Source organism: Zootoca vivipara, chromosome 4, assembly GCF_963506605.1.
Source record: "Zootoca vivipara chromosome 4, rZooViv1.1, whole genome shotgun sequence".
Lineage (NCBI taxonomy): Eukaryota > Metazoa > Chordata > Lepidosauria > Squamata > Lacertidae > Zootoca > Zootoca vivipara.
In genome coordinates, this window is record NC_083279.1 from 38,332,987 (window position 1) to 38,449,669 (window position 116,683).

At 41.8% G+C, this 116,683-nt stretch overlaps 2 protein-coding genes across 4 annotated transcripts; one reads left to right on the top strand and one right to left on the bottom strand.

Moving 5' to 3' along the window:
* The first annotated feature begins 9,684 nt into the window (after positions 1-9,684).
* On the top strand, positions 9,685-46,253 carry RAI2 (retinoic acid induced 2). 2 transcript variants are annotated; one of them, XM_060273511.1, is made up of 2 exons: positions 9,685-9,980; positions 41,431-46,253. In XM_060273511.1, the coding sequence occupies exon 2, from the start codon at positions 44,466-44,468 to the stop codon at positions 46,131-46,133; it is 1,668 nt and encodes a 555-aa protein (XP_060129494.1). In that variant the 5' UTR covers positions 9,685-9,980; positions 41,431-44,465; the 3' UTR covers positions 46,134-46,253. The 2 variants fall into 2 exon arrangements, with proteins under 2 accessions (XP_060129494.1, XP_034971587.1); XM_035115696.2 differs by having other exon boundaries at positions 44,362-46,253.
* Positions 46,254-50,499: 4,246 nt separating this feature from the next.
* On the bottom strand, positions 50,500-96,714 carry SCML2 (Scm polycomb group protein like 2). Of its 2 annotated transcripts, XM_035115397.2 has the most exons (15): positions 96,457-96,714; positions 85,239-85,335; positions 82,008-82,076; positions 78,796-78,866; positions 76,878-77,112; positions 74,499-74,587; positions 71,740-71,983; positions 66,988-67,244; positions 64,774-64,906; positions 62,173-62,376; positions 61,061-61,243; positions 57,846-57,959; positions 56,479-56,760; positions 55,381-55,544; positions 50,500-53,626 (listed from the first exon to the last, which is right to left on the bottom strand). In XM_035115397.2, exons 2-15 carry the CDS (start codon positions 85,258-85,260, stop codon positions 53,501-53,503), a joined length of 2,193 nt encoding a protein of 730 aa, XP_034971288.2. In that variant the 5' UTR covers positions 85,261-85,335; positions 96,457-96,714; the 3' UTR covers positions 50,500-53,500. The 2 variants fall into 2 exon arrangements, with proteins under 2 accessions (XP_034971288.2, XP_060129493.1); XM_060273510.1 differs by lacking the exon at positions 96,457-96,714 and having other exon boundaries at positions 85,239-86,255.
* Positions 96,715-116,683: the final 19,969 nt, after the last annotated feature.

The window sequence follows — 116,683 nt, forward strand, 5'->3', positions numbered from 1 at the left end:
TCTTAACCCGAGGTACTATTTCTGGGTTAGCGGAGTCTGTAACATGAGGCGCCTGTAACCTGAAGCATCTGTAACCCGAGGTACCACTGTAAATGACATTTGTAATGATAAAGATTCCAAACTGATTTGCAAGAGGGACCCCATAGAGTTGAATGGGTTTTCAGAGTAAGTTGGATTTGGGTTGCCCTTGCAATAAAATATTGATAATGCCATATTTTTATACTGTTATTTTAAAAAAAAGAAACTTAGATCATGGGTCACTTGCTTCTTTTGCTTGGGCTATGTACTCTGATGAAATGTAGGAATAAATTCATAAAGATACAATGTGCCTAGGGATGATTAGGGCACCATGCGAAAGGTCGCCGTCTTCTAACCTCAATTTTTGAGGAATGGATGTGACATTTAAATTGTATATCATTTCAGTCATAACAAATTTATTTATATCATGTGTTACTGGGATCGTTTTTACATACATTATTTGTTTGATATATTACGAGCTATTTGGATCACTCTGTATTTGCATCATAATGTAATGTCATGTGCCATCACCATGACATTAGCTGCTAGGCGCAATGAATATTACTCATTTAGAGGCTATGCTGATTGTAAGAGCTGTCACATAACAGTTCACTAGTGCCAGCATTGCCTGAGATTTCATGCATTGGTTTTGAAGGGTTTTTATATACAGGGATGGGAAAATTATAAACTGATGGACTAATGCAAATCTAGACCATGAAATGGAACTCTCATTAATTTACATGTAAGATTTTTCCATTTATACATATCGGGTAAAGTACTGTGTATAATTATCACTTTAGAAAAATGATTGCCAATAAATAAGTGTCCTAAATATAAAATAGCAGAAGTTTAAAACTGGAGCTTCTCCTACGCATTGCAATGAGATTGGGGTTGGACTAAATGGGGTTTTTTTTAGTCTCCTCCTGCCTTTTGACTTTACAGCTGTAAATATGGGATTCTGCAGGAAAAGGGGGCTGTTTCTTTGTGACATAATATCCCTTGCTTGGTTAAAGTACCCACGTTGTATTATAAGCCAGGGCAATGGGTTCCTACAGAAACTAAATAGCTGGAGATCCTTCTGGTCAGTTAGCACAAAGGGGCATCTCTTTCTTGCCTTGCCCTCCCCTGTCTGGAGGTGACATCATCCAGGTGTCTGTGTGTATGAAAGTGAACAATAGCTAGGCAGTCTTGAAAGTGAGCCTGAAAAGAGAGAAGATGGCTGACTTCCTCTCTGTAATAATTGAATGCTATGCCATTGGAGGTTCCCCTAGAAAGCTTACTTTTTTATATATATTTAAAACATTTCCAGGTCACTTCTCATTCAGTTTGTAACACAGGGGCTAATTCTGTTATTAGTAAGCCAGCTAACCATTTTGATGTCACATTATTGCTGTCACGCTCTTCTTTTCAGAAAGTTGTGTGCTGACTGAGAAGGTATTTTTCACTTATTATACTTTCACACATCTCAAAATTCAGACTCTGATTAGCCCAACCCATTTTTTTCCAGCAGAGGCACAAGTAAGTGATTTAGATGTGTATAGAAGGCCAATGTCAACCTAGAAACCATCTGGGCATCATCTGCCCTTATTTCATCAATCAGAACATCATTGGGTTGGATTCTTTTTTGGAGGGCAATTTCAATATCAATGTCAAATTTAGCCTGGGGATTGCACACCCTTGCCCTATAGCCTGTTGTCGCTGGCTGACAAACCAATACAAAAGTCTTCCTCACTGCTTTGTGTGAGGTGATCCTTTGCTTGTAATACTTATGCCATTAGATAATGGCATTCATTTGGTGACAAATATTTCACAGGGCTTTGCTTGGTGGAAGCAACAGCTGTTATGACTGAGCACTTGCAAGATGACAAGCAACCATTCTCTTTGAAAAGTTATGGGAAATGATTTAATTTGAACACTCCAGCTTCACTACACTATTAAAAAATAATTGCTTCCTGATGCTGCATCAAAAATCCAGATGATACAGAAGAATATATATTCTAGTCTTCCAAGTAAATCTCTCCCAACAATTTGTAAAGAGGTTTTTTTAAAAAAACAAAAGCAGAAATAGTAAATGAGCAACCAAAACAATTACAATTGTTTCATTAGAATGGTGTTTCAAGGATGTTATGAAGATGGATGGGTGACTAAGAAAGAGCACCTTGAAACACCTCATTGGCACAAATAGTTCTCTCTCACACTCACACATACACCCTCACACACAGGCTGTGATTCTTGAGCTTCCCCCTCTAAATTTTTTGAAAACAGCAATTGCCAAGTGGCCTAGGTCCATGATTTCCTACACTGGCAGATGAAACTTCTTTCCCAGGGGACAATTGGATTGCCTTTGACTTCAGTAAAGAGTTTAAATACATACACAAATTCACTATAGCATCTCTCTTCAGAAAGAACATGTTTTTCCCCCCATGAAAGATTACAATTGATGCAGGAAGGCCAGTTGACTCGTAAATTGGAATCCATGTCCCAGTCATATTTCTGGCTGGCAAAGGAAGCCATTGTTGGCTCATGCAGTCTGCTGTTCAAGTGCTGCCCAGAACAGCTCCCAAAATATATGCATTATGCTATGAATATTAGATAAAGCTTCTGAGCTGATGAACATGCTACTTCTTTGCATGGCTACGACTTTGCTGCCAAGCTAGATTCAAGGTTCTCGTGTTAAATCACAAAACCTTAAAATAACTTGGCCCTAACGTGATGTAAGAACCACATGATTCCCTGTGCTCCACCTCAGCCAGTGAGACATTCTTCTGGTGGTCCCCCACCCACCTGAAGTTCAGTCTGCCTTAATTCAGATCGTGCCCTGTGGAACTCACTGCCACAAGAGGTATATATGTCCTTCCTGCTTTCCTTTAGATGTCTTTTTAAAACTATACTATTTTGGAATGTGTTTTTTATTTTTTTTAAAAAACCCAAACCAATTAGTTTTCAAAGTTGTTTTATTGATTCATTGTAGTGGTATGTCTTTTACATTGTACACCACATGTGCTTTTTATGAATGTATATAGATAAATAGATCCTCTTCTGGCTGTTTGATAGCTGTCAGCTGCTAGTATGTCTTAGGGATTACATATACAGGTGAAACTCGAAAAATTAGAATATCGTCGAAAAGTGCATTGATTTCAGGAACGCAACTTAAAAGGCAAAACCAATCTTTGAAATAGATGCATGACATGCAAAACAAGATATGTCAAGCCTTGATTTGTTATCATTAATTGTTGTTAGGCGGGTCAATTATAAATGGAATGGAATGAATGAAATCTAATACTGTAGCGATGTTTATTTTTGTTGATCTTTGTATGATCGTAACTATTTGTATGATTCCTGTGGAATTTCCAAAAGAAAGCATTTGTCAAAATTAAACGGAACGGAAAATAAAAAGTAATAAGTTGCATTACTGAAATAAAGGCACTTTTCGATGATATTCTAATTTTCCGAGTTTCACCTGTAAGTTTTTGAGTCCTGCTTTCTGATTTTCAGGCCTGCTTAGTTAGGCCTGCAATCTTTCCCCACCGTATTGTCTACTAGTAGTCTATTTTTATAACTTACAAGCTGGTCTGTCAACATGTAACAGAAGTGTTACATTATGTGTGAACAATTTATATAAGCTGCGGGTGCTCAACACTGAAGGTCACATAAGAGAATCATCAGTACCTGATGTGTTACTCTGATCATCTTCACATTTTATTAATGCATATTAATTGCTGCATGACCAAAACAGGTTTCAAAATACTTTTAATATATTTGAAAATTAATAACACGTGCAAGATATGTTGGACAAATTCCTGGACTCATCATTGCAAGTTATCACCAAATGTTTTTTCTTGCCAGAACCAAATAAAATCTTTACAAACTCCCATAGTTTCACTTATATGAAATGCTTGACAAAACGCACATATTGTACTTGATGGTCAGATACAGGGGAGCTGAGAAGATGTTTGTTTCTATGATTGGTCTCTCCCAAGTGATACAGCTCAACTCAGTGCAAGAGAGTGTCTGTTGGCCTGATGAGTGAAGGGAAAGGATGCAAGTTGTCATAACCTTAGTATGACCTGTCCTTTACTCTAGTTACAGGTAGGTAGCCGTGTTGGTCTGCCGTAGTCGAAACAAAATTTAAAAAAATCCTTCCAGTAGCACTTTAGAGACCAACTAAGTTTGTCATTGGTATGAGCTTTCATGTGCATGCACACTTCTTCAGATACACTGAAACAGAGGTCACCAGACTCTTATACAGTATATAGTGAGAGGGTGGGGAGGGGTATTTCTCAGAAGGTGGTGGGAATGGGTGATACCGTGGGTGTGGTAAACCTGTTGATGACTGTTAACGACTGCAATTGGTCTTACAGGAAAAAGCAAGGGGTGAGATGGCTAAAAATAGCTTTATCGTGCATAATGAGATAAGAATCCAATGTCTCTATTCAGACCAGGTCTCTCCATGGTTTTAAGTTTGGTAATAAGTTGCAATTCAGCAACTCCTCTTTCCAGTCGATTTCTGAAATTCTTTTGTAATAAGACAGCTACTTTGAGATCTTGTATAGAATGTCCTGGGAGATTGAAGTGTTCTCCTACTGGTTTCTCTGTCTTGTGATTCCTGATCTCAGATTTATGTCCATTTATCCTTTAGTGTAGGGTTTGGCCTTTACTCTACTTCCCTAATAAAAAGGAAGAAGGGGAAGAAACTCTCCTTGCCCTCTAATGGAAAATTATGAATGTGCTTTGAGTTAAATTACTACAGTATATAATTCATGGTTTACTGGAGTATATAAAAGCATTTGCTCCAGAGATGAAAAGCTTTGAGCAATGGTATATTTGCTGGGAAGACAGTTGTTTCTCATCATTTATGTTATTTTGTTACCATCCTTTTAAAGAAAAAGTTTCCTTTTTAAAAACGAACTCTTGTATTTGGCATCCTGTATACATTTACCTTTGTCATTTTATATTTTGCTGTTTCTGGCATAAGTCCCTTTCTTCCCTGGGATTTCCTTCTTTTCTACTTAAAAGAATCTGGCATACTGTGGGCTCCTATCAGCACTGAACCAGGAATGGTTAGCCTTCCAGAAATCAAGATTGCATGCAAGGCAGTTAAGTCAGAGTAGCTGTATTTGAAGCCACGGGGATTAAACAAACAAAAAAGAGAGCAACTTTTATTGGCTCAGATGAATTATGGAGCCTGAATTGGGCAATAAGAAACTGCTCCATACTTCTGAGCATTTGAGTACCGTATAGTTACAGATCCTGACAACTTCAGTAGATTTTGTGTTGAATCTAACACAGATATTTTTCCTGTGAATTTTGGAAAGTTGGATGTGGAACATGGCCCATAAGAATGCCGATTTCCCCAAGATTATCTAGCACATGGAAGCAGCATAGCCAGCCATATTGTAGCCTAGCCTTTGAATTTGTAATGTGTTTATTTTGAATGCACATTCTGTCCTTTGCTGCAGTTTGCATTTACAGTATGTTGTTGTTGTTTAGTTGTTTAGTCGTGTCTGACTCTTCGTGACCCCATGGACCATAGCACACCAGGCACTCCTATCTTGCACTGCCTCCCGCAGTTTGGTCAAACTCATGTTGGTAGCTTCGAGAACACTGTCCAACCATCTCGTCCTCTGTCGTCCCCTTCTCCTAGTGCCCTCAATCTTTCCCAACATCAGGGTCTTTTCCAGGGAGTCTTCTCTTCTCATGATGTGGTCAAAGTATTGGAGCCTCAGCTTCACAATCTGTCCTTCCAGTGAACACTCAGGGCTGATTTCCTGAAGAATGGATAGGTTTGATCTTCTTGCAGTCCATGGGACTCTCAAGAGTCTCCTCCAGTATAATCCCTACTAAATTGCCTCCTACTCAGGACATTATGCATTTAGAAACAGTGTACATACTTCTCCACCTAGATGTAGAGTGTGATTCTTCCCCTCTGTAACCCACCAGCTGAGCCTGCATTTAAAAAAGTTAATATTCAGTTGCTTGGGCTCCTAGAGTATCATGATATTTTGGATCAAAGTTGAATTTACAAACAAGTTTTAGATTATTCATTTAATTAGTAAAACCAGGAGAAGGGGAATCCCTTCCCATGGGAAACGCTTCCTCACCCACAACAATACTCAAATACAAAAAAGACACAGGCATGTGAAAGGCTTTTGCATGTGTAGAATCAGGCACATACAATCTTCATACAAAATAATACTTATAAAGGAAAACATGGAGCCTGAACTTGTGATGCATTTTGTTTTCAGAGGCATGTGGCTAAATCTACACATGTGCATTCTTCATACTTCATGGGAATTGCAAAATGGGTACTTTATTTTCCTTATTTATTTCAACCTCATAATTATAATTCAGGGCTCTATTGTGATTTCGCTCACTTTAGGAATGATTTTTTTTAAAAAATGTAGCATTTGAGGATTGTTGGACGATATAAAAAAATGCCCCAGATATTTCATGACATGAGATATATTTGCTGATGCAGACATAAGACACATTATTAGTAATGTATGTAATATAGTAACTTCATATAAAGAAATAATAACCTTTCCCTGCCATATGCTAAAGCTTGGGGATACGGTATGTCTTGCTTTCCCCAAGACATGTACAGTAAAGTGACGCACCTCAACTTTTCAATGAAATTGACCATGGCAGGCTTGTGAGAACATCAGCATTAGACATATGAACAGGGAAACCAGCCACCAACAACAGAAGGCTTTTTTGATTGATTTTAAATTAAGGTCATGGTCCCTCAGGCCACAGAAAGATTTGATTATTTCCGTCATATTTGAAGTGTGTGTTGGGTTTCTTTTTTTCGTTGCACTTGGCTATTCAATGGAGCAGTGACCCCCAAATTGATCAAATGTTCAGGAAACCTAGAACAGTCACAATCCTTGTGGCAATTATATACACCTTATTTAACAATTTGCTGTAACTTCATCTAATAACTGTATATATAGTTATTGTATTTGGAAGAGTATATGCTACTTCACTAGTCACTCCTTTGAAATTGCTTTGCTTTACAAACAGCATCAACACAAACGTACACATAGCAGAGGTGCTGGAAGATAAGGAACAGTGGACTTCTCATAGCCTTAAAAGAGTACAATCACATTTATTTAGTTCCTATGACCATGTGTATGTTCTTGCAACCCTGTTAGCCTGATGACCCGCCTAACCCTTTTCTATTTTGCTGGTTTATAAAAGAATATGATTATAGAAAGAGCTTTGGATGGAAATCTTGAAATGAATAAAGCAATCATATATGCAGTGGCACAATTCAGGCCTTATACCGTACACACTACAATAATCCTAACATAGAACTCGCTGTGGTTTGACCTCAAATCAGGCCCATGGCATGACTTCTGGTGGTTGAACAATGGTTGTAATCACACCAAACCATAGATTGCTGACTGATTGTGAACCATAGCCTGTCAATTCAGACATGTCACCAAGCCATACCTACCGGTAAGCTTCTTTAGTAATTTCTTCTTCTTCTGACAATGATTATTTCAAAATGTACTGTGTGAAGTTCATTCAAGTGCTTAAATGAAACAGCAAATTGGAAGAGCAATTGTTGCCTGCTTTTTATAGAATCAATGATGGAACTAAAAAAAAACCAATTATATGTAGTTGGCAAGCTTATGTAATATTAGTAAACAAAATCAAGATTAATTTACTGAACTTTCTAAGATGGACTTTACAAAAAATATGGCCATATTAAAATAAGTGTATATGCTAAATATATATGGTGCAAACTGACAGGCTAGGAAAGTCAGTAGTGTAGGGTTGCCATATTTCAAAAATAAAAAATCAGGACACCCCGAAAGTTGTTGAGCTGCAAGAATTTTTGAGTTTGGGAGCTATTTTAAGGCATTTTTGGCACAATTTAACCACCGTTGCTGGTTTTCCAGGACATTTGCCCGATTTCCAGAAAAAAATAGTCCAGGGCGCCATTTTCTAAGGCAAATTCCTGGACATGTTCTGGAGAATCAGGACCTATGGCAGCCCTACACTAGTGCTATAGTCCAAAAAAGCCAGAGCATTGGCAGAAACTATTATGGCAAAAACTAAAATTGTTTACAAACAAGTACAGTAATGTAAATCACAATTACGTGGTGCCAATAACTAACTCTGACGGGTAAAGAGGGGGAAAAATCAAACACTCTTCCCATACTGTAGCACCCTCTTCCATATTCACAAATGCTCATGACGGTCTATGTAAGAGATTTTAGTGTGTTACAAGAGGGCACAGAGACCATGAAGCAGAGTTTTAAAATATTTAATGAATGTCATATATAAAAATATTGTTATTTTTGATTCAGTATTGGCACCCAGAACCCAAACACTGACGAAGGCTGCTGCTCCCATCTTGGGAACGTTCACAGTGAGTTTGGCGATAACAAGAGGCAGCCAAAACTATGCCCAAAAACAGCACAGTGACGCCAAAGATACATTTCAGTCTGTCATCTTGATTGAAAATGGTGTCAAAATTAGGATGAAGAGCCCTGCCCCCACCTCGGGAACCCTTGTGCCAAGCTTGGGCATATCTCGAGAGGCATTCCGATCATAGACAACAAGCCACTTTCCAAAATAATAGCACTGCATGAAGGTATAAACTGCAAATACTGTACTAAATGTGTGCTATGTAATGGAATATAAAACCAGACATTATACCGGTACCTTTTCATATCTTTCCTTTTATCAGAATAGCACGGTCTGCCACAATCCCAAATTCTTTTTCTATAATGCAGAATATTAGAGATGTTGTCTTCAAATCCTTAACCTTTCAGTACTACCTATATATGCTGGTAAAAAACCTGCACCTTTCTGCGCCAGATCCCCCCCCCAGCTGTCTTAATGCAGAGCAAACTTCCCCTCTTTACTCCTCAACTATCCTCTCCTCTGCTATTCACATCCATCTGCAGTGCCACTACCCACCCTGCAGAGCAGGCCCAAATTTGCATTAACTTCTTTCCAAGACACCTCACTTCTCCCTGTACAACGTTGCCAAATGCATGCACAATACAGACCCTTTATGCCTCTAGCAAAACGGATTCATGCTTCCCCCCCCCCCACTTCACTAGATTTGCAACCGAGAGTCCGCATCCTCTCTCGCGGCCCTCCCTGGGCTTCGCCCCTCTTTGGCCATTTTCTCCCTACACCCTTCTCTCCCCCCACCCGCAATTCCCCCCGCACCTCATTCCGTCTCCCTTGGGGGCTCCGCGCCAGGAAAAGAAAAAAAAACCAAGGGAAGCCGCTCCACCTTCCCCGCACCCTCTTCCTCCTCCTCCTCCTCTGCCCTGAACGACCCCCGAGCCCTTCGCAGCCAAAATGCTCCTTGGGGGATCGGGAGTACGTTTCTGGACAGGGAGGGATGGAAAGTTAAGCAGCTGGCGCTTGCTTGCTTTCGCGCGGGGTGGGGGTGGGGGACCGGCGGCGACAGCGCGTGCCAGGCCCCGCCTCTCGAGCTTGGCGACCGCGGGCATGCGCCCTGGAACCATGGACCCGCACCAGTTTGGAGGCGGGCACTACTCGGCTTCCTACTGGCCCGCCCCCTCCCTCCCTCCCACCCCGTGTGTGTGTGTGTGTGTGTGTGTGCGCGCGCGCGCGCACGACGCGGAGAGATACCAGGGATACTCAGACACCAGACAGCAGCAGCAGCAGCAGCAGCAGCAGCAGCGACGACAGGGAGGGCAGGGCGCGCGTTGAAGCGGCACGTAGAGCGGCTCGCCCTCGTTGTCAGCCGGGCAGCGCCTGACAGTCTCGTTGCGAGGACGTTATTAAAAAGGGGGTGGGAGTGTGAGTTTGTAGGGGGTGGGAGAAAGAGAGAAGCCTTCGCCAGCTGCAGCTGAAACAGCGAACGGGGAGGCGAGGAGGCTGCCGCGCGTCTTCCCAGCCTCCCTCCCAGCCTGTCCGCCCGGTCCATGGAGCCCAGCTAAGGCAGCGCCGGCAGAGAGGACAGCGAGGTAACGGCAACGGGGTAAAAGCTCTCGGGTCGGCAGCAGAGGGGAGACTTCGGCAGCCGGAGGAACGGGCTGGGAGAGAAGCGGCGCGGGCGCCACCCAATGCGCTCCTGCCCCGCTCAGCCGCCCCGCGGACGCCCTGCTTGTGAAGGGAGGGGGGAGGCTCTGGAGCTGAAGGTTAAGGGAGGGAGGGGGGAGCGAGCGAGCGTAGGGGCTCCTGATGTCTTATCTGGGGTGGGGTGGGGGTGGATGCCTGTGAACCTGGCGAGCCCTCCAGGCGGCGGGGGCGAGGGCCGGGCTGCCGCCTCCGGCTGACAGGTTGCCGGAGTCCAGGGAGGATGGGGACGTAGGTGCTCAACATCGCCCCTCTTCAGAGGATGCTTTACGGGGAATTGTCTCTTTAATGTGGAGGGGGGAAAGGAAAGCTCCCTTTATGTGTGTGTGTGTGTGTGTGTGTGTGTGTGTGTGTGTGTGTGTGTGTGTGTGTGATATACGGTAATCATAAAGGTATAGTTTATATATGTGGCATAATCATAAAGGGTTGCCTGAAAAAGAAAAGGGGGGGTTGTTTTCTATGTACTCGGGACTGGTTTCCCATACAATTTGGGTCCATGAAAGGGGAGGCTGAGGTTGTTGTGAAGCATCCATTTTGCCATCTGATGGGTTTGGCTGCACAGGAAGGAATGGATCCTTTAGAAGGGGATGCTTTAGCAATGCCTCGAGTGCATGCTTTGCTGTGAAGTTGTATTTTGTGCTAAATCATTGAAGGGAGGCGGAGGAGGGAGTGATCCCAGCAGTGTCTTTTGACAGCATCCGCCTCATTTTGACTTTATGCAGCAGTCCCAAATTGGACCTGCAGTATTTATGTGTGCCGGGCCTTGCGAGAGTCTTTCTCCTATTCTGGGAAATGGTACAGCACAAGGGAAGATGAGAGAATCTTAAATGGTAGCACCAAATGTACCAGCAGCTATATGGCTTTTATTGGAACAGAGCTGTACAATAAAGATATTGTACCTATAGGCAATCTTCCCATTTATAGATGGCAGTACAATGCAAAATGAGCTTCCATTCCCTATTTCTGATCACTTTGCTCCAGTGGTATAGAAAAGTTGAGCAAATGCATTTGTGTTGGAGTATATTTGGTTCCCCCTCTCCTGCAGTGTATTTTACCCATAAATGAGTGGCTATTGTTTCGCTCGGCACTGAGTAAGGTCCGCATGTTTACTGAAATGAAATCTCATTGCATTTGCTGTGTAGGGTTAGAAATGTTGCCAAACAGCTGCTGCTTTGTGTTTCAATTGCCAAAGTCCCAGGAGTGGGTTTTGGACAGGGAGTGACATGGTGTGTAAACGATGAAGGAAGAGGAGGACAAGGGTCAAGTGCAGATTTATGGGTGCATAGATCTCCCTCTGCTAAACTTCCTAAAAAAATAATAATTTGGAGAGGTAGTGGTAGATCATGAGGCTGAGGATTAAAACCAAACCCACGCTGCAGACTTATTAGTCAGCGATATTTTTTTAAACCTTGGATTGATACACTCAAACCCAAAACAATGGATGATATGAAATTAAACACAGTTTTTTAGTTTTATATTTGTAACCATTGCAGAGCAGTTGCTTATGTATCACTCTTAAAAAATACACTGTCTGTAGTTAAAGTTATTCAGTAGGAAATAATCCCTTCGTTTTTCTTTCACTCTGGTGCATTTGTTTGTTCTGGACAAGGTGATAGTGGTTTTATTATTTTTCTGTCTGTGATTCTGGCTTGAAGTTGCATTATTTGGTTACTGGAGCATGTTTAAATATTTCAGTGAAGATTTTACATTGACCAAGTGCTACTTTGCACAGAATACATTGCGGATGGGAAATAAAACACACTTTTGCCTGAATTTTAAGTCATACCCTGCTCATTTGTTTGCTATTGGGTTTGCCAGATAAATGGTAGTTTACAAGCAAGAATATGTTGAGATTCTTCCAATAAACTAATTTATTGCATTTTCCTTTTTCCAGTATGTTCTCTCTCATGGAACCGCTTCAGATAAGGGTGTGCTGATTAATTGAAGTTTCTGATTTTCAGTGCATTGTTGGTTTCTTTTTAATTTCTTTCCAAAAAAATGTTTGCTTGGTCCTCCTACTCTATAGGGATATAAGCTCTTTCTCTTTCCGTGAGGCCAAGGATTAGTTGTTGTGACGAAATAGTGGGTCAAATGGGTATCCTGAACATATGATAGAAATTGTGTTTTACCGGATTGGCTGTGGAATCTTCTGGAGGAAAAGCCAATTTCTTAAGCTCCTCTTACTCCATTTAATAGCCTTACTTTGTTACTTTAATAGTGGCCTGTGATAAATGGAAATTGCCACTAGGGGCTTCACAGAGACAGCCAAACCTACACGTTAAGTTAAAAAATTTAATATTAGAGGGAATATTTGCCAAATAAAAAAAGATGAGGCTTTGGCCTTCTGTGTTTTTTCTAGGGTAGTAAAGCTCTAACTAAGAAATCTGAGCTGGCCCTATAACTAGAAAAACAGTTTATTGGTGGTTGTCAGTGGAGTGGGTTTGAATAGATACCCTTCTTGAATCAGATGAGGATTTTATATATGTTTTAAAGCATTCTGCTTTTTTCCTGAGCATATAAAATCATGCGGGTGAAATATGCATTTAATGTTAATTGAAATGTTGCCAATGTCCACACTTGCTAGATTTTCCTATTTATAGTCTATTGCAAAATTAATTAGATATAGTAAAATAGAAATTATTCTTTGCCTTCATTCAGAGGTAACACCATGATTTAGCTTTTCAATAACAGGCCTTGGTGAGCCTCTGCTCACAAGCTGTCCTCTCTGCTCCCCTTTGGTGTCAAGGAGAGGAGATTGAAGCATTCATTTTTGGTTTTGAATGCTAGGATAACATCTCAGGAATTTTTTTGGTAAAGTCAAAGAAATTAGGATTAAACCACAGTTCAAATAAACCACAGTTGCCTGAGTTGACATACAATGGAACACTATGGTTTGTTCATATTAACAGTAGGCTTGCATTACTGCTGCTACTGCTACTATTACTACTATTACTATTTGTATACTACCCTTCATCTGAAGACCCCAGGGTGGTTCACAACACAAGTATTCTTATAGTGCTAAACCATGATTACATCTGAACTGGGCAGTTAGTGTTCAAAGAAAAGTTCAAAGCTCCTCACAGCCTAGGTTGCCAGTGGCTAAACTATGGATGTCCTAGAGAATGGCAGGCATTTATCCTAGACGAAAGACCTCAGGATAGTGGGCTGCAATGTTCTTCAGTACAATAAAAATGGCCCTAATTAGGCCCAGCTGCCAGCCTCAGCTAAATGGCATATGGGTTTGTTTATTTCAGATCTTTCTAGGTTGCAAAGTTGAAATTAGATGTAGGGTGTTTTATGTGGCAAATAATTTAACCTCAATTACTTTTACATAAATCATATGAGTGGTTGTCAAGAATGGCTTAAACACACATGTTGTATTAAAAAGAGACTTGGGGGAGGGGTACAGCTGATTATTTCAAATCGATGTGAGCTTCAGATTGCCTTATTCTTGTAATTCCTGGCCTCTGCTACCCTACTGTCTCCCAGTTTGCCTTCCTTTCTCGGAGTACAGTCTGAAGCATGCTGGCTCAGGATTAAATTATTTCCTCAGAAGGTGCTTCTCCTAAGTAGATTTAGGACTGCAACCAGAAGCTCTTCTCTTGATGTCTAGGGTGGCTCTTGGGAAGTTGTTGAAATGCAGCTCCCATTTTCACCTGCCAACGTGGGCAATTGTTATTGTTGTTTAGTCGTTTAGTCATGTCCGACTCTTCGTGACCCCATGGGCCATAGCACGCCAGGCACTCCTGTCTTGCACTGCCTCCCGCAGTTTGGTCAAACTCATGTTCGTAGCTTCGAGAACGTGGGCAATAGCCAAGGTTAAAGGGAGCTGTAGTTCAGCAGCATCTGGAGGGAACCAGGTTGGGAAACTCTTCTCTAGAACACTTCTTTTTCCAGACTGCTGTCTTAAGGTACATACCTTCTTCTCCATTAAACACTTCTTCCTGTCCTGCCACGTATGAGCAGCTTGGCCACTGGAAGCCAGATATTTTCTGTCTGTCCAACCCTTCTCTGACACTAGAGAAGCTCATTCTGGCACTATCAGAGGCTTCCTTCCTTTGTTTGTTTGTTAAATTTATATTCTGCCTTTCCACCAAATGGTGCTTGAGACAGCTAGCCAATACCAATACAATAAAAGATGAAGTAAAACATTAAAAAGCAGGTAAATAATGAGTGAAACCAGTAAAAACCAATTACTGCATAGTTACAACACAGTTTATTTATATATTTATAAATTTCCCATCATTTGTAAATAATTGTGGAGGAGGCAGGGCTTGACAGGACTTCCTTGACATTACTACTATTGCAATCACAAATATCCATTTTACTACACTACAGCATATATATAAATAAATGGTTCTGTCTTTGTCACACAGAGGCAATCATAATAAAGATGACTCCAGAAAAAAGGTGAGGGAGGAGATATGGGGTATTCCTAAAGCCCAGTCCACTTCAGGAAAGCTTTGATTCTAATACTTCTCCATGCTAGCCTCATCCCCTCTCTCAGCTGCGGTAGACAGGGAAAAAGAAGGGTTTGCCTCTAGACATCTGTGTTAAAATCTGGTGGAGGAAGCATCTTTGAGGGATGGTTTATTTGAGTACAAATGGGATGAGCTGCTGTGTAGTTGGGGATCCATGTGTATTGCTTTCATCGAGGCCAAAAAAGCGGCATCAAATGGTTACTAAGGGTCTTCCAGTAGACATGGTTAGGAAGTGTATGTGTGTGTGACACCTATTACTCACCTGCTGGAATCTTCAAACAATTGAATATTTTAAACTTTTTTATTTGATTTCCGGTATTACGTTTTAATAATTGAATGACAGTATTAATTAACTTAATATAAATCAATTAATACAAATAAACTACCCATGCAACTTAGTAGGACTTCTTCTGACTAAACCAGAGGGTATTTGGGCATGGTGTATTTGCAAGTCTGTGTAGTTAAGAGCTGATATGGTTTTCTCAAATAGCAAAGTGAACAAGAAGCCGAGAAGCAAAAGGGGAGAATGTGCTTGTGATGTCACTAGAACTGACACGTGGTTTGTGTTTTTCACCATGTTGAGCAGAAGCGGGAAACAGGCTTGTTTTACTGTGAATGGTTTTGTCTCTGGACAAGACTTCATTGTGTCACACATTCAGAAACCATCTCTGTTGAATAATAGTGTGAGTATTTTCCTCAGCATTCCACAGAAAACTCTTCCTTGGGGTGGTAATGAAGCACTGTGAGGTCACAGAGGTGTGCCCCTAAGAGCCTTTGTGATGCTACAGGAGATCTGCTGGTGCTTTGTGTGGCTTCAGAGTTGAAGCAGTGCCCCACAAGGAAAGCAGTGTACTTACTGGATCATTATTTTGACAGGCTAAAGAATCTTAGAAAGCCAGAAATATTTACAAAAGGTACAGTTTTGCCATATGCAGTGGTTGAATAAATACAGCCTTGACCATATTGAAAAATTAAGAGTTTAGAAATCTAGTTCTAATGATCACATTTACTACTACTACTACTACCGGTACTACTACACTACTACTACTATTATTAGATTTTATTTTTTTATACCTTGCCCATCTGGCTGGGTTTCCCCAGCTACTCTGGGCAGCTCCCAAAAGAATTAAAAGCACAGTAAAACATCAAACATTAAAAATGTCCCTAAACAGGGCTGCCTTCAGATGTCTTCTAGAAGTCAGATTGTTGTTTATTTCCTTGACATCTGATGGGAGGGCGTTCCACAGGGTGGGCACCACTACCGAGAAGGACCTTTGCCTGGTTCCCTGCAACCTCGCTTCTCACAGGGAGGGAACTGCCATAAGGCCCTCGGAGCTGGACTTCAGTGTCCGGGCAGAACGATGGGGTTGGAGATGCTCTTCGGGTATAGTGGGCCAAGGCCGTTTAGGGCTTTAAAGGTCAGCACCAACATTTTGAATTGTGCTTGGAAACGTACTGGGAGCCAATGTATGGTAGGTCTTTCAGGACCAGTGTTATGTGGTCTCAGTGGCCACTCCCAGTCACCCACTAGCTGCCGCATTCGGTACAGTTTCCGGGTCACCTTCAAAGGCAGCCCCACGTAGAGCACATTGCAGTAGTCCAAGCAGTAGTCATTAAGCAGATACTTAGCTGCATATAGGTCACTCCCCCCTTTAAAAATGCACTTACTGTTTAGTTAAATTGCTGTGTTTGAATTTTTACTAATTGCTCTCCATTCTTTTCTATCAAATTCCTGTGTCTCCCCCCACCCCTGGAATTATGGCTTGGTGGTAACAGTTCAAAGTAGCATTAAGCTAGTGTTGATTTTATTCTTTCCCATGGATCTTGAAGAATTTGAAAACAAAGGGATGGCACCCTCTCATGGCAGTATGTCAGTGTGTACAGTAATGCTGTGATTCTGGCTTCATCAAACTTGGTGCCCCCCAGATATTGGACTACAGTTCCCACTAGCCTCACATGTACTGGTTGGGGCTGATAGGAGTTGTAATTCAAAACAACTGGAGGGCACTAGATTGGCATAGGCTGCCATGATGTGCTTTCAATGGCAAAGTTCCGCAGATGTCAATTGGAGAAGAATCATTCTGTTATCTGGAGGTCATGGCAAGGTCAACAGGCTAAATAGGAATATGGATTAAAAACTGGAATGGGTAAAAGCATATGGGACATATAGAAGCCCACCACTTTTAACCTAATGTTGAAAAGTAATACCTGTAGTTAGAAATATATCATAATTTAATATGCTTCATAAATCCTTGCTTCATAAATATGTTCCACCTCTTGGTTCCACTCTAATATCCTGGAATTCTCAACACTCCTACCCCGGTGGAGTATTATTTTATTTCATTTCATTTCATTTCAATGTTGCAACTGAAGATGGGGTATTTGGGGAAGGAAAGAGACCGGTCCTTGGAGAGCTTTTTAAAAAAATGGTGATCTAAGTTCAGATTAAGTGCATGGAGTCCCACTGCCATGCTCAAGGTTGGATCTGCCATATTGGTAAGTAATTTTCTCCCTGGGTACAATTTGGCATCTCTTGTGACATGTCTTATAAAATTAGCCACGTGGCTGAAACAAGTGAATCAGCCTCTGTGTTCAGGAGGGAGGGAAGGCAAGACCCTTGAATTATGCAGACACTGCTGCCATTCTGCATTTGGTTATATATTGCAATAGCAATCTTCAGCCCAGCATGTGGGTGATGCTTTGGGGCATTTTGGAATTAAGCATGAGGCATCAAATTAAAGCACAGAATTCGCAGATCTGCTAAAAAGAAGAGTAAGGTGCAAATTTAATGTTAAGAGATGAAATGTATTGTAAATGCAGGCTCTGATAGTAAAGGAATGTTCTGACAGTTTATTGCCTTAACAGTTAGTACTAAGGTCTTAAGGACAGAAGAGATTGGATGCTCTTGGTGGACAAGCAACATAGACTGAGATTATTATTCCTACAAGGGCAGCTTCTTCCTTCAGTCTGCTGTTTGTGATTTGAAAACACTTTTACTTTCTTTGTTTATCTCTGTCGTGGCATTTCACCTTATGGTATTTTACTTGCTTGGGTTTTATAAATGAGGAATAGGGTTAAAAATCCAAACTTAATTTGTTTGAGATGAGCCAAGTCGGAGAGGGAGGAAGGGGAACTCGTGCTTCTTGCTCCTGGAGCGCTGTACTTGTTCCAGTCATAATTGCTTTGACATTGCTGTACACTATTTCTTTTCTATGCCTTTTTTTTCCTATGGCTTTTTTTAACACGGTGGCTCTCTTGACAGCTGTTTCTTAATTAAATAGAGAGCTGGAGCACTGAGGGATGTTGCAGCACTAGACCTGGTAGAGAGGTGGCATGAGCTCTCTGCAAACCATACTTCTCCCTGCCATATATTCCCCACTCCCTTTCTTTTTTGGCTTTAACTGACGCTGTACACATGATACCAACTATCATTAATGCTAACTTGTTGTTGTTGTTTAGTCGTTTAGTCGTGTCCGACTCTTCGTGACCCCATGGACCATAGCACGCCAGGCACTCCTGTCTTCCACTGCCTCCCGCAGTTTGGTTAAACTCATGTTCGTAGCTTCGAGAACACTGTCCAATGCTAACTAGGTTCCACTTAACCAGGGTTTACAAACCCACTTCAGAAAATGGTTTGAAACTGTTTAGTATGTGTTGAAATATATACGGTAGCTGCTGGTCAGCTAACCTCTCCATCCTTCCCCATGTGTGCTTCTCTACACCCACAAGTTCTCTTCTCACTGCTTCCCACACTTCTCCTCTCAACTGTCCTCCTGAATCTGAGAGCTCTGTTAGTACCGTATGCATAAGGGATCAAGTAGACAGTCTCATAATACATTCTGATGTCTGGACCTTACAGTGCTGTTTGCCTTACATTACTGTTTCTCAGACCATACAGAAGGTCCCTAGATTCAGTCTCCAGCATCTTCAGGTGGAGCCAAAACCCTGGAGAGCAGCTCTCAGTCACTGCCAATGATAGTTAGCCAGATGGGCCAGAGGTCTGTCTCGGTACTAGGCAGATTCCGATGTTCCTGTTATTGGTCAATGTAGTCCAAGGCACTGAGACTGGCAGCTGCAGAGGCCTTGCTATTGGAGATCCTTCAACCTTGGATATCAGTGATTGGATTTGGGCCTCTAAATATGCAAAGCATGTGAACTAAACTGTGACCCCCATCATCTCATGTAATTCAGAGAGCTGCCGGCACAGGCAGTGCCCTGGTGCCAAAGAAGCTGGCACTTGAAGACCACTGGTACTTCACATATTTATGGGTCAGAAGAGAACACCTAAAGAGATTTGCATGCATTTGCACTCCTGCTCTGCCTTTCCTGGGACAAAGAAATGGTTAGTCTCTGGGTGGGAAATGTTAGCAGTAATATTGATGCAACTGCACAGCAGTTTAATATGACTTATTCAGTAGTGTGAACCTAGTAATTCAGTTGCTTGCATGTTTCTGTTCCTCCATCTCTTCAGAGCTCTTTTTTGTGTGAAGGGCTGTTCTTAATGCCAACAGAAACTGGCCATACAGTGGTACCTTGGTTTAAGTACACAGTTGGTTCCGGAAGTCTGTACTTAACCTGAAGCGTACTTTCCCATTGAAAGTAATGGAAAGTGGATTAATCCATTCCAGATGGTCCACGGAGTACTTAAACTAAAGCGTACTTAACCTGAAGTGAACTTTCCCATTGAAAGTAATGAAAAGTGGATTAATCCATTCCAGACGGGTCCGCGGAGTACTCAACCTGAAGCGTACTTAACCCGAAGTATGTGTGTAATTGGTTCTGGAAGTCCGTACTTAACCTGAAGCGAACTTTCCCATTGAAAGTAATGGAAAGTGGATTAATCCGTTCCAGATGGGTCCACGGAGTACTTAACCTGAAAGTACTCAAAGTGAAGCGTACTTAAACCGAGGTATGACTGTAAACAAGGGCAGATCTTTGGTCCATATCCAGGAATTTGATTTCATTGCATCCATGTAGAAATATAGCATGCCAGCAACAGAATGACCCTTGATGAACCTGATAATTTGTATTCACTGTTCCACCACACCTTGTGTTGGTGTTTGAAGGAAATAAAAAGTAGCAATCAGTTTATAAAACAATGTGGGTTTTTTGCCTTTTTAGATTCAAACATGCACTGCATGTTACTTGGCTGTTTCAGCACTAACATTTAAAAGGAGGTAAATGATGCAACTGTGTTAGAGGGAAATGAGATAACTTATGAGTGGTAGAAAGGTGCAAGGGGAAAAAGAGGCAGCTGGAAGAACTGATGTAGTTGCAGAAATATGCAGTGTAAGAACAGTACTGAAAAAGGACAGACAGCAACACAATAAAGCGACATGGACAATATATGTTTTGATGTGGGAATGCCATAAAGTTTTTATTGCTGCTTGATTGCTCCCTCATTAGTAAAGTCCTCCCACAGTGTAATGCTGTCCCACACTGGTGGCAATAAATATAATTTAGTACCTACAGTCATATAAAGCATTCATTCTGTTGCTCTAGAAAAAATACCTGTGTGATGTTGCTGTTTGAAACCTATTGTGATGTGTGTGTAGACGTTAGGAACAACATCACATGCTTTAATTTACAGATTTAAAATCTGTGCCTAATTGTTATCCTTCGGCAATGGCTTCCTTGCCCTTCTAGTTTCTTTACATATGTTAAAAACATTCTCTGTAGAATGTTTTTGTGTGCTATTTCAATAGTTTGCCAACAAGCCTTGCATTGTGCTTCTTTTTCAAATGATGTACAGGTACTGGAGATTTGTAAATCTGCTTTTAGTCTGTGTAGAATGCAAGCAGAATATACTATTAACTGCATGGCTGCAGAAAGCCCCTGCAGAACTGACCCCTGATCATTGAAAGCCTTGGCTCTAGTCTGCCTGTTCAAGGCCATTTCTCCTGAGTGTGTGTGCGATGCATGTTATTGAAGCCTTGGGCACTTCTAGACTGTCACTGTTTTCGGTTGGGATTCATGCCAGCACATTCAGGCTGTTCTTGAAGCTCTTGTGATACAACCCACTTTCCCCAAATATGTGACTTTTTGTGACAAAGGAAGTGACTGGAAAATGTTTGATGTAACTTCATTAAACATTTGTTTGATGCAACGTCATCTAATCTATCTAAAAACAAACCAGGATGAATGCTCAATAAACAAGTTATCTGTTTGTCAAGAAAGCATAAACACGGAAGGTAAAATTGCAGGGAATATTCTGTATGTTTAGGCCATCTTGAAAGGTCAAAGGTGTTTGTTTTTTTAAAGAATAGAACAGACAAAAGATCTATTTATTTAATAATTTTTTATTTTATTTTAAAAAAAACTGTTTTACTTGGCACTTTTACTCTGCAGAAACAATTACACAATATTCCTATCATGAGTGTTTTCAAATCTCTCAATTGGTTTTTCATATTAGACTTTTTGGTATGAAAGTCTTCAGCAAAAGCACACTTAAGCAGCTGAAGAAGGCTGTTGATTGCACCATAACAAAGTATACTAAGCAACACATTTCTCTTTAAAGCTGTTAATCCTTTTTCTTAGGTCCATTAACTTCAGTAGTCTACTCTGAGTAAAAACTGGCTGAATATAATACCGTAAGTTATTTGAACTGGTGGGCTATTCAGAGCCGTGCCTTTAGTGATGCTTCTCAGACCAAGAGAGTATGCAGAAAGATTCTCCCTGTGACTGATGTAGCAGTACAGAACACAATTGACCTGGATCAAGGCTTAAGCATATGTTATTTTGTTATGTTATTTACAGTAACTCTTGTAGTCTCAAAACATGGTGTGATTCCAGGCAAAAAGATTGCAAGCTATGCTATATTGCTCATGTCTGTTCTTTCATCTGTAGCTAAATCATAGAAAACAAATTCAACAGCAGATTCTGAGTTTTCAGGGTTTCAGGCAAGAGTCCTTTCCTCAGTTTATCTGGGAGTGAATATGGGTGCCTATGGATACATGCATGTACTCTGTCCCTGAGCTATAGCCTTGCAACAAGAAATCACCACCAGAATTTATGGCTGTTTGAGTGTGATAACTATCTAACCCAGAGATGGGGAACCTGTTGTCCTCTATGTGTAACTGGAATCTCAGTTCCCACCAGCCCCACCCAGTATGGCCAATGGGCAGGGATGATGGGAGTGGCAGTCTAGCAAAATCTGGAGGGCCATGGGTTACCCATCCCTGATCAAATCATTCATCTTTGTACAGGGCGAGTCTTTTAAAATAGGCCCCGTGGAACATGTGTACTCTGTGCGCTGCATATAATGCCTTAGGGATCAATTCTGATGCTTCCAACAGTGGAGGACCAATTGAAGAATATGGGCAAGAACAGACAAGAACAGATAATTCAGCTATCTAATGGGGCATCTCAATAATTGAAATGAATGCTCTTGTGGACATAAATTGCATCCTTACACCCCTCTTATCTATCTCTAATAGGCCTGTAGGTTAATACTCCATTGAAGAGAATGCACCTGTGCAATGAATGAGATTTAATTTATACAGGCATTATTACAGTATTCTCATAATGTATTATTTTGCATAACGAATATAGGGGAAGCGGGGTTTGAGATATACCTCAACTTAGTGTAGATCCAATATGGTACCAACCTAAAGGAGAGAAATGCTTACTATTGAATGATTTGTGAGCGAATTGCAGTAGAATCACTAGGGGAGATTTGAGAATGCTGCCTCAGAAACAAGGACTTGAGTGTAATTGATTGGTAAGGAAGAGTGCAGGGGACATTCAGAGGTTTGCCACATGGCAGGGACAATGAGGTGTTGGCAGTAGTATTTTATTGTGATTCTATCTGAAGCCAGTGAAGGTTTTGAGAAATTGTAGCTGAAGCCTTAACACTGTAATAAAGTTCTTAATGTGAAGAACTCTTGTCATTAAATGATTATCAATATATTTTAGAAAAGTTCCATAGATCAAGTCCCAATGAATTGCTAGGGCGTGATAGCATGTTCTCACGAACTATAAAACAAGTTGTGTATATAACAGCTGAATTACATATTCTGATCTATATACCCTCTATATAATAGTTTATATGCAAGAAAAATTTTTTGTGTAAGAAAGGTAACAAATGCACTGTCAATCTTTCAAAATGTTTTTTTGTGTGTGTGTGTGCATGTGAATATGTGCAAGACAAATAAGCAGCCTTTCTAAGTTATAGTCCCCATTCTTAGAAAAAATGGATAAAATATGACACATTTAATCAGTTTTCTAATTAAAACAGCGGGCCATATTTGTAAACAAAACTCTACAAGAAGCTTAATCTAAATGATGATGTCCTTGGATTTTAAAAACCTTTCTCACTGAGTGTTTCTTTGACTGAAGGTCCTTGAATAAAAGCTGGTGTCCTTTTCTGAAAGTCAACAATGGATTATAAGGCAGGAGTAACTCTCACTGTGAAGAGAGGCAAGAAGAAGGATGACCCAAGGATTTATACCAGGATGTGTTTTTTTATATATATAGCCATACAAAAAGACCTGGAACAAATAGTAACCAGTGATATCCAGTATATTCACAAAACACATTACAGTATTTAAGAGCTACAGAAGGTTCTTGTGATAATGTTAGGAGAATGCACTTTGGCAAGGGCAAAATGGCTTCAGTTTAATTGAAAATAGATGCTGGATTTACTGTTATTCAAGGAAGATCAAAATTTTGGTGCTGCTTCCACACACACACACACACACACACACACACACACACACACACAACTTCTTGAACTTAAAGGAACTTGCTAGGTGGATTATTGTTTGGCAAAATGCTTATAGAACCATAGTCCTCTTCCATAATAGTCTATATCAGAAAACCTCAAAATATGCCCTTAATCAGGGGTCAGCAACATTTTTCAGCCGTGGGCCGGTCCACCGTCCCTCAGACCATGTGGTGGGCTGGACTATATTTTGAAGGAAAAAAATGAACGTATTCCTATCCCCCACAAATAACCCAGAGATGCATTTTAAATAAAAGCACACATTCTACTCATGTAAAAACACCAGGCAGGCCCCACAAATAACCCAGAGATGCATTTTAAATAAAATCACACATTCTACTCATGTAAAAACACGCAGATTCCCAGACCATCCGTGGGCCAGATTGAGAAGGCGATTGGGCCGCATCTGGCCCACGGGCCTCAGGTTGCCTACCCTTGCCCTTAATGAAAAAGCATTACAGTATTGGTTGCTGTATGTATCATGGTGGTAGGGAACAAGAACTTCTTGTGGAGTGTATCATCTTGAATAATTCTTGGCTAATGGATAACTTCCAGTGGTATCTGAATGTATTCCATACCACCCCACAGCAAGCCAATCAGAATGTATAGCTGTATTTGGGTATATTTAGCATTTAAAGCAATAGTGTCTTGAACAAACTTGTCACTGAACAAACTGATGCATTGGGAGAGAATGAATTGTGCCTGGTTGGATTATTATGATGCAATTGTAATCAGAGCCCATACCTGCAAGGAACCCCAGATGTTGATCCCCCTCTCCATTTTTAAGTAAGTATCTAGTCCTCCATAAATGAAAGCTCTGAAACAAGAAGTATAGGCCACCTTCAGACCGATTGCTTTGAGATGAGCCAGCCTGGCTGCTCATGAATTTCAGTATTTTTAGCTAATGAGTAAAACCAGAGCTATGATTGATGAGTGAGTTGTTTGGAATTACTGGGGTGTTTCTCCCTCCCCTTTAGTGTACTTTCCTTTGGTGTATATATTTTAAAGTGGTATGCTGTCAAGCCTGTACTTCAAGTCAACAGGTCTAGGACAGGGATGTAACAGAGGAGTTTGGTACACAATGAGCACTGACAATCAAATCTTTGTTTGGTTCCTTATGAAATCACTTTAAGTAGCTTTGATTGAAACACATCTAAATAAGGACATAATCCTTAGAAGATTAGTTTCTCTCTTCGGCAAGCAGGTTAACAGCAGTCAAAATTTGTACTTCAAGTAGCCAGCTCTGCCACTTACATATATGGTTGTTTCATTGTTGTTGTTGCTGCTTTATGTCATCTGCCTTGAGATGTGAATCATGTAGTTTTGAGATTCCTATACAGTAGGGCAGGGGTGAGGAACCCTTGACTCTCAGAGGGTGCTGGACTGCAACAACTTGTATCATTCCTGACCAATGGCCATACTGAGTGGGGCTGTTGGAGTCCAGCAGCACCAAGAGGCATCCCATCTCTCTGGGTATAGGATGCAAAGTTCAAATGACTTTTTGCAAGCAATAGGATTGCAACTTACCCTGCCTTTGTTTTAATTGGCTGCCAACTGTGCAAAGAGTCTATAACCTGGTAAAGAGGCTCATTGGTACAGAAGACTGCAGCGAAACTGCCTAGAACAGAGCTTTCCAAACTGTGTGTCATGACACGTTAGTGTATCGGTTGCAGTGTGTAGGTGTGTCGCGTGAATTCTCCCTGCGCTCCTCCCGGGGCTGGAAAGGGGCTAGTTTAACCTTCAGTTTGCTAGTAAAACAGAATTACTGTGTCGCGAAATGATGCACGTCTAAAAAGAGTGCCACCAACATGAAGAGTTTGGAAAGCTCTGGCCTAGAATATGGAGGCTCTTTCAGCTTAGACTTACTGTGGTTCCAGTAATCAGTCTTTACGATTTTTTCCATTTTGTCAGCTCTCCAGTTAAAACCAGAAGTATGATTGCATACAATCCAATTTATTGTACTAAGCATTGACCATGACAAAACTGAATCGAAAATAAATACAAGCAAAAGGGGTGTCACGCCACAAATAATGGTCTCTATTTAGATCTCTGCATCTCCCTCACATTTCATGGCTATATTGTCCAGACTCTCCTTTCTGATCTTTTCGGCCGCCAAAGCAAAAAGGGTGACTTTATCAGTCACTGAATTGTTTAGGACCTTCTTTGCCAGGAAGAGATATTTTTTCCAGTACAGATGGTAAGGTGAGAAATCGCCTCCTGGGTCCTATGTATAGTGGGCAATATAGTAAATAGTGCAAGATGTCTTCCACCTGCGGTTGCCCACATATACAGAGTCTGTCTTTGTACTGTACCCTGTTATATCTTCCGTCTGGGATGGCAGGCATACCGGTAGCTTGAAAATGCAGCTCAGTAAAAGTGCATCTAAGTGAGGCTGGCTGGAGATTCAACAGGTAACTGGCTCAAAAATGGAGCATTTTTAGAAGGGAGAACCAAGGAGAGCATTTAGAGTATGATTACATAGAGTTAATGTTTAAAATCACATCACTTTTACATACTATTATAATCTTAAGCATCAGACAGTGCTAACTTCAACAAAATAAAGCTAAGCTTTATGACACTGCTAAGAAGGCACATATGTGATAATCTGTGGGAGACTGCCTAAAATTTGTCCAGAAGATTCAAGGGACTGAGGAAGCACACAGTTTATTAAAAGCATTTGTTGAAACAGGCACAAATCTGTCTTTGATAAGAACACTTAGTGCTCATGATGTGAATAATTACGTGGTACAAGGTAAAAGATCATCTGGTTAATGTTTTTCATATCTGATCTGTCCTTGTTTCTGTACGTAGGCAAGTTTGTGCTACAAGCAAAGGAAAATGAGTTAAAAGCTGAGCATTTTTATCAATGAGGGTCCTGCTTCTCTCTTTAATTTCTGAATTAAAGGATGGTGTTAAAATGCCATTGTATGTTGTGGTGTATGTGAAACAGGCTAGAATTTACTATTCAAAGCAATTTCAAAGAGGTATGTAACTGACAATGGATATAAGAGAGGGCAAAAATGCAGCAAAATGGATCATCCTTGCCCACGTAAAACAAACATAGGTCGTGGGGTTACACTCCACTTTGTGGAGTATTGTGCCATCAAAGTTTCAGGAGGCTTGACTGTTTGCTATGAAAATTGCCATTTCAGGGGGTGAGAAATGTCTCCCCCCCACCTCCCCCACCCCCCATGCACATTTTAGCTCCTTCAGGTGTGTTTTGTCTGTTTTGCAGCAGTCCTTGTTATCCAGTCTGCTACTTGTGGGAGGGTGCTTAATTCTTTTCATCACTAAATTTTCCCAATCTAAATAAATACCTCCATCTTCATGATGCTGCTATTTATTTTGTTGTGGGAAATGTGCAAGCAGCTATACGTTTTCCTCAGCAGAGCACATAGCGTCAGGGGCTTCATGGATTTTTTAAAAAATACAGATAAATGTGGAAATGGGACAGAGAGCTCTCTCTCTCTCTTTCTCTCTCTCTCTCTCTGTGTGTGTGTTCTTATTGATACTTTTACTGTACAGGTATTGTTAAATTGCTTCTGGATGCTTCATGAGAAATGCTTCATAAATAAAAATAAATTAAACAAATAATACATGTTCGAGGCAACAGTGTGCCTAGATTGCGAGTACCCATGCTTCTGGAATCAAGCCACAACATTTTTCAAGAGTCTGGCAAGTGGAGATTTCCTCTGGTCTCAGAGAATTCAGAAAGCTGTGCAGTCAATACTTGAGTTAATTCACCGCATAATAGCTGTGAGAATTAAGTACAAATGTTAACTCAGAATTCCTATTCCAAATGAATGACCTTACCTCAACTTAGAGATAGAAATACAGTGGTGCCTCGCTAGACGAAATCAATTCGTTCCACGGGTCTTTTCTTATAGCGAAAAATTTGTCTAGCGAATCAGATAGGAATGCACTGAATTTTTTTTGAATTTCTTTTGCCCATAGGAACGCATTAATTGAATTTCAATGCATTCCTATGGGAAACCGCGATTCGCTAGACGAATTTTTCGTAAAACGCATTCGTCTAGCGAGGCAACCTCCGCTAGAAAAATCCTTTCGTTAAGCGGAAATTTCGTTAAGCAGGGCATTCGTTAAGCGAGGCACCACTGTAACATCTCGGTTTTGCATTTGTGTACCCCCTCCCCTCCCTCCCTCCCTCTTTTTTTTTTGCCAATGCAGATACACACTGTGATAAAAATATCCATTTAAGAAGTTTGCTGGAAGAGAGGGGTCTTCATTGGGCACCAAAAAGAAAATATTGATGTTGCCTGCCTGATAATGTATATAATGGGAGTTCCAAAGGGTACATGCCACCATACAAGTTGTCTGATTCATATATTGTATGGAGAAGACTTCCTGATGATGATGCCCTTTCCTGCAGAGTCCAGTGATCAACTGGGTATATACAGTGTGGGTTGAGATGACCTTTAAGGTCATGCGAACAGTTGTTTTATATATATATATATATATATATATATATATATATATATATATATATATATATATATATATACCGTGTTTCCCCTATTTTTAGACGTAGTCATAATATAAGCCATAGCAGGATTTTAAGCGTTTAGGAAATATAAGCCATACCCCGAAAATAAGCCATACTCCGCGGAGCGAGACCGCTGAGTGCCCCAGCCAGCCAGTGGGACCCAGCACGCTGGCAAGAGGAGGAGAAGCAGAGAAAGAAGTCACAGCGAAGAGGGATGTCTGGCAAGCGGCGTGGGCTGCCGCCGAACAGGGCCACCGAGGGGGAGGCAAGGGTGTGCGCGGATCCTCCGGGGCCCCCGCAGGCAGAGCTCAGTGCCGGACCTTGCGCTGGACTCCTGAGGGGGGGAAGGAGAGGGGGCGCGAGAGTCACACTGCTTTTTGGCGGATGCCGCTGCGCGAAGCAGCTTTCCGCGTCTCGGGATGGAGTTGCGGGCGAAGAGGCGAACAATGTGAGGCTCGAGGTAGGCAAGACGGAGGGGTTAGGAGAACAAAAAGGCTGGGCAGCAGGCGGCTGCATGCACCGTGGCCTCGAGCGCAGGCTGGGGAAGAGGAGGCGAAGGAGGCGCGCTCAGTGGGGGTTGAGGCATGGTGGAGTGCCCCGAGCCTCTGGGAGCCGGCAGGAGGAGGAGGAGGCTTGCCGGGTCGTCACCCAGCAGCGTGCGTGGAGCGCCCCGAGCCTCTGGGATTGTTGTTGTTGCTGCTGGCTGCCGGAGGCTCGGGGTGCTCTGCGCGCGCTGCTGGGTGACGACCCGGCAAGCCTCCTCCTCCTCCTGCCGGCTCCCAGAGGCTCGGAGCACTCCACCATGCCTCAGCCCCCACCGCACTGAGCGCGCCTCCTTCGCCTCCTCTTCCCCAGCCTGCGCTTGAGGCTGTGACGCCAGGGACGAGCGTGCACTCCTCTCGCTGCTGCTGCTGTCCGGGAGAGTGACGAAGCTGAGCGAGATTCCCCCCCCCAGTCCCGTTCCCGGTCCCGGTCCCATGGGGAGGCCTGACATCACCGGGGCCGGAATATGCCCCCCGCTGCCTCTGGCTTCAGCCCCTGCACGCCTTCTCCCGGGGAGCCTCGGCGCGGCGCTTTGCAGGCGGCCCCGGCGGGAAGCCTGCAGCTACGGCGGCGAAGGCGCCTTGTGTGGAGACCCGACCTACCGGGCCATTTGCACGCGCCGCAGACGGGAGCGCATCAATTCCCGCAGGTTGCGTGTGCTCGCCCTGCCTGCTCTCTCCGCAGCCCAGAACCGGCGGCTGCTGCAGTGCAGAACGCTTCGAGAGCCCAGCAGCGCCGCGGAGCAGAGAGCCTGCGAGGAGGGAGAAGGAGCAGTAAGAGAAGGAGGAGGAGGACTCCTCTGTGCTGCTTGGCGGTGGCACATTAGCAGCACGGTCATGGACACCCCGGGATAGGGGCCCTTCCTGACAGGGTGGCTGCGGCCCCTCAGCGCAAGCTGAGACCCAGTGTCGACGGGGTGCCCCCTCCCCAGCCCAGCCTGCTCCATCTGAACGCGGGGAGGGAGGGAAGGCATGGGCGTATGTGTATGTGTGTGTGTGTGTGCGCACACACACGGTCCAGCCCGCCACAAGTTGTAATACTGTATTTTACAAGTACTGTAATAAAAACAGTAATAATTTTTTTTAAAAAAAAGACATCCCCTGAAAATAAGACACTGTGTGTTTTTTTGAGGAAAAAAAGTTATAAGACGGTGTCTTAAAAAGGGGGAAACACGGTATATATATATATATGGGGGGAATCAACTGATGGTGAGTTGAGGCCCACACAGTGCTGTGAAAATAGTAGATCACTTTGTTTCCCTGGTGGAGCACTTGATGGTAGTGACTGGGCAGGTGAGCAAGAAAAGAAGGGCAAGAATTGCATATCAATGTTGGATTTAATGCTACGCTAGAGACAAATATAAAAGCGGTGACAGCAGGTTCAATATTGTGATTTTCCTTTTTTATATTGAAGTGTGCATTAAATTGCCCATCAACTATATAATTGAAACAAGCTTATGGGTGGAATAAATGCTCTGTATTATATGTATTATGAAACAGACAGAATGGGAAGATGCTGAACATCGCTTAATGGCAAAGTGCTTTTATGGCTTTTCCAGCAGAGCTTGAACTCCAGATTTGCTGGTGATCTATATAGGAAACAAGAGCATTTCTGCATCCAGTGCCAGGATAAAATAAAAGTTTGGCATTTAGGCTTTTGGCACTGAAGAAAGAACTCTCTATTGCCTTAATTTCAGCTTATTGTGCATTTAAATAGCATTGCACTTCAATGTAGATCACTGTGATGTATGTGTGCTGATTGCACAGATGTGTTTGTCTTTATTTACATTTGCTAGGAAGCCCTGACTGGCAACAACATTAAAAATAAATATATATAAACTAACACATGGTGGCTGCCTCAATATGCAGTGTGCATGCTGTTTCCTGTGGAATATCTGTCGTGCCTTCCATGAGAATTGATCTGAAGAGTATTAGGTATTCATGGAGAAATGGGTGTTTGCTGCTACCTTTCCCCCCCAACATTTTTAAAAATAAACAGCTGTGTGGCAGAAATCCAACAGGTGCTTATTTTGCTAGCACTACATCTCTGTTATAGGAAAAAAAGATTCATGCTGAAGTTTTGTCTTGTCAGACAAGTGCTAAAGGCAATGAGGCCTTTCAGGAAAACAGCATAGCAACACTAAATCTGCCATATCAAAGGCTTTCAGTATATAGCCCTGACTTTGTTTTCACTGATATAAAATTTAATTTAATTTTTCAGCAAAAGAAACGTAAGGGGTGAAGAGGGCATGCATTATTCAGTTTATCAAGTGATTTAAAATAACCAAAGGCAATCTTTTTACCAAAAAGGAAGCACACACACACACACACAAACACACACACACATATGTGTGTGTGTGTGTGTGTGTTTGTTTCTTTGTACATTTGAGTTAACGTTTATCACAGTTGGTCTCTGTTCTGTGAACTTTGCTAAGTGGCATTTAAAAAAAAACAAAAAACCACAACCCTCTGTGCACACTTACTCCTTTCTGGTTTTTTCAGCTGGTACTTAAAGCCAGGAAGTAATTAACTCTAGATTACAGTAATATGACTTCTGTAAACTAGTGTTCTTGTGACAGGAACATCCTAGTAATTGTAGGGCAATTGTTAGTCTTCTCTTGCAGCAATGACAGGTCCAACCCTGTGAAATGCTCAGTACCTGTTCTTCCTACTGACGTTAATGAAGGCCGAGGGCTTCTAATGATTCACAGAATCAGGCTTCACGGTAATTGTAGAAAACCACTGCTATTCCATTACAGTACTTGCCTTTTGCTACAAAAAAGGGGCAAGAGAAGATGAGAGAAGGTACATCTTGCCAGAATTTGTGGCAGCGGGGATTTGCATTTTATTGGCAATAGGAAATCCTGACGTCATGCCATTGGAAGGGACACAGGAAACCCATTCACCATCCTCTTCATCACCCACCACCACTCTACTGTCGGGCATTTTGACTATAGAAAAGTGCTGCATTTTTATGGGCATATTGCCTTCAGTAGTATGTTATCTTTCTTTTGGTTACTCAGCACCCTTTCGAGGACCCTACTTATACTCATGCCACTGAACACCACAAAATATATTGGTATTACAGTACAACTAATCACCTACAGAGTTGAATGCTGGTAAGCTTTAAAAAAATGGAATTTACTACCAATATTGATTACAATGGCGTAATGAGAAAACAGCAGCACATGGTGTTACTGCAGCAGAAGTGGTCAAATCATGTAGCGTTTGGGTTTCATTTCATATGAAATGAGAATTATTCTGAATGCTGCAGTCTCTTCATCAGATAGTGCCCAAGACTTATTCAAGTTGTGGTGCAGTGGAAAGAATATAAACCTTGGACTGTGCCTTGAAGCTCACTGGGTGACCCTTAGCCATGACCAATACCCATTCTAGCCTACCTCAGGTTTTTATAATGATAAATGTGGGGAGAACCTTGCTATACAACCTTGAGTAGGGAATGGAAGGATCCGCCTGTTTCTGGTCTGTGTCAGTTTTGCATGTGCTCAATTGTTCAATCTCATTTCCATATCAATTTGTGGATAATTTTTAACTGCATGAAATATTCACATTGTTATCTCTGTTTTTCACAAAATGCACATTTTAATTGGGATTTAGGTACACTTCAGCAGAAAACTGTGTTGCAAAATTAAAAGAAGTCTTAAAAAACTGAAACATTACTGCGTTCTGATATATTAGCCTAGGAATTGCAAATCAGGTTCGTTTGCTCTAAAATGCAGACATGACAAAATCCTTGAGTAACCTTGATACCAAGCTCCTTGGAAGAATTGTGTGTCTGTGTGTGTATTTAATTTCCTTGTGTCAATAAGTTTCTTCAACATCCATATTTGCATATACAGTATGATCTCATCTTAGAATTCGATTCCAAGAGTTCCACATATGCACAAAAACATATATACCCAAACCCTTGGCATTGCCCCTGTGCAAACATCCTGGGCCTTCTGTGATCTCACAGGAACACCCCACAACTTGCTTTTCCCAGCTCAAAAAGAGCTTTTAAGCTCTCTACCGTGCTTGGGGACCAAGGCCCTCTCTGCACGCCAGCTTTGAAGTCCATGGGAGGATCTCACAGAGCTATTCCAGTTCCTACGAGATCTCATGGAAGCACCCCAGACCTGATACACTGAGAGAGCCTTGCTTCCCAAGGCAGAGAGTTTAAAAGCTCTTTTTTCACAAGAAAAATCCAGCACAAAATAGCTTTTAAGCCTTCTTGCATTTCGGGATTTCAACTAACGGCCTTTAGACGTCTATGATTGAAATTGCGCTAGTTAAATCGGTGTTGGATGTGATTGTACTGTAGCAGCAATAATTTGTGTACATGCCAGTATTGCACAGCATAGAAAGAAGATCTGATAAAAAAAGTAACCATCCCAGTACTACTCTGAGATAATGGGAGTTTGAAGACAGAAAAGTATTTAGTATGTATTGGAGTTTTACCAATCTGAATGGAGTGGGGGAATGCATGGCTGTATCTGAGGTATTTTTAGCATTGCGTTTGTTTCAGAACAGGATTCATGGATATTTATTCCTCAGAAAATTAGTAATCTCCTATGATGTGGGTTTAGCAGGAGGTGGAAATGATGCATTACTGTAATGCTAAGTGCAGAGGCACATTTTGGGGTAGACATTCAATTTGGCCTTCAGGCTTGCTCTGAACGGGAACATTAGTTATTTATTTTAAAAATAAAAACGTCTTTGGCTTTACAAAACCAGAGTAGGTTGGGTTTTTTCCCTTCATTCAAACAATTTTTTGGAAACACACTGAGAGCAGTTGAAAAGGGTATTTAATCTGCCCTACTTCTTCTTCTCAGCAGATCATAATTACTGACAGAGACATTTTGAAAGAGCTGTGTTTTTGAAATAAACTATCCCCCCAAGCGTCATAATGAGCATTATATAGAAATGACCTTTCCCTTGACAGTGTTCAGCGTACACATTTTTACACTCTGATAGTATCTCTCAACAAACTTTATTACAGTATCAGAATTGGGTGGGTCCATGAGTTGTTCTTGGTTTAAAACTACAGCACTTTGCTACTTTGCTTTTTAATTCATTTTCACTTATTCATTGCAGAAATTGAGATAAATAAATAATGTTCCCATTCAGAGCAAGCTTGAAGGCCAAATTGGATGTCTACCCCAAAATGTGCCTCTGTACTTGGCATTACAGTAATGCATCATTTCCACCTCTTTTTTTAAATATATTTTTTATTAATTTTTCCAATTAAAACCAATTATATCACATTCATTATTTCAAATTATACACATATATATCAATCAAACCGAATGTTATGCCAAATCATCTAGAAAAATTTTTTTGGGGTTCCCATGCTTCAAGAAATTGGGGATTCCTCGCAACCGTCCACTGCCGTCTTTTTTCTAAAGTTCAAATCGTCTCTCCGAGTTCATAATAATCCAGATCTTTCCCTTACAGTCACATAGATGTTTTCCTCTTTCAACCGATTATTTCCCAGCTGCTGAGATAAATGTCAAACAAAGTTTCACAAATGTTCTTTCTCCTGTGTGAGTTAATCAGTCCAGCCTCCCCATAAATCTTCTTGGTCTGGAGCGTCCCTATTGCGTCGACTCTCAACACGAAGCAGCGCCATCTTAAAAAAACTCAAATCACTTTCGTTTTCTCTCATAGATTAACGATCTTTATAAAATTCACAGCTTTTCCAGGCAGAAGAACCAGACCTCACACCATGCATAGACTCTTGGTAAATTAATGGATCTCCTTGCCCTATAGCTGAACTTAGCTTCAGGTCGCTGCTCCAATTCAAAGTGCGTCACAACTCCTAAATCCTCCGAACGCGTCCAGGCACTCCTCCCATCCAACTAGAGGGGGGCTTTTCTCGTCAACAACTCCTAATGCATCATTTCCACCTCCTGCTAAACCCACATCATAGGAGATTACTTATTTTCTGAGCAATAAATATCCATGAATCCTGTTCTCAAACAAATGCAATGTTAAAATACCTCAGATATAGCCATGCATTCCCCCACTCCATGAAATTGTTATGCACATACAATACTAAGTGATATTTTTCTTTTACTAATGCCAGATTCGTACAGAAGTTGCTTCCACACTGTGGAATAGCCACACTTTGATCACTCACTTTTTCGCATGGCATCTATGTAACCTCACCATCATGTTTTTCTCTTGGCATTTGGAACTTGCTGTTTTGAGAAAAGTAACTGTAAACTTCTCTCGGAGCTAACTCCACAATCTTTGTATCTTGGCTTTTGAACTGAAGTGTTTGATTAATAGTCAGCCACAGTGTGTTAAACGCACCTGAGCCAATGATGAAGCAGAATATAATTTTCTAAGGTAACAGGTGTGGGGAGCTCCCTACTTACCTCGTTGTTGGACTAGCCAGCCCCCCACCCTCAGTAAGGCTCGGTGCCACCTCCACCTCCTCCACCTCTCTCTGCAATCTTCACCCCACTGACTTGGGAGTAAGCACCATTGAATTCAGTAGATATGGTTCAGATTGTGTTGTGAGGCGTTATTAGCATTCTGTCATAATTTTAGAAACTAAACGTTGCTGCTGCAAACTACTAATGTCAGGACAAGGCTTAACATCTTTATAATGCTATTGGACTGTGTCCTTTAATTTCTAGGAGAGAGGTCAAACAGAAAATCATATTTTCAGGAAGAGTTGGTGATGTGGCCCAGAGGGCTTTGGTTCAATGATGATGAATTAGAACTGTCCGTTTAATGCAACAGCTTCATAGGGGGGAAATGAAATTGTGGTTTGAAGTTGTGCAGTTTTTGTATTATGTACAAACTAGTAGAAGTATAGTACCTTCAATATGCACCTTTAAGCGGTTGATTTGATTGACATCCTATGCCCTTTTAAAATGTGTGGTTTTTTGTGGGGGAGGGGTATTGGGTGATTGTTTTTATTTTGATTATATATTTTGTGGTTTTCTATTATGATTTTGTTTTGTGAACTGCCCTGAGACCTCCTGGTATAGGGCAGTATATAAATTCAAATAATAATAATAATGCATACTGCATTTTCATCAGGGAACACACATACACACATGTGGAGAAACAGTAGTGCTAAAATAGAAGATTTCAGAGATTTATAGAGCTGTTACTTTTCTCAAAGTATGGTAGTATGGTTCCATTTTCTCAGTTCTGAGGATAACATAGAAAGACCCAGAGAACCACATTTGATTCCTGCACTAAGTTTCCCACCCGTGAATTAGCTCCAGAGGTGTCAGTCCACTCATGGAAGAGTGAAAGATCATCTTTAAAGCAACCCTACAACTGGCCTGTATACAACTTGACACAGTTGTGTCTTTTTCATGCCACTACACTGTTGTTGATGTAGTTGTTGTGATACAGTGACTGCTAACTAAAGCGAAGGCATTTATGTAAAATGCCTGGCTTTTGTCTTCACCTGCTGTGATGTGGATCAAAGGGAGATGGGATGGCAGATTTATATGTGTGCGGGAGTGCGCACACACAAATAAGTGCTTATAAGCTTAACCACATACTGTAAGTACACATTTAGGTTTTTAAAAATAAAAGTAGTATTCAAGGCTGTTTGTATCCTCACAGAAGTCCTGTGACATTTCAAAAACATGTTATTTCTTTCTTATGCTGATGTCCAGTTCTGCTGTGAGTATCTCCTTGATTTCTTTTTAAAAGAACAAATATCCTTGCCTATTTAACAGCAACCCCCCAAATCTTCATTGCAAGGCTACCCTTCTTCTTCTTCATTATGTTTGTATACGATAATTATCAGCCAGTATCTCTACAGCATTAAGGAGACCTTCCTCCACCAAAATAATCTCTGCAGAAATGCCTGCCAGTTATGCACACTTGTTCTCCTGACCAGCTGGTGCTGACAACATGAACATTCCTTGGGACAAATCCAGTACTTGAAGAAGAGAAGCAAGAACAGCACCAGGCCAGGAACTTCGCTCTTGTGATTCACCCACAAGTCCCCCCTTAAGCCCAGCACAGCCACAGATCCACTTCTGCCTAAGCGTGGGAGCCACAACAAAGGGGAATTTCTGCCTGTCGGGAGTTTAGCATTCCAGTTCAGTCACCTGCATGCAACAGAACTGCAGCAGTTTGCCCCAAATGAGAAATTATATGTGCGGATATGTGTGGCTTTCATTTGTAGGACATGGGTGCTTTGTTGGCGAAACATTGGAGGGATTTCTAATGTCATTATATCAGCACTAGACTGCTGCAAATTACTGCACTACAGCCTTGAATTTAATACAGAATACTGGAATTTTGCACATGACAGCTTCAAGGAGAAAAGGTCGCTGACTCACTCTAGCGAATGAAATCATCTGCTTACAGTGCAACCGAAGGGGAGACTGTACTCAGTAGGTCACTACTTTCTTAAGGAGAGTTTCTCCTTCAGGTCCCCAAAATATCAGAAGCCTGGTCCACAGTAGAATCATAAAGTTGGGAGGGACCCCAAGGATCATCGTCCAACCCCCTGCAGTGCAGGAATATGCAGCTGCCCCATACGGGGATCAAACCTGCAACCTTGGCGTTATCAGCACCACACACTAACCAACTGAGCTATTCAAGTTAATGCTGTTAATGATAGGAATTTTGGTGTGACTGTCCCTGTTCTGTGGAACCACACTCCTGTTGAGATACAACAGCTACTTTCCAGAAACAAAAACATACTTGTTTCGATTAGCTTTTCCAGCTTTGGTGCTTGTCTTGTCTTGTTTTTAAATCCAGGTTATTTTTGTACAGTTCTAAAACTATTTTTAATTGTTCTATGATATTTTTATAAGTCACCACCTACATAACGTGATTCATAAATTTATTACTAATATTAATGATAAAAATGAAATGGAAAGTTAAATTGTTTTATTAGCAGCTCCAGCTATTGGATGGCTCAGAACTATGGGTCTTCACAACAGCTATTTTCTATTAATTACATTCACTACAGTTAGATTATACAGCCCTGCAGATGAAACTCCTTTCAGTCAAAGACATCTTATAAAAAAAATCCTTCCAGTAGCACCTTAGAGACCAACTAAGTTTGTCATAGGTATGAGCTTTCGTGTGCATGCACACTTCTTCTTACCTATGACAAACTTAGTTGGTCTCTAAGGTGCTACTGGAAGGATTTTTTATTTTGTTTTGACTGCGTCAGACCAACACGGCTACCTACCTGTAACTAAAGACATCTTATGTTTCCGAATCCTGCCACGCCTTGCAGGGACAGAAATGCACACAGTTAATTCTGTCACAATATTTTGATCTTTGGCTGATGTTTTCTTCTGGGACAGTGCTATGGATTTGACATTGCCCATCAGATGTGTGTGACCATGATGTAGCCATTAAGTTTTATATAAGCATCTACTAAAGTTCAATTTTAAAATCCCCTGGCTTTTGCCAATGGTGGTTCGTAGATTTGGACTGAAATAAAAAGAAATATTTAGCCGTCAGACTTTAGTGGAAAAATCTGTTTCCTTGTTGTTGTTGTTATCATCATGCATTTTAAATGGCTTCCTTTTATCTAAAATGTATCAGTTACTAGGGAAATAAAATTCAAGAGTTACTTGTAAAAAACAAAAACAACACCCCTCTTTATTTGTTTTTAGTGGCTGTGTTCTTAGAATAGCTCAATTTTCTTTGTTTTGTTGCTGACTATAAAGCACATGAAAAATGAAACTAAATCCATCAACAGAGGGGCTTTAATTGCAAGCAGTATAATTTGTTTAATACATTTTTCCCCAAAGGAGACTAAGACAACTTCCATTTTAAAAATACTTCTAATACTAGCATGCCCTGAGAGCTTATTCCCAAAGTAATAATCACAACAGGACTTTCACTGGGACATCTTTTCATGAAAGGCATTTACTATGGTGCCAGAAATGTGAGCTCTCTTGCACTGCAGGGGATGAGTTGGAAGATGTAGCCTTGTGGATTTTATGTCTTTACTGTGCCAGTAAATAGATGACATCTTGTTTTGCTTGCCGATGGATTTATGGCATTTTATTATACTTTATTGTCTATTTTCTAAATGACAGGTCCCAAGTCTCAAGTTATGCTTATGAATGTCTGATGTCATGTCATGTTCTCATATTCGCTAATGAGGGTTTGTCACTAGAGAATCATTTAGAAGCCTAACCCAATAGATAAGTAGCTGTGATTGCATCGGTGTCCATTTTTTGCAGAGGTTATGCAGCACTAGACTTCACAGCCCATATTTGTACCATAGCTGGTGTGTGTGTGTGTGGCGTAACCTGGGATGTGGTAGTTGACTGGCCACTTCAGTGCTTCTTGGTTGGCTTAAAAATTACTATGCCTTTTTTATATTACAGTGGTACCTCGGTTTATGAACACAATTGGTTCTGGAAGTCTGTTCATAAACTGAAGCGAACTTTCCCATTGAAAGTAATGGAAAGTGGATTAATCCGTTCCAGACGGGTCCGCAGAGTACTCAACCTGAAGCGTACTTAACCCAAAGCATGGGTGTAATTGGTTCCGCAAGTCTGTTCATAAACTGAAGCGTTCATAAACTGAAGCAAACTTTCCCATTGAAAGTAATGGAAAGTGAATTAATCCGTTCCAGATGGGTCCGCGGCGTTCGTAAACCGAAAATTCATAAACCGAGGTGTTCATAAACAGAGGTTCCACTGTAATTCCAGTTCATTGTATATCAGTCTGTGGGATACTGCACAACTATTCAAGACTAGTTTGCAGCCTTAGAAGGTTTTCCCATTTTCACTATAAAATATTACAGATTTTTTTTTTTAGTCTTTGAAAATCTGCATCATCTACCTGATTCAACCATTTTGAGAATATCATTTTGGAGCATTTACTAGTGTTTTGGATGCTCGACTGAGGGTCCAAACAAAACCCAGAATTACTGGATTTTGTTCTTCTTTCTCCCAGTGATCAAGGGGCAGCTGCATGATGGTCACTGGGTTACCTATAGCAGCTTTTTTCTCAACAGCTCCACTTTTTTCTTGCATGTCATGGTTAAATCTATCTATGCTGTAAGCGCAAATACTGGAAGCTGTAATCAAAGTCTTAACAACTGAAGTAGGAATCCAGCTCAGAAATGCCTGTCAGCGAGATGAGTGAAAAATGAATAGCAAAGAAGATTTAAGTAGGCATCTGAAATGTCTACAAGCATGTACAGTATTAAGGGCACAAACACTTGGCAATTTTCCTGATTCAAACACTCTGATTATGTCTTATGGCACATAACTGTGCTACATGATTCAGGTGCCCTGCTCTCAGCGGTGGCTAAACACAATGGAATTAATCACCACTTCCTTTAATAACATTTTGCACATTGCTCTCTATGACATAGCATTCATCACATGCACTTAAGCCTTATCTCTGCCAGTCTGGGATGCCTAGCAGCATTTACAGATCTATTTTCATTGCTGTAAAAAATTAAACAGTTTTGTAAGTAGGAATGAGAGTATGTGGGATATCTGGCATGACAGTGTGCTGAATGGTTAAGGAGGAATAGAGGGAGGTTATTTATCTATCTAATGGTACATGGCCAACCCTTAAGAACACTCAGTATCTTTTTTGTTTTTCACTTAACATAGGTGAACAGGGCTGCCAACATGGTGCCAACTTATGGATGTCCCTTGTGTGTGTTTGAGTGTGATACACACACACTTGTCATTTATCTACTAGCTTTAAAAAAGGATAGCTTCATTTTTCTGTTTCTATTTCTTAAGAAGCCTTCTCCTGCTGTTGGCAACAACAACAACGAAAAGCAGCGCCAAAAATAGGTTGTTTCTGACTAAGCCATAGTTAGAGCTGATTCATTGAAATCAATGGAATTTGTTAGCTTCGTTCATTTCAATGGAATTATTATGAGTAGGCTTTGGTTGGATAGAGCCCAATACTTATTCAGAGAGAGAGAGAGACTGCTCAACCTGGAAAGCAATATAGCTTGATTGTATTTCAAAGAGAAAAAAACCCATAGGTTTTTCTTCAAGATGCCTGCCTATGATAGAACATATTATCAGTCTGGTGTGGCTATTCTGTGTCTAGCCATAGCAAAACTGTACGGCTTAAATGTTGCAGTGCTTGGAGACGGAGGATAGTTAAGTTTAAGCAAACCAGTCTTTTATCTTGTCTCATACTTGATCCCACTCAGTTATCTGTTTTCTTTCCTGTGCTCTCTGTATATTAATCCCCTTAGCCTGCCTTGCAGGTCTCCTTTGTAGTATCATTTTCACTATAATTTCACTATTTTTCATAGTTAAATTGATTAGGCAGGGGAATGGGAGATCCCCTGTGTCCTGTGAGGTCATTAGTTTCTCATGAAAACAGAGATCACTATTAATTAAGCAGCAACAAATAAAACAATCCAAAGCACAGAAGAGGAAATAGTTTTTAAACTTTCACCATGTTTTGGACAAATATGTGCAATACCCTTGTATATTCTTGTATTATTCACTGCATATGTGTAGACATGTATTAGAAGAGTTTTAGCATAGCCAATGAAATAGTGCCCTTTCTTTAAATTGTTTAAGAATTTATCCGCTATACATCTGCATCTTCCTATCGCTAATGCAATGTCTCTTCGGTGTCTGTATAGCATCAAGCTTTGTAATGTGTGAACGATGAGTCAGTGTATCCCCACCCACTAGATCAGTAAGCCCTAGGCTCAGACTGCGTGATCAATATACTGTTTGCTTATACTGGAAGACCTGGGTAAATTATGTGCTATGATAACACTTCATCATCAAGTGGCAGCTGTTCAGACAATTTGTGTTTCGACTTCTTGTTTGGGTCTTATACCAACCAGCAGATATTGCTAACTTGCCTTTTCAGAAGAGTGTCTTAGTGCCATGCATTGCTACTGAAGGATATTTCTTTTGAGCATGAACAAAGCTTGCATTGTTAGCCAATAAGGTGTGTGTTGTGAATTTTAATCCTCAATAGTTGTTCATTCAGAGTGATAAATAGATTTTCCCCATAGCTACCACAATAGTCACTCCTCTCACCAACTCCTGATGTTTTATTGTTTGAATGCAAGTCTTTTAGTTATCCAGTGTGTGCATATATGGCGTGAAACCTTTCTGTATCAAAATACAGGACAGAGGAGCCATGGAGCCAGCTTTTGAGGATTGCTGTTAAAGAAAGAGAAACATTGGCAGGTGAGAAGATGGTATTGCTTGTAGTGGTCATGGTGTAAGTACCGTCCCCTTCATAACGCCACAATTTTAAAATACGAATTGAGAAATCTTTGGCCAAACATCGTATTAGATTATATTTGGTGCAACAAAGTGCATTGGGGACAAAGAAGCAACGGCTGCATTGTCAGGTTGGAATTGAATGCAACACTCTCAGGCTGCAGTCAGACAGAGGTTAGGGGTGCTTAAGCCCATTGACATCAATACCTGCCAATTGCGGCATTAGGTTTTCTGTCTGATTGAGAAGCTATTGCGGAGATTATAACTGGGGCTATTATTTTCTCATTGAACCGTTTCTAGTTCTCCAAAAAAACATGTTTCTCTTTGAAAATCCTCACTGATAAAGGTGCCTGGAATTCATTTTTAGTGTTCCGTTTCAGTTGAAACGTCCAAAGCCACTGCCACGTTGACAATACGGCATTAATGTTTTAATGCAGAGAGGTGAGGAGGGCAATTCATGCATTTAGCACCCCGTGTGGGGTCAGAGTTGGCAGCTATTGCTAAGGCACCACTGCTCAATAGCATGCATGTTAAGGGCTCATCTGCCTTTGTCAGAGTATATAGCCTTAAAATTTGTCAGTGTTTATAGGATTAGGTTTGGAACTGTTTGTCCTGGGTTTTCACAAATACGGGTTTGTTTTTGTTTGCCTCGCAGTTAGCCAGAGTAACCATTAACATGACTAAGCTGTGTTGCCAGTAAGAATATAAGAAAAAAAGAAAACGAACAGCCTGAAATTATCCAGTTACCTAGTTGTTGTTGTTTTTTAAAAAATAAAATGTTCTTTCCCATCATGAGAAGATAAGATACAGTTTTCCATGGAGCATTTTTTCTCATCAACATTTCATCATAGTGTTATTCTGTGGAGTACAGAAAATAAAATGAGTGGGTGGGAACAAAATAAAAGAGGGGAGAGAGAAAAGTCTATTAACAATGAAGCAGCTGGACTAGAACCTGGGAGGCCCAGGGTTCAAATCCACACTTAGTCGTGAAGCTCCCTGGGTGACCTTCAGCCAGTCACCTACTCTCAGCACAGGGGTTGTGAGGATAAAGTGGGGGGAGGGGGAGGACCCTGTACCCTACTTTGGAGAAAAGATGCAATATACAGTACATGTAATCATAAATAAAATGTAGAATAAATCACAAAAAGGGCACTAGGAGAAGGGGACGACAGAGGACAAGATGGTTGGACAGTGTTCTCGAAGCTACGAACATGAGTTTGACCAAACTGCGGGAGGCAGTGCAAGACAGGAGTGCCTGGCGTGCTATGGTCCATGGGGTCACGAAGAGTCGGACACGACTAAACGACTAAACAACAACAAATCACAAAAAAGAATAAAACGAATAACAGAGACCTACTTAATGCAGAATGGTGGCAAACGCCATAAGCAGTTCCTTAGTATTATAAGTAGAATACTTATACACAAAACCAAGATGGTTGTTTCATTGGTCAAAACAACAACACCACCACATTATAGTTGTTCAAAATAACTGTAGACAAGTGGTGGGCAGAAGTTGAATTGGGATCTACTTTAAATAGATCTATGCATTTTGTTGTTGCTTTTTATTATTATACATTGTTTTTTTCTTGCTATTGGCCTGATTTTTTTTTTCTGTTGCTACTTCTATAGAATAGCACTACAAATTTTTTTTGATTGATTAGGGTTGTAGCCTGCCACGCTTCAAGGATTTGGGAGCAGATTAAGAGTGTGTTGAGATAATGGTGGTAAGGAAGATTTCGTCCCAAATGGTATAAAATCTAAAGGGCAGATGGGAACAGAATATAAAGATGCAAGATTCTTAGGAAATAAGTGATACATTTATATGACTCCTTGGGCTCTAAAGTTCTGCATTAAGAAGCATCCTTTTAAGTTAAGAGACATCTGACAATACTAGTATCTGTGAGGGTGGAGAAGCTTTCGCAGCAAAAGTGATTTGTGCTTGGTGCCTTGAGGGTGGGCAGAATGTTCTCGACATTGTGCTAAACCACTCCTGGTTTACAAAGAGTGCTTCTCTATCCCCCCCTCTCCCCCCCCCCCCGACATCTGCGCAGTTAAGATTAGGCTGTCAGAGTACATCTAAATCAGCTTTGATTTTAATTCTGTGTGTCTTTCTTAATACAGATTTCTATTTCCGTCATTGTATAGTGCAGAAGAACTAGTTCCTTTTAAAATATGGCTCTGATTAAAAGCTCACAAAGTGGGGTGTGTGGTTGTGTGTGCATGTGCAGGGCTTTGTGGTACTGCTTCAATACAATCTATGGACCTATCACAAATGGTATGTTTGCATTGGCTGGCTTTAAGAGTTTGCAAGGCAGAAAGTATTTGATTCTTTCAGTTGCACTGAAGCTTTCCAAGTCCAAGCCAGCATCGTTTTTATCATGAGTTATTTTTAGGGCACCTCAATTTGGGGATCTTGTTGAGTGTAAACAGTGCAGCTGCTTCCCTGTGTCACATGACGCCACTGCATGAAGCTTTGTTTAAAAGTATGAAATGAACAGCCTGAATTCTTGCTCTGCTTCTAGCGGTTTTTTTTTTCCTGTAGTAGCTTCAGTCCTTAAATTATCTTTGTTTATGGCTATCTTTAAGCTCCCCAGGACTCTTCAAGTAACACTCAAGAGATGAACGTTCTGTATATGCATATATTCTATACACACATATGCCCAGGATACAGAACCATAGGGCTGCTTGTCCCCAAAGGGTGGAAGCACTTAATGTTCCATTTTTGTGACAGGTGGTCTTAGAAAGAGAGAAAGAAAGAAAGAAAGAGAAAGTTGCAGTTATTATTTTAAGCAAGCGATTTATACCGTGCTTAAAACATCTCTCTCTTTTGCAGGCTGGTAGTGTTCATGTGGATGTTTTGGGCTGCCCAGAGATTAATTGGATGCCCGTGACAGCTATGTAAACTACAGTTCTGCAAACCCTCGGAAATCCTGCAAGATGGAGGAACTATATAAGGACACGCAAAACCTGCCCATGGATGTTACCACCTCGCCCTCGGCTATGGCAAACAACAAGCTAGAGAATGGAGTTGCCCAGCTGATAACGGCAGAAGCCTGGAATATCAATTCAGCAGACTTGATGAAGAAAGCCCTTTCGCCGCTGGTAACTGTCCCCGCTCCGTCAATATTGACACCGCCGGCAGAATCCCAGAGCGGGGTCGCTCTCAAGGTAGCTGCCACGGTGCTTCAGCCCATTTGCTTAGGAGACAGCCCTGTGGTTCTCCCAATACACCTCCAAGTAGCAGGAAGCACAGCCCCTCAGATTGCTCCGAACGGCAACACTCCCTACGTCATGACCACTCAAGGCCCAGTGCCCCTGCCTGTCCTCTTAGAGCAACATGTGTTCCAACATTTAAACTCCCCACTGGTGTTACCGCAGAGTTCTCCCTGTGCAGCCAACTCCATTCACAGCAACCTCTTCCAGGGCTCTTCCGCTCCGCTGGGACAGCCGCAACTGTTGGATCAGAAACCATCAAATACAGCTCAGGAGTCTGTCTTACCTCCTGTGTTTCAGACCCCGGGATTTGCTGCCGTTTTGCAGGATCTCTTCCCCACACAAGGCGCCTTAGGTCCTTCGCCCTATCAGCCACCCCCAGACTGCTCTTCTGTCCCTCCGCCACAGCCCTTTGGCTCCCCGTTGTCTCCACTGGTTCCGCCAGCCACACTCTTGGTACCGTACCCCGTGATCGTTCCTCTGCCAGTCCCAGTTCCTATTCCTATCCCCATCCCCATCCCCGTGCCCCATAGTGCTGAGTCTAAGGCCAACATGGACTACCCGAAACCAGCTGCTTCGTTCGTCTTGCATTCCTGCAAAGGTACCCAAACTCCCTTGGAGAAAGAAGAAACCAAACCATTCGATTTCATCCACCACAGAGAGCTTTCCCAGCTGAACCGGCACACTGTCATCAAGATGAGTAATGAGAATGAGGTCCTCGATCTGTCCATGAAAACAGCCCCTTTGCTTAAGGAAGGCGAGGACAATTCCCAGCTCTCACTGGAGGGAGGCGCTTTGGACCTCTCAATTACTTCCTGTCGGAAGGCTAGCAACATCGAAGCAAGCAATAACGGCACCCGCTCTGGATCCGCGATGGATGGCGCTTCTCATTCTGCAGCGGATAAGCTTTCCGGCGCAGTTTTGCCCTTTGCTTCTTCCAAGCTGCAGGAAGCTCTAGCAAAGGTGGAAAGCAGAGTGATCAGTAGCGGCTCATCTGAACTCCTGAGACAGCAGCCCAAATGGCTGGTGGACCAGACCAGTATAGCACCCTGCGAGCCGCCCACTGGCAATAACATTGAGATTGTGAGCACATCGCAGACGGCCAAAGTGATCGTCTCTGTCAAAGATGCGGTGCCTACCATTTTCTGCGGCAAGATTAAGGGCCTCTCGGGGGTTTCGACAAAAAACTTTTCCTTCAAAAGGGACATGCCCCAGGACTCGGCGTTGCAGTGTTACGACGTGAAGAACCAGCCGGAAGCCCGGGATAATGCAGAGGCTCTTAGGAAACCTATAAAAAACAGGAGTGTCAAGTTAAAGAAAATGAGCTCACAGGAAATACACATTCTTCCAATCAAAAAGCAGCGGCTTGCAGCCTTTTTTCCAAGAAAGTAATTTATGAGGTTTTTAGAATGTTTTAAGGTATAATTATTATAAATAAAGAGATGCACTTCATTTTAAATTGCATTAAAATGTTAAGCTATCTTTTAAGTTATTTCGAGGCAGAGGACTGTGGAGTGGGGAGGGGAGGGGAAGGGGGTGGAGCAGCTTGGGTGGGGAGGAAGACAGCTGGAGATAACTGGCTATGTCTTCCCTGTTCAATGGGTCCCCCTCCCACCTTGTTGCGTTCTAAACTTTTCATGAAAACTAAATAAAAAGCAGCATATTTTTCAAGTGAATTGCACCTTTGCAGCTTTAATGGGATACAATGGGTGGACGAGCCAGAGGGGTAAGAGCTATTTTCACTGCCATGAAGTGCTTTGATGATGTAATTCTGAACAATGGTGGGTAGAATGGAACTTTCGGAATAAATATTTGTATGTGCTAGTTTGGTTGCGGTATTTTGTACTTTTTTATATATGATTTGCACTCTGGGTCCAAAAAGGTTTGGCACAAGCCTGGAAACTTGTATAGCTGTTAACTTGTCATGTTCTTGAGCTGTTGAAATAACCCAAGCTCATTACCCAGTTTTACCCTTGGCGCTCTTCATCACGTTTTTAGCAATGAAGCGTTTTGAACTATGCGGACTGAAACAAGTTGAATGTTGATATTATAGCAAAACTACATTTGCATAGTCTATCAAGTATATCCACCAGTTCTATAAAAAGAAAGCTAACTTCTGTTAAAAAGTGGGTGAGGACAAGTTGCATCTCTCACCCTCTGTGTAGTAATATAGACCAAGGTTGAATAGGCACCAGGTTGTTAGGTATACTTGGGGGTTTTTTCCTCCCTGGTCCCTGGAATCCACAGACTAGAATTAGATGCAAAATAATGGCCTTGGGGTGGGGGATCTTCTATACACTTAGAAGTACAGAAGCTAACAATTTCCACTTTTCTCTGTTTCTTACCTCTCCAAACTTTGAGTTGACTTTGCCGCATTTCTACATCCATTTGCTTTTGTTAAAAGTCCCCTTGAATTTTGCCATCGTTTTAGTGTGCATTTCTCCTAATGTACATGTTTATGTGCAAGTTTGCCCAATGACAGGCAATTTGTATTTCATTAACCGAATAAAAGCTAGCCATACAAATGTGGAAAAACATAAAATAAAAAGTCTCTATATGGGGAGTGCAACGACACTGGTTATACCAGACCCTCCAAGCAGCTTCAATGCCGTTATTCTTAAAGATTGTGTTGTCTCTGAATAGGGATTTCGGGGATTGTGGTGCCTTGTGGTTTTTTTTCCAGGACATGTTTCAGAAGGTGGTATTGGTGGGGGCTTGTGATCGATGACTTGGTCACTGACTTACGGTGTCTTGCAGGGTTCCATTTTACTGAGTAGAGGCGCCTGGTGTTATGGAGTTGGTGGCTGTCAGGATGTGGATGACGGCAGGCTCTGTCTTCTTTTGTTATCTCATTCTGTGGAGGTTGTGGAAGCTCTGAATCTGTTTGCAGTCAGTGATGGGCAGGACGACCACACCAGGGATAGAATTGTCAGCCTAATATCCAAATTAGGCTGCCCTTAAAATTTCACATTTGCAGGCTGTTAGAGCTCTTAGGTTTACTTCTAGATGCTCACATGGTGATCCTAGCTCAAGAGTGCTTTTGTTGTTTCAGCTGCTGTGTCCTTTTCTGGTGCAGTCAGAGCACAATCAGACATGTTATTAGTTAAATCTTGACTGGACTGCTGTAATGCACGCTTTGTGGGGCAGCTCTTGAAGGCCACTTGGGAACTTTGGTTAGTGCAGAATCCTGCAGCAAGAATCATGATTGGGGCCTAGTCTTGGAATCATGTTACCAGATGTATCGGTCATTTCACAATTTTTAGATGCAACTTGCAATGTTAGTTATTACTTCAAAAGCCCTAAAAAGCTTGGGAGGACTGCCCACCTCTGTGAATTTACTGTTTTTTAATAGAAGTATTGCTTGTGCCACTGCATCCTGAGCATAGCTGCCAAGTTTTCCCTTTTCTCGCGAGGAAGCCTATTCAGCATAAGGGAAAATCCCTTTTAAAAAGGGATAACTTGGCAGCTATGATCCTGAGGCAGTTGGTGGCAACACGGAAGAGGGCTTTCTGTGACAACACTGCTATGTGGAATTTACTGCACCGAAAGGTTGAACGAGGTAAAAAGGTCAGTGTTCTACTGCCATCTAAAGGTGTAACTGTTTCAGCAGAAACCAGGTCCTCTGCTGGTGAGTTTGGGATCATCATTTTGGCTCTTTGCTGTAGTGGCATTGTGTTGTTTTGCTATTATTTTACTTGACAATAGGATTGGTGTTGTTTTTGTCCATTTGATTTGCCTCATTACCACAGGTAACGCTGCTACCTTTGTTTTTTACTGTCATCTGTGGCACTGGGAAGGGATTCAGGGCCGCATCTCATGTGTTGTAACTGCTGGACTTGACTCTCATTTGCTTGGCTCCTATCCTTCTTTGGTGCACCTTCAATAATTTAAAGTTTTTTTCACTATTCTGCTTTCTTTCTGGGGAGAGTGAGAGAGGTGGGCATCAAGTGTGTCTCTTACAGGGATCCTGGAGAAAACGTCCATGGATCTCACGCAAGTGCTTCTGCAAGGTGTGCTGAAGGTGAGTCAAGCCCTGAAACCAGTTCTCCAGGAAAGCCCCAAAACATTTAAATGCTTGAGTATGGAAATCTGAGGGGACACGGGTGGCACTGTGGTCTAAACCAGTGCTCCCCAACCTTTTTATCACCGCGGACCAGTCAACGTTTGATAATTTTACTGTGGCCCACTGGGGGGGGGGCGTTTATTGTTTATATTTTATTTAGATTGTTTTGATTTAATAATTTTAATTTAATTGTATTTAATGATCCTTAGGCGGCCCGGTACCAATTGATCCACGGACCGCTACCGGTCCGTGGCCCGGGGGTTGAAGACCACTGGTCTAAACCACTGAGCCTTTGGGCTTGCCGATCAGAAGGTCGGCGGTTCGAATCCCCGCAACAGGGTGAGTTCCCGTTGCTCGGTCCCAGCTCCTGCCAACCTAGCAGTTTGAAAGCACACCAGTGCAAGTGGATTGATAAGTACTGCTCCGACGGGAAGGTAAATGGCATTTCCATGCGCTGCTCTGTTGGTGTCCTGTTGCGCCAGAAGCGCTTTAGTCATGCTGGCCACATGACCCGGAAAAATTGTCTGCGGACAAACGCCGGCTCCCTCAGCCTGTTAAACGAGATGAGCGCCGCAACCCTAAAGTCGTCTGTGACTGGACTTAACTTTCAGGGGTCCTTTACCTTTTTATGGAAATCTGAACTTGCCATCTCCTTCCCTCTCCCCAGCAGTAAAAACAAAGTGTAGGTGTGTGTGAATGGACTGTTTGAAATGCTAGATCAGAGGTCACCAACCATTTTGAACCCATGAGCAGTAGTTCCAAGTATGAAACTGGGCATGATGAACCTGAGAGGTTGTCCAATAAACATGTGACATTATAGTTGTGCATCACTTGCCTAGTGTTTTCAGGTGAGATTTTCTGAAAGGAGGAAACAGGCCTGTCACTGTGACATTTTAAAGAGGGACAGAATACTTAATGTTTAGATCTCACTACAAAGAACTATAACCAGCACAACCATCCCATGTCTGGGCAGAGGAATCAGTTTGTTGAGGCCTGTGTAAGAAAAACCTTGCTATATTTCTAAGGCTGGAGACGGGTAATTAAGCATTTTGAATACCAACCATGTTGCTAGATGTTGGCTGGAATGAACTTGAACATTATTTGTATGGTTCTACTTTTTATGGTGACAGATCACAGCAGATATTCCTTTAATTCAGTGGCTGACTGTCAAGAAGATTTTTACTGATATTTTTTTTTTAAGTGCCTTTTTTCTTGAAATAAGAGACTGGAACTCCCACCTTCCATTCAGTGTTTATAGCCACTCATCTTCTCTAGTGTTGAGTTCAAGTACTGGGACCAATGCTCCCTCGGTATTTCTTTGCTCAAGGTCTATTTGGTGTAAAGCATTGGGCAGCAGAATACCTTACCTCAGATTTTAGCTTGTTCTGATAAAAAAACTACACACACACAGGGTTATGCAAAAACGTATGTTTTTCTTGAAGCATGGTTTAAGGCAAGCCTTATATCATCTCAACAGCTTCTTGTTAAGACCATTAGCAACCCAGAAAGTATTCAACTCTGTGTATGTCACAAAGGATCTGTCTTTTACCGGTGGGATTTGGTGATAGAAGTCTGTATAATATCTTGACATCTAGTCCTGCCAAAGATATAGAATTGGAGAGAGAGAAAGTGTGTGTCTTGTTAAGTAGTTCAGGGCTCAATGCAAAGATGACATAGTCTGTTTGAAAGTCTCGCTCTAATTCAACTATTAGCTAATTGAAGCACTATTAGTAGTCTGGTACTGTGTGTAGAAGGACTTTGTACAATTACAGGTTGCATAAATCAGGGACAGCTGATATCATAAAAAACTAACATGTAAACAACACTGAACATGTTTTATTTTCTGCGTAGATGAAAACATCCAGTTGAAAATAATTAAAATATATATTCTGTTACAAACACTTGATAAGAGTTTGATATCATGCTATATATATAGTACAAGGTTAAATTTCAGTATGGCATTCTTGTTTCGTGTACACAATGCAATGCACACCCTTTCCCCTATTCAATGGCAAAAAACCACACTCCCAAAATGCATGAGGGAGGCTAAAATATTTGTATAAAACATTTTAAAACCAACTGTAGGTTACATAATATGAGCTGAACTATACGATACTAGTTCTTCCAGTTGACAGATAAAAATAACCACATGCATGCAAGACTGGGGTTTTCTCCATATTCAAATCTATTTTTTAATATTCTTTATGGAATAAGCCACACTTATTAGAATACACATTGTATTTTACTGTGTCTCTCTGCCACATGCTATATTGTATTAACAGCATTCAGAATTGCCGCATTAGAAGCAAAAGGTTTGTCCAAGTATCGCTGATTAAAAAGTGTGGATAAATTTGGTACTATTTTGAGTATGCGGAAATTTCACTTAGCCAAAAACTGCAAAAAAATATGTCTCACAGACTGCAGCCACCGACATAAATGCCAAGTATTTGCTATCACATTATCCATGTCGTGCATCAATTTTTCATTAAGATAAATTTGGTAAAATATATTGCAGCCCTTGCAGCTCGATTCCAAACATCTGCAAAAGCGGTGTGGCACAGTTCCGAAGTCATTCTGGGCTGGTGGTATGGTTTGTACACTTAATAGAGGGAACTATTTAGCAGACACAACAAATATTAACATCAGGCTGTTCATAAAATACAACACACCTTTGAAGTGAACTCATTTAAATCATATTGCAGTGATTTAAAGAAATACTTAAGCCTGGAAATTGTTTTGTGACTTTGCAGTACTTTTTGCTAAACCTGAGTAATACTAGTATACCAGCAAGCAAGGCATTTTCAAATGAGTAATGTGTAAAAATACTTTCTTTAACTAGACACATTTGATATAAAAAGGCAATAAGAAATATAAAATCTACCTTCCTTTTTGGACTACATCTTCTCTATCATCACTTGTACTATTACATACAGTACATTCCATTTCCTACACAGCAAATGTACACCATTGTCCCTGATATGATATTGGCAGTGACAGCAAAATGTTTTACTATCAGCACTTCTTGTAGCTTATAGAAACAGCACCAAAGTGTATAATACACACACACACACACAAAACCATCCATGTGCAGTTCAACTTCTTTGTTAAAATTGTCATTTTTTTCTACTTCAAAAGAAGCTGAGGGCAAGATAGAAAATCAGAACACAAAAAAGTCACCACACTTTTTTCCAGAAATCTTCCCAGAACAAAATGGCTCAGTACGACATGATGAAAATCCAAAATATTGCATAGTACAGGGACGTTCCCCTGTGTGAATCCACCCGTCCTTTGATTGTTTCTTATCCCTCCAGAAATGGAAAGCAAAGCAGACAGGTGTTAAGTCAATAACAGCAAGAAGACACATTCACTTTCATCCAGCAAAAGGTGCTTTGTGGAGTTCAGACCCGTGCATCTAGTACTAGAGCTGCATGCAGAAATACTTGCTGGGTTACACAGAACCTAACAGACTTGAGTGCAGTCAGGCCTGAAAGCATGAAATCATCTGTTTGGAGTGATAGAGGTATATAGGCCCTTTTCTTCCCCTCCCCACCCTGTCCTCCAGCAAGAAGCCTGTAGTTGTATGGGTGTCAGGAAATGATCATAGTGCTCAGCAGAGTGTTCACAAAGCCTCATACTGCACATAACAATCTGTAAACAGGGCCCAAAATGTATTGTGCATGGTTTCTTTTGTTTTGTTTTGTACTGGTAAAACTTTTATCTCTACAGTTTGTCATCTGTCACAGTGCAAAAGTACCTTTTAAAAGACTTTCCAAAAAAAATGAACACTATGTACAGAATAGACGCATGTATCGTACTCACACACAAATATACAAGCGCATGAACTTTTTATGTTCATGTTAAGCTCCACGGAGAAGGAATGATTCAAAATGATAGGTGGCACAGGTTCCAGTGAGCAAGGAGGAAATTGGTTCACTCACCTGGAAAAGTTGGCTGTTCAAATCAGCCACGAGAACTTCCTTCTCAAAAAGAAAAAGAAATACTGCCAGCTTAAATTGTCAACACTACAAAAAATTCCCCTCATAATTTAAAACTCTTTACAAAAGCTTTCTTTTGTTTTTAAACACACAGCACGCACACATACGGAACATTTCATATGGCTATTCCCTTTGTGGAAACCTATGTAGCATACATAATCTGAATATTGATCTCCTGGAGTATCAGGATGTTAACTGAGAAGTGAACTCATTGCAGACATTAATACCTTATCCCGTTTAGCATTATGAATTCAGTCACCTCTGCAAAACAAAGAATGCTCAGATCCTGATAGCCTATTTTAATTCCTTTGGAATTCAGCTGTTTTGGTTCTGAATGAAAATGCACCAGCTGAAGCCAAATGGTTGCGAATTATGTTTAGAACTTCCCATGTAAATACCCATGGCACTGCCTTTCCCTGCACCTTGAAAGTTTTGTAAATACAAAAATGTAACTACTTTCTCTTGACAACAAATTTCATATTGTGGGGAAGAAACTTCTGGAAACCAATGACTGTTTAGGACATGGAACATTGGGCATGATCTGCTGGCAACTTGTTCTGCTGAAGTGAATGGGCCATCTCCCATCTATTTCCAAGATGCTCAGTCAGGCAACGTCCCCGCTGTATTGTGCCTTCCCCCATCTTGATGAACCTGAGAGGTTGTCCAATAAGCATGTGACATTATAGTTGTGCATCACTTGCCTAGTATTTCCCTTGTTTAAGTCTCTCGATGTGGTAGCACAGCTTTAGTGCAGGCCCCAACTTCAGTCCCATGTATTTCATTATCATATCACTCCTCAGTAACAAGAGTGCCTTTCCATCAATTTCCTGTGGAAAAAGCACACAATAAGGATTAACCACCTGGTAATGTCTTGGTCTAGAATCCTTGAAAAAAGAACAGAAAAAATAGTACTAGGCTTGCATGAAACAATGTGCATCTGCGTGTGTAATAAGCTAAACGAGATACAGTAGGTTGTAGAGTACAGGCTTGGGGAAACATCATAAAGAGAATGATAAATTATGATCTGGGGCAGTCTTGCCAACCTTGCACCCCCCAGAACACCTGTGCTGGCAGGGACTGATGGGCGCAAGGTTGGTAAAGGCTGACCTAGGGTCTTTGTCACGTCTGTGAATGGAAGGAGCCCTTCTATTTGTGAAGCCTAATTAGGATACCAGCACTTTTCACAGCAAAGTATTTGTAGGCATAGCTTTTTGTTTTAAGCTATTCTCAAGGATATTGCCAAAATACTTCCTAATGTAAATGCACTATTTGTGTTAAATTATTTTATATAGCAGATACCCTGCCAAGCAAAGGAAATGGCTTTTCACTGAATTTTGGCCACAGAAAATTCTAGATTTTTGGAGCAGTTCTGCAGGGAAATAATTTATTTGTAGCCTGCCTTTCCAGAGTTCATGCTCAAGGCAGTTTACAACATTGGGGGGGGGGGGGGGAACCTCAACCACAACTTAACAAAAGTAGTCAAAAATAATAAATAAAACATTAAAATATACAAAACCAAACTGAACTATTTCCAAATAAATCACAACAAGATCTAAAATAAAGATACAAAAAACCAGCATCAACAACCCCAAGGCCCCAGAGTCTGTTCAGCAGGCTCATCTTTTCGTTGTGGGTCAGTCAGCTATAGCCTCAAACTGGGAACCAATTTCAATTTGAGCTGGGAATTGATTTGAGTCCTTTAAATGTGTCCTACCAAAAATGCCTGCTTGGATGGTGTATGTTTTTAACAATCAAGCAGTATATAAATGTTATGAAGTAAGTTTTGCTGGGATTTTTTTAAACCAAAGGATTGAAAAGTTGCCTGCCAAAATAAAATCAAAATGCAGAGATTATTTGGTCTCCAGAGAACAGCTATAAAATTACACAATAAAGGGTCGTGCTTCACAGCCTAATAGAGATGACTTCTACTTTGAGAAATAATGAGCATTTGTAGTAAAGAACCCAACAGATAATGTGATTCATCACAATGGATGGCTTCAAGTGAGCTTGCTATAACTTTTTTTTTTCAAAAAAACCGAAATGGTTTGTGTCCCTGGAAGAAAACCCACAATCTCTCAAAGATTGTGCCCAAGTTTTTTTACGCTCATGTAGTACAATAGAAGTGAGAGCTGGACCATAAAGAAGGCTGATCGCTGAAGAATTGATGCTTTTGAATTATAGTGCTGGAGGAGACTCTTGAGAGTCCCATGGACTGCAAGAAGATCAAACCTATCCATTCTGAAGGAAATCAGCCCTGAGTGTTCACTGGAAGGACAGATTCTGAAGTTGAGGCTCCAATACTTTGGGCACCTCATGAGAAGAGAAGACTCCCTGGAAAAGACCCTGATGTTGAGAAAGATGGAGGGCACAAGGAGAAGGGGATGACAGAGGACGAGATGGCTGGACAGTGTCCTCGAAGCGACTAACATGAGTTTGACCAAACTGCGGGAGGCAGGGGAAGACAGGAGTGCCTGGTGTGCTATGGTCCATGGGGTCACAAAGAGTCGGACACGACTAAACGACTAAACAACAAGAAGTACAATAGACTAAATGTTGTAATATAAGCAAACAGTCTCCTTACGTGTCTTCTGAAGAGTTCTGCGTGAGGTGCTAACGCCTGAGGATCAGCTTCTTTCACAAATCGCATGACTTCATCTATCGACCACATAGAAGGATCCTTACTGGGTACACGGGAGGGTTCTCGTTTTAGCGTGCTGAGGTCGGGTCCTGTTGTGGAGCTTGCAGCTTAAATATACAAAATCATGAAACTGAGGAAGGTGGAAATGCTGTTTGTAGAACCAGCTCATTTTGGACACACAACACCAAGTTCTTAGGCTTCCATTTATAAATAAGAAGGGGCAAATTACCACATGGTGATTCTTTCCTTGCCATTCCTCGTGAGTGCCTCTCCATCTAAGGAGGATTATATTTAATAATAATCTGTAAACACCTGGTGCTTTTTATTATTATTCATGCTGTGGTTAAATATACATCTGACTGCCATTGCTGGTTAATTAAGAAGGGCGGTAGGAGGGAAAATGCCATATGGTGACTTTTTATAGCTATAAAAGATCACGTATGTTTGCTCTTAAGGCTCCACTGCACTTGATGTTCTGCCTACACAAAAGAGAAGAGTGAACTCGTATTTGTGAAATGCAACAATTAGCTCATCTGACCAGACTTTCATAGGTTAGGAAGGCCTAAGTAATACAGATTACACCACGCTATATCTAAGGTACAGCAGGTTCAAGAACAGAAGTGACAACTGAGAATTAACTACCTACCAACTTCTGAGATATCAAGGAGAGTTGAGGAAATACCTAAAACACGGTTAAGGAAGACAGGAATCTTCAACCATGATTTTTTCCTACATTTCAGAAATGGCTCTTCAGTGACCTATAACCAGCCCAATCCCTTATAAACTCAGGAGGGAGGACATTATTACAACATGAGGAACCTCTACAGAGTAAGATTGGGTGGCTAACTTGTTTTCTGGCACATCTGATACTTTGCAAGTTTTGACTTTTTCAAATCCTTGCAATATCAAAGCATGTTCTTCAGAACCTGCTTTTAAAAACTGTAGTTTTTGTTCAACAAGACAAAAAAGCAATAATATATGAGTTTATATATTGTTAAGAAGACAGAACAGAGCACGGACTTTTAACTGGCTAGATTGTACCTTCAATCCTCCTCTGCAGCCTGTTCCTGTTGACTTCATAGTAACTGCTGTTCCCAGCAGAACTTGACGACAGTCTCCGTAGAATTGGTGCTGTGTTTGAGGTAGCAGTCACTGGCGGAAGAGAATTCCTGTAGTAGGCTGCACTCCCTGAGGTTCGATATTCAGTGGAATTCCGGCAGCTAGGGCTTGCGGGATTGACTAAATTAAGTGCAGAATCCATTGAGTCCTCTGAAAATCTGTGATCTTTGGAAGTGCCATTTTCTTCACTTGGCAAGGTTTCCGCTGTATAAAGTAATTTAACATAAATAATGCATTTACATTAGGAAGTATTATGGCAATACCCTTGAGAATAGGGGGTGGTTTTTTTTGAAGAAAAAAAAGAGCTATGTCTACAAATACTTTGCTGTAAAAAGGGCTGGTATTCAAATTAGGCTTCTATGAATGGAAGGGCTCCCTCCATTCAAAGACACGAACAAGACAGCATTTTCCCCATCTGCACTGGACAGCCTGATGCTGTTTATTGCCAGTGCACCATCTCTCCCCAACTTATAGTGGAAAAGACACAGAGGTAAGAACATTGTGCCTATATGGTAACTAGATCCTCATAAAAACACACAAACAAGGGTGATTTCAGAGAACAGGGCTCCTGTAGAAGTGGCAGTAATCCCAGATGTGTATGGATTTGGGGTGTTAATTTATTAATGGGTGAAGTAACGAAACTATGCTTAGACATATTCCCAGTTTTCATTAGATGAAATTTCATTTCATTAGAAAAATGCAGCTTGTTTTGCCTGTCCTAGTACTGAAAAATATATGTAGACGTAAACACACTGAAATCAGTGAGCTACACCGTATAGTGCAGTCCTAAGGAAGTAGCCTAGTGTGTTATTTGTCTATTGAATATTTTCCCCCATCTAAGCTGGGTGTGCCTGCCACAGAATCCAGTACACACCTGGACTGCATGAGAAAATAAGAAGAGTCCCAGATGCCTATGAGAAGCTTGCAAGGAGGACCCGAGCGCAACAGATCTGTTCCCACTTGATATTCTCAACAATTGGCACTGAAAGGCTTACAGCCTCTGACAATGCAGGTGAAACATAGCTGCCATGGCTAGTAGCTACTTATCCTCCTATTCATGTGGGTTTGGGGTTAATAATAATAATAATAATAATTTATTATTTATACCCCGCCCATCTGGCTGGGTTTCCCCAGCCACTCTGGGCGGCTTACAACAGAAACATTAAAATACACTAATTTCTTAAACATTAAAAGCCTCCCTAAACAGGGCTGTTGGGCTAGACTGCCTAGAAATGCAGTGCTGCTTTTTAAAAGAAATATAACAATTTATAACAACAACAAAATATAACCTTCTGAGGGATGAGCTTCAGTCCTTGGTAGTTTAGGAGACAGGGGGGCAGTATAGGATGGCAAATCCTGAGAATATCGCTTTGTACTTCTGTTGTCAGAGATTTCTTCTTTTGCTGGGAGAGGGAAAAAAGGATTCACTTTTAAAAACAACAACCCACTTCTCAGTGCCTTATGTAGTCCCCACATTTCCTTTGGGGAAATGCTTTGGGCTGGTTTCTGTAGGGGAAAAAAACACCTATGGGAACCCTTGCGGGTTTTTCTACATTGCATGGATCTGTGAATATCTTGCTCATAAAACTTTCTATGCAAAATGTATGTCAATCTTACATTCTGGTGTAATCACTTCCCCGTATGTGCTCCTCTGCAGAAATCGTTCCAAAGCACTGTCATTGGAGAAAGCAATTACAATGATACCATTTGGTATTCGAGAAGGGCTCTTTTCCCATGCATGTGCTGATAACATTAGGTGGAAAGTTTAGCTCCCCCCTAGTAGCTGAAGGCAGAAATCCCTGTTCAGCTTTGTAGAAGCTTTTGGTGTTCCCTTGTGTTCTCAGATCAGTTCTCTAACAGAAAGCCATTAGAAAGACGGGGTCTAGTAAGTTGATAGGGTGCTTCCAGAGCTGGCATCCAAGATGGTAACTGCCAAGAGGGGGATCATGAGAGGAGTTTCTTTCTGAAGATTTGACTCCTGAAGCTACCAGGGAAGAGGCAGATGAACCGGCCCGGGCAGATGCACCTCATCTCTAAAATGTAAGGAGGGTCCACTGAAGAGGTCAGGTGTGAGATGCCATGCCTAAGGGGTGACTTAGCTCATCAAGACCATAAGCCCCAAAATGTTTGTTAGGATTTTGGCGTAAGGAGGCAAAACCAAAACGGAGAACAACTTGACTATGACAGAGGGATGGCTGCAGACAGTGAAGGAAGGAAGGAAGGAAGGAAGGAAGGAAGGAAGGAAGGAAGGAAGGAAGGAAGGAAGGAAGGAAGGAAGGAAGGAAGGAGAAATATAGACTAGAAACCAAAGGGCCCTCTCTCTTTTTAAGTTCAGAGGTATAGGGGAAAGCTGAGGCAAATGGAGAGCAGAAAAAAAGTTAGCAATGAGCTGACCAAGGGGCAGGAAAAAGAGTGAAGGATAAGACACAACTGAAGTAAAAATAATTTTTTTAAAAAAAAAAACACTACAGGAGGAAAAGACTAGAGGTACTAAACAGACACACAAACCATAAAAAAGCAAAAAAATATAATACTATAATATGCCGGAAACAAAGAGCATGCATGCCATGAACACACTTGGTAAAGGCAGAATACGGCTGATCTGAGAACATCAGAAGCTTCTAAAAATATGAACAGTGATTTCTGCCTTCAGTCACTAGGGGGAGCTGAACTTCCCACCTGATGTCACCCGCAAGCAGGGGGAAAAGGTGTATTCTACACCGAAAACGGAAACACCATATAGCACAAACTAGAGGGGCTGTAGTCAATTTGCTCACTGCAGCATGCAGCAATTGACATAATAAGCAATGATTAAAATGTGCATACTTAACCATCTGTGCATCTTTTTTTTAATGGCCATGGCAGATGCCAATATTTCTCAAAAATATTGAAAGCACAGCCTTCGACTATTTCAGCTCCTGAAAATTGTGGGTACAGAAATAAGCTTGGAAGGGTATCATGTGACAAAGAGAGTGAGCCAGGAAATCTGGCCACTTCCCATCTCTCCTCAGTCATGCGCATCCTCAGTGGCCTTAGGCTTTCAGCCACATTTCTCTCTGCCCCTTGTTTCATATACATAATTCATACAGGGATAACGGAGCTTTCATAGGACAGTTGATGAGTTACTGCAATAACACACTTGGCATGCATGATGGAAATGCTGTTTGAGCATTTTTTTAGGAAGTAACTCTGCTTTTTAATCACTGTTGTCTAACAGAAAACCTTCTGAGAATACATTGTTTTATAAAATTAAGTAATAATGTAATGCCTAGACCACTGTAAAACTGGGTAGATTCAAACTTGCAATTAACATCTGAATGTGGCTATCTGAGGAAGCAATATATATAATCTCATGTTCACACAGCAATCCTATGTATGGCTACCCAAAAGTGAAGTTCTACTGAGTTCAATGGGACTTACTCCCAGGTAAGTATACAGTGGTACCTCGGTTTATGAACACAATTGGTTCCGGAAGTCTGTTCATAAACTGAAGCGTTCATAAACTGAAGCGAACTTTCCCATTGAAAGTAATGGAAAGTGGATTAATCCGTTCCAGACAGTCCGCGGAGTAACCGTTCATAAACTGAAGCGAACTTTTCCATTGAAAGTAATGCAAAGTGGATTAATCCGTTCCAGACGGGTCCGCGAAGTACTTAAACTGAAGCGTTCATAAACTGAAACATGGGTGTAATTGGTTCCGGAAGTCTGTTCATAAACTGAAGCGTTCATAAACTGAAGCGAACTTTCCCATTAAAAGTAATGGAAAGTGAATTAATCCGTTCCAGATGGGTCCACGGCGTTCATAAACCGAAAATTCATAAACCGAGGTGTTCATAAACCGAGGTTCCACTGTACAATATATATGGATTGCAAAAACAATCAATTTCTAATAAGTGCAATAAATAAATAATACTCCTTTACAAATCTGATGGGGGGGGGAGAGACAAAAACCAGAATTATTTAATCCACACCAAAAATCCAGCAGCATAAATATGAGGTTTGATGGCGAGGAGTATCAAATTTTCAAATTGGTTATCAAAATCAGTTTGCTTTCTTTCTGCAACAGCCAGTGACCAGGATAATGCCTGGGCAGCAACTGTGTGTGGAATTAGCCCTACGCAAGGCACAAGGGAATATTCTGCTTTTCTTTATACGTGTATATTGCTGTATATGTCAAAAATCTAGAAACAAGCTGACACTAAAACATATTTTTAAAATAAAAAATCATAAATTTCTATGCCACACCAGAGAGGTTTCCTTTAAAGACGTAAGGTTGCAAAATCCATTGAATTAATCAGTGCTTGCTTATGATTGTGTAAACATAGTATCAGGCAGCAAAGGAGAACAACAACACATCTTAAGCACAAGACTTAAAATGGCTCGCACTAGATTAGTTTACACTGATCTTCACAAATATAAATCCAACTGTGTTTTGTGTTTTTTTAAAAATACACACCATAACTTCTAAAAATGCAGGTTGGGCAAGGGTGGTGGAGGGCATTACCTGGTTTGTTTCTATCATATTCGGAGGGGCTGTATGCACTTCCCATGTAAGGGCTGAAGGGCTGGCTGCTGAAAAGGTTATCGCACTGCAGGCTGTGGCAGAGCTTCTCCAAGAAGCGCAGGACAAACGAGGCACTGTTTACAGAAGGAAGACTGATGGCGTGCTTCTCCCCATCAAAGGAAGCTATAGGGTAAAAAAAAGACCTCAAATTACGGCGGGATTGATTGAAAAACCAGTGCCTACAGCAGAAGACAACCCCCCCCCCCGGTTTGACTGAAACAAAGGGGGTAAAAGAAGGCAGAACATTTTGACGTGCTTCTTGTGTTGTCTTTGCCCATTTCAATACCAAAGCTTGAACGTTTTGTCCCTTGGCTAATCTGGAGTAACTGTGGCTAAGCTATCCTTTAAATAAAGGCAGCACCGTGGTCTGATACAAGTAATTTAACATAAAGTTATATGGCTGTAGGTTTATCATCAAAGGCCTAGCTCCCATATCACATTAAACCATAGTAAAACAAATCAAGGTTTTCATGTGAATGAAAGGTTGCTCAAAAGTTCCCAAAACAATTCTTCCCTGCTATGCCACCGATGGAAAAAAATTAATCTAGCTTGAGTCATGAGAACCTAGGCTTGTGGTTTGCTCTTGGCTTACTGCCTGTGGTTTGTTTGGAGGAAACAAACTGTGGGCCAGAGGGTGAAACATGACTAGCCAGACACCGGCTTGCTTAAGTCTGTGTCTCAGCAGCAGCAGCAGGGGAACTTTTGAGCAGCATGCACCATCACGCTGTACCTGCACATGGTTTAATATGACATGTGAATATGACACACTAATCTTTGGTCTTGATTTTGCACAAAAACTAAAACTGAATCACATTTTACTAATAAGAAAATCTGCTACTCATTCATCTACCAAAGTATGCTTTGCCATTATCAAACATGTTTCACAGCCTCCTGGTTTGTTTTATTAGTTCTGCTGCTGTTTTTATTATACTGTTTTATTACGCTTCGTTTTTATTGACATTTGATTCTATTTAACTGTTAGCTTCTTTGAGACTCTGCAAAAAGAAGGGATATAAATCCATTTATATATAAAAATAAAATCAATGAAGTACCAGTGATGATCTCTCCCGCATGGTGCCCCGACTTCAGGAATCCAAAGACTGTTTTTGATTGATAGGCACAGTCCACACAGGCTTGCACAGCCTGCTGAAGCACTACATTCACAGGACCCGGTCCAAAGTGATCAGGAAGCTGCTGAACCTTCTTTTTGTCCAGATGAGGCCCAGAGTTTCCGTGTTTGTTAACATAGACACAAACTAAGAGAAAAAAGGAGGAATGTAAAAAAAAACATTTTAAAAAAAGAATTTGCAAACAATGCATTCCAGACCAAATAGTATTTCATAAAGTTTTCATTGAGAATGAACTGGATGAACATGTTCTATACATTTTGATCTATTCCAAAAGCTTGCAAATAGCTAAACTTTTAGGCTGTAATTAGATCAGGCATCCCCAAACTGCGGCCCTCCAGATGTTTTGGCCTACAACTCCCATTATCCCTAGCTAAAAGGGCCAGTGGTTGGGAAAGATGGGAATTGTAGTCCAAAACATCTGGAGGGCTGAAGTTTGGGGATGCCTGAATTAGATGATGAACAGAGGAGCTGATGCTTCACATGTAAAATCTAGGTAAAAGTAAAGGATCCCTAGACGGTTTAGGTCCAGTCAAAGGCGACTATGGGGTTGCGGCGCTCATCTTGCTTTCAGGCCGAGGGAGCCAGCGTTTGTCCACAGACAGCTTTTGGGGTCATGTGACCAGCATGACTAAACTGCTTCTGGTGCAATGGGACACCGTGATGGAAACCAGAGCACACGGAAACACCGTTTACCTTCCCGCTGCAGCTGTACCTATTTATCTACTTGCACTTTGACGTGCTTTTGAACTGCTAGGTTGGCAGGAGCTGGGACTGAGCAACGGGAGCTCACCCCATCACAGGGATTCAAACCGCCAACCTTCTGATCGGCAAGCCCAAGAGGCTCAGTGGTTTAGACCACAGCGCCACCCATGTCCTTTATGTAAAATCTACCCACACTAAACAAACTACTTCCATATGCTTTATTTAACCTCCAACTCCAACAGGTGGTGGTGCACAAATGTCCACACACTTGCCACATCTAGACAAGCATAACTGACCTTGCCAAATTATATACCCACATTCCTTGCTTTTGCCTGTTATCCTCCAGAACTATAGAGCTAACAAATACGCCTTTAGGAGCAAATGCTGCTCCTTCCCTTCTATATTTTGTTTGCCCTTGTAATAACCCCTGATCAAGGTACTCTTCCCATATTTGGATAGGGAATGTTGGCTACAAGTGTCTTGGTAAAGTCTCACTGAATATGTGGCAGGAAATTAATGTGTTCATGGTGTGAAAATCTTCAACATAGGCATTTGAAAATACAGTCTGTTGATGTTGATGAGAGGTAACTGTGGTAGAGCTTCCGCGTGCCCATGTTACACGGAATGAGAGAAAAGCAGAAAGAGAAACAGAAGGTAAGAGGAACAGGAGGAAAACAGAAGGTCGGAATTAAGGCAAGAAAAAATAAGATCAGAAGGCAGGGGGGAGGGAAAAGATAAGATAACAGAACATGGTGAAAGAGAAATAAAAGAAGGAAAGAGGAATTTCAAAGCAAAACAAGAAAGGTGGAGAAGAAAGCAAGAGATCAAATAAACACACTTTCAGGGCTAGAGAATGTATCAGAAGGTGAAAGGGGGGGGGATTAGCCGCAACATGGAAATCTAGAAGGCAAAAGAAATGAGGTTGCAGAAAAGCTGAATGGTTGTTGGATGGGTAAACGGGCAAAAACGATAGAATAGGGAGAGAAAGAATAGGACCAAGCCACAGAGACATTCTGAATACTGCTTTGGGGAAATAATCTGCTCTTATATCTGACAGAGCCAGATAGTTCTTTAGCCTGTGCAGGGAAGTAACAAGCAAACTGTTCAGCCAAGCAAGAAGACACAAGAAGACACCTGAGACCAATGGAGGCCTATTTTGTGCAGGTAGAGCGCTGCTAACTCTGAAGGCAGTGAAAGAAATGTCTAGCAAGAAATGAGAGCCAAGTGAGAGATTTGGGAACAGGGTGCTAGCAGTAGCATGCACCATAGCTTCATTTTCCAATCACTACTACTACTACTTCCTCCTATTATTATTATTTTCTATTACTACTGTGGACTTTCATGCATCCATAAAAGATGCTACTTAAAAAAGTAAAGTTATTGGGCCCACAGTCTGCTTTCTTCTGAGTTTCAAACCTGTACACAAAATGAGGAGTCGGATCCAGTGTCAAAGACGCAAACAGAGGTAGCAGCCTTACACTGAGTCAGACATAGCCCTATCCAGCTCAGTAATGTCTACAACAGACAGTTGCTCTCCATGGTTTCAAACGGGACATTCCCTGCCCTACCTAGAGATGTTGACGACTGACCCAGGGACCACCTGCGTGCAAGCAGATGCTCTACCACTTAGCTGCAGACCAGTATCTGAATCCATTTACTTTTACCAGTGCTTTCATGACACTCTGGAACCAACCAGCAGTGCCCCCAGAAGATTTATATAGACAGACATGCAAGCTATAGATCATTTTGTTGTTGTTTAGTCATTTAGTCGTGTCCGACTCTTCATGACCCCATGGACCAGAGCATGCCAGATCATTTTACCTGTTGAAATGACAGCCGCTGTTACACCAGTGATACTAGGTCCATCTTTGTGTATCTGAGGTGCACTGTTGTCCACTTTTGCAGAGGTAAGGGGAGGAGGAAATGCTGGAGATTGCACTGGTAAGATTTTTTTCTGTTTTTTTTAAAAAAGAAGAAATATATATTTTAAAATTTACGATAAATATAACTATTTTCTATCAGAAGACAGACAGCCTTCAGATCATCATTTGCTGAAGCTATCTTATTTCTCTTAACTATAGAATGCTGCCAGAAGAGTATAAAGACTAGATCTTTGCAACTCCCAGTCCCAACCCATTTCTCAGGGGTTCTCCAGAAGGGTCAGCATCAGAATCTCATCACAGGCTAGGGAACCACATGAGATAATCTGTTAAAACTGGCCAGCACAGCTCAAGATTATTTCACACATCACTACCCTATTATGGTATGTACAGTGGTAGGTTCAGGTAGCTTCAGGCATTGTAAGCCACATCAGTTGTGTCCCACTTGCATGTCTAGTTCCCATGGATAATAAAGCGGCTGATACTTTAATTGATAATGATGCCAGATGCTGATATTCTTCTTTGCCACTGTCCTTGCAACCAATGGCAAAAATGCATGCTTTAATTAGCAATCTTTGTCCGTAAAGTTAGCCTGCACTGAAGCAGCTCTTGTTAAAGCAGAGTCAACAAGAAATCAAATAAAGGGATATTTCTTTTGGCAACCACATTTAGATTAACACTGAATGGGTAGCTGAGGACAAATACGTGGTTCATAAATTAATGAAATAATAATATCTCTTTCAAACCAGTATCAAGGTGATTTAATGTCAAACAATTTAAAAAGCAAAAATAGGTCAAAAACAACTAAGGATTGATTTTAAAACAATACCGGTACTTGAAGCTCCAAGGCCTAAAAGGTTCACCAATAACATGTACAAAAGGGCAGGCCCAGCTCAAAAGAGGCGGCCTACTGGGGAGGTAAGAGATAAAGGGGTCTCTCGAGTAATCTGGTCCCAAGTGCACTCTCCCAGTATCAGCAAATGTTAGAATGTAGCAATCTAAACAATATATTTATATTTGTCCCCAATACAGTGGAACCTCGACTTACAAACAACTCGACAACCGAATTTTTCGACTTACGAGTGGGGCAAATGGCTGCACGCTTACGAATTTCTCGACATCTGAACAGAAACCGCGGCAGTTTTAGATAGGGTTTTTTCGACTTACAAATTTTTCCATTCCCAATGCATTCCTATGGGAAAACGCGTTTCCAATGGCACTTTTCGACTTACAATTTTTTCGACCTACGAAGGTGCCTTCGGAACAGATTAAATTCGTAAGTCGAGGCACCACTGTACATTCAATAAAATATATTGTTTGCACCTTTTATTATTGTTATTTCTATACTTATCTTCATCTGAGGATCACAGGGTGGTTTACAATATAAATACATAACATAGTAACAAACAAAAACAATGTCCCACCCCTGTTTAAAAGGCCATAGGTTTTTTTTTAATTGGTCACAGGCCTAGAAGAAGGGGAATGTTTTTGCCTGTCGCCTATAGATACGCAACGAAGGTGCCAGGTGAGCTTCCCTGGAGAGAGCATTCCATAAGTGGGGAGCCACCGCAGAAAAAAGCTTGTTCTCATGTTCCCGCCCTTCAGACCTCTCATGAAGGGGTCACAAAAAGAAAGGCCTCAGATAATGATTACATGATATGGGGTGGTTTATACGGGAAGAAGTGGTCCTTGAGGTATTGTGGTCCTGAGCTGACTGGCATTGTATGCTCAAACCGTCTTGCCCTGGTGAGCACCAGCTGAAATTTCACTGCAGTAATCTTAGAGTTTACCAGAGCACAGATGACAGAAGTTAGGCTGTCCCTTGTCCAGATAAGGGTGCAACTGGGCCACTAGCTGAAGCTGACGGAAGGCACTCCGCGATACCAAGACCACCTGCACTTCAAGTATCAGCAATGGATCCAGAATTACCCCCAAGATGATTTACCTGCTGTAACCTGATCGGGGAACCTGTGCTCCTTCAAAGAGAGTGTCACCTTGAAAAGGATGCTGTGTTCAATATGGCACCTAGTAAACTGCTTGCGCAATTGCACATTTCAAAAAGAAACTCAGGTGGGGAAATCAGTACAAAAATAAGCCAGAGAAACATAAAAACATCGACTGCAATTGTGATGGTAAACAGATAATATGCTCTCACCTTCCTTCCTGGTTTCAAGCCTTTTTTCCTTTTTTTGAGATTCTCTTTTTGAGATGCGTTTTTCGCTACAGGGGTGTTTTTGGGAGACCTGCCTTTCCTAGGGACTGCAGGTGGAGCCGCTGGTTTCCCCCGGCTAGGCTTCCTTCCTCTTGATGTAGAAGGAGGAACAGGAGCAGATTTCTGAGGAGACTGCATTGAGCGCCGGGTCACTTTGGAAGGGGATGTTTGCAGTTTCGAATTATTCTTTGTACCCGAAACTGTGAAGGAAGTCAAATATACATTTATCAGAATGCATACACTTCAGGAAGCAGTATTCTTAAAAAAGTTCAATTACACTTCGAAGTATGTCCACAGTGAGATATTTTCAAGTGATTTTGAACTGAAACAAGGACTGCTAACTTTTTAACTAGATAGGGAAGTGGTGTCTCTGACAGCAAGCTTGAGGTGCACAAATATGCAAGTGGCTAATGTTAAACTTCATGCAAAGAAAAGCTGGTTTCTGCGCATCAAGCTGCTGCTAGAGGCACAAAATTGGGCCATGTGATTTCTTTTCTGGCAACACCAGTTAGAACATAATGAGATAACAGAAGAGCTCCACCCCCCCAAAAAAACCCTAAATGAAATTTAATGGAACTTCTTGGCAAAATGCTGGGAGTTTTGCTTTCACAGGCCCTACTGAAATGAATGGAATTTGTTCAAGAATATTTGTGGTAACTCTTTATGAACAGCAAGTCATATATATATCAATGCTTCTGATTAACTGAAAAGGTTTTGATCATTCTGCCTTCTACCCCTTGACTTTCCAGTCATTTGGATTTCTGTGATTGGTTTCATTTGGTCAAGGAAGTACGCTGTTCAATTCCTTCATGTGTCTTACAGAAGAAGATGGCTTTTCCCCTCCTTACTTCACATCAAAATAAATGTAGTTTTGATGTTTCTGTTGAGCTTGTTTTTCTACTATCCAAGAAGAACCCCAAAGTAATTTTAAAGTCCCACAGTTGGTAAAACAATGTCCTCCCATATCTAAATGCAGTTGCTTCAATGTGAAAGGGAAAACACTTCAGTTTTCAAAAATAAAATTGTGGCACCATTTTGGACCAATCAAACACTGAACACCAATTTTTGGAAGACATAACCAAGGTTGCATGGTCTGTTTTTGTGTAAAGCAGGAAAATTCTACAGAGAGAATACATTCATAGAGAATAAAAAAATATATTTTATTTATGTGACACAAAATTTTAACACGTGAAATCTGGCCCAGTTCCTATGTATATTGTTGTTTGACTAGATCACACCCTACAGATTATACATTTCTTTTTCATATAGCTTTATACAATTCTGGAGACGTTTTTAGCTAACTAAACAATGTTGCTTATCTTCTTCATCACATTCAAAAGTTATCAACCACTTGTATTATACTACTGTTGAAGAATGAAACATTATTAAAAAGGTACATTTGTGTGAAGTTAAATTCCATATATTCCGATGTTCAGAAAATCATCAGTGGTGTAAAAATTGAAAAATAAAGTTTTATTAGAAAATGTAATTTCACTGCACACAAACACAAATTTCATAGCACACTCTCACACACACTTGCCACACTCACACATTGCAAAACCACATTTATCTGGAATAAACATGTTTGTGCTACAGTCTATGGCTGCCTCCACTGAAATGTCAATGGATTAACGTGCAGCAAAAATCTGAGAGGACAGCAGAGTTCACAAATACAAAGAAAACACCCTTCAATGCCACAGGTTGTAAAATAGCAGGTACACGCTTTTACACACAGTAACTTTCTGCTCTTTGGAATAAATGATGGATAGTGCTTGCTGAACAAAGGCTGCAAATGGAGTAATAATGAGCCCCTGCTGGAACGCTATATAAAAACAATTTCCTTTTAAACAGGTCTCCTACCTTTATATTCCAGAGATGCAGATGTCATTTACATTAGCCACTTGTAAGGTTCAAGACCCAATCTCATAGGACTGCTTTTTTAGACTGAAAAAGGAGATCTGCAACAAAGCCCACATTGCCTTGGACAGCGGGCACTGAAATTTTGCACGAGCAAATCAGGGTGCAGCAATTTGCATTTGTTGGTTTAAGAGGAAGAGAAAGGGGGAGGGCAACAGTGTGGAGGGGAGGCTGCTAAAGCAATTCACATATTGTCTGTGGGCTCTATTGACAGTGACCATCAGTCACCTGCTCATACTTCCTTAACCACCCCCTCTTGAGGAGGGGATCAAAGGTTACATGGGGTCAGAGAATCTGGAAAGAGTGAAAGGACAAGCAAAGAAATCTAGCTGCCAACACACTGCATCATGTACAAAGGTATATCAGCTGAGCTACAGGAGCCAAAACTTTAAAACCATTTTGTAATCTCAACAGGATTTGTATTAAAATATTAGTGCATTAAAATATTAGTTTATTAAAATGGGGCGGGGGGGTTTATCGGCAGTGTCTCTTTGTAATTAATATATAATGTGTAGTTGGATGGGGGTGGGCAGCTCTTTTGCTCTTTTCAGGCCATTGCTTTGCATTACAATGGCCCTCTCAATTCCACAAACAAAACAAAGCATTTTGTTTCTTGCTGAGCTGGCAAAACAATTGAGACATCAAGCATTCAGGTCTCTTGTGGGTACTCTAGCTAAGCAGCAGCCCCTGCTTAAAACTCTGATCCTAAACAACAACTTTATTAAAGTCTTTTCAAACCAAATAGTCTTATACTAACTGGAGCAACAATGCATATTGAAAGGATGGAACAAGAAGCAAAGGATGTTAACACGGCTTTCTGTATTGAGAGTACTGATTGCTTATACAGCTTTCAGTAGCACAGACAGTTCTTTACTACGAACATATAACAGCAACTAGGATGCTTCAATTGCTTCTACAATTGCTTATCCTTGTTTTGATAAAGTGTGAGCATTAAACATTATGTGTAGAACTATTATTGTATCATCATTTTGGAGTCATGTTCAAGAGCTTACAACTTTTCCACATCTGTTCATTTATTTTAGGATCCATAAGCAGACCCAGCATAGCCAAACTCTACTATTACCAAATAGTCAGATGTTGCAGCTCCATATAAGACAAATTATGGTCTTCTGAAACAGGAAGGAGATAGTTGCTCAGCTTTTCCAGGGAACCTGCTTTTTAATGCATCTAGAAAAAGTACTGTATTTTTCGCTCCATAAGACGCACCTGACCAAAAGACGCACCTAATTTTTAGAGGAGGAAAGGGGGAAAGCCTTGTTTTTGGGGGATCAGCTCAAAGTTGTTGAGCTTCTTTTGCAAATGGGAAAAGTCCCTTTTTTTGAGCATCGGCTCACAGTTGTGCAGGTTTTTTTGCAAAGGGGGAAAGCTCCATTTTTGAGGATCAGCTCAAAGTTGTTGAGCTTACCTTGCAAAGGGGGGGGGAATCCTGTTTTTATGGGGTTCAACTCACTCACAGTTCTGCAACTTCTTTAGGAAAGGAAAGGGAGCCATTTCTACAGTTTCCAGACAGATAATCTAATCAGCCAGTCACATGTCAGCTGGGGAAACACAACAATGGAGGCCTGGGCAAGGGGGCAGGCCGGGAAGGGAGCTAGCGTCTCTTATCTCCCTCCCCGATTTCTTGCAATCAGCTGCTGAGCGAGTTCCTTTAAACACCCTCCTTCCCTCTTGTTAGCCTTTAGCTCTTTCTAAAAAAAACAACCACAAGCATGATCTGCTTTTCGCCCCTGGGCAATTCGGCTCCAGGGACCATGCATTTGCTCCATAAGACACACAGACATTTCTTCTTACTTTTTAGGAGGAAAAAAGTGTGTCTTATGGAGCAAAAAATACAGTAGTTGCTAGAGAAACTATATGGACAATAGCTATGCTAGTGCCATAAGCAACTCAACAGCTGAGCAGCATCTCTTGGCATAACTGTAATGAGAACAAAATATAGTACACCAATGTAAGAGAGGGAGAGAGGGAAAGAGAGAGACACACATGCACAAGAGAAACAATGCAATAGTAACTGTGGAAAAGTTCATTAAGGAGTTGTAATATGCCACTACTTCTGACAATGATAACACAGGCTAAGTTGAGACGTAACGAAAAACCATGGGATCAGTCTGTTTAAGTGATGACTTGTGAGAAGAAGCCATGTTTTGAAACAACTTTTCCCTGATCACAGGGAAACCATGGTTTACATATTATCCAAAGAAGCTTCCAACCACCTTCCTTAGCACAACAGTGGGGGAGAGGGAAGCATGCAGCTCCCAAGGGTTGCTACACCTTGTTCAGGTAACGTGACCCTACGGTTTCTCATTACATCTGAACTGGTGGCAAGCGTAAAGGTATCAAGGTTTGTCTCTCTTTGGCTCCAATCCATGAACATGAGGGGAAGCTACATTGCAAGGATAGTAAATGATAGAGCAGAGTTCACCAAGGTCACCAATATTTCTGGACTAGTGGGCAAATTCTGTAGTGTGACAGTCACAAAACCTTCGTAGCCACCATGGCACCTGCAGACATTGGGATGGTGATCTCTGGTGCCAGTGAATACATTTAATTAAAGCTAGTAGGATGCCTTAGGCTTTATTTCACCCTACTTAGATTTTGCTATAGCATTAAATGATGATGGGAAACACACAAAAGCCAACACATTTTTCCTTATAGCTTCTCTGTCAGCTGTATCAAAGCCTTAAAGACACAGGCTTAAAAGCAAAGATGGACCAGATGAGCCTGATGTGTGGAATTTAACAAATAAAAAATTCTTACCACTATTCCCTGGTGGCTGTAGAGCATCTCCTGTTAAATCGCACCATCCAACTGGAAAGATATCCCGAGAATCATATTTACACCAATAGTCAAATGCCCCTCGCCAGCCATCAAAGGTAATAAAAACTTCATCTCCTTTAACATTCCCAATGGTTGCGGGACATATCAAATAAGGATTTTTTCTGTCTATTGCTTCTAGCTTCATTCCGACTTTGAAACCGTTTGGAGAAGGCTTTGTAGGTTCCTACCAAGACAAAAAGAGCCGAACAGGTATGCACACATGAGATCTTGAAGGAAATGAGTTTCATATAACCTTGATGCCTAAAAGGACTCATGTTCCAAAAGATACATAGTACTGGGGGGGGAAATATGTTAGCATTTTTCCTTTATTTTCTATGGTCCAGATCTCCTCCATGGATAAAAATTCATGTTTCTAAGCTAAATGACAGGTTTTAGGAGTGGTAAAAAGCAGCAAATAATTTAAAAGCAAGAATTTAAAAGAAATCAACAAAAGGACACTTTGGAGTATTTAGTCATTTACAATATTTCTATTACCGCCTATCTTTTTTTTTGGTCTATTTTTTGTTGAAAATTTAAGATACATATTTCTTTCCTTAATTACTGATGAAAGAAACAGAACTACCAAGCAACACATTTCCAACGCTTTGCTAATCACGAGAAGAATAAGTTGTTACAGTGTTGTTAAGAAGATAAAATAGTTTGCAGTGTCACCTGTCAGTGTCGAGACCACGAACTGACCAATTTACCATCTTCAAGTCTATGCCTAAAGCAGGTTTGTAAACTAACAGGAGACTCTTTTATAAAGCCATTCGGATTTGCATAATGTGACTTCAATGCATGTTCAAATGATGAATTGCTTCCATGATGGTGTTTTGTTCCCTACCCTTCCTTACTTTTTATTGTTCATTAGATTGGTTTCCAAGTTTTGTGGGGAAGGACATGCACTAATAATAAAAAGGTACATAGCTTCATTTGTAAAATTGTCCATGTAACTAAAAGTACAATTTACGTTGTAAATATAACTTGTATTCTTCTTCCTTACATAACTTAGGCACGTTACGTATTTCATTTCTTCACTTTGTAAATCAACCCACTTCATTTCCTTCGCAGAACAATAGACTTGTACTGTTCCAGCTTTGGTGCAATTCATAAAGTTTATTTATTTCATAACATTTCTATTCCACTTGAGTGTAAAAAAAAAAAACCCACCAAACCTCAAAGCGGTTTACAAAATGAGTAACACAATAAAATTATCGGCAAAAAAAGTTTAACTACTACTACTAATTGAATTTATATACCACTCTACACCCAGAGGTCTTGGGGTGGTTCACAGAACAAAATCAAAATATAAAACCACAAAATAATCTAAATAAAAACAACCCCCCAATAACCCGCCCCTCCAAAAACATCCACATTTTAAAAGGGCATAGGATGTTAATCAAATCAACCATATGTCTGGTTAAAAAGGAATGTTTTTCCCTAGTGCCTAAAGGTGTATAATGAAGGCCCCAGGCGAACTTCCCTGGGGAGAGCATTCCACAGATGGGTGGGGAGCCACTGCAGAGGCAGCCTGTTCTTGTGTTGCCACCCTCTGGACCTCTCAAAGAGGAGGCACACAAAGGAGGGCCTCTGAAGATTATCTCAGGGTTCAGGTAGGTTCATATGGAAAGAGGCGGTCCTTGAGGTACTGCAGTCCTGAGCCATTTAAGGCTTTATAAGTCAAAACCAGCACTTTGAATTGGGCCTGGAAATTAATTGGTAGCCAGTGCAGTCGGACCAGGATCGGTGTAATATGCTCAAACCATCTTGCTTCGGTGAGCAACCTGGCTGCTGACTTCTGTACTAGCTAAAGTTTCCGAACCGTCTTCTGAGGCAGCCCGACATATAACGCATTGCAGTAATCTAATCTTGAGGTTACCAGAGCATAGACAACAGTAATTAGGCTATCCCTGTCCAGATAGACCACCAGCCAAAGCTGATGGAAGGCATTCTGCTCCACTGAGGCCACCTGAGCCTTGAGTGACAGCAAAGGATGCAGGAGTACCCCCAAGCTACGAACCTGCTCCTTCGGGTCAAAAGTGCAAGAGCAGGCGATCTCACAAACCATCAGGTCTAGTGCCTCAGTCTCACCTGGATTGAGCTTCAGTTATTAAAATAACATAAACTAAGCACAAATTAAAACACATGTAAACATCATATACCAAGAGAGAAGGAGCAAAAATGTTGAGGTTGTTACAAGAAGAGAGTGTATTGTTTTTAGCATAAAAATGTGTTCTGCATTGTCATTTGTGTATGATCCCTACAACAGTGACTGGAATAAGGAGGATGGGGCATAATTTATGGGTGTTCACTATGCTTGGAAGTCTTTGATACATTCATCATACTATTCAACAGGAAAAAAGTCAACCTCTCCCATGCAGGAATTAACATGCTACATTTGTAATACACCATTTATGCATGAACAGGAACATCACATGTAATAAATAACACACATATTTTAATATATTAATTTGACCTCTGTGGAAAGGTAAGCATAGAACTGTTAAAACCAAAGAGATTTGTTCTGAACTCAAGACATATACAGGCATTTTCTAAAGGCAAGAACCGAAGATGGGGAAGGATGTTCCCCTTCCTAGTCCTGTCCTTTTAAACAACTTCCTTGCCTTTTCAGGCCGGACAGAACAGTATAGTGCAATGGAATCCTCAACAAGCCATACAACTGCAGCCGAGTCTCCTACCTTCTTAAAGAATGAAGCAGGCGCCATTTCAGCACCATTTAGTGTTCTTAGGAGAAACATTGGCCAAGAAGATGCATTCATCTGGAACCCTAAAATTGACAACAATGGATTAGTTGTGCGTAACAGATTTACCAAAATATGCCTTTTAAGAAACAAGAGAACCTTTGTTAAGTGGCGTTATCTCTGCAGGATACGTTTTGATTATAAATAGAGGGTGAGCATGGGCGCATCGTGCTGAGGCACTTTCCCACCACAAGCTACAACCGTAATTGAGCAATACTAAGCTAAGCACCTGGTGCAACATGTGGGGAATACAGTGCTACATTTCACGTTAAGCAGAAAGGGAGCGTTTTGACTCATATTGTATTACGAGCGGAATAGGATTTCTGGGACCAGACAGTTCGATGTCACTTGGGAAATACCAATTTTGTATACAGTTAGCAGGAGGCAATTACACACACAATTAGCTCCAAGCTCAGCCAACAAACAAGATGCGGCAAAACTCCCAAAGGAAAGGTTTCAAAAAAGAATTTAGCTGTACAACACCATTTGGACACTGGAATTCTGCCTATCTTCAGAAAACATGTGGCCAGCATGACAAGGCCGCTTCTGGCAAACTAGAGCAGCACATGGAAACGCCGTTTACCTTCCCGCTGTAGCGGTTCCTATTTATCTACTTGCATTTTGACGTGCTTTCGTACTGCTAGGTTGGCAGGAGCTGGGACCAAGCAACGGGAGCTCACCCCGTCACAGGGATTTGAACCGCCGACCTTCTGATCAGCAAGCCCTAGGCTCAGTGCTTTAACCCACTGCGCCACCTGGGTCCCTTCAGAAAACATATGAAGACCAAATACAGTATGATATACTTTATCAATGGCTCACTTGTCTGGCTCAATAAAGATATGTGCCAGTTTACATATACTGTACCGCAGGAGCAAACTAACTGCATTATAGTATCCGGCAAACATTACTGCAAAGATTTTTTTGGGGGGGGGACCACATGGATAATTTCATTCACTGGTGGTGCTGAAACACCTGTTTCAAGCCATTTTGTTTCCAAACAATTACTTTCTGTCTCAGTATAGGCCAGGTGTGGAGAACCTCCGGGTCTCTCTTTTTCCCCACCCCTCACTGGCTCCGCTTTTGCACTCCAAGTGTTTTTTCCTGGCTGGAAGGTGTCTGATTCACACTATGATGCAGCCTCTTGCTTATCAAAATGGAAGGTAGAGGTTAGGTCCAGTCACGGAGGACTCTGGGGTTGCAGCGCTCATCTCGCATTATTGGCCGAAGGAGCCGGCGTACAGCTTCCAGGTCATGTGGCCAGCATGACTAAGCCGCTTCTGGCGACCCAGAGCAGCACACGGAAACGCCGTTTACCTTCCCGCCGGAGCGGGACCTATTTATCTACTTGTACTTTGACGTGCTTTCAAACTGCTAGGTTGGCAGCACCTGGGACAGAGCATTGGGGGCTCACCCCGTCATGGGGATTCGAACCGCCAACCTTCTGATCAGCAAGCCCTAGGCTCAGTGGTTTAAACCACAGCACCATCTGCGTCCCAGAAGGTAGAAAGGAGGGTGCAAATTTGCTTCGTGCACTTTCCCCTCTGGACACCATTGGCATGTGGCCTTTAGGAAGTTCTCAGAAGGGAATGCATCCCTCACCCTGAAGGCAATAAAACATCTTTTTCATACCCGGGGAAGGAACCCGTGGCTCTCCAAATGTGCAACTGATCATCTTTGACATTGCTGGCTGGAGCTGATGGGAGACTGGGAGTCCAACAACATTTGGAGGCCACAAGTTAGTCACCTCTGCTTTAAACAGATTATTATTTCCATTATTCATACAGAACCATCAGTGGCGCTACACAGGTCCCTAATCTATTGCAGGCTTATGGCCTACAACTGAACACAGACGTCAACAGGGAAATGGAGGCGTAGGGTAAACAGGGAAGAATGTGTATTATTTCAGTGACACGCAGTGACAGTAGGGCAAGGGGGACCAGGAAGCTGCCCCCAAAGACTTCACACAGGACAGATATGGCTTGAGGAAGTGAGAGAGAGGTGGCATCACACAGGTTTTTTTCTGAGAGACAGTTCTAAAGGTCTGCAATAGAGAAGGGGTGGAGTTCTTTGAAGAAGTCACACATCATCAAGATGGTGGAACTGGGCAAGGGCAGAGGATAACGGGAGGACAACGCTACACAGAGTTTTGTAGAAGAAAAAACCTGGGAACTTAAGTGACATTTCTCACAGCAGTGCCATGAATCCATGGTTCACTTGTATGATCTCTAGCAAACTCAACCAAGTGCACAGAGTCCAAATGCCAACCCAGTAAATTCAGTCTATTCCTCCAGATCCTTCTTTCTCTTTTTCTCTTACCAAGTGGTGGCTGAAGCATTCCTCCTTTCTTCTCGCAGGTTCCAATTGGCTGTATGTCAGATGAATCCACTAGCCTCCAAAAGTCATTTTTGTTGTCGCTTCCATCAAGCCGCAACCTTAATCTGGCACCCGTGATTCCAATAACTGTAGCTATACATACTGAGGTAATGTTTCGAGGGTCATGGGCTTCCAATTTCATCCCCACTTTGAAATCATTGCTAGGTGGAACCCTAGACTGCAAGAAAGGCAAAATAAGGCATTTTACTGGACTATTTTTCCAGGAGGGAGGGAGAGAAGGAATCAGCAGTACTTAATGCCATTTATACTTACTGTAAATCACTCCCCAATTTAACCAAGGATTTATAGTTCCTATTGTATCTTCACATTATTAGGTAGGCTAGGCTAAAAGATAGTAACCACTGAGCAACAACCTTCAATGGATGAGCTAACCCACCTACAAATCTAATAGATGATCCATTGTATTGAAGTTGGCTTCTTACACAAATTTATTCTTTTGCACAACTATAGTAAGCTGGCACTTCCACCCTAAACTTGCCTACTTGCAAGCTGTCTCATCCATTTTATTGTAATTTACTTGTAATTAACTTCACAACAAATCACAGCTTTAAGAGGCATGAAAGACTAATACCTTCCTGACAGAAAAATTTAACATGTGCAACTAGTATTTATGATTATAAAAGCCACTGGAGTTTTCTGCCCCCCCCCCTCTAAATAGTATAAGTATCTGAAGCTTGCAAAATACCCATATGGATTGTGTAACACAGAAGTAGGCAGACTGGAATCAACTGAGAAATCTCTGGGGGTGATTTGCAGTTAATTAACAAGTGGTTCTAGCTCCTCATAGTTTAACAACAGTTTTTAAAAGGAAGCTATTTCTCTCCTTGTGCTAACGTTCTTAGGTGTTTCTAACTTATAAAATTTCCATAATGATTGGCGGCCTTTGGCAAAGTTTTTATACAACAGTATTGGCCACTTTAGGGACGCAGGTGGTGCTGTGGTCTAAAACACTGAGCCTAAGGCTTGCCGATCAGAAGGTCGGCAGTTCAAATCCCCGCGATGAGGTGAGCTCCCGTTGCTCAGTCCCAGCTCCTGCCCACCTAGCAGTTCGAAAGCACGTCAACTGCAAGTAGATAAATAGGTGCCGCTCCGGCGGGAAGGTAAACGGCATTTCTGTGTGCTGCTCTGGTTTGCCAGAAGCGGCTTAGTCATGCTGGCCACATGACCTGGAAGCTGTTTGCACCAGCTCCCTCGGCCTATAGAGCAAGATGAGCGCCACAACCCCAGAGTCGTCCACGACTGGACCTAACGGTCAGGGGTACCTTTACTTTTTATTGGCCACTTTAAGAGTTCTGAGTTCTCATCCTTGATCTATGCCAGACATCCCCATACTTCGGCCCTCCAGATGTTTTGGACTACAATTCCCATCTTCCCTGACCACTGGTCCTGTTAGCTAGGGATCATGGGAGTTGTAGGCCAAAACATCTGGAGGGCCGTAGTTTGGGGATGTCTGATCTATGCTAACTCAAGATACAGATTCATATATCCATCCATATACAGTGACTGGCTCAGGGATTACAACAGGTTGTTGATTCCACTCTCCATATATACCAGGCATGGCCAAACTTGGCCCTCCAGCTGTTTTGGGACTACAACTCCTATCATCCCTAGCTAAGAGGACCAGTGGTTAGGGATGATGTCCCAAAACAGCTGGAGGGCCAAGTTTGGCCATGCCTGAACAAGCCCTCTAAACCTTGGGCTTCTTGTAAAAAAACCTCATAAGCCTGAAGTCTGCTCACCCCTGGCATAACATATATATATGAAAGGTAAGCAACACAAAGAAACTACAATACTAACATAAAACACTTTCGTATACTCATTTATATTTTAAACCATTTACCTGTTTGAAACAATGTGAAGGAGCAGCTAAGGATCCAGTCTCTTTCAAGTAGTTATCCCAGTTAAAATATTCTAGGAGGGGAGAGAGCAAAATTTAAACATATTGTTGAGATAAAAAGACTTCAACCTGCAGGAAGCACACAGATTTTTGTTTATTATTTCCTTCAATCTTTTGTATATTTGTCATCAGTTGGCTGAGGGAAGCATTTAGCACTCTAAGAGACTACTGGAAGATAAGCAGAAATCATTTACCCAAAGGAAAACAAAGTATCTGAACTTCTCTTTTCTATATACATACAGTATAGATAATGCTTTTCTTTTCAGATATACGAAATCCTTGTTAGAATCTAGATTTATATACCATACTACCTTTGCAGGAGCAGGTTTAGTGAAATTAATAGAAGCGGTTTCACTGGTTTACAGATTGAGCAATAACATAAAAAAAGAGGAACATTTCTTTGTGCACAGGGAGGCCAGTCACTGCTGGAAAAAACCAACAGAAATACATTCACACTTAAGCTGTGTCTACACTACAGCTTAGAATAGCTCAACCTTGCAGTGTGTTAAATTTGCAGGGTCTGGATTCCCTTTGTTATCTCTCCAATTCCTTCAGAACCCTGCTGAATAAGGATAAACTACAAAGTGGTTCTTGGTTTAACAATGGCAAGGGCTGAGCTAAGTAAATAATCCTTTTTAAAAGTTTCTTTTCTAAAAAAAAATGAAAAAGTAAATGCTGATTCTCATTATAGTGTACAGCTGCATAATTTGGGCAAATGCTTGAGAATCAATACCTGCTCCACTCAAAAATCCAGATGCAAGTTTGTTTGTTTTTGCAGGTGGGTGTGCAATAGTTTGCAGGAGTGGAGAGAAGGCAGAGATGGAAATGAACCGCCTCCACCCACCACCAGCTAAACACAAAATGCACACAACATTGCATACCATACAAGGCACGGATATGCATGAAAATATACATACACATGTACACATGAGGGGAAGGGACGCGGGTGGCGCTGTGGGTTAAACCACAGAGCCTAGGGCTTGCCGATCAGAAGGTTAGCGGTTCAAATCCCCGTGACGGGATGAGCTCCCGTTGCTCAGTCCCAGCTCCTGCCAACCTAGCAGTTTGAAAGCACATCAAAGTGCAAGTAGATAAATAGGTACCACTCCGGCGGGAAGCTAAACAGCGTTTCCGTGTACTGCTCTGGTTCGCCAGAAGCGGCTTTGTCATGCTGGCCACATGACCTGGAAGCTGTACTCTGGCTCCCTCGGCCAATAACGCGAGATGAGTGCGGCAACCCCAGAGTCGGTCACGACTGGACCTAATGGTCAGGGGTCCCTTTACCTTTTACACATGAGGCGAAAGGACAGAGGGAACATGTCATCCCCAGATACACACATAGTTGAAGGAATAGTACCAAAAGGGGGGGACCACCCCCTTGTCTTTCCCCCCTGTACACCCATTCACTCATGTGCTTCCCACACAACCATCTCTACTACTCCATCCCTTCTTTCTGCACACCTCTAGCTATCCTCCTCCAGACTGAAGGAGATGGTTGACATGACATCTCAGTGCTCACAAGCCAAGAGAAAAAAACAAGGTCTCTCATACTCTGGCCAGTCAACAGACATATATTGGGACTACACGTCCAGATCCCACCTTACACTGCTAATCTGTGCACGTTCTCCATGCCTTCATAGTTTCCACTCCAAATACAAAAATTAAGCCACTGAAAAAAATGATACTATGGTGCCACCTAGTGGCTTTGTTAGGATAATCTACAACCTGGTGCCCTCCAGATGTTTTCAACAATTCCCATCAGCTGATGTCAGCTGTACTTTGATGTAGTGTTAGAAACTGAGATATGAAAGCTAGGAGCTAAATGGCACCTTAAACCTAGGTTATGGGTGCAACAACGGAATGTCTAGGCATGCTTTTTTATAACAAGAATACAGAGCTGAAAATGAATGAACTGCAGCTAAAATATTATGTTCATTTTCCACATGGTCTACCCCCCCCCCAATATTCTTAAGAGGGTCTCTTCTCTAGTCTTCAGAGAGTGGCTGGAAGTGGGGAGGCAGAGAAAGGTCCTCCTTTCCTTCCACTCGGAGGTTTTAATCTAAAATCTTAGGTGCAGTACTGCACCCAGAGCTCAGAAACTAGTCGCGCTAATGAAATTCCCCGTCGCAAAATGCGCCTAGAACAATGGGGGTTTTGAACACTGCCTTGATGCATGTAGACTAAAACAACCTGTAGGCTGCTTTATAATTGCTAATAAAACTCAGAGGTCCTGGCTACTAGCGGAACCTGCATCTCATGTTCTGACATTAGCTTGCACTGGATTTCCACCATTCATTATGTGGCACACATCCTGTGTTTCACTCATGTATCCAGCCCATTATTTCCTTAAGATATTAAAACTCTTGCACAATCAGGGTGAGAAAGCCCTGTCTTGAGCAGAGCTATTCACTTTTAAAAGTCCTTCTTTACTTCCTTCATTTATAAACCAAAAAACCTGCTTTTTGTTTTAACTCCCTCAGTCTACCTATATATCAACCAAATTTCAATTTCTCCCTTTGGTTTATTTTAGAAACATTACCTAGCCTAAAATCTTTCTTGAACCCAAGAGCAAAGATACCAGCAAACCCAGGCAAAGGGCTCAACTAGAGGAGAATAGGGAGCAACTTACTTGTTTATTTTAAAAAATTATATACCTCTATTTCATTAAAAAAGAAAAAGAAAAGCATACCCGGGCGGGCAGAGTTAAGTATGCTCATTTGTGTTTTTGTATTAAGGTTGTGTGTCTGGGTTAAGTGTGCATGACAGGTTGGCCCCACTCTGGTGCCAGGCCCTGGAGCGGAGTCTCTAAGAACTTGTCCTGGAAAAAGACGTGCCCTACCCATTTTAAATCCCTAAATGTTATGGCAAGGCCACTGGAGCAAGGATCTTTCTGATCTTCTTCTTCCCCCACACGCAGCAGCCCTCTTAAAAGATCCCTGGTTGATTGGGAGACCTCCTGAACAGCATGGGCTACATTGCAGGAGGTAGTTGTAACTGTCCAAAAATCAGGAAGGAGGCACCTTGCACAAGTGGAGAGGCTAATCGGGTGGTGCAGGAGGTGATGGGAGAGATATGTGAATGAGCAGAGGTTAAACCCCCTTTATTTATTTGTTATTTTAAAAGTAATTCATAATATTTACATTTACAATACATACCATTGTTTAACAATTGGTTGCTTGACAGACAACTCTTCCCATGTTTTTCTCTTCTAATAGTCTTAGAATCTAAAGAAAAAGAAAAAGAAAGGACGTAAAACACAGTATATATATATTTTTTACATAATTTTGCAGAATAAAGTGCCCCGGGGCTGAGGGACCCATGCATCCATCCCTCCATTGTGCATGGATATAGTTCCAGCTGATAACCACTGCTATGCATACAAAGCTAAATTATTTGAAGCTAATTATCTTTTTAATTAATTAGCTCTGCCCTAAAATTATTTGAAGCTAATTATCTTTTTAATTAGCTGTGCCCTAAAAAGAATATAAGTACTTTGAATGAATGAGTAAATAAATAAATAGGACACACAGACACACACACACACACAATATGTTATGTATGTATGTATGTATGTATGTATGTATGTATGTATGTATGTATGTATTTGCCAAGCAGCAGGTGGTACTGTCGGTCCTCATTGTTGCACTGGTGAGGTTTCAATTTCTCCCCTTGGTCATCATGCTTAGTCTGCGAATGTCTTTTCAACCTTTGCAAAAGGTCCCCTTCTCCCTCTGGTAGTGCACTATTCTTCTAAGAATCCCAACAATTCTGCCACACAAGAGGGAAAGGGTCCTCTTTCCAAAAGAGGCTGGTTTCCTCCTCTGCTCCCCAGAACAGGGCTGGGGTAAGAGGCCCTTCTACATCAGTGCTTCCTTAGAGAGCAAAAACTCTGCTGAATGTGTGTGTCTGATGCAGTATGTCTGCTGAGCCTGCCCCCACCCCCCAGGGCAATACATGTTTAATGTATACTTGTCTAGTCCTTCCTTGCCGAGGGTGTGTTTGCATTGCAATGTGTTGCAAATGGGTGGCTGACCCAAAACGTGGCCCTTGGGCCAATCCAGGCTACCCATGGATGGGTGATGGGCTGATGGGAGTGGTAAACCTGTAGATGGCTGTTAACGACTGCTGATGACTGCAATTGGTCCTGCGGGGGGAAAAGCAAGGGCTGAGGCACTAAGCCCATCACCCATAACCACCCACCCACTCCCTAAATATACATAAGGGTCTGGAGGATTCTGTTTCAGTGTATCTGACGAAGTGTGCATGCACACGAAAGCTCATACCAAAATAAAAACTTAGTTAGTCTTTAAGGTGCTACTGAAGGAATTTTTTTATTCCCTTACAAGACAAAGTAGCCCGTTTCAAACAGTTATCTGTAGAATGTCTTGCCATGGGTTGCTCTGACAACTACTAGCATAACTGTAAGACCATGTAGACCGGGGCACCCCCCAACTTGGCCCTCCAGCTCTTTTGGGACTACAACTCCCATCATCCCTAGCTAACAGGAGCAGTGGCAAGGGATTATGGGAGTTGTAGTCCCAAAACAACTGGAGGGCTGAGTTTGGGGATGCCTGATGTAGACGCTTCAAGGAAAAGTTTAACAATGGCTGCCAGATACTGAAGGTCAAGGAACAGGGGTGCCAACTTGAATAAAATATGGGGGGGGGGTCCCCAGGTATGCCATGCCCCACAAAATCCATCACGACAGGGCACACCAATTTGAATTGCAATGCCGATCAACTTTGGGCTCCCCCAGCCCCTCAAATATTTTATTGGGGGAGCTGAAGGGACCTCGGCCCCTAGGAGTTGGCTCCTATGTGAAGAAAGATGGCAATCTTGTTTTGCTTGTTGTATTGGGCTGGTCACAGATCAAAGTTGAGGAGCAATAAATATCTAACCTGGCCCAGCATGGTAGATGCTGCATTCTAGCCAAATCAGGAATTCTCCGTAATTTGGAAGGGCGTAAGCCAGGGGTGTCAAACTCAAATTCATAGGGGGCCGCATCAGCAGTTTGGTCACCCTCAAAGGGCCGGTTGTATCTGTAGGACTATGTGTCCACTCTTTATTATCATAAATTATTGTCACTGCATTCAATTATTACTGTTTTTTGTAATAATGTAAGTAATAACTAGCTCTGAAAGCAGAAACATAGTCAGAATAATGGCAAGTAGATATTCAAATGTACAATTATTGTACAATTTATTGAAAAATGATTTTTGGTAACTGCACTGGGTGGTGGAGGCTCGCTAGGGTTTCATGCAGGACCTTTGCAGAGCTGCTAGTACCTGGAGATGCTGGGGTCCTTCTGCATGCAGGACAGATGTTCTGCCAGTGAGCCACCACCCTTCACCAAAGGGACTGGCTGAGGTTGACTCACTGGAGCTGCTCTCCTGGTTCCAGGGTTTAAGGGCCAGAAGTATAAAGCAGCATCCTATGTTTCTGAGGAGAGGGAGAGGGAGGGGAGGGGAGGGGGAGGGAGGAAGGAAGGAAGGAAGAAAAGAGGGAGTGGGAGGGAGAGAGGAAGGAAGGAAAGAGGGGAGAGAAAGAAGAGTCGAAATAAGGAAGGGAATAAAGAAGTGAAAAAGAAAGAGGGAGAGAAGACGGAAAGGGAGAAAGAAGGAAGGAAGTAGAGGGAAAGAAAGAATAAGAATGAGGGAGAGGAAGAAAGATGGGAAGGACGGAAGGAAGAAAGAAAGAAAAGAGGGAGCAGGAGGGAGAGAGGAAGGAAAGAGGTCCCGCTGCTGGGTCCTGCTGGCTGGGGCGCTCGGCGGGCCACATGACAAGGTCTGGCGGGCCGGATTTGGCCCCCGGGCCTTGCGTTTGACACCCATGGCGTAAGCATTTTCAGTGTGCTATGTAATTAACTACAACTGTGGTGTGTTCCCTGTGGAGCTCTGTAAACTCTCTCCCCAAGTATTGGAAGTGATTTGACCTATAGCAGTGCAACAATGGGACCAAGCATACATGCTCAACTATCTGGAAGGGTAACCACTTAATATGCCTCTGACATTTTAATCTATCCCCAATATAAAAGGTTAGAAAACTCCATCACAGCAATACAGCAACAGTGAACATACTAAATTTGAGAGAAATATGTACATTAAATCATAAGGCTGCAATCATATACCCATATACTTATGGGACAACAAAATCAAAATGGAAAAGGACCAGGGCAGAGAATAATAACCATAAAATACCCTGCAGAAATCTATTCCACTCTACCATGAGATTAGTGAGTTGATTGTGGGTAGTTATATTTCCAAGCTGTGAGGTCTTTCCTAGTCCACCTCCCATTTATTGGGTCTTTTTGGGCTCCCCTAACCATAATTTCCCCAAAAAAACTGCAGCCCCTCATTTACGTTGTTGCTTTGTTTCAAGAACTTTACCTTTAGCTGCTGTTTTCCCCATGGTAAAATGTTTGGTCCTCCTTTTTCACAATAAGAACACAGCCATCCACTCTTCTTTTTTCAACACAACCGCTTCCTGTGAAGCAGTAACACAGCAGGTGAGGCCAAATGCAAAATAAAAAACTTTTATACAGTGGAAGCGGTATATAAAGGGGCAATGCCTTTTTAACCCAGCCAAGAAGGAAGATGGGAGATAAACGTTACACCTTAGCCCTAAGTCACTTGGAAACAAATGCTATAGAATTTTCTGCGCTATAGTTCGTGAAGCTTGAAGCTTAAGTTTAGATTCTGTTTAAACCATTTTATTAAAGGTCATGCTACTGTTTCTAATTCCTGTTTGTCAAGCAAAATACCACTTGATGATACCATTTCCCATGCATTGCAGACATCCTATAGCTAACTAGGAAAACTGAATTCATTAAAACAGGAGATTGTATTACGTAGTATTAAAATTTTAATTGTGGCAGCACATAATAGTAAACAGAAATCTATTTCATTGCTACAGTTTTTGTACTCAAGTGCACACACTTTACAAATCACATTCATAAATATTGCCACTGGCATTATCAGATCACTTTCAGCAGCGTGTCTGGCAGTAATGAAACTATAAAGTTGATGTTTTCACTCGCTCCACAAATATACAAGGCACAAATTTAACTAGTCGTTAAGTCTACTAGTTCCCTCATCTGTGCCTCAACTTAAATTATGTTGTCATTTATTGCACCTGCCTTCCTGAGATGTGCAACCTTGATTAATGGCTCATGCCTTTTATATATATACACCAAACTCTGAACAGGGAAATGATAAACATTAGGGGATAAAAAAACAACAGCACTTATCAGATTACTATCCTGCATTTGGTTTTGATGTAAGGTGTAAGACAAAGATCCAAACAGCAGGAAAGGAAACATATTTTTATTTCCAATTGCAGCCATTCATTCCATATTGAATCCTTGCTTCATCTGGCCAGAATTCAGTATTTCAGATATTGACGTATACCAAATTAATAGTAATCTATACTGTTTGTGAATTATTAGAAGCATTTTAAAGTTGAATTTATTAAAACAACCATTTAAAAATTGTATTTATAAATGATATTACAAAAACGTATGTATGAATAAATTGGCACATGCCTTCCTATATCTCATTATATGTATAATTTAAGTTTACACCATAATTAATTTAAAAACTGAATCCTGAACACATTCATTTTCATGAAATATCCATCTACTAACCAGAGAAGTTGAAAACATAGAGATGGATATTATAGCATTACTTAAATTTATTATATTTCATAACACTATGCCAGCATTTGCGAAATTACTTGCTTTTCATGATGGTGCTAACTTATAGTTATGGATTTTAGGAAAATTATCACCTTCAAATTTATATAACACTCTAACTGAGAACCATTAAAGTTGAAAAGCTGTCTACAAAAACTGCAATAAATCAAACAAAATACTAAGCTGGCAATTGCCTCATTACACAAACAATGTAATTCCCTCGGATTATTCTGTCTGAACCCATTCTGTGTGCTATTTTACACACCTTACAAAAACTGAAAAATGCTTGCACATATACGGTAATTTGAGCCTATAAATTACTTCATGTGCTACAGGGTACTACAAAGAGCACTGTAAAACATAAAGAAACACATAACACATTTCATGCGTCTATCGAATCCAATAAGCAGAAGAAATGAAAATCTGCTTAAATGGAACATCACAAATAGCTGCTGAAGTCAAACACATTCCAAAGCTACTCTTCTCTTCCAGCAATAAACTATGAAAGGTGATGCTTAGTCCCAGTGGCCTCACTTTATGTCCAGGCTACTTTAAACAGTTTGTGTTTTTTTTTATCTTTTTTTGTTGCCACCAGATTGCACTTGCTCCCATAATAAAGATTCCAACCCAGCAGTGATAATCATCCCTCTTAGCCACTGGAGTCCCTGTTAGAAACATAAAAAGAATTCCAGAGTTTCAGAAGTCTGTGCAGTTTTGGAGAGACGACTCCCTGCTAACACAGCAACTGCAATCCTTAAGTGGGGTTGTTGATATGCATCCCTCCCTGGCCCAAAGATACTGTTATGTGGCTTATGAAATTCCGCTGCAGGTTTGAGAATTCAAGTTTTCATTTATGGATACATACACTGGGTTCCTAATGTATGTATAGCACGGCCAAAAGGTATCTGAACTGTCCATATATGACCAGTGTATACATGAAGATTAATCTCTACATTGGGGGGTGGGGGGTGAGGAATGTGTGAAACTGCCCACTGGATTCAGTGCAGAAATACAGTCCCTTCATCATTACTATTAGTTCACAGTTACATTTTAATACAACATCCACTGCACACTTAAAACTACTATTCATGGTACTGCTACCCTCGCCTTCTTGCCTTTCTGACTCAGTGCAAGTTTACAATATAGGAGCCACTTGACCCAGAAGTGAGAATAAATGGTGAAATACTATCAGTTTCAAAGTATGGCTTAAGCTAAGGAATTAATTTCAAAAGATGTCATTCCAACTGTATGAAGTGTTGTTTTGAATCTAAGTTCTAACTCCCTTCCTAATTACAGTATATTTCAAAATAGACCATAGAAAATGTTGTTGCAATAAGAAGGAAGTTTGAGACTTGTTTTTCAGACTACTATTAATTTATCCAAAGTCCTTCAGGTTTGCAGTTACACAGTTGTAATGAACCTGAGGTTGTCCCTCTCGGAGTCATCTCTGCCTTGTTCCATTCTGGTAAGACAGACAGACAGGCAGGCACATGGAAATATATAAACGCCTGCACTTTTTTCACCAATGAAGTAGCAAGTTAACACCTTTCAAATATTGGCTTTAAAATTCCAACCTCTTGCACCAGCATACTCACACATTTACCATCACAAGCCATTGACTTTTAACAATTTGCAAGAACTAATGCTTATTCAGTGCAAGATTAATAATGTGACTGATGAACATATCCAAGCTTTATCTTGTTTTCCTTGAAATGTACACGATCAATCTTTCACTTAGTTCACCAACAGTGACATTTAATCTATCAAAAATGGGTTCTCTCTTCCATTGGTAAGTGAAAGTGATTAATCATGCACTGTGGGTATAAGCAAATAATCCACTTGAGAGGCACTTTAAAGAAGTGGACTCCAAATCCCATCAGCTGCAGCCAGCATGGCATATGCTCTGGAGTGATGGAGGAGCTGGAGTCATACAAGTGTGGCTGAACTGAAGTACAAGCGCAACGCAACTATTCATGAGATATCAGCCCCTCGAGCTAAAATTTCAGAATGCCAATTAATACAACTAAAGAAGAAATATTTTGCACATATTAGCAATGACAATTCTGCATAGGATTAAATATATGCTCAAAAGCAGTACCAACAGCTCAATGATCATCCATTGACACTGTAAGCTCCTTTGAATTTTCTGTTTATAACTTGGGTTCAGAGCCCTGGGCGCTAATGAAAAAAATACAGTGGTACCTCGACTTACGAAGGCGCTCTTCCGTTCCGCGGCGCTCTTCGTAAGTTGAAACCTTCGGAAGTCGAGGCATTCGGAAGTCGAGGTACCACTGTACTTCTTAGTTATATAGGACAGCCAACTCTACTCACACAAATAAATCTAGGGTGAGGAACTTGTGGCCTTCCAGATGTTGATGGACTACAACTCCCATCACCCCTGACGGTTGGCATAATGACTGCAGCCAAAAGGAGCTAGAGCTCAACAGGTTCCCCACCACTGGTCTAAATGACCATCCATGTAGTGTGGCAAAATGGAAAGTACCTATGCAAAACCTGCACCAGAGAATGGCTGTTTGAATTCCGGCTGTGGAATCAAGTTCACTGAACGGCTGCAAGGAACGTTAGGCTGTACGGAACAAGGCTGCAGTAATGAAAGAGACAGCTCCTGGTGCGCTGCCTTGAGCTCCTTGGAAGCAGGGTGGAGTGTATGTGTGTGGGAGAAAGAGAGAGAGAGAAATATAGGTCTCAAACTAAGTAACTCCTAAACAGTGCAGGCTCCACATATTCAGCACCTTTGTGTTCCTTAAGACGCCAGCAGAATGTCTACGTGTCATTTAATGAGGAAGTCAGATTTGCAAGAATGTGATACGGAGAAATGTTCTGTTGGTGCCCTATGACTGTTGGTGCCTTTCCTGAAGACACACCCAAAAGACCTTATTTCAGGCATCCCCAAACTTGGCCCTCCAGATGTTTTGGGACTACAACTCCCATCATCCCTAGCTAACAGGACCAGTGGTCAGGGATAATGGTAATTGTAGTCCCAAAACATCTGGAGGGCTGAGTTTTTTTGGGGGGGCTGTCTTATTTCATTGTTTTTAGAAGATGCAAGGCCTCCCATTATATGCATAGGCTTTATTTACTCTTTTAATTGTAGGTTCATACAGATTATTGTTTATATATTAATTTAATAATAACCACCACCACCACTACTACCCATAAAAGATGCTTTATTACTTTTAATAAGTACTACTTTGTGTCATTGACAAAAAGTGGAAGAGAACTTTTAAAATAAATAAGGCTATGTTGAAGAGCCATAAGGCACAACCAACTAAACAAAATTCTCCTTCTTAACCATGTATAGGACTGCCACCAATTTGATATTTTGCTTTGGTATGGGTTATAAAGATCAAATACCTAACATAGGACCACTCTACAAAACAGAAAACCTCAAAATAATGTTTTTAAAAAGAGGCTGAACTTCCTATACAAACTATCCAAATCATTTTGGAAGAATGGGGGAACCAATTACTGAGGCAAACAACAAAAGTAACCATGTTAAAAAAGAAACTTTTTTAAGAAACAAAATGTAGATGTTTATTGAACGAGTATGGAGTAAACTTGTTGGAAAATGAATTTGGAAATAATCTCAAGTTGAATCCAACCTTACACACCATACTTCATCAACACTGTTTCTGCATGCAAAACAATTCAAACGTATTTCTGCAAATTTTGATTTAGTTTATTTTGTAACAAACATGAAAAGGCACTGATTCCTGTCTGTAAGTCACTGGTATTGCAGAACTGCTGTACATAGTGCAGTAACCTGAATGTAAATCCACTGGCTATCCTATGCAAGAACGGAATATAATATTTCAAGTATTGGTGTAGCCTTTATAAAAAAATTACTGCATGTTGTCATTATAAAGAATCTGTTATCATTCAAAGATTTATTACATAATGGGATTTTAATCTTATGCTTAACAGCTAAACAGTCTCAGAAGTTATAAATATCTAAGATACCAACATTTAAGCATTTTATTCCCACTGATTTCAGTGGAAGAGTTGAAATCTCCCATTGAGATAAATGGAAATTATATGTATTTAGTTGGATCACATGGCAAGTGATTTGTACAGGATTTTGAGATTCTCTTGTTGAATGTTCCATGTTTCAAAGCATTATGTCACAGGAGACCACATTCATAAGAGCTTCACTCAGGATGGCTATTATTTTTTCAATTTATATCCTGCCTTTCTTCCCTAAACAGCCCAACTCTCTCTCAAAAGGTCACACCCATGGTTTAGCTAAAAGCACAATTAACAGAATCTGAAACCATTTTAAAAAATTCCTTCAGTAGCACCTTAAAGACCAACTAAGTTTATATTTTGGTATGAGCTTTCGTGTGCATGCACACTTCTTCAGATACACTTCTTCAGAAGTGTGCATGCACACGAAAGCTCATACCAAAATATAAACTTAGTTGGTCTTTAAGGTGCTACTGAAGGAATTTTTTTATTTTGCTTCGACTCAGACCAACACGGCTACCTACCTGTAACTGAAACCATTTTGTAAGCATAAATACTGGCACAATTTTACTGCCAATATATGAAAGCAAATTTTTATTTCTGAAACATAACCACTTTTTAAAATTAGAAGGTACACTTTAGCACCTGTTCTTTTGCAGCTATAATGCTTTACTACACAATGCTATGCTGAAATATTTGTTGCACTCAGCAACTCAATATGCAATTTAATCTAGGTACACTGATCAAGGAAAAATAAAAAGAAAGGTTGACTTGTATGGCAAGGGGAAAAGATTCGTGCATCTTTATTTGGTTAAAAACACATCAGAAGTTTTTTTTATTGAAAAAACCCCATAATTTAGTGAAGACTTCAAACTTCAATGGTTTATTTGCTCATGACATCAAAGAGAAAAAGTGGAATGTATTTCTCAAAGAAATTTCTGAGCTCGAGGAACCAGAGCCAGAAATGTCCTAGTGCACAACCTTCCAAAAAAAAAAACACAACAAAAACCTCATTTCCACAAGTCCCATCAAAATGAGTGCAGATTCCAATTTCTTTCAATAAGGCTTGCACAGGAAAACCTCTGGGGATTATTCATCCGTATGTGATGCCTAGGGCTTTGATTTTCCAGCCTCAGTCAGAAAACTACAGTATTTAAGTGTATGATGGAAAGCAGAGCAGATGCAGCCTCTTTATTTCTTGCAAATGCATGCAAAGGGAGAAAGTAACTTGTTGTCTAGAGTAACTCATTCCTACTGAGAAGCCCTACTGTACTCCATGAACCACCTAGAGAACTCATGTTATGGGGCAGCTATTTTAAATGCAATTCATAAAATAAAGACTGAAACCTGCCCTGCCCACTTGAATCAAAATATACAGGGCAAAGCTGTTTAGTATTAAAAGCATCCTTGTATTTTATTGTAAACTTGCTACCTTCAGTCCAGTTGAACACAGGCTTAAAAACTCTTGGAGACTTTCATTATCCGGACCCCATAACTTGTTATTTTATGTATTATTACAGGACTATTCCATCTTACTTCCAATGAGTTCTTCCCCCTCCTAATTTTGGGAAATTTCCAACTTGGCCATGAATATATAAAGTATACGGGTTATAACTATAGTCAGAGTAGAGCCACTGAAATTAACAGACCTAAATTAATCGTCCTTTCATGTGCCTGCTCTGAGAATGGTTAACCTTGGATACAACCGTACTGAAATAAACTTTCCTTCTCACTGGGGTTACTGCTGCAATAGTCAATTTCTAGTTTACGTTTATACTGTTTACATGGGTAGACTATTTACAAAAGGGGATGGAGAGAGAAATTATTATCCAATTATAACGTATGAATCAGTCCTTGATGAACAGTAACATCACGTTCCATAACTATGTAAACGACCCCCGTATGAAATAATCGGAAACCTTAATGCCTGGTATAATTTCCGTGCAAACAAACCATGCATATATAAGAAAGTTTGGTTAAAGTGTCTCACACACTTGCATAGTAGACATTAACAGTGCGGTCCTATACATATCTACACAGAAGTCCCTCAAACTCACTGGAGCTTAACCCCAGGTAAGTGGAGTTCAATCGCATCCTGAATGAAGGAAAAACAGCGTCTACTTCCACCTACACCCTCGCTCCAGGAAATCTTGCTCACAAGGGTAACCCGATTGCTGTAGTTTATTATGTGCAAACAACTGTCTCTGAATCACACTGGCTGACCTCAGAGCACCATTTGTGCATCAAGTGTTTGCCCAGCTTTATATCAGAGCAACCATGGCTAGGGGGAATAAGACAACTTGCTGGCCACTGTGCAACATTTGTAGTTAGTTATTTCTATGTAAGTTTACAGTGACTTTTAAATACCACTTCTCCTTAATACTAATTGTTGCCTTCACAATACACTACTTGCCAGATAACAATTGTTGATTGCAATTCATTAAAATGACCTACAAATTATAACACAGTAGCCCCAGGTGGCGCTGTAAGGGACCCAGGTGGCGCTGTGGTTAAACCACTGAGCCTAGGGCTTGCTGATCAGAAGGTCGGCGGTTCGAATCCCTGTGACGGGGTGAGCTCCCGTTGCTTGGTCCCAGCTCCTGCCAACCTAGCAGTTCGAAAGCACCTCAAAATGCAAGTAGATAAATAGGAACCGCTACAGCGGGAAGGTAAACAGCGTTTCCATGTGCTGCTCTGGTTTGCCAGAAGCAGCTTTGTCATGCTGGCCACATGACCTGGAAGCTATACGCTGGCTCCCTCGGCCAATAATGCGAGATGAGCGCGCAACCCCAGAGTCGGTCACGACTGGACCTAATGGTCAGGGGTCCCTTTACCTTTACCTTTAGCAGATTAATAATATGTTATAATCATGTAAAGGAACATATCTTAATCTAGTGTGATCATTCAAGCTATAAGTTCCATGACGCTTATTTCAACCTTTATTTCAACCTGCAGGCTGTCCAATCTAAAGCACTTCAAATTGAGGATTACGGTATTTTTTTAATGCAAAATATCTAGTTAAAAGAGCTAAAGTAATCGTTGCTAACTGCCACCCTAACTTTTTAAAATAGTGTTTTAACTCTAGTCCTTAAATGTTAGTACAAATACTAAGCTCTACAAAATACATATTTTTCATTTTAACAAATATGTTATAGCATTGTGTGTTTTACTCCAAATTACTACATAGCATTTAAATATATTATTCATATAAGCATTTATTTTGCTGTTCATAATGAAAATTAAAGAATCACTAAAGAATTATTTGATAGGTAACAAATTCAATGTTTAAGAAAATATAATGTCAGGAAGAAAGAAATTAACATATTTTAGGCTACAACATGTAACTATTTAGAAAAGCAACACATGAAAGTTCTTTTTATTACCGAAGTTTAACCAAGCATGAAATGTAGCTATATAAAGTAAGGTTCCACTTAATTACTACCATGCTACAATCTGTACTGCAATTTGCTAAGCCATGGGGCAGTGGCTAATTCATAAAATATTCTTTTCACAGCATCAAAGTTGAAAGTTAACTTTAGACTTTTTTAAAAAATTCTAAAGCATAAACAAAACCTGAAGTTATAGACATCACTCTGCATAACACTATCCACTCTTAGCACCGCCATCCTAAACTTATGGAAGTCCTGTAGTGCTTATTTTAACATACTTGGGCACAAGCTTCAAGTACCCTTAATCCACCTACAATGAATGGTACTTAAGCACATACATTTCTTTAGATTGTGTTCTTATGTACAAGATAATGGGTTTTACAGTACATAATCACAGCAGTGTGTTCTTTCACACTTGGATTATCAATACACTTTAAGTGTTCTCCTAAATCTGTGTTCAGCATTTCATAGGGAAGCAGTTAGTTAGGATTAACTGATTAAACACTGTCATAGTGGAGCTGCTGTCAAAAACACTTAACATTGTTACAAACCAATAGTCCCATGGATTTCCTTAAGATTCTTCCAACATCTGATTATCTCCAATGAAAACAATATTCACCATGGCATCATCATAAGCAGTTTGTCTTTCTGAGCTTTTAGATTTTTTGTTTTTGATCTTTATCATGTTGTTGAAATGGATCATTTAGATTATGAAGAATAAAATACCAAGCACATTTACAGAGCAATTATGTGCATATTTGCTTAGAGACAAGTATCTGTGTGTTCACTAGGGCTTATTCCCTAATAGGTAGCAGTCCTAAACATACCTTACTTACTTCAACTAAGACTCACTAATCTCACAGTAAACATGCATAGGATCCATCTCAATTCTTGTCATCAGAAGCATATGATCTTGGAAAATCACCTAGGATTTACTTTCCAAGCTAGTGTGTTTATGACAGGAGGTACCACTTTTTTAATAACACAGTTTGTTCCTGCCCTGAAAAGTATTCCTAGACACAATTTGCAGTATTACAGCTGCTGTGCAGAACTGCTCTCCACCCGTCCTCAAGGCACTTTAGGCCAAGCCCTACTGACTTACACGAGAAAACTCCGTCGAAAAGGGCAGGAGCAAGTGCAACGTCTTAAGCAGGGGAAGATTCGATGATGTGGGGGGGACCCAAAGCACACGGACTCCTCCTCATCTGTCCGGCTGAAAGCCTGCCTTCAATCGAGAGCTGCCTGCAGCCGGTTCTAAAGCAAGTGGATTTTAGGCGCCACTCCTATTCCTCCTACTCAGGAAGGAACAAGGGAGGGGAGCATTCCGCCTGCGGGAAGCTGCAGCCCAAGGAGGTGTGTCCTCTCACGCTCCTGTCAAATATACAGCAAAGGATACCAAACCACACACGGAACACTCCGGCCCAAAATGCACGTCGACCGGGGGGGGGCAAAAAGGAGATCTAGCTTGATCCCTGGGCGGACCCAGGAAAGGTATCCTCCGCCGCCTCCCCTATTTCCCCCAGCCCCGCAAGCGCCAATCATTCCTTCTGAGTTCTGCCCTACTTCTGCTCTAAGTTGAAACGCCTGTGCGCGTCGTTTCTTGCTTTCTACGCGCGTTGGATTCAAACGCGCCAGCTGCGGAGGCTCAACTCCGGCGGCCAGGCTGCTTTCCCCCCCCCCTTCCTTATTATTATTTTTAAGTCAACCACCAAAAAAGAGCGGGAAGGAGGAGAGAAACCACACCATCCCAAGAGAAGGAGCGCCCATCCCTGCTCCTCGTCGAAAACTAGGGGGCCTTCCAGGGAGCGGGAGCGAAAAAGAGACAGACCTGCCATGCCCCGGGCTAAACACAAGGTTAGCTCCCCTTCCAAGATCTCCCACCTCCTCCTCCTCCTCTGCCTCTCCCTCAAGAGGAATGCAATTTCCCCCTCCCCTCGGCCTTTTGATCGCAAGGAAGGTGGACGTGAAAGGTTTTGGAAGAGGGAGCGGTGGGGGGGGGAGGTCCCGCTTCGGCGGAGATAAAAACTCTCGCGCTCTCCGAACGCGGCAGGCGCGCAAAAACTAAAATAACAACAGGGGGAAGGAGAGAGAGAGAGAGCGCTCAGCGCCCAAATGCACCGAGAGGGACGGCGCAGCAACACAAACGGTGCGATGGGGGGGGGGCACGACTGGAGCCAGCGGGATGGGAGAGCGGCTTCCCTCCTCAGCCAAACCCGCCTTGCGGAACAGAGCGGGCTTCTGGGCGAGCGAGCTGCCGGCACCCACCGGGCAGCCAACCGCGTCCCTTTCTGCACACGCGCGTTCTCCGGAAGGCGGGCGGCAACTGCTGCGCCACAGCCGCCGCTTCCCCTTGCACTGCCCGCGCTTCAGCGTGTGGGACCCGGGAGACGCCGCAGCGAGGAGAAGAGGAGGAGGCGGCAAAGGGGGAGGAGGCGGCGGTGGCTCCGACTTCGCCTCCTTTCCTCCCTCGCAAGGCTCCTCGGCAGCCCCGGCGCGAGGCAGAACCTCGGGCTCGGGAGCCGCCGGCCGGCACGCACTCACCGAAGGGAAGGGACCCAGCGCCCCCTCGGCGCGCCGGCGACGCGGCTCGCGTGTCTGTCAGCTGCTCGGCTGCTGCCCCCGTCGCTTGGATTCACGCCGCCTCCGCCTCCGCCATGTTCCTGGGGCGCCGCGCATGCCCGGCAGCGGCACTGGGGGCTTCCCTCCGCCTTCGCGTCCTCCCTTCGCAGCCCACTGACAAGGGGGCGGAGGGCGCGGGCGGCGGCTCACCCACCGCCTCCGCCGCTACCACCATGCTGCGGACCCGGCTCGGAGTCTGAGGGGGGCTGTGCCCTAGCTCTCCACGCCCACGCCAGGCGGCTCCTGTGCACTTGCTGCTCCGCAGAGCGCGCGCAAACACTAGCGCGGGCGCAGGAAGAGTGCAGCCCAGGCGAGCCAGGAGCTGGCGGGGCCGACCCTTCCTCAAAACAACGTTTTAAAATACGTTTTCTGTTAGCACATTCATTAAAATGCAAGGGAATATCATTTATTAAAATGCAAGGGGAAAATATATTTTTAATAAACCAATATACAAAACAGTTACTTAAAACTTGCTAATAGATCGCCTTGGAAGCTGGGGGTAGTTCCGTAAAAGGGGTGCAATTCCTTTATGTTCAGTTCCCCAAAAAAGTTTGGGAGCAATTCCCCCCCCCTTTTAATCTTAATTTCACTATCTTTTCCAGTGGCTCCATGCAGATGTCAGAACAGTATGCTCTGTTATGTGCCACATAAAAGCATGTGTACAAAATTGAAGCAAAATGTTTCTGTTCAATGGAACACATATGTTTCTCTGGACGCATACATTTTCTATTATCAAAGTTTGATTTTGTGGCTTTATGCTTGAATTGAAGGAGTGGTTTCCTGCACAACTAGCATGATAATGTCCCCCACCAATTACAGCTGTTGTGAATTATCACTGTGCTTATCTTGGGTAAATTTAAGCTCTATGTAGAATTATTACAGGGTACTTTTAATTGCTATGGCCCATGAGTATTAGTGGAGAGAGAAGATAAAACCCTATGATTCTGATATAGTGGTTCCCAGTCTGCAAATTATTATGCAGGGGGAAAGTACAAGACTTATCTTTAGCAAAATCAAGAAAATAGACTGAATACAGCTACTGCTCTGACCATTGTTACATGCAGAGTCTCTAGTAATCATCAAATATAATCTAAAAAATACTGCACATGAATGCATGTGGAAGTATCCTCTGCCAAGCCACCTTCTTTTTTTCAGTTCCTACTATCCCTAGTTGCTTCCTAATAATTCCTTCTTCCTCATCTGCACTATTCTTTATCAAGCTCTTTCCTCTTTCTTCAGCTTTTTCCCTGCTGTGATATTAAGCATATGCACTTTGAAGTAAATTCCGCCTAAAATCAATTGTGCCTTAAGGATGTGTATGAAATGGTCGCTGCAAAGAAGGTGCTTTGAACAGGGATTGGGACAGTATTCCTATGACATTTTTTGGGGGGGGATTATCACATTCGTATCCTTCCTTTTCCCCAAGGAGTTCTGTATAATGCGGTCTCACTTTATCCTGAAATCAACCTGGTGAGGTATGTTAGACCAAGAGGTAGTGGCTGCCCAATAAATAGTGGCTGTCAGAGTTTCATGATACATTGGTATCAAAATGATACACTGGAATAAAAAAAAGGCACATTCAATCTCCCCATAGACCCCCACAGCTATACTACCCACACTTTCATTGTACAAAATTTATTACAGTATTTTCAAAATTGGGAAGAAAGGGCCTTTATACATTAACATATTTTTATGAAGAAGAAGCTCCTTAACAGGACCTAAAGTAAAAACTTGATGAGGTAAACACTACTTGGATTTTTATATACATGTTTTTATGTGTAATGTACTGTTTTATACTGTACTGATATTTGTATACCAAAAATGGAATTAAACATTCTTTGGGGAGGGGTTAATGAGAGAGTAAAGACTACTGGCCTTTCAGAAGTAAGTTCAGGCCATTTTATTTAAACACCTTTGAGAGAGTAACTTTAATTTGGCTTGTTGTGTTCTTGTGGAAGAGGCTTTTTTAGTGGTTCCAATGGACATTAATATAGTTATTGTTTTTAGATATTTTAACTATTATAGGTGGGCCCATTAGGGGGCAGGAAGGTGAGACTGAAATTATTCATGTAATTAAATGCACTTCAAGTAAACTGACTTTTCAGGTGTTAATAATAATGGGTGGCATTAGTAAGAGAGAGACTCTTATCAAATAGCCCCATGCCCGTGCTAGACAGGATGTCTAGTGGGGAAGTTAACACCTGATTCATTTATTTTTATTGTAGTAGATTCTTTACCTCTCTACTATGTAGGGATAGGTGAATCTGTTGATGTCAGTTTCCAATCTTGAAATCAGTTCTCCCCATAAATACAGTTTCCCTCTGATTCAAATTAATCTCTGCCCTAAGGACTCAATTAGCTTCAAAGTGGTCAAAGACACTTAAAAGTTTATAACATCTTGGAGGTGAGATTAGGGTAGGATAATACATGCTGCAATCCCATCTTTCAGGCTGCCATAAAACTGTTAGAAGATTGATCAAGACCACTTTCCGGAATGTCATGTTCTTTTTCATTCTCCCCACCTCCGCTTTCCCACCTTTCTGTTGTCTCCCTTAACTTTCTGGAGGACTATTCAGATGCTCAAGTTGTTTTGCATGAGTTTCCCCCTCTTTTCTTTTCTAATTTGCAAACTGTTTCCCAAAAAATAGGTGTGGGGTCATTTGTATTAAAACAAACAGGTGGAAACCTACCACAGTTTGTTGCAGTGTTTCCCCAGCCTCTGAAAAGCGTGGTTCTAGAGCTCCAGCCAGTCTGGAACATGAGCTTTGTCATGTTGTCTTGAGACTACAGGTTGGGATGTTTCAGAAGGTAGGGAGCAGGATGAGGACGGACATTAAATCTTTCCCCACTCTATGCTGCGAAATATCAGTGGGCTCAGGCTCAGTAAGGAAGGACAAGAAATACAATTCAGTTCCCATTTAAAGGGAAACCTACCTAATCCATTTAAAGGCAAACCTACCTAATTCACACTGTCTGAAACAATACACAAACTGAAATGCAGCCATCCTTCAAAAACTGCCCTTCTCTGAATTTTTGAAATAGCTTTTCAAAAAATTTGTTATGAGGAAACATGCATACAAAAATGTTAGGAGGAAATGTTATGAGGAAACATGCATACAAAAATGTGTATATTATAAAAATTCACATCAAAATGCTGATGAATGTGAAATATGTAGAAATGAACATGAGAAAAATGAAGAAGTGTGCATGCACACGAAAGCTCATACCAAAATATAAACTTAGTTGGTCTTTAAGGTGCTACTGAAGGAATTTTTTTATGAGAAAAATGAGAAATTGAGGGAAACTGAAATTGGCAGATTTACCAGTCCATAGGCTCAGGGCTCTCTGCAAGTCTCAATAATGAGTTCCTATCGCTATATAGTGTGATGGAGGGGACGTTGCTAGCAAGTGGGAAAGGCATATAGTGCAAGGAGGGAAAACCTCATTGTATGCATCCCTCCAAATATATCCCTCCAAATCCATGTAGGATAAGCCATTAGCAAATGGATAAGGACAATTCTCTGCTGCCATCCGTTTGTTGTTGTTTTCCCCATCCTGCCCCACCAGAACCGGGCACTCAACCACTATCCTCAACATGCCTTTTGCTTATTAACAGGACTATGTTAAGGCATACCTGGGGAGGCTACAAAACATGCAGAAATACCTACCTCATCTATGGTAGGCCCCATTTCACAGCCCAGCTGGGCTACCATGTTTGTTATTTAAGACAGTAAGTGGGGACCATAACAAGCTGTTTCAGGAGGTTGTCCCCATTGCTCCTTTCCAGGGCTCCCGTCATGTCAGATCAAAAGTCTTGTTATGGTGTTCAGAGGTCACGGGGGTGAGGGAAACAGCAGTGAAGTTTCAGATGGGGAAAGGAGAAATTGATACCTCCTACCACCACAGTCCTCAAATTTTCTTCTTGTTGTAGTGCTATAAAGTGCCAAAGGTGAACACTTCATTGTAGGAAAATAAAAAAATTCCTTCAGTAGCACCTTAAAGACCAACTAAGTTTTTATTTTGGTATGAGCTTTCGTGTGCATGCACACTTCGTCAGATACACTGGCTTAATTGTGGGGAAATTACAGTGAGTGGGAAAGAGGTGGATTTTTTTGGAACTCCCCAGTGCATATCCAATCAAACTTAATGTTCACATCCAGGAAAACTGTAAGCTGTTTGAAGGTACCCAGCCCAGAACCTGCACATTTAATAGCAAGGATGGGGGAGCATTTTCAGCTTTTGAGCAACCTTCCGGGGGGGGGGGCACATATCCGTGTCATGGTGCCAGAGGCAAAATGTGAATTTTAGCTTTGTTCAGTTGGCTAGTTTTTACACACGCTCCCACACCCCTTTCTGTCTTCCATCCGTGCAGGACAGAGGCATTCTCAGAGTTCAAGGACGCATTCCACCCAGGCAAAATGGTATAAAGTGGGGGCAGGGCGAGGCTGTGGCCTGAGGGGAGAGAGTGTGAGAAAGTCTCGAGAGTCTGATGGAGTGGCCTGAGGCGCCACATTTGGCCGCCAGGCCTGAGGTTCTCCATTCCTATTTTGTAGATATATACTGAGTGGGGGTTCTGGATACTGGACAAGGTGAAAGGAGTTTCCCCCATTTCATTCCTCCTGAACAATCAGAGGTGGCAAGTAGTGTAAGCTAGTTCTGATCATGGGGTAATGAAGATAAGCAACAGGCATGCCAGCCAATGGATGTTGCAAATCTGCATAATATTAATTAATCTCAATCTGGTGCTGTACCTAATAAGAGAGACACCTGGAATGATCCCTTGCATGTGTTGGCTTTCCTCCAGCAAGCATACTCCACCCTAATTAAAGTAAGCATCCCAGGTTTCATCTATTGAGAACTCCAAGTTTCGCCCCTCCAGTGAGTCCTGGGTAGAATGCAAGACCACCAGAGACCAGTGTGCATGTCGGTACCTCCTATAGCACCTACCCTGTTTCCCTGAAAATAAGACATACCCATAAAAAAGCTGTAGCAGGATTTCTAAGCATTTGTGCAATATAAGCCATACCCCGAAAATAAGACATAGTGATAGGTGCAGTTCTGGAGGCTGCCAAGGAAGAGCCTAGGCTGGACACGTAACAAAAATAACATCTCCTGAAAATAAGCCACCGTGGTTGTTTTTTTTGAGGAAAAATAAATATAAGACGGTGTCTTATTTTCGGAGAAACACGGTACGGAAGGTCTCCATAAATATTCCCTCAAAAATATTATTTATTGCACTTATTAGTTACTCTTTTTAAAATGAAAAGTGACTCAATGCAAGTTACAAAAAAGTGGTGCATAAATGAAAACCAACATAAAACTAAAACAGAGTAAAAGCTAAAAGCACATTTGTATTTATAAAAAGGCACTGGAGGAGACCGCTAATATAAAAAGCCCACCAAATTAAAGGCCACAGGCTTGGTGAAAAATAAATGTTTTTGCCTGCTGCCTAAAAATAAATAATGATGGCACCAGGGAACAAGGTTTTGTAAGTGGGGAGCCACCACTGAGCTTAGGTCAGTTCATGTGCAGCTCAATTCCTGTTGGCATCTGCTCAGCCACACCTACATTAAAACTGCCCACATTTCACTGGATGATAGGACTGGACATCTCGTCTTCCTCCATTTTGAGCGTGAGAGATATGTAACAAGCTTGTGTGTGTGTGTGTGTGTGTGTGTGTGTGTGTGTGTGTGTGAATGTGTGTGAGAGTGATAGTGGCTGACTGTAGGTACCTTTCCCCCGAATCAATGGGCAGGCTGATAAGCAGGGCATGATCACACAATTTTGTCCTCTTCCTCCTTCTCTTCTCTTTTAATTGCGCCCCACTCTCGGGCAGCCCTTTTATCTTATACCACATCCCCCCGCAGCAGCCATTTTGTGGCCTGAACCCCATAGCACTTTCTCAAAATTCAAAATGTACCTACCAATCCAAAAAGGTTGGCAAACCATGTTTAAAACATTGTATGATTGATAGGGATGCCCATGTGTCTCTGCCACAACTGTGTGATGGGAAGCTTAATTTATGTGATTTGTAACAACTCAGTTTCTGTGTCTTTTGTTATGTAATGTTGCCTATGCCCATGCTGAACAGTGAGTTGGTTCTTTTGAAATTTTATACAAGGGCTCTTGATAAGCCCTTTCCTAAGATGTATCTGATGCCCCCTATGAAGGTGGCACCTGGTTCTCAGTGATAAGGCTGTTGTCCTGCCTTTCTGCCTCCAGCTCCTTTGTTACCTTTTCCCTCTGGCCAACCAAAGTCCTTCCATCTCCTTGATGTTGCTCCTGCATTCCACAGGAAGGGCAGGGTAGAGAGCTGGCCAGATTGTTTCCTCCTATCCACCGAGAGTCATAACCGGAGTATCTCTGTTCTCTACTGTATCCCCGAATGCCTGCCTTCCAGCCTCTCGTCTGCTCCTTTTCCTTCGTCCACCTTTTGTGTCTGAGGCTGCCAAATAACACTTGATCCTGACTGAGCCCATGGGCTAGTGTGAAAAGAGATATGAATCAACCTTCCCCGCTTTCAAATAATATGTCTACAATGCACTTTAAAAGGTAAAGGTAAAGGGGCCCCTGACCATCAGGTCCAGTCGTGTCCGACTCTGGGGTTGCGGCGCTCATCTCGCTCTATAGGCCGAGGGAGCTGGCGTTTGTCCGTAGACAGCTTCCGGGTCATGTGGCCAGCATGACAAAGCTGCTTCTGGCGAACCAGAGCAGCGCACGGAAACGCCGTTTACCTTCCCGCCGGAGCGGTCCCTATTTATCTACTTGCACTTTGATGTGCTTTCGAACTGCTAGGTGGGCAGGAGCTGGGACCGAGCAACGGGAGCTCACCCCGTTGCAGGGATTCGAACCACTGACCTTCTGATCAGCAAGCCCTAGACTCTGTTGTTTAACCCACAGCGCCACCTGGGTCCCTACAATGCACTTACTAGGTAGCATTAAGCAAACAACTCTTAGTTCCATCTGTAATACTGTATGTGGATAAATAGCCACTTACCTTACAGTATTGTTGTCAGGATTACAAGACAACATACTTTATTATGGGTTATTTGAAAAGACAACAGCACTATAGCAGAGATGGGGAATCTGTGGCACTCCAGATATTATTTCACTCTGCAACTTTCATTAGCTGCAGCCAACATGGCCAAGGCCAGGGCTGGTGGGAATTGTACCCCAGCTACATCTAGAGGGCCACAGGTTTCCTGTCACTGGCCTATACAAATTCTAAACATTATTCAAATCTTCTTTTGAAAAAAACCCCACAGATCATACATTGCATTTGTTTTGCAGTGGTTTATAGCTTTTCGAGTTAATGAGCTCCCAGCAGAACACGGCTTCAATTAGCTCCTTTAAGTTTTCTCACTGAATTTTTAGAGTTACTTGATGTCCTTTTATGTAAGTCCTCGAGAAAGCGTTGAAATGAAGCACAGCAATATTGTATCTTGAAGTGCAAACAGAGTTACAGTATAGCCTCCATGCAGCAAATCTGAAGTCTAATGTCCTATCGAAATAAATGCCCGGAAACTCCCTGAATTTAAAAGGCCATGGATTAAATTGAATTCTGTTCCTGACAATGTGAATCTATTTGTGTATATTAAAATGAAACATTTGATCCTCCTCAGTGAAGAGATGCAAACTGCGTAACTTGCTTTCAGATATTCTACAAGGGACACTGACTTACATTTTAAATAATTTATTTCATTATGCTTTTATGTTTTTCCTATAACAAGAGAAATTCCACCTCCTGCTTCCAGGAATAAATATATGCAGTTTCAGGGGGAAAGTCAAGAATCATTTTTACAGCTGGGGAATGTAAAGCAGTTTTAACTTGCATAACTGTAATCCTATGTATCTCTACAAAAAAAAAAAAAGTCCCACTGAGGTGAGTGTGGGACTGAATGCAAAGTAAGTGAGCTTAGGATTTCAGCCTTATGGGGAATAAGTGCTGTTGCACTGCCAGCTCGAAGGCAGTAGTGCTGAATATCTGCATACATAAGCATAAGTATGAAGTGTTTTCTGGAAACTCACCTAGACTTGCTTTTAGGAGTGTAGTAAATTGCTACAATGGGGTTCTTATGTTACCTCAATGGTATGGGGATTTCTGAAGCACCAGCCCACTCCACATTTCTAGGGTAATAGGAGAAGGCTGAAGATATGCAGAAACCGTCCCATGGGGATGACATAGGGACATTGCGAAGGGAAGAGCTTTGGTGTGGGCTCCTCATCCCATGTTCCAGTGCAATGAAGAGATAAGCGCTGCTGTCACGCCCATGCCACTAGCATTAACTCAGCAAATTTATTACAGAAAGCAATAATTAAAGAAGTAATCAAAGCAAGGATAGTGATATTCTGAAAGGCAATCCTGCGTGCATATATTCTAAACCAGGGATAGGGAACTTCTGGCCTGCCAAATATTGTTGGACTACAACTCCCAGCATCCTTGGCGATTGACAATGCTGGCTGGGGCTGATGGGAGATGGAGTGAAACACATCTGGAAGGCCAGAAATTCCTCATCCAAATGGGCAGTCATTTCTGCCTTCGGTGGGAGTGTATTCCATAGTTTAATTTGCACTGTTTGGAACATATTTTTTATCTTGCTTGTCTACCCAGGAGCTCAAGGTTCTGTACACTTCCCTCCCCTCCCACTTTTATATTTGCAACAACCTGTGAGGTAGACTAAGTTGAGTTAATATATGTACGTAAGTAACAGTTCTTGTAAATAGATTCCTGGGGGAGCAGGATCCACATACATTGTAACAGGCCCAGGAAATTCTGTTGGCATCCGTCCAGGAGAAACTTGGGGGGGGTGTGACTATTAAGCACCTGCAGTGCAGATGCTCCCCATTCCAGCACTCACCAAGTTTTCTGAGGTTAGCATTTGTGAGGCTGCATGGATTTCTCCTACATGCCTGGAGGCTTCTTATATTACCCCAGCATTGTAGGATGGGGCAGTCAAAGTCAAAATTAGAATCCATTTTAAGGTAATTCAGATTGGTTTAGATTTAGAATATCCAAAGGCCCTACACTTCAGGTGATCACTATCCTTGTTTGGAACTGTAGAATTAACCAGAATGCATAATGGTAGGGGGAAAGTAGTGCGAACTAAGCAGCACGCAGGAACTATGTGAACAGGCAGCACACAAATGGCATCTTCAGTTCCTATATTTGTCATAGTTAGAAAATGTCCAGATAATTAATATATGCTTGCTGGCTTTATATATGCATCACCAAATCCATACCACTATGTCATCTTCTTGTTATGGTTCTGATCAAGTTGACAAAATTCATGCATGTATGCAGAGGTGTTCGGTTTTATTTACGTTATTTTGCAACAAGTGTGTCAAGGTTGAATCACAGGTGAATCCAGATTCAGATGTTGGTGTCATGACCCCTACCCCATGCTCAAATTCAGTCCTAGATGAGGAAGGGTCAGCCAGATCAGAAGGTTCATCAGTGAATGCCACAGAAGGTTTCAGACCAGACATGGGCACCAACACTGGCCGTGATCCAAAGCATATAATCCAATAGACCCCTAAACAAGGGTCCTGAGAACAGCCAAATGCCTCTTCACTGAGGCCTCCACATTCTCTATTGCTGGATCACCAGTTCTAGCAACATGCTAGAATTGAACTAATAGAGAAGAGCTGAAGTTCTAGGCTCCAGGCCATCAGACCAGCCCTTTGAGCTCACCTTTCTCCAGGAAAGAGGTGGAACTCGAAAGAGGTAGTCTGGGCTGATGAGAGACCTCACTCAGTTTTTGACCTTGTCCAAGCAAGTTTTTGTTCACTTGGTACTCTCCAAGGTCCTGTAGCCAACAACTTACCGGTTAGACTATATTGCCCTCAGGTGGTCAGACATGCTATGAGAGTTCTTGCTCATGTTCAGGTCAGACCAGAAGGGAGCACAAAACACACACAGGGAGATCTTAGTGCTCAGGCAAGATGCCAGATCAATCAGGAATATGTTTATAGCCCTTCCTGTCCAGGAAAAAAACACAATAGCTAACTTGAGTCGGTGGGGCCAGTTCAGAGCCTGAGAGTTATCCAAGCTGCAGACCAGTTCTGGGTACATCACCATGCAGGGCACTCAGAACTGAAAGTTCCTGGTTGCACCCCCAATGCCTTTTGACAAAGTGATTGGATCTGTGGTAATTACTGGTGAGCATTAGAGCCCTAGTAGAACATTACAGTACATGGACAATGGGTCATCTCTGCATATTTAATAGAGTGAAAATTAATATGAGTTGGGATAACCATATTTTGGTATGGATGATCCTGCTTCTTTGCTCATCTTGCACAATATGACCTTTTCATCCCTGTGATTCTCTTGACATGCCTGGCCTCAATTAACCTCTTTAATAGAGGCTGAATAAAGTGGCATGGCACACATTGGTTTTTCCTTCATAAGTATTAATACTTCTTCAAATTATTAATGCTCCAAAGAAAGCATTCATTGTTGTTGTTCTTGAAGCACTTCTCAAATAATGACAGGATCTTACAAAGGCTCACAGTCTTAAGTAGCTAGAAATCACAAGAGGGAAGGCAGGAGGAAAGATAATATACAGAAGTAATTTGTAATTTATAAAGGACAGTGCCACCATAAAAGAGGACAACCAATCAATGTTACAAGCTAATGTTTTCCCTCTTCCCCTTTTTTTCACTGGTTTCAGTTTTGCTTTGTGTTCTTGTAAAAAAGTACCGGTATGAGAGGAAAAAAAATCAATCCCCAAGTTGTGCTGTTATTTCCTAAGAAGGATGAAAGATGCGTGGAAGCCACAGAGAAAAGACACAGGGGGAAGCAAATAGAGCAGGGGGAAAACCAATGAAGTGACGAAAGGCAATAAAAGAAAACAGCAGTATCATAGGTCCAGAGACATAAATAGAATCTTGGTGCTCAGAAGCAACATATCATTAGAGAATTACGGGATACAAGGTACAGTGGTACCTCGGGTTACAGACGCTTCAGGTTACAGACACTTCAGGTTACAGACTCCGCTAACCCAGAAATAGTACCTCGGGTTAAGAACTTTGCTTCAGGATGAGAACAAAAATGGAGTGGCGGCAGCAGGAGGCCCCGTTAGCTAAAGTGGTACCTCAGGTTAAGAACAGTTTCAAGTTAAGAACGGACCTCCAGAACAAATTAAGTTCTTAACCTGAGGTACCACTGTACAAAGAACAAGCTTTGGCTATGTGCATCTTGCCTTCCTTGTAAATTTTCAAGAGGCATCTCACTAGTGACTGAGGAACAAGAAACTGGACTGGATAGACTCTGGTTTTATCTTGTAAGGCAATTTCTGTGTTTGTATATTTGAAGGTTACATATGTGATAGAGGGAAGTCATACAAGGAGCTACTTTGCTTGATTTGTCAGCCACATGCACAAAATCCTCTATCATCAAATGATAATCTTTATACAATATTCCAGTTCATTTGCATATTCAGATATTTCCACATTTCAGTGCTAGACTACTGCAAACTCCTTGCATCATGCCACCTCCTCCAAACTAATTTAAGAGCTGTTATTCTCAGCTCAAAGTAACTGTGGAAAATTTAAACTCTGTCAGTTTTTCTCCATGAAGAAGGAAGTAGAATTGGGGGGGGGGGGGGGAATACTGCTTTCCACACAGAGAAACATGTATTGTTGGATAATTGTGAGAATTACCAGAATTCAGGGGGGGAAAGTCAATGCAAGAGATCTGATTTAAAAATGTAGCGGATACTGCTAGCATATGGGCTGATGAATGGACTAAAAGCCTTGTGTGCTTGGTGGTGCAACATTGACAGACGGCCTACTTGGGAAGTACTGTTCAATGGGCTCTAAATGGCCACTTTCATGTTTAAGTCAGCACATATGCACCAGGGATCTGCTTTACCTCTCTCCTAAATCTGAGGTGGCAAGTCTGCCCACAGGCTGCATCCAGCCTCCCAAGAGCTTTTTTTATGGTCCCCACCCTGATTTTGCATTTTTAAATATATAAAAACATTCAGCGGAATTCAGCACCACATGTTTCTGAACATTCCACATGCAGAAGAATTGCAGCTTGCCAGTTGGAATGGTTCCATCTCTCCTACATTCCCATGTGGTGTTCTGGGAATTCTCCCAACAGGTGTGGGTGGTGCAGGGACAGGAGAGGGTTGGGGAAGCCACATTGCACAGGTGGAAGTCCTTGCACAGGGCTTCTGCTGATGGGGCATGTTAGGTGAATCCCACCCATTGACTGCTCCTATGGTAGGTCCCCTGCTGCAATACTGTAATGCCAAAAGTTTTCTTGTGGCCTTCCAAGCTTCTACCCCCACCCCACCCCAATTTGTCTAATATTCTCTCTCTCTCCTACTCTTGTGGGTCTCCTCTGTGATTTGGGGGTGCCCAATTTTTTTGTGTGACCAACCCCGCCTCCAATTTGTCCTGAAAAATAATTAAAGTTGGCCATGTTCTACCTTTGACATGCATCATCTGGAGGACTGGCCATAAATCAATGCAAATTTTGGCCTGAAAAAAGGTTAGCCATTGTTTCCCAAAAGGATAGTAAACTGAGCCACCCTATGGCTCTGACCGTGTGCTATTGTGCTTAGAGCATTAATTAGAATTGGGAGGGGGGCATTTATCTGAAGCCAGGCTGCTGAAGCTCCTTGGAGTGAAATGTGATCTGCACCAGCAGTTGGAAATTTACTGAGTTTTCTTAAAAGTTTCATTTTCGTTTGTACTTCTGAATTTAAGTCTAGCTTATTTCTTTTATATATTTATTTTATAGGGCTTGCCAATCAGAAAGTCGGCAGTTCAAATCCCTGTGACGGGGTGAGCTCCCATTGATCCCAGCTCCTGCCCACTTAGCAGTTCGAAAGCACGTCAAGTGCAGGTAGATAAATAGGTACCTCTCCGGTGGGAAGGTAAACGGCATTTCTGTGCGCTGCTGTGGTTTGCCAGAAGCAGCTTAGTCATGCTGGCCACATGTCCCAGAAGCTGTATGCCAGCTCCCTTGGCCAGTAAAGCGAGATGAGTGCCGCAACCCCAGAGTCGTTCACGACTGGACTTAACTGTCAGGGGCCCCTTTACTTTTACCTATTTCTTTTATAATATTGAATATAGCTGTTAATGGTTGGCTTTGTCCTGTTTTATTTTCATATATATATACTGACCTCTCTACCCCACCCCAATATTTTTGAAAAGTGAATGTTTGTTACAACCCACTATGGGTACACCTCGCTGTATAAAAGTGACAGCATATAAATAAACTGAATCAATCTATCAAATCATCTCCTAATGCTGTCCCCAAAACAGTAGCAGTTCTCAGGATAAGTATTAAAGAGCACCTCAAAGGCATTGATATCTTAGAAGTGTCCAGAATAATTTTGGAGATCTTCCTGTGCCTGGTTAGAAGCTGTAGCTCCTAACAAGACCACCCAATTTCTATTGGAAACCATCCTTTCTTGGTTTGCTACATATTGAATGCTGCTGTAGTGTAAGTATCTCCCCACGTTGAAACATCTACAAGGAGCAGCCTTAAGCTAATATCAGCCAGTGCTTCGACAGTCCTAGGCACACAATTGAGGGTACTCAGTCCACTACCGTATATATTATTGTGCAAAACACACACACAAAAAAACCTTAGTGAGATTGCCTTCTAAAGTCAGTGTATGTTGAAGAATGCTGTTCATCTTAGAATTCTTTGTTCCATTCATTTGTTATATTTAACAAGATTTGTGCACCTTTCAGTCCTCTTAAACCCCAGGTATCATGGTGACATGCATGTATGCATTCAATAAGCATTCATCTTAAAAAACAACAACAACCCTGGGTTCACACCTATGCCGCAGTATTTGTTTCTGTGCAGCAGCTGCTGGGGAGCTGTATCAGGAAAGCACTATTAACAGCAAACCCTGCCTAAGGGCTTTCCAGAATCATTTGTTTGTCCACTGTAGGATACTAGACTAGACGAACCTTTGGCTTGTTCCGGCACGATTGCTCTTATGTCCCCATCCTTTAAATTGCAGTCCTGTACACACTTACTTATGAGCAGCAAGACCCACTGAATTCAGGGATTATTTTCTGAGAAATCATGCTAGAGTTTCCTCCAAACAGAATCTGATATAATAGCACAATGATTGCCAGAAATTTCTATTTAGGTTTTTATTATGTAATATTCTCCTTAGGCAATGCGGAAATGGGACATTTAGGTCACTATGGTGCATTTACGGTTTTCAAAAAGTAAGTGTGGAGCACTTTCCTCAAGTCACTTTGCTGCACCTTCCATTTTCATTCAACAGATGTCACTGTAACACAGGCCAGGCACAGAATACTGTTTGGCAAGGCGGGGGAAGATTTAAGTGTCTAGCTGTTATGTATATTTACCAGGTTGAACTGAGAAGGGATTCTGATTTGATGTTTTGGAAGTAAAATTAAGAGAAACAATTAAAATTTATTCATGGAGCAAACTTGGCTTATGAACCAAAGCGTAGGTCAAATTTAGTTCATTCATTCATGGATCTAGACAAACTTATTTACTTCAACTTTCTCTCCTTCACTTAGAATATGAATAAATTTTGTTTCAATAGGACTTAATCACAATTAGCTTTCACCATCCTCTAGGAAGCCACACACACAGCTTTATTGCCATCCATAGACCCAAAATACACAGTACAACAATAGTATATATGAATAGTTATTAAGGTGTAAGCACTGGGAAGTCTGTACTCTTGAGGCCCAACCCACATGCTATCTAAATGATGGTTTAACGTTTTGTGCACCAGCTGCAATGAGACTCATTGTCTTCCTCCATTGCATGTTGAAAAACTGAAGGTTATCACAATAGTTTTAAACAAATTGAGGTTTCTCATTTAACCTGAATACGGGAAACTGTGGCTCGTGCAAACAGGACTGGCATGTTATCAGGCAAAATGAGGGAGCTGCAGGTGCTGAGGGATGGCAATTTCCTACCCCACCCATCCCACTCTCCCCAGCCATTCTTCCTAAGACTCCCCATCATGTTTTGATGATGGAACACTAGAAATTATTCATTGGGTAAATGCAGCAAGGGGTGGGGAGGGCAATGCATTGGTGAACTGACAGCAGTTTCCAGACCAAGGGTGTGTTCACGTTAACACTGTTTTCTATAATAATTTTATTTCACATTAACACTTTAAAGTAGTGGTTCCCAATTGGTGGTCCGCAGACCCCAGGGTGCCCACATAACCCACCCAGGAGGTCCGTAACACCATTCACATAACAAAAACTACCACAGAGATGTCCAAATTTTCAAAAGTAGGGGGTACATGGCTTGGCTTTTGAAAAACAGGGTGTTCATAGTACTTAGCTAATTGGGAAACACTGCTTTAGCGCACAGGGAAGTGGTCAGCTTCACCCAGTGTGTTTCTCAGCTTGTTCTCCCCAGCTGTTCACATCAGCACCGTTTCATTAGTGCCAGTTTCGTTTCTGACTGTGTACACTAAAGGGGGCATTGGTGGTTGGGAATGTCCACCCCCTATGCAGAGGTGTTCACACCTTAGTTTGAGATGAATTAGCAATGGCTTAAGGACTCCAAACAATCTGAAGCTGGTTTGAGAATCACAACAAATAAATAATGCAAGATATTAATGTAAATTTCCAGCAGATGCAATACATTTGTTCTATATTGTCAAAGTGAACCGAACTCATTTATGAACAGTGCATAAAAGCAGTTTGACGTCTGAATATTTAATGTATGTATATTATATACCTTAACCGACTTTCAATAAAACATTGCCAGTTTGTTCCAGTGGTTTAGTAAAAAACTTAAACTTCAGAGTACAGCATGTATGAAGTACAAATATAAAATTAGTGCAGCTTTTATTAGTTTTTCTGTGAAAGCTATCTTTTAAAAACAAACAACAACAAAGAAAACAGTAATTCCCAAAACTGTAACCCTTCGAACTGAGGTATGCTAATCCAGAGAAATAAAAGCTATGGAGTTGCTTTTTGTTTTATTGTGAGGTACCAAGAAGAAAAAGAAACAGTGAGAACGAATAATGACTAGTTTGGTGTTGTCTTTGTGCCAAGTCCTGCTGTTTTTATTCACACAAAACTCCATTGATCTCATGCATTTAAGAATGATTTCACATGCAGCAATAGCTGTGGTCCTTAAAAATGCTTCTTATGTAATTATTTTTACACCCATGCAAAATAGACATCTAATTGGAATTCTTTGATTAAAGTACTTTCATAATACTTCTTCTTCTTTGGCGATCACTCGTAGCCGAGTAAGATTGTCTTCCATAAACACAGTTTTAACAATGGGTCCGTAAGTGACTGTGGAGACCAATTCTGGATCCACACGTCCTTCCACAGTCATCACCTTGTCGTGGTGAGTGGGCTTGCATGTTCCTATGACCCTTGTGAGCGAAGCCGCCGGGAATCTCGTACTCCCAGCAGGGTCACCCAAGGCGGTAAGGTCAAAGGGAAGGAGCTAGACAAAGAATGATCCAAAAAGTCCTCAATGGCAGAACAGGTGGATGATAACAAGCGGTATGTTACAAACAGCTGTGAAGGCGGATGAAGGCTGCAGCAGATAGGAATCTACCGGTTTGTCGTGACTACTACATGCCATCGGAACAGAGCCCTACTGCGAAGACTGTGCGTTGGTCAGCGTGCGCTGATCTACACTGATAAAACAAATTCACGCACAGGCGTCTTCCAAAAACCCAACCCTTTCATAATACTATGCTGTTCTCAGCAGGCATTTATTTACACACACACAAGGCTGCTTCTTCTGCTCGCTTGACTTGCCCACACTGCCCACCCCACCCCCTCTCCAAAACTATTCCCCTGATCATAAAGCTCAGCCAAACCACCTCACCTTTCCTTGGAGCTTCTCCAAGTCACCACCCTCCATCTCCCATTACACCTCGTTGCTGCTGCTGCTGCTGCTGCTGCTGCTGCTGGAGATGGGAGACAAAAGCCTCCTTCTGCTGCTTGCTCACTTTCCTGCCCACCTGCTGTTCCAGTGGCATATTGGAGTTTGGTGGCCATGCGAACTGCAGCGTGATGAACATCCATATATATATATATATATATATATATATATATATATATATATATAGGTAAAGGGACCCCTGACCATTAGGTCCAATCGTGACCGACTCTGGGGTTGCGCGCTCATCTCGCATTATTGGCCGAGGGAGCCGGCATATAGCTTCCAGGTCATGTGGCCAGCATGACAAAGCCGCTTCTGGCGAACCAGAGCAGCACATGGAAACGCCGTTTACCTTCCCGCTGTAGCGGTTCCTATTTATCTACTTGCATTTTGACGTGCTTTCGAACTGCTAGGTTGGCAGGAGTTGGGACCAAGCAACGGGAGCTCACCCCGTCACAGGGATTCGAACCGCCGACCTTCTGATCAGCAAGCCCTAGGCTCAATGGTTTAACCACAGCGCCACCTGGGTCCCCATATATATATATACACACACACAAATTGTGCAAACTGCAAAAATAAGTTGAGACATATTGGTTGAGTCTAGATTAACCATTAAGCCACATACACTGTGCTCCAGAGCTGTAGCAGAGTTCCAACCAAGATTGATTAGTTTATGTCCCTGGTATATGCCTTTTAGTAGGTCATCCCATTGGAAGAAGCCACTGGTAGCCGGAGTAGCTCTTCATGCTCAAAGCACCTGTAAGTAGCTATGGCCCAAGGTACCCCTTTAATGATCTTCTGTCCCTGTGCATCAGGCAAGAGAACTGCCACTCACACGTCATCCTGACAGTGTACTGCCTTTCAGTTTTGTCTGGTAGAAAAAAGGACAGAGATTTTGTGGTTCTCTTTAGTAAAAGAAAAGAAAAAAGATGCTGTATCACGAGAGTGATGGGCAGAGATGGTACTTCTTTGTGCCTGAAAAGCAGCTTGGACCTTACAGCACAGGTACCTTTTGTTTTGGCAACCAGAAGCTACTGCAGCCACTAAGAGGTTTATTATTTTTGTTTGATGCCTTGTTAAGAGACGAAGGTAGGAACCAAAGGTAAGAATGACTTGGCTTGCAGAGTGAGCTTGTTCCATTTCTCCTGTTAGGCTGCAGTTCCTTTTAGATCAGGCATAGGCAAACTTGGTTCTCCAGATGTTTTGAGACTACAATTCCCATCATCCCTGACCACTGGTCTTTTTAGCTAGGGATTATGGGAGTTGTAGTCCCAAAACAAATGGGGGGGGCGAGTTTGCCTATGTCTGTTTTAGATTATAGAATCCTTGAATACAACCAGGGGTGGTTTGCTCATGATGTTCAAATTGCTACTTGCATTTCCCGTAGCTTTTCATAACTGTGTCACTCTGTTGTACATGCTAAAAGTTAGTGTGTTTGCATTCTTAATTGTACTATCAACACAATTTTATGGTGTAGGAGAGAATACACACACACAGGTTTATAGCTGTTATGCATCTGGCCCACAATAAAACACATCTTTAAGACTGATCACAGAACATGCATACAGACATTTTTAATTTAAGACCTAATTTTCCAGGGTCTGTTATTTAATCTAATCCAAAAATGGCAGTTCCCAATATGTACCATGTCACACATATAGATAAATTCAAAATTAATGTACACAAGAGACAACAAAATTGCATTATTAATGTAGTTTATGAAAGAGCCCAAAGGTATGATTAAAATAAAAGTGTATTGCATGTTAAAGCCTATGAGAATGTACCTCCACATTCCTCTCATTATTAGTTTTAGATACGTATTTTGCAAGGATGAGCATCTGAAGGTAGTTTTTTGGGCGGGGGCAGGTAGGTAAATGCTAAAAGGGATGATCATGCCAATTTCACACAAACATGTGAGAGTAGTATCTGCACCTTTTGCCTTATATCTCAGGTTCTACAAATGATAGAAACTTGTTCTTTTCTAAAATAAATGAAAGCTGGGAACCTGGGGATTATGGTCATTAAACTGCTTCTAAAAAAACACCTTTAGACCAGGCAAATATGGCCAACTATCGCCCAGTCTCAAATCTACCATTGATTGAGCGAGTGGTTACGGAACAACTCCAAGCACGCCTGGAGGATGCGGACCATCTGAATCCCTTCCAATCGGGATTCAGGCCTCATCATGGGACTGAAACTGCCCTGGTCGCACTGGTTGATGATCTCTGGCGAGCTAGGGACAAAGGTGAGAGCTGTTTCCTAGCTCTGCTGGATCTCTCAGCGGCCTTTGATACAATCGACCATAACATCCTTCTGGACCATCTAGAGGGGTTGGGAGCTGGGGGGACTGTCATACAGTGGTTCCGCTCCTTCCTCCTGGGCCATGTTCAGAAAGTGGTGATGGGGGATGAGTGTTCAGACCCCTGGGATCTCACTTGTGGGGTGCCTCAGGGTTCCGTCCTCTCCCCCATGCTTTTTAACATCTATATGAAGCCACTGGGAGAGATCATCAGGGGGTTTGGGCTGGGTGTTCATCAGTATGCAGATGACACCCAACTCTATCTCTCTTTTAAATCAGAACCAGTGAAGGCCATGAATGTCCTGTGTGAGTGTCTGGAGGCAGTTGGAGGATGGATGGCGGCTAACAGATTGAGGTTGAATCCTGACAAGACAGAAGTACTGTTTTTGGGGGACAGGGGGTGGGCGGGGGTGGGGGACTCCCTGGTCCTAAATGGGATAACTGTGCCCTTGAAGGACCAGGCGCGCAGCCTGGGAGTCATTTTGGACTCACAGTTGTCCATGGACGCACAGGTTAATTCTGTGTCCAGGGCAGCTGTCTACCAGCTCCATCTGGTACGCAGGCTGAGACCCTACCTGCCCGCAGACTGTCTCACCGGAGTGGTGCATGCTCTAGTTATCTCCCGTTTGGACTACTGCAATGCGCTCTACGTGGGGCTACCTTTGAAGGTGACCCGGAAACTGCAATTAATCCAGAATGCGGCAGCTAGACTGCTGACTGGGAGCGGCTGCCGAGACCATATAACACCGGTTCTAAGAGACCTACATTGGCTCCCAGTACGTTTCCGAGCACAATTCAAAGTGTTGGTGCTGACCTTTAAAGCCCTAAACGGCCTCGGTCCAGTACAGTATACCTGAAGGAGCGTCTCCACCCCCATCGTTCTGCCCGGACACTGAGATCCAGCGCCGAGGGCCTTCTGGCGGTTCCCTCACTGCGAGAAGCAAAGCTACAGGGAACCAGGCAGA

What these genes read in the sequence shown, in the direction of transcription:
- RAI2 (XM_060273511.1), top strand. Translation starts at nt 44,466, where the DNA reads ATGGAGGAACTATATAAGGACACGCAAAACCTGCCCATGGATGTTACC.
- SCML2 (XM_035115397.2), bottom strand. Translation starts at nt 85,260, where the DNA reads ATGGGGAAAACAGCAGCTAAAG. An exon ending in ACAGCCACCAGGGAATAGTG is followed by an intron (nt 67,245 to 71,739) that starts GTAAGAATTTTT and finishes CTTCCTTCACAG; the next exon opens with TTTCGGGTACAAAGAATAAT. An exon ending in TGAAGCTCATCCCTCAGAAG is followed by an intron (nt 56,761 to 57,845) that starts GTTATATTTTGT and finishes TACTTTATACAG; the next exon opens with CGGAAACCTTGCCAAGTGAA.